The sequence below is a fragment of the Oncorhynchus keta genome, chromosome 21 (genome assembly GCF_023373465.1).
Source record: "Oncorhynchus keta strain PuntledgeMale-10-30-2019 chromosome 21, Oket_V2, whole genome shotgun sequence".
Classification (NCBI taxonomy): domain Eukaryota; kingdom Metazoa; phylum Chordata; class Actinopteri; order Salmoniformes; family Salmonidae; genus Oncorhynchus; species Oncorhynchus keta.
This window is the reverse complement of record NC_068441.1, coordinates 5,220,761-5,364,939: the sequence shown is the minus strand read 5'-3', so window position 1 is coordinate 5,364,939 and position 144,179 is coordinate 5,220,761. Positions and strand designations below refer to the sequence as shown.

General features: G+C 42.4%; 5 protein-coding genes and 1 pseudogene across 9 annotated transcripts; all 6 read left to right on the top strand.

Moving 5' to 3' along the window:
• Positions 1-5,278: 5,278 nt before the first annotated feature.
• On the top strand, positions 5,279-51,033 carry LOC118399985 (guanine nucleotide-binding protein G(s) subunit alpha-like; annotated as a pseudogene).
• Positions 51,034-54,382: 3,349 nt separating this feature from the next.
• On the top strand, positions 54,383-71,090 carry LOC118399983 (importin-9-like). 3 transcript variants are annotated; one of them, XM_052473250.1, is made up of 22 exons: positions 54,384-54,859; positions 56,126-56,187; positions 56,291-56,377; positions 56,532-56,733; positions 56,836-57,131; positions 57,262-57,362; positions 58,827-58,885; positions 59,052-59,203; positions 59,324-59,422; positions 59,641-59,747; positions 60,072-60,211; positions 62,147-62,309; positions 62,757-62,983; positions 63,137-63,285; positions 66,268-66,396; positions 66,527-66,796; positions 67,099-67,265; positions 67,492-67,568; positions 67,901-68,020; positions 69,768-69,872; positions 69,991-70,055; positions 70,263-71,090. In XM_052473250.1, exons 1-22 carry the CDS (start codon positions 54,697-54,699, stop codon positions 70,371-70,373), a joined length of 3,051 nt encoding a protein of 1,016 aa, XP_052329210.1. In that variant the 5' UTR covers positions 54,384-54,696; the 3' UTR covers positions 70,374-71,090. The 3 variants fall into 3 exon arrangements, 2 of the variants coding, with proteins under 2 accessions (XP_052329210.1, XP_052329209.1); XM_052473249.1 differs by having other exon boundaries at positions 54,385-54,859; positions 67,492-67,625; XR_008074067.1 differs by lacking the exons at positions 69,991-70,055; positions 70,263-71,090 and having other exon boundaries at positions 54,383-54,859; positions 67,492-67,625; positions 67,879-68,020.
• Positions 71,091-71,240: 150 nt separating this feature from the next.
• On the top strand, positions 71,241-82,497 carry LOC118399984 (protein shisa-4-like). The gene is made up of 5 exons (XM_035796279.1): positions 71,241-72,115; positions 74,207-74,384; positions 79,142-79,278; positions 79,557-79,760; positions 79,932-82,497. The coding sequence occupies exons 1-5, from the start codon at positions 72,040-72,042 to the stop codon at positions 79,979-79,981; spliced, it is 645 nt and encodes a 214-aa protein (XP_035652172.1). The 5' UTR covers positions 71,241-72,039; the 3' UTR covers positions 79,982-82,497.
• A 734-nt stretch (positions 82,498-83,231) lies between these two features.
• Positions 83,232-90,485, top strand: LOC118399982 (leiomodin-1-like). Its single transcript, XM_035796276.1, has 3 exons — positions 83,232-83,751; positions 85,195-87,123; positions 88,851-90,485. Exons 1-3 carry the CDS (start codon positions 83,491-83,493, stop codon positions 88,875-88,877), a joined length of 2,217 nt encoding a protein of 738 aa, XP_035652169.1. The 5' UTR covers positions 83,232-83,490; the 3' UTR covers positions 88,878-90,485.
• Positions 90,486-93,284: 2,799 nt separating this feature from the next.
• On the top strand, positions 93,285-106,548 carry LOC118399981 (mitochondrial import inner membrane translocase subunit Tim17-A). Its single transcript, XM_035796275.2, has 6 exons — positions 93,285-93,424; positions 98,599-98,698; positions 100,885-100,948; positions 101,058-101,186; positions 101,529-101,639; positions 105,738-106,548. The coding sequence occupies exons 1-6, from the start codon at positions 93,399-93,401 to the stop codon at positions 105,809-105,811; spliced, it is 504 nt and encodes a 167-aa protein (XP_035652168.1). The 5' UTR covers positions 93,285-93,398; the 3' UTR covers positions 105,812-106,548.
• Positions 106,549-110,717: 4,169 nt separating this feature from the next.
• LOC118399980 (ras-related protein Rap-1A-like) lies at positions 110,718-129,790 on the top strand. 3 transcript variants are annotated; one of them, XM_035796271.2, is made up of 8 exons: positions 110,718-110,876; positions 118,153-118,241; positions 118,585-118,653; positions 118,781-118,837; positions 119,550-119,690; positions 123,975-124,118; positions 124,245-124,378; positions 128,929-129,790. In XM_035796271.2, exons 2-7 carry the CDS (start codon positions 118,185-118,187, stop codon positions 124,332-124,334), a joined length of 558 nt encoding a protein of 185 aa, XP_035652164.1. In that variant the 5' UTR covers positions 110,718-110,876; positions 118,153-118,184; the 3' UTR covers positions 124,335-124,378; positions 128,929-129,790. The 3 variants fall into 3 exon arrangements, with proteins under 3 accessions (XP_035652164.1, XP_035652167.1, XP_035652165.1); XM_035796274.2 differs by lacking the exon at positions 110,718-110,876 and adding an exon at positions 111,035-111,059; XM_035796272.2 differs by lacking the exon at positions 110,718-110,876 and adding an exon at positions 116,010-116,134.
• The last annotated feature ends 14,389 nt before the right edge of the window (positions 129,791-144,179 follow it).

Here is a 144,179-nt window from a genome sequence, read left to right as displayed (position 1 = left end):
ATCATTCTTACAATGATCCTGTTTAGACAGAATCAAAATCATTAAATAATCAATCAGTTTAAGCAATTATCTTAATTGAAGAATGATAGCAAGACCAGAAAAACAACACTTTGTGTTAAATGAGTCCCAAAAGTATCACACAGATAGAGTTTAACAACGGTGTTTATCACCATGGAATGCGTTTCCAATCTACAATGTTGCAACAATTTGGCCAAATTACCTTTGAACTCTCTCTGATAGGTGACCACGACTTGACCACTACATTTCAAATATGGAAAGAAAGAATGGTCTGCAATGTTTAAATCTAATTTCTTAAAGGTCATGAACAGACTAAATCATGTTTTCATGAAATTGAGTGACTTATATGTATGAAACCAGATAAAAGTATGATCACCAAAGTATGAAAAATGATTTTTCCCTCTACTTTGATAAAGTTTGATCATAAAGTTACTGGTTGTCTCCCCCATATCAAATCCTTGGATTGAGGAGGCGGGATTATTAAAGGGATAGGGTGACATTACCCTAACTCTAATTTTAATATACCAATGGTAACATGATAATCTCTTATCTAATTTGAATAAGTATCGCCTCGTAATCAACATCGGAGATGGTGTGTTTGCGGAGGGGCGGGGTTTAAATAACGAAATAGCTTCTCTGCTGGTGCCAAAATGTCACTGTAGGGTGTCAGCAAATAGAATTACACGTTTATACTCTTCATCTATTGCAAAGATACTTATGTTTCCCCTTTCATCTGTGTCTGGTGTTAGCTAGTTGCTGGCTAGCTAGGTCGTCAGCTAGCATGGAACAAAAAGGGGTGTCGTTCAAAACTGATGCAGTTGTCACGTCTCCATCCGTCAGTGCTGCTGTGAACCGCAGTTGCCAAACAGGTGATGTATTAAAAAGATTGACATCAATGATGCAATTTCAATGTTACTTGAATTGCTTTGTGTATCACCAAATTAGCTTGAGATGATTTTACTGCAACATTTCATCCAAGTTTCTTGACATACTGTATGTAGGTGTTTCAAAGAGCGGTCAGTCAAGGTGAGTTTATGAATATAAACTCCCTGCCCACTCAGCCTGTCTTTTCAAACTTCCTGGTAGTTAGCCATGACAGAAAAATCATTTCTATCCTCAAAAAATATTATGGGTGATATTTCAGTCACTCAAAAGGCTATTTTACATGGGAATTAGAATGACTGACTGTTCAAGCCCTTTTAAAGAAAAATGAAGTAAATGCCGACCTGATGGCCAAACCGGTTCCTGGGCACCCCCAGAAACAAGAGCTCCTGTTCGGAATACTGCGAATGGAATACATTACATTACATGATGACCAAACGGGTTCCTGTGTGCGCCTTCATGCACATGTTGATTTTGTCTATCACCACCAGATGCATTCATGACACACAGGTTAAATTGCCTAAATCAACTGTGGACCAACTATATTCATTTGGAGAGAGGTCGAAACACATTAAACATTCATGGACATTTAGCTAGCTTGCCGTTGCTAGGTCATTTGTCCTGGGAGAGAAACATTGGCTTATTTTACCTGAAACGCATACGGCCCTTTTTTTGCTGGATCTTTGTAGAATTTATATTGATTTTGAGTCACACAAAATCATGTGTTACCAACTTTAATGTGCATTAGTGCAGCCAACTGGACTGGAGTGTAGACCTCATTCGTCTTTCAATCACCCACGTGGGTATATACTCCTAAAAACCAATGATTGAATGGGAAAGGTGGGACTTGGGAGAGGCGGAACCAAGTTCTATTTTAGCGCCTGGCTACACAGAAGCTCGTTGACGGGTGCAGGCAGTTTGGATGAAATTATTGAATGACATGTAGGGTATCTAGCTACGTTTTTAAGAGAGAGCTTTTAAATTGGCACCTCTCCCCCCTGCAGGTTAATAATAATACTTTGAGTCAGGTGGTTTGAAAGAAACTGGCTTGTCTTAAGGTTCACAGTCCTGTGTTGGGTAGTTAGGGTAAGGGGTCATCTGTTAGATTAGGGGTTAGGGTTAGGGAGGATTTTGGGTAAGGGTTAGGGGGCCATCTGTTCCTATTATAATTTCAGGTTTTTATTTTCAGATGAGAAGATATGAAGAAAACAGACCGTGGAAGCTATAGCTCTGAGAGCAATGAGAAGATACGAAGAAAACAGACCGTGGAAGCTATGGCTCTGAGGGCAATGAGAAGATACGAAGAAAACAGACCGTGGAAGCTATGGCTCTGAGAGCAATGAGAAGATACGAAGAAAACAGACCGTGGAAGCTATGGCTCTGAGAGCAATGAGAAGATACGAAGAAAACAGACCGTGGAAGCTATGGCTCTGAGGGCAATGAGAAGATACGAAGAAAACAGACCATGGAAGCTATGGCTCTGAGGGCAATGAGAAGATACGAAGAAAACAGACCGTGGAAGCTATAGCTCTGAGAGCAATGAGAAGATACGAAGAAAACAGACCGTGGAAGCTATGGCTCTGAGGGCAATGAGAAGATACGAAGAAAACAGACCGTGGAAGCTATGGCTCTGAGAGCAATGAGAAGATACGAAGAAAACAGACCGTGGAAGCTATGGCTCTGAGGGCAATGAGAAGATACGAAGAAAACAGACCATGGAAGCTATGGCTCTGAGGGCAATGAGAAGATACGAAGAAAACAGACCGTGGAAGCTATAGCTCTGAGAGCAATGAGAAGATACGAAGAAAACAGACCGTGGAAGCTATGGCTCTGAGGGCAATGAGAAGATACGAAGAAAACAGACCGTGGAAGCTATGGCTCTGAGAGCAATGAGAAGATACGAAGAAAACAGACCGTGGAAGCTATGGCTCTGAGGGCAATGAGAAGATACGAAGAAAACAGACCGTGGAAGCTATGGCTCTGAGGGCAATGAGAAGATACGAAGAAAACAGACCGTGGAAGCTATGGCTCTGAGGGCAATGAGAAGATACGAAGAAAACAGACCGTGGAAGCTATGGCTCTGAGGGCTATGAGAAGATACGAAGAAAACAGACCGTGGAAGCTATGGCTCTGAGGGCAATGAGAAGATACGAAGAAAACAGAAAACAGAAAACACTTCTCTTCCACGTCTGAAAGTGACCTTGTCAATCACATTCAACAAATGGAAAGAGCCCTATTTGGCCTAACATCATGGGACGTGAGAAGACTTGCCTTTGATCTGGCAGAGAGGATGGGAATTAAGCACAGGCTCAACAAAGGAAAGGGGTATGCAGAGGTGGATTGGTTCAGTGGCTTCATGAAGCACAACCCTCAACCAGTCTTGTGAGGGCCAAACCAAATCAAATCAAATGTTATTTGTCACATACACATGGTTAGCAGATGTTAATGCGAGTGTACTGCTTTTGTCGTTTTATTTTCAATGCAAAGAATCCATTCAGCCGCAGTGCTCTATTGCCACCTCTACCGATGCGGCCACCAGCTCTACCGTCGCCATCTCTAGCTCTACCTCCACCGCCACCAGCTCTAACTCCAAAACCTCTACCTCCACCACATCTACCTCCGCCACAACCTCCACCCTGCAGCCTATCCTTGCTCCAAATGTTAGTAATAAAATAATCAGCACTCATTTTAGGGAACATATATTCGCATATAGTGATTAGATGTGTTTATTGTACCAATACTCATGTGTTTTTGTTTGTTAGTTTGTTTGTTTTTGCTTAAACCAACAACCAACAGCTGCGGCAGTTCTATTGGAGTTGTGCCAAGGCTCCAGGAGGCGAGGCCGAGGAAGAGGAAGGCAGAGTCTGCGGCTATGCTGATAGCCTCACCTTACAAAAGGTTGCTGGAGGAAAAGGCCTCAAAAAGAAGAGAGAAAGAGAGAGAGAGAGTAGGAAAACGAATCAAGTTCTTCAAAGTAAGGTTGCCTCAAATAAGGTTGTTGCAACACAATAAGCCACATCAGTCACCAAAGGGGATGCAGAGTGTATTTTCTGTGAGGAGCTGTTTTCAGCCACAGGTGGGACTGGATTAGGTGTGAGTAGTGCAGGAGGTGGGCTTGTGAGTTATTCCAATGTTATTTAATGTTATTAGTTATATTCCATTCCAATATTGTATTCAAATGAATATTTTTTTTTAATGAATTAAAAACAACTATTGAAAACCTTTTGCCCCTGAATGTCATTTTAAAGACTGCAGAGATACAAATTATTGCATTATTCCTATAATATTTAGTGCAATTGTACATAATGGATTGTAAGGAAAAGGAACAACATCGAGATATTAAAGAAAATGTATGTGCAGGTGAGTTAAAAAGAGGGACATCAAATCTCCACATAGTGCAGATATTAATAGTGACATATGTAACACCCCCCCACATATTTTATTTAAATAATTAAACTAAGACAACTAGACTTAAAAGCGAAGTATTATTTACTAAAGACTTTCCAAATAAAATAGATTAAATGGATTTTAACACACCTATGCCATAATCTTCTACCCCTTGGGGGCCAGTTACCCTGGAACTTTAAAAAACGCCCCTTTTCTAAAAACATAATTTCATAAAATAACTAAAACAGTTTCAACTGTAGCCATATATTTCCATTCATGAAGGACATGATTTATACTAATCATGTCCTTCATCCACACACCAATTATTTTCCAAACACAGATTTTTTGTGTGTCAGCAATTAGACATTGTTCTTAGGGGAGCTCGTTACCCCCTAATACACTGTGTACATTTATTTTTGCAACGCTTGACCGCGCGCCGCAACGCTGGCGGTCTGGTCAGCATGTTATGAAGCTGTCTCACACCGAACTAGTCTTCGTGAGTTAGATTTGCTGTCATCTAGTGGCAATGTCAGAGAGGTTTATTTTCCCCTGGCGCTGGATGAATTCTATCCAGTCACAAAGAACCCTAATCAAATTTCTATGCCCCAATCTGTAAAAATCTATAACATACACACACACACACACACACACGATACAAACATAGACAGTTAACCGTTAACAGTTAGTGTGAATATAATCCATCTTCATATAAACAGAGACACTGTTTGTCCCCTCAGAGTAAGATATTACAATGTTCAGATAGCTAATTGACTGCAATTCTGTGTCTATCTAAAGGCCTATTCTTCTTTTTGATGCTTAAAGTAGTCTGCCACTGAAAAGACATCTGGACGAATACACATCTTGCGAGAACGGTTGATTTGAGAACGAAACAGGTGTGCTGAGGTGGGCGATGAACGACGCAGATCACGTGACTCAGACGCGTGGCTTCTCTTCTGCCCCCCTGTTGCTCCTGCAAATTGTAACAGGAAAGAGGAAGGATGAGGAAGGACTTCGAGAGCAAAATAGGGCAAAACCAACAAGCCATCTCTATAAGCTATACATCACAATAAGGAGCACCGGGAACTGTGTGCTGGTCAGATTCATATTCGTCGGCTGGGCCTACTGTGAGTGGCTTTTACGTTTTCAGAAGTAACAAATACATTGAATTGCGAGAAGTGGACACCTTGGTCATTGCATGGACCCGGTGTCCGCTAACGGGATGTGACAATAGACAGCGAGACTGTTATCATAATTATGGGGTTTCCACGCACGGTCAAGTGTTAGCTAGTTGAATTATAAACGTGGCAGCTCGTTATGGGGATGTGTCATAGTTTTAGATCTAGGATTATAGGACCCCACTCGTCGATAACCTACAGCGGGCGAACGGGTGCTAATGCTGGGCTAGATGGCGAGCCTGGGCAGCAGGACAATTGTTCCGACCTGGGGCTTCGGGATCAACGCAGAGTGGAGGAGAAAGCACGCATCAAAGCGGAGATAAAGAGAAGTCGGAACATAGACAAGAGTCTGAAAGCAGAGAAGAGAGAATACAAGCAGACCCATAGGCTTCTGCTATTGGGTAAGGTAACCTAATTTACAGCCTTGTCCTCTGCACTGTAGGCTATATTTGGCCATATATCCATAAGGGTCTCAGCTTGGTGATCATTTGCCAACAGGACAAGGAACCTATCAACTATGACTGCATAAGCTAGGGAGGGAGGGTCCCCTCTGTAATGTAATATTAAGGTACCCTAGCCTATATGTTATTTGACCTATTTATTTTTATTTAACTATTTAATTAAATTGTTATTTTCAATGACAGCCTAGGAACAGTGGGTTAACTGCCTGGTCAGTGGCAGAACAACAGATTTGTACCTTGTCAGCTTGGGGATTTGAACTTGCAACCTTTCGGTTCCTACTCCAACACTCTAACCACTAGGCTACCCTGCCACCCCAAGACAAATACTTTTTTAATTCCCTTGGATATCAAACTGACTGTCTACATTGATACATTTTGATTTAACCTTTATTTAACAAGTTGCCTATTCTACACACCAGTGTGGGTGATGTTATTGATGTCCAAACAACACATTATTTTGAGGGACAGTGTGTATTCGAAAGTGACATCTACAGCCCTATTCATTGCTTGTTATTACAAACACATTACTTATTGTAGCCTATAGTTTATTTGGTGGATGAAAAAGAAAAGAAAAAAAGAAGACATGCTGCCTTGAGAATAAATGAGAACAGGCTGATTCTCAAATGCTTGCTATTTCAGCAACGAGAACAAAACCACATCAATTTTGACACACACACACACACACACACACACACACACACACACACACACACACACACACACACACACACACACACACACACACACACACACACACACACACACACACACAAACTAACAAAACATTTTCCATGACATGGAGGCAAGGGTTCTGCTATTGGGTAAGTTAACCTAATTCACTGTGCAGTCCTCCACACTGTATTTGGCTATATCCATAATAATCCATAAGAACAAGTAATCACTGCTTATGTCTTCTTATAACTGCTTATGTAAGTATTGTGTTTTTCCCCTCAGGAGAAGACCACCTTTTTCATCTCCACTTCAGTTTTTTCCTGTGGAAGGGGTTATTTGCTTTGATCAAGTGAAGGAGAACAGGTTTTAATTTATTTTAAACCCTTAAATTGAAAGAGTGTTTGCAAAGTAAGCCCTTGATATAGCCTAGTTATAAACTGTATCACAAGGAGGTCCTTAGCTCTGTTGCCTTTATAGAAGCTGCCCCTTTTTGCTAAGTTACACAAGGAAAGGAGGGCAGTTTGCAGAAACAAATGGAAGAACTGTGTGGGCTCTGTGACCAAAATACACTAGTCATGTGGGCTGTAGGTTTAAAAACAGACTGGACACGAGCAGAACGAGATGATAAGTATGCTTGTGAACGATGCTCTAGTAATCCAGCCAGGTGTGAGTTGGTTATAGGTTATTCATTGCATTCTCCTCATGGTACTCGTGATATTCTCCATCCTGTTAGCCGCTCTTATGTGTCCTTAGGGGACCTCTTTTGGAATTTGAAATGTGTTAAAAACAAAGTACAGGTATGATTGTGTGGAAAAATGCTAATTTGTAGAAAACAAAATAGGAGTATGATGATTATCAGGACTGTTCTGGAGCTTTCACGTTGTATAAGAGTTGTTAGAGCTAAATTACAATTCTGTGTTAGGTTTAAATCAGTCCTCATGTAACACATCATAATTACAGTACCTTCAAAAAGTATTCATACCCCTTGACTTATTCCACATTTTGTTGCGTTACAGCCTGAATTCAAATTTGATTCATAGATTTTTACATTAATAGATCTACACACAATAATACCCCATAATGACAGTGAAAACATGTATTTAGAAAATGTTGCTAATTTACTGAAAAATATAATACAGAAATAACTAACTTACATAACTATTCACACAGTCGATACTTTGTAGAAGCACATTTGGCGAGTATTACAGCTGTGAGTCTTTCTTGGTAACTTTCTAAAAGCTTTGCACACCTGGATCGTACAATATTTGCCCATTTATAATTTTTTTAATTCTTCAAGCTCTGTCAAGTTGATTGTTGCTCATTGCTTGTCAGCCAAGTCTTGCCATAGATTTCAAGCCGGAACATTCAATGTCATCTTGGTAAGCAACTTCAGTGTAGATTTGGCCTTGTGTTTTAGGTTATTGTCCTGCTGAAAGATGAATTCGTCTCCCAGTGTCTGTTGGAAAGCAGACTGAACCAGGTTTTCCTCTAGGATTAAGGCCTGTGCTTATAGCTGTATTCTGTTTATTTTTATCCTAAGAAACTCCCTAATCCTTGCTGATGACAAGCATACCCATAACATCATGCAGCCACGACCATGCTTGAAAATATGAAGAATGGTCCTCAGTGATGTGTTGTGTTGGATTTGCCCCAAACATAACACTTTGTATTCAGGACCCAAAAGTTCATTTCTTTGCCTTTTTTTGTTGCAGTATTACTTAAGTGCCTTGGGATGCATGTTTTGGATTTTTTTAAATTCTGTACAGGCATCGTTCTTTTCACTCTGTAATTTAGGTTATTATTGTGGAGTAACTGCAATGTTATTGATCCATCCTCAGTTTTCTCATATTACAACCATTAAACTCTGTAACTGTTTTAAAAATCACCATTGGCCTCATGGTCAAATCCCTGAACACTTTCCTTCCTCTCCGGCAAATGAGTTAGGAAGGATGCCTGTACCTTTGTAGTGTAATGATACACCATAATTAATAACTTCACCATGCTGAAAGGGTTATTCAGTGTCTGCTTGTTTTATTTTTACACAACTACCAATCGGTGCCATTCTTTGCGAGGCATTTGAAAACCTCCCTGGTCTTTGTGGTTGAATCTGTGTTTGAAATTTTACTACTCGATTGAGTGGACCTTACAGATAATTGTATGTGTGGGTTACAGAAATGGGGTAGTCATTGAAAAATAATGGTAACCACAAATATTATACACATGAGTCCATGCAACTTATTATGCGATTTGTTAAGCACATTTTTACTCATGTTATGAGTCATTTTTAAATGTCTACAAACAAAATTCCACTTTGACATTATGGGGTATTGTGTTTAGATCAGTGACACAAAATCGAAATTGTGTACATTTTAAATTCAGGCTGTAACACAACAAAATGTGGAAAAAGCCAAGGGGTGTAAAGGGGTGTGAATACTTTCTGAAGGCACTGTACTATAATAAGTATCGTCCATTTTATAGGTCCAGTGACCAATTTAGTAACAGAACACTTCATGTTATCAGTTCCACATTTTCATCTTTATTTTTAGACACTCTTTTTTTTGGGGGGGGGACTCAAATCCAGTGTGATTGTATCTAAATTCTGCCCTGTACTGGCAGGAGATGGGCGTTGCATTTGAATCTAGGCTACTGAAAAAACGTCATCCATTTAAAAAATATTGTTGTACCACTTTCACACTCAGTTCATCCTATTCGACTATTCTATAAGTTCTGCTGCAAAATAATTGTGTACATGTTCAAGGGATTAGTCATTTTCTTATTGTTGTGACTATCATATGGAGACAGATACCTGCCAAAAGATTGAACGTACGTATTGTTAGGATGCATAACACAATATAAAATAAAAATGGAAGTCAGGGAAACTGGAAAGAGGTATCCTGCACGATTTCAAGTTAAAAGTCTCCATTTTTCTATTACTCCTCAGTTTGAGTTCACTTCACATTTAGGTAGCTAATGTCATGGATTTGTTTGCCAGAGCAAGTCTAGATAGCACTAGCTGTATTATGCCTACAACAGTGACGTTTCAGTCCGCTAGGTGTATCTGGACAACATGGGCATATCTCTGGGTGACGTGGACATCCTTATGCATGCACCTTATCAAAATATGACTCATTCAATATTGAACCATCCCATTCTCTGAGCTCTGCCTGCAATCATAACCAGTAGTATCTACCAGGAATAATGAATCATAGCCAGCAGTATCCAGCAAGAATAATGAAACAGTATAATACTAGATGTTTGGTGAATCTATGAATTATGTATGTCCACTGGAGTCTTTGCCACTCAAAATATTTTTTTATAGAATATGATTATATTTATTTCATCATTCAATCTGAAATGAACAAGGGAGAGGTAAAATGTAGGCTAAGTCTGGCATAAGATTATGCCTACAATTTACAATAACTCTGTGTCAGTGGGTTTTTAGGTAGTCTCCGTATAGGCTATGTCCTTCTGGAGTCATGTAGTCATAAAGTCATTATACCCTAATGTAGAACTATTTGCCTACCAGCCAAATAAAGTGCAGAGCATGCGTGATGCATGCAACTCGTCATTCCAACATATTTGAACATTTAATTCATCCTTCATTCAGTTCAGTCAGTCAGTATGTCATCCATTCAGTCATTTGTCTGAGTTGCAATAGGAACTAAATCAAAGAGAATAGAACAGTCATATCCATTTGTTCAATGAAATCCATGTGTGTGTTCAAAATGATCTAAATTCTCCACAAAGGTCTTTGGACTATCACTCTTTAATAATTCAATGTTTTAATTTTGGCCTATCCAACAAACAAAACAATAGGCCTTCAACTTGTAGCCTATCATTTTGGGTACTGGTGTCTTGTGGAATCATTTTAGAACTCTATTTGTTTTCATTATAGGGCTCCCCTTAAAAAGAGACCCTAGCTCACATCCCTCTAAATATATATTTCAAACAAAATAGTTTAAGCACGTGCAGTGGCTGATAGGGAAAACAGATCTGGCAATAAGAATAGGCTATAGATAGTCTTGACCATTTGGGACCCGTTGGCAATTTCCCTCTGGACAGGTTATAGCCAAGACTTAAATCAATATTTAGTTTTGTCTCATTTATTGACATGGTTATAGCCTCCGCGTGATGGGGTTATGCAATGCAAATGGCTATAACAAGCCCACGTACAGAGTGGAATTCACTAATACAACAGTCAAAATGCCGAATATAAGGCCTACAGTCCCGTGCTCCCAAATACTGGACAAAAGTGTGATTCATTAGGTTACATGATCACCACAATAGCCCCACGCAGCTAAAAAATAAATTCTACAATTATATGGCCATGAAATAACACTCAACAGCATGGTGTATTTAGATAGCGGAATAGGCCTAGCCTAAATCCTATTTACTGTCTATTTTGCAGCTCAGGTGGTTATTCTAAACAAGGATATTGTGTGTATTTATCATTCTCACACATCATTTGCTGAAAGCCCAAGCCTACACTGTCATCTACTGGTATAACGTCATTATTGAATGCACTTCTAAAACAAGCTCTAGACTTTTACTTTGGAAATTAAACCGGAAGCTGCAAAGCAATTCTAATGTCTGGGCTAGAGTTTCTTGATTGACTAGCTAACTTCGACTAGCTACGTTTTGTTCATGTCCTTTGCAGATGCCACATTACTGACAAATGCATGGATGCATAAAAAAGATCTGTAACTGAGTAAAGGGAGACGTTAAGTAAGAATTTAACGTGTAAATATTCATTCATAGTCCTAACATAGTTTACAGATCTATTTAACGTTTACGTTTCATGTTTCACTCATGGCTTTTCTTACGATCCTAATAATTTAAGCATGGATTTTCTTACGATCCTAATGATATGTACAGTACCAGTCAAAAGTTTGGACACACCTACTCATTCCAGGTTTTTACTTTTTATTTTATTATATATATATATTTTTTTACAATTTTCTACATTGTAGAATAATAGTAAAGACATCAAAACTATGAAATAACACATATGGAATCATTTAGTAACCAAAAAAGTGTTAAACAAATCAAAATATTGATGACAGCTTTGCACAATCTTGGCATTCTCTCAACCAGCTTCATGAGATAGTCACCTGGAATGCATTTCAATTAACAGGTGTGCTTTGTTAAAAGTTCATTTGTGGAATTTCTTTCCTTAATGTGTTTGAGCCAATCAGTTGTGTTGTGACAAGGCAGAAGATATCCCTATTTGGCGAAAGACCAAGTCCATATTATGGCAAGAACAGCTCTAATAAGCAAAGAGAAACGACAGTCCATCGTTACTTTAAGATATGAAGGCCAGTCAATCTGGAAAATGTTAAGAACTTTGTATGTTTCTTCAAGTGCAGTCGCAAAAACCATCACGCATCATGGCTCTCATGAGGACTGCCACAGGAAAGAAAGACACAGAGTTCCCTCTGCTGCAGAGGATAAGTTCATTAGAATAACTGCACCTCAGAAATTGCAGCACAAATAAATGCTTCACAGAGTTCAAGTAACAGACACATCAACATTAACTGTTCAGAGGAGACTGCGTGAATCAGGCCTTCGTGGTTGAATTGCTGCAAAGAAACCACTACTAAAGGACACCAATAAATAATAAGAAGAGACTTGCTTGGTCCAAGAAACACGAGCAATTGACATTAGACCGGTGGAAATCTGTCCTTTGGTCTGATGAGTCCAAATTTGAGATTTTTGGTTCCAACCGCTGTCTTTGTGAGATGCAGAGTAGGTGAACAGATGATCTCTGCATGTGAGGTTCCCACCGTCAGGCATGGAGGAGGTATGGGGGTGCTTTGCTGGTGACACTGTCAGTGATTTATTTAGAATTCAAGACACACTTAACCAGCATGGCTACCACAGCATTCTGCAGCGATACGCCATCCCATCTGGTTTGCGCTAAGTGGGACTATCATTTGTTTTTCAACAGGAAAATGACACAACACACCTCCAGGCGGTGTAAGGGGTATTTACCAAGAAGGAGAGTGATGGAGTGCTGCATCAGATGACATGGCCTCCACAAGCACCCGACTTCAACCCAATTGAAATGGTTTGGAATCAGTTGGACTGCAGAGTGGAAAAGCAGCCAACAAGTGCTCAGCATATGTGGGAACTCCTTCAAGATGCTTCATGATTAGCACTCATGATGTGATTGTAATAACATACAGAAACTCAACTGCTTTTGTTCACCCAACCAAGAATACCTCATTATCAAATGCCGACGGTATTCGCTCCCAAGAGAATTATCTTCGGTCATAGTCACAGCCGTGTATATACCCACTCAAGCCAATGACAGCCCTCAAGGAATTACACTGGACTTGATGCAAACTGGAAACCACATCCTGAAGACGCATTTATTGTAGCTGGGGATTTTAACAAAGCAAATTTGAGGAATAGGCTACCGAAGTTATATCAACACATTGACTGTAATTTAGGGAAAACACAATATTAGGGAAAATACTAGATCATTGCTTTTCACCTTTTCGAAATGCCTACAAAGCCCTCCCCCGCCATCCCTTCGGGAAATCAGATCATGGCTCCATTTTTCTCCTCCCTTCCTATAAGCAGAAGACTCCAACAGGAGGTACCCGTGCTAAGGTCTATTCAACGCTGCTCTGACCAATCGGGATCCATGCTTGAAGATTGTTTTTCATCACGCAAACTGGGATATGATCCAGGTAGCCTCTGAGAATAACATTGACGCTTACACAGAAAAACAGTGACTTAGTTCATCAGGAAGTGTTTTGGGGATGATGTTCCCACAGTGACTTTTAAAACCTACCCAAACCATGAACTGTGGATAGATGGCAGCATTTGTGTAAAACTGAATGCGTGAACCACCACGTTTAACCATACAAATAGGCAAAATGTCAGTACAGAGACAAAGTGGAGTCACAATTCAACAGCTCAGATGTGAGATGTATGTGGCAGGGTCTACAGACAATCAGATTACAAAGGGAAAACCAGCCACATCGCAGACACCGATGTCTTGCTCCCAGACAAGCTAAACACCTTCTTTGCACGCTTTGAGGATAACACAGTGCCACCAATGTGGCCCACTCTCAAGGACTGTGGGCTCTCGTTCTCTGTGGCTGACACAAAGCTGCCGGCCCAGACGGCATCCCTAGCCGCGTCCTTCGAACATTCGCAGACCAGCTGGCTGGAGTGTTGACGGACATACTAAATCTCTCCCTATCCCATTCTGCAGTCCCCACTTGCTTCAAGATGTCCACCATTGTTCCTGTACCCAAGAAACAAAGGTAACTGAACTAAATGACTATCGCCCCGTAGCACTCACTTCTGTCATCATGAAGTGCTTTGAGGCTAGTTAAGGATCAACTCGCCTCGTGGAATACCTTTGTCAGATTGCCGTTCATTGACTATAGCTCAGCCTTCAACACCATAGTAGCCTCCAAGCTCATTATTAAGCTCGGGGCCCTGGTTCTGAACCTTACCCATGCAACTGGGTCCTGGACTTCCTGACGGGCTAGCCCCCAGGTGGTGAAGGTAGGAAACAACACCTCCACTTAACTGATCCTCAACACAGGGGGGCCCACAAGGGTGCATGCTCAGCCCCCTCCTGTACTCACTGTTTATCCATGACTGCGTGGCCACGCCCTCCTCCAACTCAATCATTATGTTTGCAGATGACACAACAGTAGTATCAAATCAAATTAATTTACATAGCCCTTCGTGCATCTGCTGATATCTCAAAGTGCTGTACAGAAACCCAGCCTAAAACCCCCAAACAGCAAGCAATGCAGGTGTAGAAGCACCTGTAGTAGGCCTGATTACCAACAATGACGAGACAGCCTACAGGGAGGAGGTGAGGGCCCTGGTGGAGTGGTGCCAGGAAAATAACCTCTCTCTCAACGTCTACAAAACAAAGGAGATGATTGTGAACTTCAGGAAACACCAGAGGGAGCACGCCCCCATCTACATTGACAGGACCACAGTGGAGGAGGTGGAAAGCTTCAAGTTCCTCGGTGTACACATCACTGACAATCTGAATTGGTCCACCCACACAGACAGTGTGGTGAAGAAGGAGTAACAACGCCTCTTCCACCTCAGGAGGCTGAAGAAATTTGGCTTGGCCCCAAATACCCTCAGAAACTTTTACAGATGCACAATTGAGAGCATTCTAATGGGCGTTATCACAGGCTGGTACGGCAACTGCACCACCCGCAACCGTAGGGCTCTCCAGAGGGTGGTATACGGTCTGCCCAACGCATTACCGGGGGCACACTGCCTGCCCTCCAGGGCATCTACAGCACCTGATGTCACAGGAACGGCCAAAAAGATCATCAAGGACATCAACCACCTGAGCCACGGCCTGTTCACCCCGCTATCATCCACAAGGGGAGGTCAGTACAGGTGCATCATAGCTGGGACAGAGAGACTGAAAAACAGCTTCTATCTTAAGGCCATCAGACTGTTAAATAGCCACCACTAACATGTAGAAAATAGTAAAAATATAGAAAAACCCTCTAAAACGCCCTTTTGGCAGGTATCTGGCACCAAACAATCACCCTGAACACAAATAATTTGTACACAATACACAAATTGCTCCTTATTATAAGGGAAATTACATTAGAAGAACAGGGGGAACAAGGAAGGAACACAGGAATTACAAACAGCACGGGAATTCTCACTGATGGGTGCAACGAATATAGCCTCTTACAAGGCATACCTCTAAATATGTTAATGAGACAGGGATTCTTTCTCTGCCCACATTTCCCCACAATGCACCATAATTCACAGTATGCTGCTGTAAATATACAGCTGTACAAATGCTGTAATTTGCCATTGAGACCCCATGATGCATAGAGTCACAATAGCTTACTGTAAAAGTATTGCTGTGAATTTACAGCAATTTGTTAGTGTAAAGATTAAATAAGTTACGATGAACTTCACAGGGTGATGAAAGTGCACAGAAAGCTTAGATTGTTGTCAATCTAACTGCACTGTCCAATTTACAGTATCTATTACAGTGAAAGAATACCATGCTATTGTTTGAGGAGAGTGCACAATTATGAACTTAAAAATGTATTAACACACCAATTCGGCACATTTAGGCAATCAAGATACAACATTTTGAACAGATATGCAATGGATCAGTCTAAAACTTTGCACATACACTGCTCCCATCTAGTGGCCAAAATCAAAATTGTGCCTGGGCTGGAAAAATAAATTATGGCCTTTCTCTTGCATTTCAAAGATGATGGTATTATTTTAACCAACACATTAGATCTGGTTAAAATAATACCAATACCGACATTAATTTCACATGTCCACCAACTTCAAAGTGTTTCCTTTCAGGTCCTGAGCTATAGGCAGTTAGATTTGAGGATGTCATTTTTGGCGCAAATTTAAAAAAGGGTTGGATCCTTGAGATGTTTTAAAGGAAATATATTGGCCTATATGTTTTAATTTACTCTCAAAACTGTGGGATAGTCATCTGACCATATTAGCAGGAGTGCCCAGTTTAAAAAAAGAAGTATGTCAAAAACACTTCTGGAATAATTTGAGCTCTAATATTAGTCTGTCATCATTGTTGACAACACACATGACAATACGTTACACAAATGATAATTGGGCATAAATCAATTCACCAAAGACCAAGTAATTGTTAGGTTAGGCCTTCATGTTAGAGGACTTGCATAGAGTTTATATTGTGATTCAGAAACAGACCCCATCTTTACACCACATAGGCCTACTCATACAGTCTGTGCTGTGGTCAAGTGTAGATACATCTTTTGTTAAATGCAATAGGAAATCCACATTTTTGCAAGCACATTATGGAAGACTGGTATGTATGATGGCCGGGCTGATAATATTTCACATATTGGGAAAATTGCAAAACCCAGTGAAGCAATACATTAGTAAGCCTAAATCTGTCTAGAAATGCAATGTGTTTAATTTGTGTTTATCACTCATCTACATATTAATCCATAAATGAATTTATATCAAGATATACATTCATTATTTATAAAGGGGTTTATAAGTAGGTTATTATTAATTTAAAGATGGTTTATAATAATTGAATAAACATTTGTAACACATTGGTTGAGATTGTGCATGTATTTGGTGCTTGCAGAGTAGTGAGACGTTTCAACCAGTTTTATAACTGTTTATTACAGATGTTTAAACCTCTCTTTAAGTGAATAGCTAAACTAACTCTTTACAAATCCGTTTGGTATTTTCTAATTATTTTTATGATAGATCTATCATAATTCCATAGCCACCAAAACATTCCGATTTTTAGAGAGGGAATAAATACGTCTAGAGTGAATAGAAAGATCCAGGAAGTATTTATACATTGTATCAATTTTTATAACGATTACAATGTATCTGTTGTGCTACAGTATTCTAACTTACTCCGTCCGTATGGTCCATAGACATTGGAACCAGGGTATGGATGATCATTTCTTCAGAGGGCGCCTTTTTCTTTTCGGGAATCGCAACTTCATGACGTTTTGGGCAATCATGTGATTACACTCTGGTCGTTCCCAGGGTTCAGTGAGAGCTGCTTGCCCCACCCCATCTCTTCAACGCGATATATCTCAATGTACAATTCTCAGAGAAAATGTTAAAAAAAATAAAAAATACTACAAAATACTTAAAAGAAACGAATCTATTCACATTTATTCAAGAGCAGATCTGGACTTTACATTCAAAAAAAAGAAAGAACTGTCACCGTTCTATAAATGATTAGGCGATATATTGCAGTATGTTCATATTATACACATATGGCCATCCAGCCCATCTACCATACGAATTCAAAAGGGATATAAAGCTTAGACTGACAGCATGCTCTACCCGCAAGAAACGGGAACATAACGGAGGATTTTCATAAATATACCTGACTCTGGAAAATTGTATTTATTGCATAAAAGAAGCCCTATTGGAGTCATTGTTTGCCCAGAAAAGCTTACCGATGTGAGGAGAAATACAATTTACAGCGGCAAAGAAAAAGACCGAGAGAAAGGCCCTTTTGATCTGGACAAACCCCAAAAGCAACCAACATCTGTGACGAGGAGGGAAAATAAATTAATATCATTGACTAAAACAGGATATAGTTGACACGGTTACGTTTTGTCCTGGATTTAAAAGACATTTGGACGAAGAAGGAATGGTCGGCGTAGTGATCCACATGCCGTCATTTTAGTGGAAATATTAATTTAGTCTTTTTTTTTTATCCCACTATCTGCTCGGCCCGTCTCGCTTGGGGTTGAGGACGGATTGCAAAATAAAAAGGGAAATACGCGTTGATGGAACAGCAAATGTTTTGAATGTCAGTAGTCAGAATTCTACCAGTGAAACCGATGATGGGTTCAAGAGGAGACATTTACTAGGATTCAGTGTGGATTTCAGCTCCACTGCAAGACGTCGTGGGAATCCCGACTCGAGAGACCATTTATGTACATTGTAGCGCTGAAGAATCATATTCACATTGAAATTAATATTGATGTCTTCATTGTGGATTGACAGTGAAAACCTTATAGGAATCAACCGTCTGAGAGGGCGGTCCGGGTATCTTCATTAGCACCACTACTCCGTTCTCCCTGAATGATCTATTGTAGCCGATAGATAATTAACAATAATATGTGATATAGGCTACGTCTGTGGAGGCCTTGATCGTCTACAGGTTACAGTGGTTTTATTCTGCAACTGGCAATATAAATGTCACCCATTTTGATCAAGGTGCTCTTCTCCTGGGCCAATTTAGGAATCTAGAATTTTTCTATTACATTAATCCCCCCTCACCCCCTTCCCCGAACCTTTTTGCTGGGTTTTTGGGAAGATGGGTTGTTTGGGCAATAGTAAGACCGAAGACCAACATAATGAGGAGAAAGCACAGAGGGAAGCAAACAAAAAGATAGAGAGACAGCTTCAAAAAGACAAACAGATATACCGAGCAACTCACCGGCTACTACTATTAGGTATGTTTCTGACATGTTCAAGTTATTGATAAATTGTTTCCATCCTTTGTTATTGTGGCATTTGAGGGTGGCAAACGTCTAACATTGTAAATGACCATTTACATTTGCTTTTATGTAGGCCTATATTCCTCCTAGGTAGGCCATTGCACAAAGACCATTACATTTGTTTTATTGGAGTGGGTTTTTACCTTTGGTTGTGCTGACATTTTTGATAGGAGTTTGTTCTTGTAACAGGCCTACCACTGTCAACACTTGTGTCCTGTCATTTTAAGCACTCTGTACAGCTGGACACAAAAAGACAACAACACTATTGCACCCCTATTTGCAACAGTGTTTATTTTTCCAGAGCAAAATTGTTGTATATGATTCTACCCGACTAGGGGAATTATTGCTTGTGGTGTAGGCCGAGCAATGTGTGTCTCTAGGACTGATTTCTGAAGAGATTAACCTACAAATAATAGGCCTCAGGAGTGTGCCGTTTTCATCATCATACACTACGTTCTCCTTTGAATTGCTTTTAATCGTAATTGTTGCGAATACCAGCACTGACTTAGTTGACAAGGCCTAGGGTGACGCATTGCATCAAGTTGCTCCTACCCATGTGAAAACACTGTAATAACTCAAGTAACACATTGTATTATCATGTTACAGTACATAGTAATTACTTTATAATTGTATAGTAATGGAGTTTGTTCTTATTACACAAGTTCAGTATAACTGTATTGTGTGGGTTATAATGTCTGGAAGTGACAGCTACAATGTTGTGTTCTTTCACATAGACAGATGATGAGTGTTTTCTTGACTTATAACTCTAGAAAACCTGATCAATCATGTAATACCAAAATATTACCTCCAAACTAACACTTTTTCTTTAATTGGGTTGATTTGGCAGAGCCCTCGTCATCATTGGCATACAGAAAAAATGGAATCATGTTCTACGACCTTATTAGGCCTAATAACAATGTAAACCTTGATTCCTGTCTGAAGTGACAATGACTAAACAATCAAAAACAACATTATTCATGCACTGCAATAATTAACTTTTGGATACATGAACTCAACAAAACAATGTTCACCGTATGAAACAAAAATACAATTTCAAAGCTGCATACTTATTCAAATACACTTTTCTTTGCTGCACAGTAATAGGGACCAAAAAAATAAGACAAAAAAAATCTGTAAAAAGGGGCTCAGGCCCAAGATAGGATGTGGTCTGTTTTCCTTTCATTTAGCAAGTACCATGTTGTTAGCACAAAGGATCAGCGTTTGTTCTCTCTGTTCCATTATGGGTGGCGACTGTATGACTGTTTCGAATATTCCCAACATTCCATGCCCCGTGGTTAGTGGACAGTCATCACTAGGGCCAGGAGTTTCTCCTGACCATGTGGTCTGGCCAGGAACAACTCTGGGCCCTTAGTTGTAGGTTGTAACATGGTTGGAGATTGAAGTGATGTGTGATTTACATGCCTAGAATTGACCTCAATAGAATTGATTTTGCTCTAAAGAGACCACTGTCAAGTGAGGTGTTTTTTAAACCTACATCTTCCTCTTTTCTCTGTTTGCAGGTGCTGGTGAATCTGGGAAGAGCACGATAGTCAAACAGATGCGAATATTGCATGTGAATGGCTTCAATGCAGAGTAAGTATTGTTTTTCCCAATTTCATAAATCTTTGCAGAACCGTGTCAAGCACATATTATTTAGTCGGAGCCACTTGAAAGCCATAGGGGTCTTACTCCATTTATATTACACAGGTTTGAACTCTAAACTGGTAACCCAATGTCCTAGGATTCTCAGGTTGATTATTCGCTCCGGGCTACAAATGCATTTTGTTTTTTGACTAACTTTTTATTTTGGGGTTTACAGGTACAAAAGCAATCAAAGAAATACATACAAAGATAACCCAAACCCACAATTGCGTCCCATCCCAGGAACTATATGAATGTTTGTCGCCAGAGAGAATAGGTGTTAGTTATGCCTGTAGGTGAAACTCTGTTCGAGTTAATTGATCATATTTACAACATTTATTGGTCTAAGAATGGCCTATTTTATAAACCGTTTTTAAACAACAAGTGGTTGGTAAGCTCCAAAAGTACAACAGGTCCTTGAAGTTGTTTTTGAGTAGTTTGAAATCACATGCATAGCTTACTCCTCCTCTGTTCGTGCTATTGTGTCTTTTATAGCAAATTCTGAAGTTTTTTGTTTCTCTCATTTCTTTTCATAGTCACTATAGCATGTGCTATAGTACGCCAACATCAATACTGTAGAACCTTAAGAAAAACTGAACTTTAGGCACTGAAAAACTAAGAAAAACTGTCATTTGCCTCAGGCTTTTGTTTCCCCCAACAATATGAGTTCATGCAGGCTTCATTTTTGTGGATTCTCACTGCTCATGTACAAAATTATTCTGATCATTCCAGAACTACAATAATCAACAGTGTTTCCGCTGCAGTCATTTATCTGTGGCGCTGGGCCACGGCAAAATCATTGCCGCCACTCCCAAAAATATGGACCGTGAAAAAAGGAAGAAACTGGTGACATAAGGTGGTTTTGGTGAGAAATACAGGCAGGAGACATGTAGTGTAACCCCGGGTGGTGTTTTTTCCCAAGTTACCCTAATATTATATTCACTGTAAGTTTTTTTAAGGACATAAAATTCATCAATATAATGCTAACTAGTTAAAAGATCACATTTGGTATCTAGCTAATGATTAGCTCAATAAGGTAAATGCAGATAAGCAACCCAATGTTCCAGCCTATTTATTTATAGCCACTATACTGCTATCAGTTGGGCTTAGGGTTGGGCGATGTCAACCTTTGTCCTATCGTGATTAAGTACCTATAAAACATTGTGATATACAATGGTATCGCACCCTATTGCCCCCCCCCCCAAAAAATACAATTAAAATAAAGACAGCTAAAAAGGACCACTAGCATGAGCTCACATGCTTATGGGAAGGACGAGAGGAATCATTCTATTTTGGAGCCAAATCTTTTTTAGTAGCCTATTCCTGATGTCGATTAAGGCAGCCCTCAGCACTTCTCTGATTCAGAGGGGTTGGGTTAAATGCGAAAGACACATTTCAGTTGAATGCATTCAGTTGTACAACTGAGTAGGTATCCCCCTTTCGCTTTCCTTTTTTTAGTAGCCGATTGGAGATGTATCTCTGTGTGTGCCTACGCGAAAGAAGGCCTCGTGTGATGGGTTGTAAATCATTCAGGACCCGGCTGCAGAGCAGGCTACTCTGCTGTCCCCAGAACTGGATAATTATTCAATGATTCTTATTAAGCCTAGGCTTCTATACATTGCTAATAATAGGCTATGGAAATAGGGCTACTCTACACATCGTTTTTCTCATAAGCTTTGCTGTGATAGAGACTTGACTATAGACTCTGACTTTCAAAATTGTTCCAATTACACACTTTTTATTAGAGTAGCCTATTTGGAAAATACTATTCATAACTTTAACTTGTCTTAATGCTTTTGATAGGCTATTTTAATGAGTAGGATTTGGCTTTTGTCCGTTTGGTTCTCAACAGCAAGGAGGAGGGACACATGCATCCTTCCTTTTATAATAGACTTAAGCTTTGCTCAACTGTAAGGCTTGTTCAAACGACTCGTTTGATTTTTCTATCTTGCTATTCTTTGTTCTACTTCTCTCATTTATTACCTTTGGCCTATCATGTTTTTAGGTTATTCAAAAACAACTTAACTTTCGGAGAACTCCGTTAGATGAATCCATTGTTTGATCATGAAGTAGCACAGCGAGAGGCGGCGGGAGAAAGCCAGCATGTTTAAAAACTTAAGTCATATTCTTATCAAATGGAGAGAAAATACAAAATTTGTATTTTAAAATAATTACACACCGGCGTGACCGCTGTAAAAAAAAGAAAAGAAATAGGCTTCGGCTATATGGCCCAGATCGTCCGGCATTGAGAGAGAGGGAAAACCAATATTATCTGACAGGACATTTTTGCTCCACTTTGGTGAATATCTTAGCTCTGTCCACATTGTTCTCTTGCAATTCTGTTTATTGTTTATAACATATTTATTGAACTAGGTTATGCATTCAGGAATAGGCCCTGCTGTGGGCTGCCTGGTCAGCAGTTTAATGCGTGGTGCCAGTCAAGTTGAAAAACAGTGCCTTCAGAAAGTATTAACACCCCTTGACTTTTTCCACTATTTTGTTGTGTTACAACCTGAATTGAAAATGGATTAAATTGCGATTTTAATGTCACTGGCCTACATACAATACCCAATCATGTCTAAATGGAATGATGTTTTAGACATTTTTGCAAATGTAATAAAAAATGTAAACTTGAAATGTCTTGAGTCAATAAATATTCAACCGCGTTGTTATCCAACCCTTATTAATAGGTGCAGGAGTAAAAATGTGCTTAACAAGTCACATAATCAGTTGCATGGATTTTGAATGACTACCTCATCTCTGTACAACACCCATACAATGACGGTATCTGTAAGGTCCCTCAGTCGAGCAGTGAATTTCAGACACAGATTCAACCACAAAGACCAGGGAGGTTTTCTAATGCCTTGCAAAGAAGGGCACCTATTGGTAGTTAAAAGAAAAGTACAAAAACAGACACTGAATATCCCTTTCAGCATGGTAAAGTTATTAATTACACTTTGGATGGTGTATCAATACACCCAGTCACTACAAAGATACAGGGGGCCTTCCTAACTCAGTTGCCAGAGAGGAAGAAAACCACTCAGGGATTTCACCATAAGGCCAATGGTGAATTTAAAACAGTTACAGAGTTTAATGGCTGTGATAGGAGAAAACTGAGGATGGATCAACATTGTAATTACTCCACAATAATAACCTAAATTACACTGAAAAGAAGGAAGCCTGTACAGAATACAAATATTCCAAAACATGCATCCTTATTGCAACAAGGCACTTTAGTAACACTGCAAAAAATATGGCAAAGAAATTAACTGTATGTTTTGGGAAAATCCAACATAATACATCACTGTGTACCAGTCTTCATATTTTCAAGCATGGTGGTGGCTGCATCATGTTATGGGTATGTTGTCATTGGCAAGGACTAGGGATTTTTTTTAAATGATAAAAATAAACAGAATAGAGCTAAGCATAATCTTAGAGGAAAAGCAGTGTGCAACAGACACTGGGAGACAAGTTCACCTTTCAGCAGGAAAATAACCAAATATGTGCTTACCAAGACGACATTGAATGTGGCCTAGTTATAATTTTGACTTAAATTGGCTTGAAAATCTATGGCAAGACTTGAAATGGTAATCATTTCCAAAGGTGATGCTAACATGTATTGACACAGGGGTGTGAATACTTATGTAAATAATATTTCTGTATGTCATTTTCTAGAAACATGTTTTCACTTTGTCCTTATGGGGTATTGGTGTATCGATTTAATCCATTTTGAATTCAGGCTGTAATACAGCAAAATGTGGAATAAGTCAAGGTATATGAATACTTTCTGAAGGCACTGTAGGCTGTACATCGTCTGTCACATCACAATGTCGTCACCATCGACGATGGCTGTCAATCATCTTAGATATCCAATACTATCGTGATATTGCCCAACCCTAGTTGATAATGCTTATTGCTAATAGCATACCTGATAATATGGACCATACATAGTCAATATGCATGGTCCAATAGGTTAGAATCATTTAAACAAGTAATTTTACCCGTATGTTATTGGGCTCATTTCTGGAGGTGGAAATTCTATTTTAGATGGCATCAGCATCATTTTATTTGAATTAATTTTGGAGTAGAATGTCCTTTTTTAAAAAGTCACCAGAAGTGAGTTTCTCAGTCCTTTCTACGACATTTTCTATTTCTTCCCCTACTGCTACAATTTTCTTTCTCCAGAGGAAACACATAAGTCAAAAGGCCTTGGCTCTTACTGATGATGGAAAAAAGTATTACTATTTTTGACAATATGCCGTATCGTATTGTTTTGACTATCGCAGTATTATTTTTGCAAGTTACCTGTACCTGCACCAAAACTCCAGTATTTGTCCTTCATAGCCTGTTCTCATCTTCTTTTTAAATAGGTAGCCATATTTTTCCCCCAGCACTTTTATTTCCATGACAGATCAAAACTTGTTCTCATGGCTCTCTCTTGTCCCGCTGCAGCAGGCATATGATAAGCAATATGTTTGGAAGATCGAATCGCAATACAATCACAGTGTCTAATCGCAACACATATAGAACCGCAATACATCGCATCGGCACGTAAGAATAGTGATTAACATCGTATGGTGAGGTCCCTGGGAATTCACAGCCCTATTGGCTTCCACATTTGGCTAAATAAGATCAGATCAACTTCATTGTCCAAAGGAGACATTTGTCTCGTGTATGTACGTACACACACCACTGCTCACACATTAAATGCATGTCATATAATACAGATCACCTAACACAAAGCGCAATTTCAAAACATATACCTTAGTAGGTAAACATTACACACCGACACACTTGCAGACAATCACTTGTGCACACACAGATCAGTCAGTCTATAGCAGGGACCTTTATACAGATTGTCTTGATGGTCAATTCAGGACAGAATGTTGTGTGTTTAGTGTTCCAAAGCCCTACACCCCGGTGTAGCCGATTTGATAAATACTTGCTTCGGTTCAGGGTTGTTGCCTCTGCTTTGCCCTTCAGACCAGAATGTTTTTCCTACCTACTGAAAGGGGGACGGGTAGTGCCAGTCAGTGCTAGGTCCTGGAGAGCAGGATGAGGAGGACGGAAGGAGATGGAGGTGGGGAGTGACAGAATAATAGGGAGAGGGGATAAGAATGGAGGAGCAGATAGAGGAGAAGAGTGATATGGCAGAGGTGAGAAGAGATTGGTATGGCAGTTATTATTATTTTTTTTAATGGTTGTTTTCGGGGTCTTCGTATGAGGAATGTGGTGGAGTCTCCTCTCAGTCATACAGTACACTGCTCTTACTTGCTCACGGCAACTCCTAAATTCCTTCAACCCAGCTACACAGAGACTGATGAATGCATGAAGAATGCGCTATGTATCTGTCCGTCTATCCAAATTATGTTGTCTCTCCGTCATCCATCAACACATGAGCCCCATAGCAAAACCATTGGCTCAATTTTTGATGGATATGAAATCTGTGTGGTTGGGCCTTTTTTGGGGGGGGGGGGGTTGCAGACTTCAGCCATGAATAAAGATGGCCAATCTGCCATTCTACTTTTCAGGGTGTTACTACACCTTTATGTTGATTTTGATTATATTTGGTCACTGACTTCCTAATTTTCATGCTTCTCAGGGAGAAAAAACAGAAAATTCAAGACATAAAAAATAATATAAAGGAAGCTATTGAGGTAAGTAATTGGTACTGTTTTCTGCTGTTTTCCTCCCTCTTATATGAGTAGTCAGTACTAGTAGCCCAATAGAGGACATTTTTTCAAATGTTTTGATGTATCGATTTTGAAAAGAATATTTAAGTTTTTCTCAGTATTGTTTAAAAAAAAAAAATGTTTAAGCAATGTCTTTCTATTTTTCCTTCATTTCAGACTATAGTGACAGCCATGAATACACTCACACCCCCAGTCCGGTTAGCCAACCCAGCACACCAGTTCCGAATCGAATACATCCTGAACCTAGTAAATCAGAAGGATTTTGAGTTTACATTGGTAAGTACTTTTGGAATAAAAGAATATCACACACTATCCCTGTCATGTTGGCATGTTTCAGGGTTTTTCTCTGACGGTGCACGTCAGGTAGCCACCTTCTGGAGACTGCAGTAAAAGAGGTGGTCCAATGGACCACACTCACTTGATGAGTAGCTTTGACTGGAACCTGTAGATTTGTGTCTTTAGCTCAGTGGGCTAAAACAGTCTGCTTTGAACTAATTGGATACTGTTGTCTTAATCAGAGTTCATGTCCCAAAGGATCATCTCCATCTGAAAGTTTTCAAACTGTTGAAACTATGAATATTAGACAAACTGGCTGCTAACTTGATATAGGTCTAAGTTTTTGAATTTCAAAAGGAAGAACTCTTAAAATGAGGCAGGATGGATTAGGCCCAGTCAGTGAATGGGTAAATATGTGAAAATACTGGATTATAAATTGTGCCTTCCTGTGTTATAGTTACGCTAAAATGTTTATTATCTTCTACTGAGCCATTTGCTTCATGTTCCTATTCTTATATTTTGTTATTTCTTATTGTTGTTGCATTGTCGAGAAGGAACCTGCAAGTAGGCATTTCGTTGGACGATGTATGCCATGCGTATTCCGTACATGTTATTTATAAAACTTGAAACTTGGGCCAATAACTTCCTAGTGGAACATCACATCAGTCATGGTAGCTACGACAATATGGTGTCTGTCTGTCTGTCTGTTTTGTGGTTCAGTAATTAGCAGGTGTACTCCCCTTGGGATGCTCACAATTGAATGAGGCTCTCACCTGAGAGATGCATGGCCGGTGCCTGTTAACACTGATTGTGTTTAACAACACTAAATGGGTCTGATGGGAGTTCCTCTCTGAAACACCAGGACCCTCAGGGATTCACTCCAAACTGTATGTTCCCAGGGTAGACATGCGTGCAGACCGGCAGGGTAGGCAGGCAGACCAGCAGGGTAGGCAGGCAGACCGGCAGGGTAGGCAGGCAGACCGGCAGGGTAGGCAGGCAGACCGGCAGGGTAGGCAGGCAGACCGGCAGGGTAGGCAGGCAGACCGGCAGGGTAGGCAGGCAGACCGGCAGGGTAGGCAGGCAGACCGGCAGGGTAGGCAGGCAGACCGGCAGGGTAGGCAGGCAGACCGGCAGGGTAGGCAGGCAGACCGGCAGGGTAGGCAGGCAGACAGGCAGGGTAGGCAGGCAGACAGGCAGGGTAGGCAGGCAGGCAGCCAGGTAAGCAAGCAAGGCATGTAAAGATGTTCAATGCAAGTAAGCCAGAAATTCCAATCCAGATGAAATGTAATTTCTAAAGTGATGTCTGACCAATATGTAATAATGTTTTCTGATTATGAATCAGAAGATAAAACTAGGGCAGGCACAAATGGTTATGGATGAAGTAAAATAACTGTCATAACTGTTTAGAAAAATATATATACTCAGTGTACAAAACATTAGGAACAGCTGCTCTTTCCATGACATAGACTGACCAAGTGAAAGCTGTGATTCCTTATTGATGTCACTTGTTAAATCCACTTCAATCAGTGTAGATGAAGGGGAGGAAACAGGTTAAAGAAGGATTTTTAAGCCTTGAGACAATTGAGACATGGAATGTGTATGTGTGCCATTCAGAGGGTGAATGAGCAAGATAAAATATTTAAGTGCCTTTGAATGTGGTATGTTAATAGGTGCCAGACACAGCGGTTTGAGTGTGTCAAGAACTGCAACGCTGCTGGGTTGTTAACGCTCAACTTTGTCCCGTGTGTATCAAGAATGGTTCACCACCCAAAGGACATCCAGCCAACTTGACACAACTATGGGAAGCATTTGAGTCAACATGGGCCAATATCCCCGTGGAACGCAGGAGAGTCCATGCCCCGATGATATATATATTATTTTTTGGGGGAGACAACAGCTGACTGAAGATGGGATGGCCGGGCATTCATGCGGCAGTTTCCGCGATAACATGGACTCTTAACAACATGATGAAACTTTGTTGCCTCTTGCAGAAATAAGCAAGGTGTTAAAGCAAATAATGAATAGAATGGGCGTAGAACCTCTAACCCTGGCAATTTGAATGATAAACTTTTTTTTTTTAATGGTAAACTCATAGAAGCGGTAAAGAGGTCAATCGAACTCGACCAAAACAATGACATTGCAATGGAAACACGTGGGGTACGGCCGTGGGGGAAAGATAATGAGTCTCCTCATTGCCCCCCCCAGCAAAAATAAGTCTACATTTAGGCTGTTGTTTATATGTGTATAATGCTTGTACGGATGTCAACCCTAACACAAGCAGATGTTCATGTCATCGTTACCAATCAACTGCTTTACAGTAAAAAAAAAAAAAAGACTGACTGTCATCACCAATTTCTGTACTCTACCTATGCCAGCCAGCGTATACGAACGAGAGTTAGCGTTTAGCAGTCACTTCTTCTAAACCTGAAAAGGGACGACTACTACATGTTATGCAGCGAAAACTGCCAAATATATCCAAATCGGACTTAAGTAAGGACATTGTTGGCCTGTTACAATAAAACAAAATCTTGAAGGATTTGATGAATATCCACTTTGTTGGATCAGATTTGTTGAAGGTGCGCCAATCTGGTCAATGGAACGTCTGCGTTCCATTGACTCCTTTTAACGGATCTATGGGTACACTCGCAATGGCTGCCTGGTACGGTGATGCAATCATTTCCCACGGTAATATAGAATGTTCATTCAAAGGATGTCGACTGATGTGGCTCATGCCACGGAATGTAGTTTTTGTAATGTCCGCTGAGTTGAATCAACAAATCACAGCAGATATTGGTGCGTGCCATTCCTGATTTTACTTCCTGCTTTTACTTCCTGCTTTGCTCCTACGGTTAGCCTACATTCGCAATGGCCGCCAATCCACCCCATTAGGCCATCATCGACTTGAATGCCATCATTGATTTCTTCGGCAGCACATAGTCACAGGAGTGGAGGAAAGGAGAAGGGTTATGACAGAGACCGCTGGTCATTCGGTTGGCCAATTACCATCATCCAGAATTCCATGACCATCACAGCCCTAGTTACAACATTAGGTTAGAGTTTGCCCTGATGCTTTCTATAGATTTGGAGATATTTTATATGGTCTGTTGCTGTGCCAAGGGAATCTATGTCAATATGGGGGATTGGAATGTCTGTGGCTATTGACTACTCTGAAGCGTCTAATGCATTACATTAATGTGGGTTTGTGTGTGTTTTGGGCAGAGAAGGACTATCTGATAGGCCTCTGCCTCCTCCCTTCCTCTCCCCCTCCCTCCCATCTCCTGGCCCTAGGCTAGGGCCTACCAGGAACCAGTCTGACTGGTTCGCTCTGCCTGCCGCTCCGCTCTGCTTGGGCTTCTGACAGGGAACAGGGAGACTGACGGGGGGAGGAAACCCTGTAGAGAAGGAGAGGGCTGCTGAGCTTCGCTGATGTCCTGAATATACTTTATCCGGTGTTTTCCTTACCATTGTACAGCCCCCAACCCTTAAAGAGTTTGGCTTATTCTATGTAACGGCCTTGCGTCTCAGTAAAATTCTGTCCGTGTCCCAGTGAATTTGCTGAACCTCTATGTTAATTTTCCTCAGATGTCTCCTCTCCTTGCTATCTGTCTGTCCTCCGCTGTGTAGCTGATGGGATACCTTGTGAATAGGGACAGGAGTTTTAGCCTACCTGGTTAGGCAACGTGGTTAGGTGAAACACCTGGCCCCGCTACTGAATCACTAGCATTCAAATGCTCGTTGATTTACCACAAAACTGAATTTCAGGATTGCAGTGTGTTCAGAGTGAGACTGACATATAGTAACATTTCTGTTTGGTTTGCATGTTGGTAGTTATATCAATTGTCATGTAGGCCTTTGTCTTACTATTGTCAAATCAAATCAAATTGTATTAGTCACATGTGCCGAATACAACAGGTGTAGAGCTTACATGCTTACTTACGAGCCCTTAACCAACAATGCAGTTTAAAAAAAATATGGATAAGAAATAAATAGGCTTCTTGATTTGAAGAATGTTTGGTCTTGTGTCCTGCGCCCACTCTGTCCTCCACTCACCAATGTCAACATGGCAGCATCTTCCCGAAGGGATGGGTACAGCTGTAGGTTCAATGAGACCGCTAAAAGGAATACACATGCAATGCCTGGCCCGAATATGTTATTTTACAGACAAAAAAAAAAAGCGTTCTGATTGGTTGAAATAAAGTTGAATTCCAAATCGACTCCTAGCCTCCATGCTAGCCCAGGGATGGCCAACCCTCCTGGGCAGCTCCTGTATGATTTTGTTTCAGTCTAAGTTAAACACATATGTTCACACTAATGATCTCGTCCTCAGGATTAGCTGGCGAGGCGTGCTATAATAGGACTAGAGCAAAAGCCTGGATAGGTTAGATTTAAGAAATCATTGACAAATCTTTTCTTCTGATAGGCTAGGTGAAATGTTCACCGTATTGCTCAACAATAACAATTTCAGATCTCGATGAGTGCCTTGGGGTCAGGGCCTAGGTGTACATTTTGGCTATTGAATGCCTGAATGCAATGAGTATGGGAGCTAAAAAGCTAAAAAGGACTTCTCTAATCTGAGCAACCGGTTCTCTTCTCTAGCCATGGACTGTCCTGATCCAGTTCTCTGTGTTGTGTTGTCTGCAGGAGTTCTATGAGCATGCAAAGAACCTATGGCAAGACGAGGGGGTGAAGGCCTGCTTCGAGAGATCCAATGAGTACCAGCTGATCGACTGTGCACAGTAGTAAGTACCCAGTCGTTGTCCCTCTGCGTAACGTGCTGTGTAACACATTCTTCGACGCTTACTCGGAATTCATATCATTAATTCAAGACTCGAACTTGAGTACAGTTTTAGTATGCACGTTTTTTTTTCATGTTTTTTTTTCCCATTTGCAAACTTATTGTATTTGTCCAGCTGACAATGGCAACCCCAATGCACAGTATGGCTGTTGTTGAGATTGTGTCTTACAGTATGGAATTTATAGGTGTAGCTGTTGATTTGCGCACTTACAGTACAGGTTCATTTCTGCTGTGTTGGGAGAGCTTTTTACAGTAGAGTCTCCCCTTTCCTTCCTCCTCGGCTCCAAGCTTGTCATTTCTGGAATTCTTTCTTATCCGTCCTTTGATCTCCGTCGGGCCTGCCTCTGTAAGTCATGCACTGGTCACATGAATGTTCTTGGAAGGCAGATGCTCTTGGTGCTTTTCAGCAAGATGTGATGCTGGTTCGGGCCGGGTAATATATGGAATTCATTTGAGTCTTTCTAATGTATGTTTCAGCACAATGTTCCAAATGCTTGTATCGCAAGGATCAAGGTTTTCCTTTTCCCCAAATTTTATTAGTGTTTTTGTCTTTTTTGGTCTCGTCTCCTTCGCTTCTTCTGTGCTATGTGCACTTGTGCAACTTCCCAGTCGCACACAGACCCCAAGCCCCTCCACCCTGCCACTCACAACAACAAAGAGACAGAATATCACTTCTTCCTTTCTGACAGCAAGCCGTTTCAACTCGCGACTTGCATTTGAGGTTTGGTCCAACTTAAATCGGTCATATCGACACGAAACACATTGAGACATCATTTCATTCATGGAGGAGAACTTAACCTTTTGTAACGATACCCGTTTTATGTATCAACTCCCAAAATGTGGAACAGCGCAGACCCTAGTCTGACGGGAGTATCCATGAACATTGTTGTAGAAAATGAATGCTCAGTTTCTGCCGCACGCAGCATTGCAGTACCAGGTACTGCTAGCAGCGTTGTAGCCACATACTGTTATGTGCTACCTGTCGAGTCTGTGTTTTATAAATGCGCAAATAGCATAAAAATAGTTATTTATATCAGGAGTTGGCAACTCGTTCTCATTCTGAGAAATAAGCATCATCTTGTCCAGGTAGGCCACTTGATTTCAACATCGAAACAAGGTGAACAGGCCGTGTTGTTCCATCAGTCGATAGGGGGCATTCTTAATTAACGGTTCGACTGTTCTACCTCGTCAACCAGCAACTAGCTCCAAGTTGGCTAGACTTTCAATAGAAAAGATTAGCCTGGCTACACACTAGCCTTGGGCTCGTGCTTGAGAGATTGTTTATGAGACCTGTGTTAATGTTCTATAATGTCTGCTACCAGAAGTTAGTCATTATTAGTGGATGTGCGTTGTGGCACAGTTCTGGTTACATTTGTAACACCATTTTTTATTTTCTTAGACGGTCTTGAAAGCCAGATCTTTGATTATTGCAAAACAAAAGCAGGTTAAACAATTTTTTAAATAAAATAATGTAATTCGGGATATACAGTGCCTTCGGGAAGTATTCAGACCCCTTGACTTTTTCTACATTTTGTTAGGTTACAGCCGTATTCTAAAATGTTATGAAATAGGTTTTTTTCAATCATCAATCTACACACAATACCCCATAATGATGAAGCAAAAATAGGTTAGTAGAAATTGTTGCGTTGTTTTGGCTGTGTGCGTAGGGTCGTTGTCCTGTTGGAAGGCAAACCTTCGTCCCTGTCTGAGGTTCTGAGCACTCTGGATCAGGTTTTCATAGAGGATCTATCTTTACTTTGCTCCACTCATCTTTGCCTTGATCCTGACTAGTCTCCCAGTCCCTGCCGCTGAAAAACATCCCCACAGCATGATACTGCCACCACCATGCTTCACCGTATGGATGATGCCAGGTTTCCTCCCGACGTGACGCTTGGCATTCAGGCCAGAGAGTTCAATCTTGGTTTCATCAGACCACATATTCTTGTTTCTCATGGTCTGAGAGTCTTTAGGTGCCTTTTGGCAAACTCCAAGCGGGCTGTTATGTGCTTTTTACAGAGGAGGGCTTCCGTTTGGCCACTCTACCATAAAGGCCTAAATTGTGGAGGGCTGCAGAGATGGTTGTCCTTCTGGAAGGTTCTCCCTTCTCCACAGAGGAACTCTAGAGCTCTGTGACCATCAGGTTTTTGGTCACCTACCTGACCAAGGTCCTTCTCCCCATATTGCTCAGTTCGGCCAGGCGGCCAGCTCTAGGAAGAGTCTTGGTGGTTCCAAACGTCTTCCATTTAAGAATGATGGAGGCCACTGTGTTCTTGGGGACCTTCAATGTTGCAGAACATTTTTGGTACCCTTCGCCTGTGCCTCGACACAATCCTGTCTCGGAGCTCTACAGACAATTCCTTTGACCTCATGGCTTGGTTTTTGCTCTGACATACACTGTCAACTTATATAGACAGGTGTGTGCCTGAGCAAAATTTCAAGTCTCATAGCAAAGGGTCTGAATAGTTATGTAAATAAGGTATTTCTGTTTTTAATTTAAGACATTTTTCTTAACCTATTTTCGATTTGTCATTATGGGGTATTGTGAGTAGATAGATGAGGAAATTGTTTTATTTAATCAATTTTAGAATAAGGCTGTAACGTAACAAAATGTAGAAAACGTCAAGGGTCTGAATACCTTCCAAAGGCACCGTATATCGTGAATCGCCCGTAAGTTTGAAAAAAATCGAGATATGATTTTTAGGTCATATCGCCCAGCCCTAATTCTGTTTTTTTATTCTGTGCACCGGGATGGGACCCGCTCCTGGACCGTCAAAGACAGGCAGGCAGACAGACAGTTTCGTGCAGGCTAAATGGAGACGTACAGAGAGAGGTCTTTCCTGAATTGCGGGGTAGGTATGTCAGCCCTCTCCTCCAGTCTCCCACACCCAGAAGCTTAGCAGCCTGGCCTGTGTTGTGGATCAGATGCTGGGCTGGGTGGCCAGACCGGAAGTGCTCCCCTCCCCCAGATGTATGCTTATGTAAACGGAGCAGCCGAGAGAGGGAGAGCTATTTTTAACTCAAGCTAGCTGCAGAAGGAGAAAGAATGAGCGTGTGTGCGTGTGTTGGGGAAAGAGAGACAACTTTAGCATCATTGATGAAGGTGTTGGCATGAAATGAAAATCTCTGTCCGAGTTGGTGAGGGAATGTCAAGGCCCTCCCTCTGTAGTGTTCCCCGCTCTCTGTGGGTGTGATAAGAACTCGGCTGAGGATGTTGAAATGGCAATGCGGCCTCAGTCAGATGGAGGCAGGCGCATGGAATACCTTATTTTCTGTTATCGTCAGATTGCTAGGTTTTGATGTCTTCTTGGCTCTTTCTGTCATATACGTGGTTGTCTGTGTTGTTTTTAATTCCGGATGTTTTGTATCTTAATCATTTTAGCAATGCCAGAAAGTGAATTGTTCTTAGTTTACAGTGCAACATTTTGATTGTCCAAAAACACTGAAATATACTCTGCTCAGTATTTAATTCACAACACCCATGGGATTGCATCGCGTGCCACATGTATCTGCATCATTTCATTTTATACCACATATATGATCACCCTCCTCTTATGTCAGTCACATGTCTAGAAGTATTGAAATGGCTGTTACAAGTGTTCCTTATTTGTGTTGTCAAAATGGGGTCATAGTGTATTCCTGTAGCTGAGCACCACATTTTAATTCCATCAACAATAGTGATAAAACATGCTACGTCGCAGATTCTTGAGAGGGGAACTTTTACCGCATCCCGTTATGAATTGGGGGTCACTTTGGGGCGTGCCTTGAAAAGTTCCAACATGAACATGAAGACGATATGGTAATACAGATAGAAAACCAAACAGAGACCCAAAGTAAAATGTCAAGCATTTTTGCTCTGTGGTTTAGACCTACTGAGAGCATGGTAAACCTGCATAAATCTTAGTCCTACATGAATGTCACAAAAAAAGGGTGTTTGAAATAAATGTCAATATAAAAAAAAATGTCTCTATCCATTAGGAGTTTTGCAGTCTTGTCTGATAATTCATCTCTCAAAATGCATTTTCAATTGTTCGCTTTGGCCTAATTCTGTATTCCATTGATAAACTAGGCCTCATCTTGTAGCTCAGCTTTCCTGATACGGTTTGCACCTAAACTCGCTAGATAATTGGGTGAACGAGACTGGGAGGTGAAGTTGCAATGCCGTAGAGAGAGGTTGTTGAGCTGTTCCCCTCAGGCTGCTGTGGAGAGCTTTCTGTGGAAATGCTGAGGAAATGGAGCTGTGTGGAGCAGCCTAGCCGCTGTCGTATGTATCAGCTGAGCTATAGACCATTCAAGTCTGGTCTGTCAATGCTCTCCACTTTTGACGCTACTATAATGTGGCGTAGCTTTCCTTCAAAGCCACACTATCTTTACTCCTCTCAACACTTCTCTTGGTAAACTCTTCTCTCCCATTCTCTCCGTCTCCAGTTTGTAGTAGTGTCTTTGCAGGGACAGAAAATGGCTGTGACTGTGTCACTGAGTCATCACATGGGGTGGGAGGGAATGAGAGAGAGAGGGAGAGAGAGAGAGAGAGAGAGGGAGGGAAGGAAGGAGAGAGGGAGGGAGGGAGGGAGGGAAGGAGAGAGGGAGGGGGAGAAAGGTTTCACTGGAAACAGGGTTTGAGGAGAGTGTAGGAACGCTTTTCAAACTGGAAGCCCTGATTTTGTGTGTTTGTGTGTTCATGTGGGTTCACACACTGCACAAAGCATACATCAAATCATCCTTAAGTTATTTATCAAGCTGACTGCATTTCCAGCGTGAGAATAGGTAAACAGTTGTTGGTTCCAGCTGTATGGCTGTAACACTGTAGTGTGTCTCACAACTTTCCTAGTCTGCGTAGGTAGCTAAATTGTTGAGATCTCAGTCTGTTGTGATTTCTGGAATGCTCTCCTGTTTAGAGCCTGTGTTGCCCCTTTCCTTCCAGCATTCTGTTCTTCACAGCCCTTTTTGGGGAGGGCTCGCCCCCTCCATTTGCTGGCCTCTCTCCACCTTTCCCTCCCCCTCTTCTCTCCCTGCATTTCTTTCTCTCTCTCCTCCTCCTCTTTTCTTTCTATGTCTGTCTCTCCCTCTCTCTGGCCCCACTCCAGTCACAGAAGATTTGGAGCTGATAGTCTATTTATAGCGCTGGTGGTTCTATCACCATGACAACCAAGCTGGAGGCCAGGGCGCCAGGGAGCTATTTTTGGAGCAGCTCTGTAATGTCAGACACAGCCTTCTCTCTCTTTTCTCCCCCTCTCCATTCTGTGTTAGAGCGACTTCTGGATGTGTACTGTAGCGTACCCAGTAAGCTAAATTATGTTGAAAAGACTTTTCCAGACGTTGACGTCAGGTGCATTTTAGGTGCTGAATGAAAGTTAAAAATACGTATTGTCCAGACATCGAAAATACATATTTTTTTTTTGGGGGGTTTAACGGTACATTCTCAATGAACTAAGCATTAAATCACAATAACAATTTTACCAGCCTCAAACTCCTGTAAATCTAAGCCAGCGTTTCCCAAACTAGGTGTTGCTTTGGTTGCCGCTAGATCTGGTTGTAATAAACAGAACGGTGTCTGTTTTATTCCTACAAATTGAAATTGAACACCATCAATGATGATGGTTTTTGTCTGCACATATCATCCAACATGATTGTCTGATGAACTTCTAGACCTCTCAATACCTTTCTGATGCATTTCAGTCACTTCAAACCACAAGTACCTGAAGTACTATCAGACTGATTTGTAACAGACGATCACAAACCTAGTCTAAACTATAAACCAAGTCTCTAAAGCCCTTGGTTTGCGATATCTAGTAAGCTAACATGTGGCAATGTTTTTAAGATGGTCATGGATCTTTTAGCTATTTGATTTAGAATTTGTAGGACTTCTGTAGGTCTAACAAACCAACCAAATATTTTCAAAGGATTTGATAACATATTCAATTCGGCGTTTAGTGGCATGCAGCATGTTGGAAGTGCTTGCTGTGACTTGTAGTGCAGCAGGTCGTGGGCGGTTTGGATGCAGGCCAAAATGAATTGACAACCCAAATAATTCCAAGAGCCAGATTCAAACGTGTCATGCGCAGAGAGCATATCAAAGTTCCAGAGTGGGATCTCTGCTAGTTTAAAAGTGAAGACCCATTATATACAGAGAAATTGGCATAGTAGGCAATGTAACCAATCACAGCCAAACTTTGAAGCCTGATGAACACTACGTGTTTTTAGCCCGATCTAAAGGCTTCCGGTGCATTCGTAGGACATCTGAGCCAACCTGGAGCAAAACGTAACGCCGCAGCCCGTAAAGCGCAAACACATACTCGATATTTACGGTTGCTCGCTCCCGGACAATTATCGCCAAGTGTGAGCAGTGCTCATAGCAGATGCGAGACATGTCCCGCTATCAGCTACTCAGAACTATAAAGGCTGACAGAGTAAAACAACACACTTCACTGCACCTATCCAATGTGTGACAATAAAACATATATATCTATTTTTTACTTTCAGAAATGTTTAGCTCTGTCTTTTTCACCGTCTCTACACACACACACAAAACGCAAACATTACATCTGAATGTTTAACAGATGTTTATTTCCATCTGTCATATGAAACTGCTGGCATGTGTTGTGCGCATTAGACCAGTGTTTTCCCTCTACTTCCATTTTGGAATATTTGCGTGTATTACCATGTGCGCATTGCTGCGCTTATAATGTGAAGAAATAGTAGTTGATCAACATTTTTAAAAAGCTAAACGTTCTGATCTGTTCCATCGGTCTCGTTGTGTTTACGGGCTATGCGGGCTATTTTTGGACTGCAGGGGGGGGGGTCTAACCAGCTTCAGTTAGCGTCACATTCCAGCTCAGGCTTCGTATGTAATAGGACGGTGGATATTGCTCGTCCATCACTGAGACGGTCAAAATGAAAGAAAAGTTATCTTGCAAGTTCAACAGGCTATGGTGTGAAATAGGCTTTTGGAAGTGCCCTCTTTATTTTGTTACTTACCGTTAATGTCGTCTTTGGTGTGCTTATCGACAAGCACAACCACAACCACAAAATTTCATATGGTAAATGTGAATATTGAAACACCCCCTACTCCTATCAATAAAATAATTCATACAGAAGTCATACTGAAGTGTTACTGTGTGTGAAGTTTCAAATGCATTCGCTCATTAATAAATGTGTAAAGTGATATATTGTAACCTATTTTTAACACAAGAAAATGTGATTAATCGTATATTTAATCAGCCGCCTTCCTCAAATAAGGCAATCTTTTCAAGAGGGAGTAAATCTCATTTCATTGATCCTCAACTTGAAGCTCAGTCATTTCGTTCAGGGTGAGTGGATGTAGACGCGAGTTAGCCTTCCTGGGAGCAGGTTAGTTCTGAAGGATTCTTTGCCATAGAAATGAACCTGACTAAAAGGTGAGACACTTTCGTGGTACCGGTTATCCAACTTTAGTTGACCAACTTTACCTTGCTAATTCTTCAATCGTAGGATGCCCCTCATGTCCACAGGGTGTCAGTTCATGTAGACTACGTGCATCGTGACATCACGTCTCGTGGGAATTCATTTTTTACCCCCTTTTCCTATGTATCCAATTGGTAGTTACAGTCTTGTCTCTTCGCTGCAACTCCCGTACGGACTCGGGAGAGGCGAAGGTTGAGAGCCGTGCGTCCTCTGAAACGCAACCCAACCAAGCCGCACTGCTTCTTGACACAATGCCCACTTAACCCGGAAGCGAGCCACACCAATGTGTCGGAGGAAACACCGTACACCTGGTAACCGTGTCAGCGTGCGATGAGACAAGGACATCCCTGCCGGCCAAACCCTCTCCTAACCCGGACCACGCTGGGACAATTTTGCGCCGCCCATTGGGCCTCCCGGTCATGGCCAGCTGGACTAGAACCCAAAATCTCTAGTGGCACAACTAGCACTGCGATGCAGTGCCTTAGACCACTGCCCACTCGGGAGTCCACTCGTGTGAATTCTTATGTGGATTATAATAAAGTGACACATCTGTAGGGGGTAGATATATTTATCAATTGTTTTGTCATATGTTCAAAACAAGCAATAGGCAGAATACATTATTGGTGGTGTCAGTGCCTGTGCGGTTATAGCTGCTGACCCGGCACAAATATGCCAGAGTCGACATGGGATCAAATCCGGCCCACTGCCCTTGACCCCCCCCACTGTTTGATCTCTTCAATAAAAGCTCCAAAATTGGGACTGCCTCACTCCTTAAAGTACCTTTAAGAAATAATAATGGACTTGTATAATATAAGGACAATACAGTATAATTATCTATGCTTAATAATATGCCATTTAGCAGTGGGAGGATTTTTAACATTAACACATGGATGCAGAAAAGTGCCAGATTCTTGAATGATAATGACTAAATCATTGTCGCATGATTAAAGAGACAGGGTTGGCGCAAATTGCAGGAGAGGGGATGGTGAAATCAGCTGTTCAATCAGCTGTCAATTAACTGATGGCTGAAATCAGCTCATCAACTCAGCCAGGGAAACACAAACAGTAGCCTATTTATTGGTTTTCGCATCTTTTAGTATGTGACAAGTGTAGGCTAACGGGTAGCCTACAGAATGTAGCCTATTGGAATGTAATCCAATAACAAGGGGCCTCCATCTATGGCGCTAGATTATCACCAGCTGATGTCTTGTTAAACCATCAATACGCGCTAAATTCACCCGCACAGCGTATCTCAATTGCGACCATTATTGGTCACCTTATTGCCACTCCCTAAAAGATGATGTCGGTGTTACCTTAGTCCTGGTTGCAACCAAAGTCTTTCAAGATATGTTTGCCCTCTTGTTGATATTCTCACCGGAACAATTTAGTCCTTTTTGAACAAAAAATCTACTGTGGTAATTTACTCAACACTTTGTATGAATGGAAACTAATGTTGGTGTAGCCTAAAGGTTGTTATTATTTGATTTGTTTCCTATTTGTTATCCATTAATTACAACTGTCTTTAAAACACAAGTGTCTGGGCCTCCCGAGTGGCGCAGCGGTCAAAGGCACTGCATCATCACTACAGACCCGGGTTCGATCCCAGACTGTGTCACAGCTGGTCGTGACTGGGAGACCCGTAAGGCGGCGCATAATTGGCCCAGCGTCGTCTGGGTTAGAGGAGGGTTTGCCCGGACGGGATTTCCTTGTCCCACTGCACTCTAGTGACTCCTCGTGGTGGGCCGGGCACCTGCAAGCTGACTTCTGTCGCCAGCCGGACGGTATTTCCTCCGACACATTGGTGCGACTGGCTTCCTGGTTAAGCGAGCAGTGTGTCAAGAAGCAGTGCGGCTTGGCAGGGTTGTGTTTCAGAGGACGCATGGTTCTCGACCTTCGCCTCTCCCGAGTCCGTAGGGGAGTTGCAGCGATGGGACAAGACCAGTTGGATATTACGAAATTGGGGAGAAAAAAAGGGGTAGAAGTACAAATAGTGTCTGGTATGATCATTCCTTATAAAGATTGGGGGGTAAAATATCCCTGGATTGTCCAGATTTGTAATGTGTGATGAAATCAAGTAATTGGGTTGGGGGATTGCCTTATTTGTCCCAGAAGGGAATGGGATGGAATCGAACCCAGGCCGATACTGAAGGCCTATATGTGCGCGCTGAAGGCAATGGCCCTAACCATTAGACCACCACAGTCCATAATTGAACTCAATTGACAGTTCATTTGTAACCTTAGGTTTGCCAGAAACCATCAGATGTCCTCTTTTTTTGATAATATATACTGTAGATCTAAAAATCATGGGCTTTCACATGCCATTGTGTTCCATTCTGTAAGCAACCTCACTACTCTCAATTTCGTCTTGTTTTGCCATCTGATATTATAGGCCTATTATGTGCAATTCGTTTTGATAGGCTACAGTTTAGGTGTAGTTAATATCTAACATCTGTAGGGAAAAACTTCAACTTAACCTGACTAATAGGTTGTTACATCCAATATAATTTCAACATGAAATTCCACGTAGAAACCTAGCAAATAGTTTTCATCCTATATTCATCTATTGGGAGGTTGAAGTTCAGTATAATTTCATATTTGATTTGACATTGTTTCAGTGTTGATCGTAAAATGGTTGTTTTGAATCCACGTCTTTGTTTCAACGTCATGCCATCTTGAGAGGTACGTTGAAATATAATGTGAAGCCGCAGTCCAACAATTCCTGCCTGAACAGTGACTCCTACTGGTTAATGAGGGGTATGTACTTCAGTGAGAACAAGTCTACCATCTAGATGCCTACCTCTATGTACCCTAGCAACACGCATGCCCCGCCCACCTGAGGATCTGTCTTTTCCATCCATCTATTTCTTGCGTTTGAGTCGTGAAAAATCCACCTGCCACTTCAATATCACTGGATTGATTGCTTTCTTTTTACTCCTGCGACTCTTTCATACTCTTGCTTGTGCCTGTTGTTTTTTCCCGTTAGCGTTAAGACTGCAAACATGTTTGTAATGACCTGTCAAACACACCACGGTAATGGCTGAAATGGGCTCAATGGGAGACATTGGATTTCTGTTGAATCTATAAGAACTTAGTCTGGGTTTCAACACACCGTCTTGACACTTGCTTCACAAAAAAGAGAAGAAAAATAACTTTATTTTGATGTTTTGTTTTTGGGGGGTGAATTGAAAAAGTAATAATTTAATACAGTTGAAATGTTTACAAATGAGATGCATTGAAATGAAAGAAACTTACGAAAATGAACACTTGAATTATAGTGGTATTATGTCTGATCTCGCAAACAATGTACAGTATGTTTAGTGTGTTGAATTTTGTATCCTGCTATTGACACACTTATGCAAGAGAACATGACAAAATCTGTGATTAATGAGACAGTCTAGACAGCGCAGGTGAGTGCTGGTAGGGTAGACAGAGCAGGTGAGTGCTGGTAGGGTAGACGGAGCAGGTGAGTGCTGGTAGGGTAGACGGAGCAGGTGAGTGCTGGTAGGGTAGACAGAGCAGGTGAGTGCTGGTAGGGTAGACAGAGCAGGTGAGTGCTGGTAGGGTAGACAGAGCAGGTGAGTGCTGGTAGGGTAGACAGAGCAGGTGAGTGCTGGTAGGGTAGACAGAGTAGGTGAGTGCTGGTAGGGTAGACAGAGTAGGTGAGTGCTGGTAGGGTAGACAGAGCAGGTGAGTGCTGGTAGGGTAGACAGAGCAGGTGAGTGCTGGTAGGGTAGACAGAGCAGGTGAGTGCTGGTAGGGTAGACAGAGCAGGTGAGTGCTGGTAGGGTAGACAGAACAGGTGAGTGCTGGTAGGGTAGACAGAACAGGTGAGTGCTGGTAGGGTAGACAGAGCAGGTGAGTGCTGGTAGGGTAGACAGAACAGGTGAGTGCTGGTAGGGTAGACAGAGCAGGTGAGTGCTGGTAGGGTAGACAGAACAGGTGAGTGCTGGTAGGGTAGACAGCACAGGTGAGTGCTGGTAGGGTAGACAGAACAGGTGAGTGCTGGTAGGGTAGACAGAGCAGGTGAGTGCTGTGCTGGTATCTATCTATCGATCGATCGATTGTGCCTTCAGACCCATTGACTATTCCGAAATGTTCTTAGGTTACAGCCTTATTCTAAATTTGATTGACAAGTCTCTGAATGTTCTTGAGTGGCCCAGCCAGAGCCCGGACTTGAACCCGATCGAACATCTCTGGAGAGACCTGAAAATAGCTGTGCAGGGATGTTCCCCATCCAACCTGACAGAGTTTGAGATGATCTGCAGAGAAGCATAGGATAAACTCCCCAAATACAGGTGTGCAAAGCTTGTAGCGTCATACCCAAGAAGACGCAATGCTGTAATCGCTGCCAAAAGTGCTTCAACAAAGTACTGAGAAAATGGTCCAAATACATATGTAGATGTGATATACGTTTTTTTAAATACATTTGGGGAAAAATAGTTGAGTTTGCTTTCTCATTATGGGGTGTTGTGTGTAGCTTGATTGAGTAAAAAAATAACTATTTCATCATTTTTAGAATAAGGCTGTAACCTAACAAACTGTGGAAAAGGTTGAGGGGTCTGAATACTTTCCGAATGCACTGTATAAAGACGATATCTTTGAAATACTTTTGAGATCACCAAACTAGTTATAGAAAATATACAAATAATATGCAAGACAAACGTCCGTCTGCCACCAATATAACTACACCAGGTTAGTGTATCTACATGTAGCAGTGTGGGCTGAACTGTTACTGGGGCAATGCTATTATTCAGTCTGACTACTGGGGAGGGTTATTATTGGACTAGCTCTATTAATACGGAGAAATTCTATAATTGAGATGTGTATTTGGACCGGATCTGTGGACACATCAGAGCAGTTGTGGTATGAGACCAGCCTCACCACTCAGTCCCAAGAGGGAGGTGGTAGCTTGCTGGTTCTGCATGCGTGTGGGGATGTGCCTGTCTGTCTGTCTGTCTGCACAACCTCCTCCTTCCTCTCTCTCTCTCTGTGTGTGACCTGCAACCCTCTTGTCATATTTCACCCTAGTGTGTCACATTCCTGGATATCTCAGGGGAGGGGAGGGGTTACGTACCTCTGGCCTGAGAGGCAGGCAGGCAGAACACTGATTCTCCATGGTGGGGTACTGGACGTGAGGCGGGTTACCAGGCCTCCCTATTCCAAAAATCAAGTCTCCCTAGAGATCTTCAATAATGCCCTGAATCACTGCACTTCACTGTGGAAATGAGCTGTTTTCCATTTATTTCACACAGCATTCATTGCGTTTGATTGGGAAGATACAACACACAAGGCCGCTCTGATGTATAGCATATGTCCATGGTGTGAGGTTAGGCTTGTCACACCATTCTAGCAAGACCCTCTGCCCAATTGACTGGACCAATGACGACAGTCCACACCAAGGGTCCACATGTAGAAAAAAGGGAGGGCCTCTTCCTCTTAGGATGGAGGGGTGGGATCCGATTGGCCTTTGCTAGCTGACGACAAGTCACATCAGTCAGTCATCTATAGACCATTAGCTCTCTAAATTCAGCATAAACATGTTTCATGGTTGAACTGTGTGCATCTAACATTTGAAGTCTTCCCCTCCCCCTCACTATTACTACTACAGCAGCTCCATTGACTACAGTGTCTGACAGAGCAAACGGCTGGTGACTCACACTGCAAGTCTCTGTGATCTTGATGTGGAGGAAAAATTGACACTCCCTCTGCTGGTCGTTTGTGGAAGTGTTCTCCATCTTTTTGCTTTACTGGTTGGGGACTGTGACCTCCCTCACCTAGTCTTAGTCTGTCTGGTATGGAATTTACCAGAGGTGAAATACCCACCAATGTCATCTTGAGAATGTGTATGGTCTGGTCAGTTTGACAGGCCTTTTTATTGCCTTAACTCCTTACTCTTCTACGTTTGCACACACTGTACATAGATTTTTCTATTGTGTTATTGACTGTATGTTTGTTTATCCCACGTGCAACTCTGTTGTTGTTGTTGTTTTTGTCGCACTGCTTTAAAAAAAATCTTGGCCAGGTCGCAATTGTAAATGAGAACTTGTTCTCAACTGGCCGACCTGGTTCAATAAAGGTGGAAAGAAAAAAATGTATGGTGAAACATTGTGTGGTTGTTGTTGCCCCTCAATGTCTCCCCTGCAGCTGGCTGAACTCAGCCCTGAGTTCACAGACAGATAACAGGAATGTAATGTCTCAAATACTGCCATAACACGCGTTTTTGTATTATACAACAGTTCTGGTTTGACAACTTTTGATGCTTGGTCATTTGGGGTACTGTGTGGAGTTTGGTCATCTGTAGCTCAGGAAAGAGCAATATTGTTATGTCGTGCAAATGAGTAATTTCTGCTCATTTTTCTGCACATTATACTCTGTCCTAAGCTGTCAAGTGTGTAATCTATTCTGCTTCCACCTTTTACAGCTTTTTAGACAAGATTGAAATTGTGAAGCAGAGTGACTACACTCCCACTGATCAGGACTTGTTGAGATGCAGAGTACTGACTTCAGGGATCTTCGAGACAAGATTCCAAGTGGACAAAGTCAATTTTCAGTGAGTTTGATGTGTCGGCCATTTTTATTTTAAATGCAAGATTAACGTCAGTAAACTGTTGATCCCTGTGTGTTACTTGTTATCAGTTGATCTATCGGGCAGTAAGTAAATCTGTCTTTTCTCCTCTCCCAGTATGTTTGATGTTGGAGGTCAGAGGGACGAACGCCGAAAGTGGATTCAGTGTTTTAATGGTAAGGCCTCCGTACCGCCCAATACTGTTGTATTTCTTCCCACCAATAAGTGTGTAGCAAATGGCATGGGGTTGCAGCCACCTTCACATCCATGAACATCTCCTGTATCATGTCTAACCCTGTGGTGATTCTCTCTCCTTGTCTGTCCCTCCAGATGTGACGGCCATTATATTCGTGGTGGCCAGCAGCAGCTACAACATGGTGATCCGGGAAGACAATCAGACCAACCGATTGCAGGAGGCCCTCAACCTCTTCAAGAACATCTGGAACAACAGGCAAGACAGGCTCTCTCCCCCTTTCAGGCCTCTCCCCCTTTTAGGCCTCTCCTCCTCTCTTCCCCATCACAAACCCATTCCTGCTCTTGACATACTGTATCGTTGTGTTAATCCCAGTCACAGCAGTTGCCGATATATACTTTTTCCCCCCTCCCCTTTTGTGCTCATCTAACATGCAATGCGCTACAATTAAATGTAATTTCTGGCCTAGGTCTATGATTTGTAGAACCATGGTGGGCTTGTGTAAATGGATGAGTCATTGACTTGAATACGTCTACCTGAACTCACTTTGTTGTTGTTTCTCTCCTCAGGTGGCTACGGACCATTTCTGTCATCCTCTTCCTGAACAAACAGGACCTGCTAGCAGAGAAGGTGTTGGCAGGGAAATCTAAAATTGAAGAGTATTTCCCAGAGTTTGCACGCTACACTACGCCAGATGACGGTAAGACAAATACAGTAATGTTCTTGATCAACTCACTACTGGAACTATTCAAGGCTGTCAAGATCAAGTTTAGTTTTTTTAGTTTTTTTGTTAGTCTGTAAACGTAACAATTGTAATAATATTGCTTGGAACCCTTTGGAACTTTTTTTGCGGCGTGATGGGCACAACACTTCTCTGGTGAAGAATGAATCTTGTTGGCATGGATTATGTTACTGATCGAAATGAAAATGTCTAGTATACAGTGATCAGACATGACGATTATATCAATGATTTGGTCTATTTGTCCTTCTCAACCAGCAACACCAGAGCCAGGGGAGGATCCTCGTGTCACAAGGGCAAAGTACTTCATACGTGATGAGTTTCTGGTACATGCCTTTAATGTCCATTCACCTTTTTGTTGACCTTTTTTTTTTGTCTGAGACTGTGTGTACCAATATGCACACAGCCCTATGTGGTTATGAATCCCTTCTCTTCTTTGTGGCCTTTTCAGAGGATCAGCACAGCCAGTGGAGACGGAAGGCACTATTGTTATCCCCATTTCACCTGCGCAGTGGACACTGAAAACATCCGGCGCGTCTTCAACGACTGCCGAGACATCATTCAGAGGATGCACTTACGACAATACGAGCTCTTGTGATGGGAGTGGGAGGAGAGACTCCCGGTGTACTGCCGGTGTTCTGCCTATATCCTTGTCCAGTTAGTCCCCTCGTCACTCAACCAACCCTCTCCTTCCATTCTGACAAACAAACACCTTCTCCTCGGGACACTGTGTTTCAAATAAAGAAAGTGACAACAGACTCCTAAACACAGTGTCGTACCAGTAACAAGCCAGAACTGCGGAACTCTTCACTGCACTTTGAACCTGTGCTCAGGACTGCAATCCGTGGCCCGTTCTCGATCTCTCTCAAACATACACACCACGTGCGCTCACACTCACACGTGCGGAAACCCTCTCTAATTTTCAGTGTCTCCCATTCGTTCTTCTACTTGGAAATATCCCCGGCACACACTGAGACAAGAACACACACAGACACACGCTTTCACCTTGTCCCACTGTTTTCAGCCTTGAAAAGCTAAAGTGCCGTGCCTGAGTTACTCTGGCGACGTCACAGTTCTCGAGAGATCCAGTATATGCATACGTGCCGAAGGAGGACCCTGGGATGGAAACTATGGACAAATTGAAAGGATGGAGGAAAGTAACGAATGAAGAGGCGGGTTGTGAGCATACTCTGCCTGGGGATGGATGGATGCATGAGTGTGACTTGGACACAAGACTGTCACGTGACTTTTACTTCTGGTATCAATGAGGAGCAAAGGCAAAAACATACAATGCATTAATTCATGCAAACAGTGAACTTGATGCAGTGCAAAAAAATCCAAGCTCAAATATATATATATATAGATTGATATTTCTATATATATATATATAGCTAGATAATTCTATATATATATGTGTGTATATGTATGTGTGTGTGTACAAGTCAAACATTTGGACACACCTGCTCATTCAAGGGTTTAAGTGTAGAATATATATGCCATTTAGCAGACGCTTTTATCCAAAGCGACTTACAGTCATGTGTGCATACATTCTACGTATGGGTGGTCCCGGGGAACGAACCCACTACCCTGGCGTTACAAGCGCCATGCTCTACCAACTGAGCTACAGAAGGACCAGAATAATAGTGAAGACATCAAAACTATGAAATAACACATCTGGAATCATGTAGTAACCAAAAAAAGTGTTCAACAAATCTAAATATATTTTATATTTGAGATTCTTCAAAGTAGCCACCCTTTGCCTTGATGACAGCTTTGCACACTCTTAGCATTCTCTCAACCAGCTTCACCTGGAATGCTTTTCCAACAGTCTTGAAGGAGTTCTCACATATGCTGAGCACTTGTTGGCTTCTTTTCCTTCACTCTGCGGTCCAACTCATCTCAAACCATCTGAATTGGGTTGAGGTCAGGTGACTGTGGAGGCCAGGTCATCTGATGCAGCACTCCATCACTCTCCTTCTCGGTCAAATAGCCCATACACAGTCTGAAAATGCGTTTTTGGGTCATTGTCCTGTTGAAAAACAAATGATAGTTTCACTAAGCGCAAACCAGATGGGAGGGCGTATCGCTGCAGAATGCTGTGGTAGCCATGCTGGTTAAGTGTGCCTTGAATTCTAAATAAATCAGTGTCACCAGCAAAGCACCATCACACCTCCTCCATGCTTCACGGTGGGAACCACACATGCAGAGATCATCCATTCACCTATTCTGTGTCTCACAAAGATGCAATGTTTGGAACCAAAAATCTCTCATTTGGACTCATCAGACCAAAGGACAGATTTCCACTGGTCTAATGTCCATTGCTCATGTTTCTTAGCCCAAGCAAGTCTCTTCTTATTGGTGTCCTTTAGTAGTGGTTTCTTTGCAGCAATTCCACTATGAACGCTTGATTCACACAGGCTCCTCAGAACAGTTGATGTTGTGATGTGTCTTTACTTGAACTCTCTGAAGCATTTATTTGGGCTGCAATCTGAGGTGCAGTTAAATCAAATTAACGTATCCTCTGCAGCAGAGGTAACTCTGGGGTTTCCTTTCCTGTGGCGGTCCTCATGAGAGCCAGTTTCATCATAGAGCTTGATGGTTTTGCGACTGCACTTGAAGAAACCTTCAAAGTTCTTGAAATGTTCTGTATTGACTGATAATCATCTCTTAAAGAAATGGACTGTCATTTCTCTTCGCTTATTTGAGCTGTTCTTGCCATAATATGGACTTGGTCTTTTACCAAACATGGCTATATTCTGTATACCTCCCCGACCTTGTTACAACACAACTGATTGGCTCAAACGCATTAGGAAGGAAAGAAATTCCACAAATTAACTTTTAACATGGCACACCTGTTAATTGTGTGGGGCGGCAGCGTAGCCTAGTGGTTAGAGCGTTGGACTAGTAACTGGAAGGTTGCGAGTTCAAACTCCCGAGCTGACAAGGTACAAATCTGTCGTTCTGCCCCTGAACAGGCAGTTAACCCACTGTTCCCAGGCCGTCATTGAAAATAAGAATATGTTCTTAACTGACTTGCCTGGTTAAATAAAGGTTAAAAAAAATGTTTGAAATGCTTTCCAGGTGACTACCTCATGACGCTGGTTGAGAGAATGCCAAAAGTTTGCAAAGCTGTCATCAACGCAAAGGCTGGCTACTTTGAAGAATCTCATATATAAAATATTTTGATTTGATTAACAGTTTTTTGGTTGCTACATGATTCTATAGTCCAAATAGTAAAAATAAAGCAAAACCCTTGAATGAGTAGTTGTGTCCAAACTTTTGACTGGTACTGTGTATGTATGTATGTATGTATGTATGTATGTATATATATATATATAATATATACATATATACACACACACAGTGGGGCAAAAAAGTATTTAGTCAGCCACCAATTGTGCAAGTTCTCCCACTTAAAAAGATGAGAGAGGCCTGTAATTTTCATCATAGGTACACTTCAACTATGACAGACAAAATGAGGAAAAAAAATCCAGAAAATCATATTGTAGGATTTTTAATTAATTAATTTGCAAATTATGGTGGAAAATAAGTATTTGGTCAATATCAAAAGTTTATCTCAATACTTTGTTATATACCCTTTGTTGGCAATGGCAGAGGTCAAACGTTTTCTGTAAGTCTTCACAAGGTTTTCACACACTGTTGCTGGTATTTTGGCCCATTCCTCCATGCAGATCTCCTCTAGAGCAGTGATGTTTTGGGGCTGTTGCTGGGCAACACAGACTTTCAACTCCCTCCAAAGATTTTCTATGGGGTTGAGATCTGGAGACTGGCTAGGCCACTCCAGGACCTTGAAATGCTTCTTACGAAGCCACTCCTTCGTTGCCCGGGCGGTGTGTTTGGGATCATTGTCATGCTGAAAGACCCAGCCACGTTTCGTCTTCAATGCCCTTGCTGATGGAAGGAGGTTTTCACTCAAAATCTGACGATACATGGCCCCATTCATTCTTTCCTTTACACGGATCAGTCGTCCTGGTCCATTTGCAGAAAAACAGCCCCAAAGCATGATGTTTCCACCCCCATGCTTCACAGTAGGTATGGTGTTCTTTGGATGCAACTCAGCATTCTTTGTCCTCCAAACACGATGAGTTGAGTTTTTACCAAAAAGTTATATTCTGGTTTCATCTGCCATATGACATTCTCCCAATCTTCTTCTGGATCATCAAAATGCTCTCTAGCAAACTTCAGACGGGCCTGGACATGTACTGGCTTAAGCAGGGGGACACGTCTGGCACTGCAGGATTTGAGTCCCTGGCGGCATAGTGTGTTACTGATGGTAGGCTTTGTTACTTTGGTCCCAGCTCTCTGCAGGTCATTCACTAGGTCCCCCCGTGTGGTTCTGGGATTTTTGCTCACTGTTCTTGTGATCATTTTGACCCCACGGGGTGAGATCTTGCGTGGAGCCACAGATCGAGGGAGGTTATCAGTGGTCTTGTATGTCTTCCATTTCCTAATAATTGCTCCCACAGTTGATTTCTTCAAACCAAGCTGCTTACCTATTGCAGATTCAGTCTTCCCAGCCATGTCCAGGTCTACAATTTTGTTTCTGGTGTCCTTTGACAGCTCTTTGGTCTTGGCCATAGTGGAGTTTGGAGTGTGACTGTTTGAGGTTGTGGACAGGTGTCTTTTATACTGATAACAAGTTCAAACAGGTGCCATTAATACAGGTAACGAGTGGAGGACAGAGGGGCCTCTTAAAGAAGAAGTTACAGGTCTGTGAGAGCCAGAAATCTTGCTTGTTTGTAGGTGACCAAATACTTATTTTCCACCATAATTTGCAAATAAATTCATTCAAAATCCTACAATGTGATTTTCTGGATTTTTTTTTCTCATTTTGTCTGTCATAGTTGAAGTGTACCTATGATGAAAATTACCGGCCTCTCGTCTTGTTAAGTGGGAGAACTTGCACAATTGGTGGCTGACTAAATACTTTTTTGCCCCGCTGTATATATATATATATATATGTGTGTGTGTGTGTGTGTGTGTATAAGTATACATATGTATACATACACACATGTATATACACACACACATATGCATACATATACACATACATACGTGTGTGTGTATATATATATATATATATATATATATATATATATATATATATATATATATATATATATATATATATATATATATATGTGTGTATATATATATTCCTGTAAAAACACAAGTCAACTTTTAAGTTCATTGGTCCCCCATATTGTGTGTTGGTGTACACTATGTGTGCGATCTACCTTTGTGCACCATTTAACCCTGATTCTCCTGTTTCCTACCTCCCAAATCACCCCTTCCCTTCTCCCAACCTTCCTGCTGCTACCCAGGTCCAGCACCTTGAACATTAACTATTTTCAACATGTGGGGATTATAGGAGCGGTTTTATTTAATAAGGATAAAATAACAGCAAAGAACAAACAGAAAGAAAAAGTCGAGGAAGCAAAAGATAGACATGACACACACAGAGTCCGGCCCTCGTCACTTACTGTACGCCTTCACACCCCTGTCTTTTCCCCCGCCACCTCTCCTCTCTCCCAGCCTCCGAGCTTTCAGTATGTCTGTCTTTATTTTACTGCTGGACTATTATTCTTGTACAGACTGAAAAATGTATTATTTTGTACAACTTTATTGAAAAAAAAATAACTTGTAGAAGATCCCTGTGCCTTGATCACGACTACGTGTAAAATGAGCTAAGATGTAAGGTATGTTTCACTGCGCTGTACAGCTAGGCAGGCCTCAGCCGCCCCATGTGATGGTGCACCCTGGGTAGGGGTGGGGTCGGGGGACGAGGCTGCCGTATGTTGCTTAGTTTCCATTTTCCCACGTTTGTTTGTTCGTTTATTAATTCGTTTTTCTTTACTTTCCTCTGGTTTATATAAAATAGGATTTAAAGAAGAACAATAAGCAGACATGCCACCCTAATGTTGTAAAATATTGAACTCTACCACAATTTAATATATATAAAATATATTTCAGATTGTATATTTTATGTACACGGAGTGTACAAAACCTTAAGAACATATTCAAACATTCAAAACAACCTCAATTTGTAGGGGCATAGACTCTACAAGGTGTCGAAGGCATTCCACAGGGATGCTGGCCCATGTTGACTCCAATGCTTCCCACAGTTGTGTCAAATTGGCTGGATGTCCTTTGGGTGGTGGCCCATGGTTGTACACATGGGAAACTGTGTGTGAAAAACCCAGCGGCATTGCAGTTCTTAAAAATCTCTCTTTCACCTGTCGCCTCCCCTTCATCTAAAATGATTGATGTGGATTTAACAAGTCACATCAATAAAGGATCATAAGCTTTCACCTGGATTCAACTGGTCAGTCTGTCATGGAAAGAGCAGGTGTTCCTAATGTTTTGTACACTCTGTGTATATGTTGTCTATAGTATCTCCGTTGTGAGCTCTCCCCAGGCTGTCTTTGCTTTTCGTCACCGACATCAGCCTACATTGTCAGAGGGGGAATCTTTTTATTTATTTTTTAAAGCTTTAACTCTTCTTTTTTTTTTTAATTGAGAGGCAAATATCCAAATGCAAAACATTGCTTGTTTCTACATAAACCAAACTCTTTGCTTAAAACAATGAAGAAAAAGATTTTGTGCAGAGGCTCAGTCCCATTTCTTTTTGAAAGCTGCTATTTTCCGTCATCTCCACATTCTTCAAACTGAGCCTCCTTTATGGCCGCAGCCTTGCCCTACTACCAGATCACAACCACGAGGACCCTCTCTGTATTAAGGAAAGTTACAGTACCCCAACGACCGGGACACCTTCAGCCATATGACTATACTCGGTCATGGCTCTGTCTGTTACTAGCGCATAGCAGTATTTATGTATTTATTTGTCAACTTTTGCCAGATTTGGACATGAGAGTACACCAAGCCCCACTCTTGAGGCATAGCCTTGCCCTTTTCAAATAGTGGCACTGTGACAGTGGTGGGAAACCAGGTTTCAGCTATTACGTTCATTTAGTATGTTTACCTTGATGTCTCCTCTGTTTTCCTAGCCTAAACTCACTGCAGCAGCAAGTGAGTGTAATTTTAGCACCAAAAACCACCTGGCTTTTTCTATTTTTACATGGAGTGTTTTCAATGTATGTTGCTTTTCCATGTGTCTAGTACTTCGTGTACATTTTGTACAAAGACTTCAATTACAGCTGTAAAAGCAGAGTGTTACACTGTCTGAGTAAATGGGATGGGAGGGTTTGCGGGGTAGATAATGAGTTCACCCCATCGAAGCTGTAAATTCACTTACCATATGTGCTGGTGTTAGGTGAATGAAAAATGAAAGAACAATATAAAGATGTTGACTATAACCAGTGGTCGGCTATAGAATGGCTTCTTCCAAAAACAACCCCAGGTCCTTAACCTATTTGGGGTTTGCAGATCTGAAGGGACTGGATAGGTGTAAAACTAGGTTATTATACTGTGATTCTCAACTAGTCTTCCGATTGGTCTAGGGGAGCTTCCGGGTTATGTCGCTTACGTCTATCCACTCATTTCATAACTGCAAGACTAGAGGGGTGAGGGGTTGTTTTTGGACAGAGTCTCAGAGACAAAGGCTCTCTGTAGCTCTATGGTGTCCTGAATTGATGGTGTATAGATGATCATCAATGGCAGTTATAATCTGTTTGTCCAGACAACTGTCAGCTTGACAAACAAGATCAGCAAACCTTCAAAATGGCCTTCATGGTAGATAACAGTCTCTGTTGCATGTTGCCACAGGCACAAATATGCAACATTTAGGAACGGGTCTCTTCTTCAGTAGCCTGAACTATTATAATTTTAAAACGTAAGTGTGGAGGATGAAACTAGTCTTGTTGCTCTCCTGGCAATTACTTGAACAAAGAACAAAACAGATATTTGATCAGCTGAATAGTATTGTATTATGAGGACAAGACTGCAACTAAAGCGACTTTCATTCCCTGATCACCTTTTCTTCATCTGTACTGATTTCAAAACATTAGAGCGCTCCAACACAATACATTCACCTCTGTTAAGATGAAGTAGATGAAGGATTTAAAACTATTTACATTCATCCCATGTGATGTGTAAAGAAGCCTGTTTAATTGAGTGAAAGCTAAACATATGGCACAATCACAATAGTCACTATAGGGTCATCATTATACAACAATCTTCATTATACTCAGTCTGGCTATTTTGCCTAACGTTGACTTTCTCAAGTTAAGACCAAAGTTCCTCGGAACAACAATTATTTTGAAGGCAGAGGACACCCGATTGACTTGTTAATGGTTGTCTCACATCCTAGCCAAAAGATGGAGCTAATCACAAGCCCAAGCATCATCTTGGAAGAAAAAAAAGTTATTTCGAAGTCCCGCCCACTGGTCCCTCGACTGGTCGTCACTAGTTAATACAGCCACTATGTCATAATTATGACTAAACACCGCCCCTTTCTAAAATGTATCTAATTAAAACCTGATTTTAAACCTAACCTTCACCGCATTGCTAACATCATGCCTAACCCTACATTTAAATTAAGACTAGCGTGTTTCTAATAGACACAGCCACAATCACAAAGTCAAAATTGCCTATATCGTTAAAAAAACGGCTTTGGGGGTGTTCATGTAGTTATAAGGCAGTGTGGTTATGTTAAAAAAAATCTGATTGTAAGAAATTGTAGAAATATGCGGGGGTTTTGCCTTGGTGGCTGTGTTAACTAGTGACGACGGCTGTCGTGGGCTGCCCAGGCTTCCAGGCTTTGCGGGTGAAAACATGGCAGGCATGAGTGCGGCGGGTCCTCGGTCGGCCTCTGCCGGACTGGTTCAACAAGGACTTAAAGAAGCCCTGATTGATACGTTAACGGCTATCCTGTCCCCGGTTCAAGAAGTGCGAGCAGTCGCTGAGGAGCAAATAAAAGTGTTGGAAGTGACAGAGGGTAAGTTAAGCATGGACTCTAGTATTGCTAGACCAGCTGATGTCAAGAGAGTGAAATGACATGATCGATAAATTCCATGCATATGATGGGTCTGTATTGAAAGATAAATGCTAGCTACTGTACAGCAGACAAAACATTACTGTCGTGATGGCTTGTTCTGATAAAACAATATAAGATGTTCGATTCTCTCCAAATGGCTAGCAAGTGGCGCAAATTAGTGTAGTTAGCCTATTCCCAACTAGCTAAGTTAGCGGCTAACAAGTTAGTTAGCTCTCTCTGGGTGGGTGTGTGTGTGAGAGAGTGAGTGAGTGAGTGAGTGTCCGCCTCCAGCATTCTTGATTGCTAGCTAATTTAGCAGCAATTTGATTCCACTCTGTGTTGTTGTAACTAGCATCCACACACATGATGGCGGATCAATTCAACCAGGGATAATCTATTTGAACTGCCTCCAATTAAAATGGCAAGTTAACTAATACATGCAACTAATAGTTAGCTAGGTGGAACTGACTATAAGCAGCTGGTAAGACTTGATAGCTAGCTAGTAATTTTCATTCGTGAGATCTTATTTCGAGCTCAGAGCCCTGCTTGCCACTTGGAATTCTAGAAGGGTGACCGGTGATGGGAAGAATCTATTATCAAGGATTTGACCCCCCCCGGAAAAACATTGTTTCATCTCAATACTCCACAAGCCCTTACCCTACTATCCTATGCGTGTTGAATGACTAGCTACCATATTCTTATTTGGCTATATAATAAAGTACAGTAGCTACCCTAAACCAGTTTGCCAATTAATCCAAAATATGGTGGGGGCGAATATAGGGACAGTGTGTACAGTGCCTTTGTCTGTGGCGTTCCTCTCTGACACGGCTAAAAAGGCTGATTGTGCAGGCTGTCTGTCAGGATCCACTGCAGTGTCACAGCAGCAAGAATGGGCCCAGCAGGCCTCTTTCCGTGGGAGCTGCTCTATGTATGGAACATTGTCTCCTGGACCTTGATGTCACTCAGTTAAAGCTGGGGACAGAGTGGTGGGTCGTTGCAGGGGTCCGACTGACGAGCATAAAACCCTTTGGAAGAGTTCTCCAGTGCTGGTTGCAAATGTTCAAAGGTGCTTAGAATTGTCAATGAGTCGGTCATGAGTCAAATCCTATGGGCATTTTGTTCTATGCATGCATGCATGCCCCCATGACATGGCTGGTGTGCTTCCAAGAGTGTCTGTATGCCTGATGATCTGTCCACTGTGTTGATGTTGCTCAATTTGTGTTGTAGAGTTTGGAGTCCACCTTTCAGAGCTAACTGTGGATACTCAGGGAGCTCTGGCCATTCGTCAGGTTTGTTAGCAGAACATTTTTAGTTATATGGTGTATGACTTCTTCTCAGCATCTCTTTCACACTGCTATCATTCAATTAATTCATTATACTGTATGTGTTCAGTTGGCCTCAGTCATCCTAAAGCAGTATGTGGAGACCCACTGGTGTTCCCTTACTGAGAAGTTCAGGCCCCCAGAGACCACAGACCGGGTAAGCAAAGCGACATGTCATTCTTTCAACTAGCCTAGTTGAAATGGATCATTGTCAATGGCTAGCTATTTCAAAACAGTGAGGAGGATTTAATAAACAGCTAATGATGCCTAAATTACCCCCTCTCTCACTCTCCCCCTCTCTCTCTCTCCAGGCCAAGGCAGCCATCAGGGAGCTTTTGCCTGGGGGTCTCAGGGAGGCCATCAGTAAGGTACGGTCCAGTGTGGCCTATGCTGTGTCGGCCATCGCTCACTGGGACTGGCCCGAAGCCTGGCCTCAGCTCTTCACCCTTCTCATGGACTTGTTGGTCAGCGGCGACGTCAGCGCAGTGCACGGGGCCATGAGGGTCCTCACAGGTAAGGACACACGCATCCCCAATTCCAAATTGACCTCTCTTTTTGTGCTCCGTTTCTATTTGCTCCGTGTATTCACTTCATCCCTCTGGCCTTTTCTCAAAGAGTTTACCCGTGAGGTGACAGATACTCAGATGCCTCTGGTGGCCCCAGTAATTCTGCCTGAGATGTACAAGATCTTCACCACGATGGAGATCTACAGCATCCGTACCCGCTCCAGAGCCGTGGAGATCTTCACCACCTGTGCCTACCTTATCTGTGCAATAGAGGAGCTGGAGAAGGGTGCGGCCAAGGCTCTGATCTTCCCCGTAGTGCAGCAGTTCACTGAGGCATTCATTCAGGCCCTGCAGATGCCTGATGGACCCTCCTCAGACAGCGGCCTCAAGATGGAGGTCCTCAAGGTGAGAAGATGACCACAGAAGGATTTATACTCCCATGGACCTATACAGCCAGATGTTTTGGGATCTGGAGGCCAAATCTTATCAGTTGTCCTGATCCATCCTCCTCTCCACCTTTTTACCTCGTCCCCAGGCTGTGACTGCTCTAGTGAAGAACTTCCCCAAACCCATGGTTTTGTCCATGCAGCAGATCCTGCCCATCGTCTGGAACACCCTGACAGAGAGCGCTGCTGTATATCCTTCACAATGCAACTATGTCCTCCGCTCTTTCATCTAGAAGTCGACCGATTATGATTTTTCAACGCCGATACCGATTATTGGAGGACCCAAAAAAAAGCCGATACCGATTAATCGGACGATTTTTTTAAATTTGTAATAATGACAATTACAACAATACTGAATGAACACTTATTTTAATTTCATATAATACATCAATAAATGCAATTTAGCCTCAAATAAATCATGAAACATGTTCAATTTGGTTTAAATAATGCAAAAACAAAGTGTTGGAGAAGAAAGTAAAAGTGCAATATGTGCTAAGTTCCTTGCTCAGAACATGAGAACCTATGAAAGCTGGTGGTTCATTTTAACATGAGTCTTCAATATTCCCAGGTAAGAAGTTTTCGGTTGTAGTTATTATAGGAATTATAGGACTAATTCCCTCTACCATTTGTATTTCATTGACTATTGGATGTTCTTATAGGCACTTTAGTATTGCCAGTGTAACAGTATAGCTTCCGTCCCTCTCCTCGCTCCTCCCTGGGCTCGAACCAGCAACACAACGACCACCCTCGAAGCAGCGTTACCCATGCAGAGCAAGGGAAACAACCACAGGCTCAGAGCGAGTGATGTTTGAAACACTATTAGCGCACGCTAACTAGCCAGCCATTTCACATCGGTTACACCAGCCTCATCTCGGGAGTTTATAGGCTTGAAGTCATAAACAGCGCAATGCTTGACACACCACGAAGAGCTGCTGGCAAAACGCACGAAAGTGCTGTTTGAATGAATGTTTTCGCACCTGCATCTGCCTACCACTGCTCAGTCAGATACTTAGATACTTGTATGCTCAGTCAGATTATACGCAATGCAGGATACACTAGATAATATCAACCATGTGTAGTTAACTAGTGATTATGATTGATTGATTGTTTTTTTATAAGATAAGTTAGCACAGTTTTACCAGCAACTTACCTTGGCTTACTGCATTCGCCTAACAGGCAGTCTCCTTGTGGTGTGCAACGAGAGAGAGGCAGGTCGTTATTGCCTTGGACTAGTTAACTGTAAGATTGGATCCCCGGAGCTGACAAGGTGAAAATCTATCGTTCTGCCCCTGAATGAGGCAGTTAACTCACCGTTCCTAGGCCGTCATTGAAAATAAGAATGTGTTCATAACTGACTTGCCTAGTTAAATAAAGATTAAATAACGGTGTCAAAAAAAAAAAATCTGTGTCCAAAAATACAAATTTCCGATTGTTATGAAAACTTGATGTCGGCCATTCCGATGAATTGGTCGACCTCCACTTTCATCTTATTGTAGCTCGTTGTCTTCATTCCCCTTTGGTTCACATTAATGAGCTATAATCTCCACTCTACCTTTAAAAAAAAAAAATGTTTAAATGGGAGCTAGCGAGCCCACCTAGCTGTAGAGAATGGTCGATGTCCTGAGAATGGGGGTTTCCTTAACCGGGTGTGCACTTATGTCAGAACAGAAGTCAACTACACAGAGGAGGTAGACGACCTCATTGACTCTGACGGTGAGTACGTCCTTATCCCATTACATCTTTACTGGCTGTATATGTACTTTTGTTTTCTCTCCAATTGTCGAATAAATGAAATCAACCTACGTGACACGGGCTGATCTCGATATGAGTCGTCTTGGTTGAGATTTGAGGTATTTATTTGTGTGCGTTTTTCTCCCAGGTGAGGTTCTGGGCTTTGAGAACCTGGTGTTTAGTGTCTTTGAGTTCATCCACACGCTGCTGGAGAACAGCAAGTTCAAGAGCACAGTGAAGAGGGCTCTGCCTGAACTGATCTACTACATCATTGTCTACATGCAGATCACTGAGGATCAGGTACAAACAACCTCACCCGTGTGTGTGACATTTTTAAGAGAATCAGTTTTTGTCCCCCCCAAAAAAAGACATCATTTGGTATCGTGTATGTGTTCTTCATCCGTAGTAATTTCTCTGTAGATCAAGGTGTGGACGGCCAACCCCCAGCAGTTTGTAGAGGACGAGGATGACGATACCTTCTCCTACTCCGTCAGGATCTCAGCCCAGGACCTGCTCCTGGTGAGAACTTCACGTGGGACACTAATAGTTTGGGCAAATCTGAAATGATACCTTATTTCCCCATATGAAGCACTCCTTTCTGTGGCTCTAAGTTTTAACCCCTCATAAAATAATACCCCCACACGCAGACTGCTACCATTCCATGTGTAGGTTCTGGTCGATGTGACCTTTTTGGAGACGTCACAATTCTCAATTCAACTGTCCACCTCATCCAACAGGCTGTGGCGACAGAGTTCCAGAACGAGAGTGCGGCAGCGTTGGTGGCGGCAGCGACAAGACACCTGCAGGAAGCGGAGCAGGCCAAGAACAGTGGCAACGAACACTGGCGAGGACCACACACACACACCGGCTGCATGACAATAGACAGCGGTTGTCTCTCAGAAGTCATTAGTGGCTTCCTCTTCTTGTCTCCTGTTTGTCCTATGCACTGACCTGAGAACACAGGCTAGGTGAAATCAGAATGAATGCCTTTCAGGAATTTGCTTTCATCTGTCCAGGTATTTTTTTTTTTAATGTCTGTGCAGACTGAGGAAAGGAGACAAGAAGGAGACCACTTGACTATTAAGATGCACCCCATAGCTAAACAATCACCATGCAGTCAGACTCGAGGTCTGCTCTCTCCTCACCCCTGTGTTATCCCGTCCTGCAGGTGGAAGGTCCATGAGGTGTGTTTGTTAGCTCTGGGCTCAGTGAAGACTATCATCACAGAGAACGTGAAGAACGGCCGGATTCAATTTGATATGCACGGCTTCCTGGCTAACGTCATCCTGGCTGACCTCAACCTTGCAGGTTAGTCCGTCTGGGATCTCTTGCTCAGCTCCTGGGCAGCAGTGTTTGGTTACAGTGCCTTCGGGAAGTATTTGTACTTTTTCAACATTTTGTTAGGTTACAGCCTGATTCTAAAATTGATGTTTTTTTTCCTCATTAATCTACATACAATACCCCATAATGACAAAGCAAAAACAGGTTATCAATTTTTGCTAATTTCTTAAAAATAAATAACTTAAATATCACATTTTACATAGGTAATCAGACCCTTTACTCAGTACTTTGAAGCACCTTTGGCAGCGATTACAGCATCGAGTCTTTGGTATGACGCTACAAGATTGGCACACCTGTATTTGGAGAGTTTCTCCAATTCTTCTCAAGCTCTGTCAGGTTGGATGGGGAGCGTTGCTGCACAGCTATTTTCAGGTCTCTCCAGAGATGTTCGATCGGGTTCAAGTCCAGGCTCTGTCTGGGCCACTCAAGGACATTCAGATACTTGTCCCAAAGCCACTCCTGCATTGTCTTGATTGTGTGTTTAGGGTCGTTATCCTGTTGGAAGGTTAACCTTTGGTTCTGTCTGAGGCCCTGAGCGCTCTGGAGCAGGTTTTCACCAAGGATCGTTCTATACTTTGCTTCGTTCATCTTTACCTCGATCTTCTGGAAGGTTCTCCCATCTCCACAAAGGAACTCTAAAGCTCTGTCAGAGTGAGCATCGGGTTCTTGGTCAACTCGCGGACCAAGGCCCTTCTCCCCTGTTTGCTCAGTTTAGGTGGTTCCAAACTGCTTCCATTTAAGAATGCTTGAGGCCACTGTGTTCCTGTGGACCTTCAATGCTGCAGAAATATTTTGGTACCCTTCCCCAGATCTTTGCCTCAACACAATCCTGTCTCTACAGACAATTCCTTTGACTTGATGGCTTGGTTTTTGCTCTGACATGCACTGTCAACTGTTGGACCTTATACAGACAGGTGTGTGCCTTTCCAAATCATGTCCAATCAATTGAATTTACCACAGGTGGACTCAAAGTTTTATAGAAATATCTCAAGGATAGTCAAAGGAAACATGATGCACCTGAGGTGAATTTCGAGTCTCATAGCAAAGTCTCTGAATACTTATGTAAATAAGGTATTTCAGTTTTTTTTCTTATAAATTGTTTTTGCTTTGTCATTATGGGGTACTGTGTGTAGATGGCTGAGGATTTAAAACAAAATCTAAAATATTTAGTACAAGGCTGTAATGTAACATTGTGGGAAAAGTCTAGGGGTCTGAGTACTTTTGGGAAGGCACTGTATGTTCTTGTTTGACAGTGGTCAAGATATCAATGAAGTGGAGGGGTGTACTGCAGCGCCAGCTGTGCCACCAGACTCTGGGTTCGCGCCCAGGCTCTGTAGTAACCAGCCGCGACCGGGAGGTCCGTGGGGCGGTCCGTGGGGCGTCATCTGGTTAGGGAGGGCTTGGCCGGTAGGGATGTCCTCGTCTCATCGCGCACCAGCGACTCCTGTGGCGGGCCGGGTGCAGTGCGCGCTAACCAAGGTTGCCAGGTGCACAGTGTTTCTTCTGACACATTGGTGCGGCTGGCTTCCAGGTTGGATGCGCGCTGTGTTAAGAAGCAGTGCGGTTGGGTTGTGTATCGGAGGACTCATGACTTTCGACCTTCGTCTCTCCCGAGCCCGTACGGGAGTGGTAGCGATGAGACAAGATAGTAGCTACTAAACAATTGGATACCACGAAATTGGGGAGAAAACGGGGTAAACATTTAAAAAAAGATATCAATGAAGTGGAGAAACTATAACCTGCATACATTGTAGTACTCTTGAGTTTTGAACGTGGCTCATGGTACAGTATGTGCCTACCTAGCTTAACTGTAAGTCGCTCTGGATAAGAGCTAAATGACTCAAATTGAAATGTAGCTACCTACATAATAACCCCCTGTCCCTTAACTCGTTCCCCCCTCAGCGGCCTCTCCGTTCCTGCTGGGCCGTGCCCTTTGGGCAGCCAGCCGCTTCACAGCAGCCATGACCCCTGAGCTCATCCAGCAGTTCCTCCAAGCCACCGTCAGCGGCCTGCACGACAGCCAACCCCCCTCGGTCCGCATCTCAGCTGTACGCGCCATCTGGGGGTGAGTGAGATTAAAGGGAAAATCCATCATTATTTCTGTACAGCACTTTGAGATATCAGCTGATGTACGAAGGGCTATATAAATCAGCAGTGAAGTTTATTGGACATTCGAGAAGTAGTCACTTGGGTCATGATGATGTGGCCAGTGACTGTATCAACAGTGGACTAATGGGGGGGGATACCAACAGTTTTTTTGTTTTTGAGTGGAGTTTAAGAAAGCTTCAACTTCTGTAGTTCACACATGCTGTACAGAGCAGCTAGAGCGTCTTTCCCTCCAGTCATAATAACAATCAGCTAGATCAAGTAAAAGCAGTAATGTCATAGATGGATGGATACATGCCTCTCGAGTTTGTCACCCAACTAGCCTTACAGCAAAAACAACAACACCATCACAGTAAGTGTGTATGTATGCTGGTGGTAAATGTGTGCGTACGTGTGCTCTTCTCAGGTACTGTGACCAGCTGAAGCTGTCACAGAGTACCCACGTGCTGCAGCCGTTCCTGCCTGCTGTTCTGGACGGGCTGGTGCAGCTGGCAGCCCAGTTCAGCTCTGAGGTTCTCACCCTGGTCATGGAGACCCTGTGTATCGTCTCCACCGTGGACCCAGCCTTCACCACCAGCGCAGAGAACAAGATCTGCCCCCTCACCATCGCCATCTTCCTCCAGTATAGTAACGGTAGGTAACTAACCTTGGCAGTTGGCACTCATTTAGTTCCTAATTGAGTCCGATAGACCGATTTTTGAGGTATTACCGTATGGCTTACATCTATCCCAACCTTTCAAATGAAAACTTGTGCCACCATATCTAACTCTCCTGTCCTCTCCCCAGACTCAGTGGTGGGGTCTCTGGCCCAGGACATCTTTAAGGAGCTGGCCCAAATCGAGGCTTGCCAGGGACCCATGCAGATGCGCCTCATCCCCACCCTGGTCAGCATTATGCAGGCCCCCCCTGACAAGATCCCCTTTGGCCTGTGTGCAGTAAGTCCACTGTGTGGAAGTCCTGACTTTTACATCAGCATTATGCGTCAAGACCAACTCAGTAGCCTTGTGGTGAGTGTCCGCTCTGAGATTGGAAGGTGGGGAGTTCGATCCCTGGCGAAGTCATACCAAAGACTGTTAAAATGGGGCCCGCTGCATCTCTGCTTGGCACTCCTAAGAGAAAAACCGATATGGATTTTCTAGGGCCGATGGCTGATATTCAATATTATCAAATGTGACATTTTGTGTAACATTTCCCAGAGATGGCCATGTATGCATACGTTTTTAAATCAAACAATATATTTGAAAAAAAAAATATTTAAAAAAAAAATATATAAAAAAATCTAACTGCATAACATAAAGGTAATAGTTGTATTTGATGAACTGGGTCAATTTTAAGATTGCATAAGCCTACTCACTATCCAGGTGAATGCATATTCAGTAGGAGTGTGTCCACGTATTGAGTTATTGAGCTTGTTCTGGCTGATCAGTGGAGTCTATGGTGCTACCGATGACGTTCTGTTTGCCTTCCATTTGAAACGTATATTCAATCCAAAATCAAATTTGATTGGTCGCATACACCTATTTAGCGGATGTTACTGCGCGTGTAGTGGAATGCTTGTTCCTAGCTCCAACAGTGCAGTAATATCAAACAATACACACACATCTGAGTGAAAGAATGGAATTAAGAAATATATAAATATTAGGACGAGGTGTGCGTGTGTACATACCAGTCAAACGTTTGGACACCTACTCATTCAAGGGTTCTAATTTATTTCTACAGTGTAGAACAATAGCTAAGACATCAAAACTATGAAATAACAGACATGAAATCATGTAGTAACCCAAATAAGTGTTAAATAAATCAACATGTATTTTAGATTCTTCAACGTAGCAACCCTTTGCCTTGACGACAGCTTTGCACACTCTTGGCATTCTCTCAACCAGCTTCATAAGGTAGCTACCTGGAATGCATTTCAATTAAAAGGTGTGACTGGTTAATTTAATTTGGAATTTCTTTCCTTCTTAATGCATTTGTGCCAGTCAGTTGTGTTTTGACAAGATAGCCCTATTTGGTAAAATACCAAGTCCATATTATGGCAAGAACAGCTCAAATAAGCAAAGAGAAATGACAGTCCATTACATTAAGACATGAAGGTCAGTCATTCTGGAGCATGTCAAGAATTTTAAAAGTTGCTTCAATTGCAGTCGCAAAAACCATCAAGCGCTATCATGAATCTGGCTCTCATGAGGACCGCCACAGGAAAGGAAGACCCGGAGTTACCTCTGCTGCAGATGATAAATTCATTAGAGTTAGGAGCCTCCAGAAATTGCAGCCCAAATAAATGCTTCACAGAGTTCAAGTAACAGACACATCTCAACATCAACTGTTCAGAGGAGACTGAGTGAATCAGGCCTTCATGGTCGAATTGCTGCAAAGAAACCACTACTAAAGGACACCAATAAGAGGAAGGGACTTGCTTGGGCCAAGAAACACAAGCAATGGACATTAGACCAGTGGAAATCTGTCCTTTTGGTCTGATGAGTCCAAATTGTAGATTTTTGTTTCCAACCGCCGTGTCTTTGTGAGACTCAGAGTAGGTGAATGGATGATCTCCACATGTGTGGTTCCCACTGTGAAGCAATGGAGGAATAGATGTGATGGTGCTTTGCTGGTGACACTGTCAGTGATTTTTATTTCGAATTCAAGGCACACTTAACCAGCATTCTGCAGCGATACACCATCCCATCTGGTTTGCGCTTAGTGGGACTCATCTGTTTTTCAACAGGACAATGACCCAACACACCTCCAGGCTGTGTAAAGGCTATTTGACGAAGAAGGAGAGTGATGGAGTGCTTCATTAGATGACCTGGCCGCCATAGTCATCCAAATGAGATGGTTTGGATGAGTTGGACCGCAGAGTGAAGGACCATATACATTGATTGTTTTAAAGCAAAACTCCTGAACAATTTAAAGTAAAATATATTGTAAGTCCTGTTCAGCAGGTACAGCCAGATGCGTTGTCTCAGGTAGCTTACTTTTATTCCGGTAAAACACAATTTTCAACATAGATAACAATAACCTAGAAAATGACACCGGTTGTCACTCAAATAATAATTCCTAGTATCGTGCAAGCCATTTTAGGATTTGATTGCTGAAGGTGCCGCGCAGATGTGCAAGACCAGGAACAGGCCGCCTACCTTGCGTTGATCAGTGCACGAAGCTGGACAGATTGCGCAGTGTGACTAGGCTGCTGATATTACCTGGGGTTGTTTGGCATCCAAAATGACTTGTAGATCAATGACTATCAACACAGTTATATGCAGTTTGAAACTGAAGGTATTTTCAGAAGGTAGAAAGAATGTTTTAAAAAAAATAGTGGTGTTCCGGCGATTTGTTACTTTAAAAAAAAATGATTTTCTGACCGAAGTATGCTACATTTGGATCAGTTTGTTGTCTCCGGACCAACTTAGCCTGACGACGACACACAATTTAGCATGTCGTTCGCTACATACATAGTCTGAGACTACAACCATTGAAGTCGTTTGTGGTGACAAGGGACGTTGTACAAGACAAAGTCCTCAGCGATTTGGATATTCTCTAACCAATCAGAATCTCATTTTCTAACCGCCGCTTTACCTATGTATGTTAGGACTCTGGCCCAACCCATCGGTTTCTGGACCAATCAGACGGCCCTGCCGGAATGTGTTTGCATTGAGTGACTGATCGGGGTGGTACTCCGATTCATACTCATTGCAGAGAGTATACTAATGTCTGTGGCATGGCGTAGCGTTTGGCCGGAGCAAGGAGTCTGGGTAGCCAGGCAATGGACCAATACACTTGTATCTTTAAACCTTTTTGAATTGGGGTCTGATTTATCGTGAATGGTTTCATCCCTATTATTGACTGTCAACTTTTAGGGTCCCAGTCAGTCATATTTTGACAGTTGTCTCCTGTGCCCCCCCCAACCTCCCTGACAGACAGCCATAGACATCTTGACCACAGTGGTCAGATACACCAAACCCCCGCTCTCTGAGATGTTGGTCTGTCAGGCCTTCCCTGTGGTGGCCCAGTGTACCCTCCGCACAGATGACAACACCACCATGCAGGTACACAGACTGAGAAGGGCCCAAATATATGTTAATCCCAACTCTATTTTGTATACATTTTTTTAAATATTTTATTTCTCTCCTGTATATATCAATTCATGGAAATGAACTCAAACCCCATCCTTTTCAGAACGGTGGCGAGTGTCTGCGGGCGTACGTGTCGGTGGCCCTGGAGCAGGTGGGCCAATGGAGGGACATGGAGGGCCACAGTGGTCTGTGGTACGTGATGCAGGTGGTCAGCCAGCTACTTGACCCTCGGACATCAGAGTTCACTGCCGCCTTCGTGGGCCGCCTGGTGTCTACGCTGATCGCCAGTACCGAGCTGGGAGAGCAGCTGGACCAGATCCTCAGAGCCATCCTCAGCAAGATGCAGCAGGCCGAGACACTCAGTGTCATGCAGGTAGAACGAAACCTCTCCGTCTGTCACTCTCTGGAACTGACCCCTCTAAATCCATCGGTGGAATTCAGTGGGTTCTGGGATGTTGAGGTGTCAAAATGTCAAGCTTTCAGCATTCAATTGATTTTTATCTGTTGTATAGCGCCTTGCATCATGGTTATTCAGTGATTGCTCTTTTGCCACCCATATAGACTCTGCTAACATTGGACTCCTCTCCCCAGTCTCTGATCGTCTCTCTCCTCTCCCCAGTCTCTGATCGTCTCTCTCCTCTCCCCAGTCTCTGATCGTCTCTCTCCTCTCCCCAGTCTCTGATCATGGTGTTTGCCCACCTGGTCCACTCTCAGCTGGAGCCTTTGTTGGAGTTCCTGTGCAGTCTGCCGGGCCCCACGGGGAAACCGGCCCTGGAGTTTGTCATGGCCGAGTGGATGAGCCGACAGCACCTCTTCTATGGACAGTATGAGGGCAAAGTCAGGTGAGGGCTTATGGTTGGCCCTGGAGCATCCACTCTCCCCAAGATGGATGAAAAAGTAGAATATGACTGTTGTCCACCCGTTGAAGCAAATGTGTGTTCCTCTCTGTACTCCCCTTTCCACCTTTTTATTACTAGGGATTTTAACTGTTAAACGCTAAGAATCTATTCATTATTTTGTTTGATTATGACGTTTGTTTCCCCTTCTCCTGTGTTGTCCCTGTTTTAGTACGGTAGCCCTGTGTAAGCTTCTGCAGCACGGCCTCAACACAAACGACAAGCGTCTCCAGGACATCGTCGTAAAGGGTGAGGAGCTCTTGGGCCCTGACGAGGGCATCCGCACACGCTCCAAATCTTCCAGGAGTAAGACCAATACAGATATCCTCTTTGTCATCAGCTGTTTATCTAAGCATTTAGTCAAATATAAGAGAATCAGCGACAACAAACATTCTATACATTTGCCCAAGAAAATGACATTGCCTATATGAATGAATGCTCCATATAAGCACCCCATTCTCTGGCCTAGTGTATGATAAGGAATGTATTTGCTTCATTGTTAATGTTTTTGTTGGTGGTCTACACGTTGATGGTATGCACATCTTTGTGTTGCTGTAAGGTCTCGGTCTCACTTTCTCCAGAACCAGAGAAGTGGACCAACATTCCGTTGCTAGTGAAGGTCTTTAAGTTGATTGTCAATGAGCTGTCATCAGTGGTGGAGGCCAACGCAATCAGAGCTGCCGCAGCAGACTGGAGTCCAGGTGATGCGTTGTAGCTATGTAACAGCCGCACATGTCAATTTCTCTCTTTGGCCTTGAGGGGATAGTTCAGACAAATTTAAAATGATATACACTGAACAAAAATATAAACGCAACATATAAAGTGTTGGTACCTTGTTTCATGAGCTGAAATTAAAGATCCCCAGAAATGTTCCATAAAAAAGCGTATTTCTCTCAAATGTTGTGCACAAATGTATTTACATCCCTGTTAGGGAGCATTTCTCATTTGCCAAGATATTCCATCCACCTGACTGTTGTGGCACATCAAGAAGCTGATTTTTAAACGGCACGATCATTACGCAGGTGCACCTCGTGCTTGGGGAAATAAAAGGGTCACTCTAAAATGTGCCGTTTTATCACAACGCCACAGATCTCTCAGGTTTTGAGCCAGAGATTTGAATGTTAATTTCTCTACCTTAAGACTCCTCCAATGTTGTTTTGGAGAATTTGCCAGTTTTTTTATTTTATTTATTTTACCTTTATTTAACCAGGCAAGTCAGTTAAGAACAAATTCTTATTTTCAATGACGGCCTAGGAACGGTGGGTTAACTGCCTGGTTCAGGGGCAGAACGACAGATTTGTACCTTGTCCGCTCTGGGATTTGAACTTGCAACCTTCCGGTTACTAGCCCAACGCTCTAACCACTAGGCTACCCTGCCGCCCCAGTACGTCCAACTAGCCTCACAACCGCAGACTACGTTTAAACCACGCCAGCCCAGGATCGTAACCGACTTTAAGTGGTGAAATGCTCACCTTCGATGGCCACTGGCACGCTGGAGAAGTGCGCACTTCACTGATTAATCCCATTTTCAAATGTACCGGGCAGATGACAGACAGTGTATGGCGTCGTGTGAACGAGCTGTTTGCTGATGTCAACGTTGGGAACAGAGTGCTCCATGGTGGCAGCGGGGTTATAAAATGGGCAGGCATAAGCTACGGACAACGAACACGATTGCATTTTATCGATGGCAATTTGAATGCAGAGATACCGTGATGAGATCCTGAGGCCCGTTGTCGCGCCATTCATCCTCCGCCATCACCTCATGCATGATAATGCACGGCCCCATGGCGCAAGGATCTGTACACAATTCCTGAAAGCAAAAAATGTCCCACTTATTCCACGGCCTGCATACTCACCAGACATGTTGAGCATACTCTGGATCGACGTGTACGACAGGGTGTTCCAGTTCCCGCCAATATCCAGGAACTTCGCACAGCCATTGAAGAGGAGTGGGACAACATTCCACAGGCCACAACCAACAGCCTGATCAACTCTATGCGAAGGAGATGTGTTGCGCTGCATGAGGCAAATGGTGGTCACACCAGATACTGACTGGTTTTCTGATCCACGCCCCTATCTATGACCAGCATTAATATCTGTATTCCCAGTCATGTGAATTCCATAGATTAGGGCCTAATTAATTAATTTAATTTGACTGATTTCCTTATGAACTGTAACTCAGTCAAATGTTTGAAATTGTTGTGTTTTTTAAATATATTTTTGTTCAGTGTATTTATTCCCTTACCTAGAGTTGAAAGCAGTTTTGAAAGCCGTGTCAGACTCATGTCTTTATTTGGCCGGAAAATACCCTCCTGTCTCTTAATCGTATGACCTTGGTGTTGTCTGTTGAAAATGTGGTCTCTGATAACTGTGTGTTTTTTAGTATTATGAAATCAATTGGGCCCCATTTGTATCTGATCCCAAAGTGTTTTTTTTTTGTTACTGCAGATTCAGTAGGAATGTGGGAGGAGGAGGAAGAAGAGGATGAGGAGGAGGAGGATGAAGGGCTGGCCGGGCAGCTTCTCTCTGACCTCATCGCTTCCAACAAATATGGTGAACTTCCCCCTCAGACTCTTCCAGATGTCTACTCAATCAGTGCACTAGGCAGGCAGATGTTTTGTAGCTCTATCTGCCATGTTTAACAGGTATCAAATAGTTTTTGTCCCCCCAGATGAAAACTACTATGAGGAGGATCTAGATGCCTTGAAGGACCCCATATATCAGATAGACCTCCAGGTAATGCTAATCTGCTCATTTTAAATTTAGATCTCACAAACATGACTAGTTAGGGCAAATGTGGTTGTGCTTTTTTTATTTGTCCTTGAGGAGATTTATCAAGTTAAATTGAACAGATTTGAATGGTCTGTGACGTTTTGGGGTTGTATTTTAATGTCTTAACTTCACTTTTTAAATAAACGTTCTTGTGCTTTGTGTTTTTTTTAGGCCTACCTGACAGATTTCCTGACCCAGTTTGCCCACTCTCCGTGCTACAGCATGTTCTCTGGCCACCTCAACGATGCTGAGAGGAGAGTCCTGCAGTCTATCAGCATCTAAACCTGCCTCCATCACCCCCTTCCCTACCATAACTCTCTTGTCCAATCCCTCTCGCTCACCAGCCAATTACCAACCCCTGAGTGGGGGAAAGGCTCTGATTGGCCAGGTGGTTGTTGATGCTTTACCTCCATCTCCAACAGAGGAACATGAATGGACGGGGGAGAAGAGACAGACTTGCACTTACCCATGAGAGTCTTCTGACTGAAAGGATGGCCAGGAAAATACTGCAGATTTGTGAAGGTTGAGGTTAGATTTAGGGAAGTGAGGGACACCCAGGTTTGTTCCGAGAGAGGACTGGGAGAGTGATCTCCTTAGTGTCTCCTCGCTCCTCTGCCCTATTGGACTTGTTGGGATGTGAGAGGGGTTGATGTTTTACAACTGGAGAATCAGGCAGGGCAACTATGATATATGAACTGTCTTTACTGTGTCCCATTTGTAACTCAACCCACTTATTTTTGTGTGTCTGTAAAAAAAATATATATTATGTAACCTTCCAAGAGGCAAAAGAGACTTAATGATGATGGAAAGACAGAATGAACATTGGCGGCCTTATTGACTTCTGATTGGGATGAAAACCTTGAGGTCTTCCGGTCCCAACTAGGGTCTGGGTGGGTATGAGGGATTCACACTGTTCCCATGGTGACTCAAAGCCATGTAATGTCATTGTACCCACTGGAGTTGGAATGAAAGTCTAAATAAATTCCCAACAGGACAGCATTTTAAGTTTCCATTGTTATTTGGTCACTTTCCCAGGTAGTGAAAATGTGAGTACATAGTCTGTATGTTACAAAATCCAAATGTTTGTCAAAGTTGTCATTTCAAGTTGTGAGTTGGTTTGACCTTTCACTTAGGGTCTTGAGGTTTTTGACAATTCATTGTAATCTCTTACCAGAAGCATTTGGTGCGTTTCTTCCACAGAATTGTGCTTTCATAAGTGTTGTCAGTCACTCAGTGAATGCCTCTTCTGAAATGTGATTTACAATGAATGGAAAGTTGCCATACACAATTATAAATATAATTGTTAGTTCTTAGTTGACCCTGCTTGTAAATGGGGGCTTTTGTGAAAGAGAATGGAAAATGCAGGACAGTTAATACTATTTTTGGTGTTTTTTTTGTGATTGCATTTATTAATAATTTGCATCAATAATAGAAATATGCAACACCTGAAAGAATTGGAAGAACACAATTTTCAGAATTGGATATAAAACAACCATTGTACTGGAAATACTGATCTTTGTTCTGTAAACTACTGGCCTAGGATAACTTCCTTTTAGATGGTATGCTGTATTCAAATGAGTAATAGTCAGCTTCGCTGTCACTGAAGCCAACGAGGGGTCTCATCCTGTGTGCTGTGAACAGAATGCTATCTTCTAAAAAATGCCAGTTGGAATAATGTGCAGTACATTATTTCCACCAGGAGGCCTGGGAGGCGCTAAGGAATCTCATTGGTCTCATCTGACCCCTGGGTGAACAGCGTCACGGGCGATGTGTCATTCTACCCAGATCTTGTTGATCACTAACCTCATTCCCTCCCATCTGTCATGCAATTCCACAACTAGAGCATGATTATAGAGAGATTATCATTTGCAGCGGCGTATGGAGAAAAATAGCTGTTAAAGCTGCCAGTGGTTTTGCTCAAATCGACGTTTTCATCATTTTGGACAGTATGTTCACAGTAGGCAAAATGTCCCTTATCGCTATGGCTCTGCCAGTGATGACCGTCCTCCTCTCCTCCTGGCAGGGTAAGTCTTGACGATGGTGGTTGGTTTTTCGAACAGGCCGCGGCACTACGCTACATTTCTGGATACAGTTTACACGTGTTGCAAGAATGTATCCATAAATTGTAGCGGTAGACGAATCCACTAGAGACATGGGGCTAATGTATCCAGATAATGCCTCGACGTACTAAGGGGTGTCCAGACATGATGCCTTTTTTCGGATGTGTCACCTATACTTATTATAGACCTTAATGTATGTTTTGTGTTTTTATTTATTCAAGAATTTCCAGTGCTTGTCTCGAATGAAATGCGAAACGCACGATAGCCAAATAGTCTCACGCCTACATAGACAACTGTTATTCTGGCCTATATTTGGTCATTTTATCTCGAATAGATGTGCCGTTCATTATGTATACATAATGTTTATTAATCACAAAATAGTCTAACCCGTATTCGAACCCAGTGATGTCAAAGCAATGAATAATTGTCAGAAGTGATCAGGGGAACATCACATTTTAATTTGATACACGAAATCAATTGATCAATCCATCGACTGTTGCATTATTCATTTATATTTACAGTATATTGCAATAAATTGGGACTGTCCTAATTTAAATAAACATACTTTCATATGACATGGGCTCAGATTCCTTAGTAGTTGGTTCTAGTAATGGGCATTCCGAGTATTTTCGGTGAGCCGGCCTATTTGGCTCTTCTCATGTAAAAGAGCCGTCTCATTTGGCTCCCGAAGGGCTTTTCGTTCAACATCGATCTAGGACCAAAGACAATTGCAGCTCTCTAAAGTAAAGCCCCAAAAGTAGGCTACCATTATGTCAGATCGTGAAATGCACGTTCACGTATTATTTTTGTCCTGAGAAATGATTAGATCACCTGGATAATTTATTTTTAATTTTTAAAGATCTGCAAAAATGAGCGTGTACCAGAATCATTCGCTCTCCCCACTATTTACAGTTTCTGTAGTGAGGATTCACCCTCTTTAGATCATTGTAATTTATCTACAGGTAATCGTTGTTTTGAGCTCGAAGCAGTAGTAACTATGTAAAATGAGGGAGCCAAACGAACGGCTCTTTCACGGATGCTATTCGGTTCACGAACCAACACATCCCTAGTTGATTAATCTGTAATACCTTAGACCAGAAGGAAATTACATTAATGAAGCAGGAACTCCCTAGTATGGGTTGGGAGGTAGTGGGGCACCTATGCAAGTGGCATAATTACCTATAACCCTTTTCTTTTTTTTCACCTTTATTTAACCAGGTAGGCCAGTTGAGAACAAGTTCTCATTTACAACTATGACCTGGCTGATTACACTTGAGACTACTCAGTGGACTTAATATATTTAGTGAGACACCAAATAGCCCATTGGCTACATCGCAACACATAATTACTGTGTAATTACACTTGGAGGTTGAAGAATGACACAGTAAAAATGTTCAGTGGTTACATGCATTAGGCTGTCCTGTAGGGCCTGACGCTATATGTCCGTCAGGTTCATTCAACTCTGACCCTACAAGATCCGGAGCCTGCTCGGTTTCTGTTCTACCCTCAAACTCAACTCTGACCCTACAAGATCTGGAGCCTGCTGGGTTTCTGTTCTACCCTCAAACTCAACTCTGACCCTACAAGATCCGGAGCCTGCTCGGTTTCTGTTCTACCCTCAAACTCAACTCTGGACCTTAAAGCCAGTTCCACTGCATTTTTTAAAATGTGTTCCCCTCCAATCAGGGACTGATTTAGACCTGGTACACCAGGTGTGTGCAATTAATTATCAGGTAGAACAGAAACCCAGCAGGCTCCGTATCTCGTAGGGTCAGAGTTGAATGCACCTGACCTATGTATAGCATCGGGGCCTACAGGACAGCCTAACGCACATAACCACAAACATTTTTTACTGTGTCATTCTTCAACCTCCAAGTGTAATTACAGAGTAATTATGTGTTGAGATGGAGCCGATGGGCTGTTTGGTGTCTTACTAAATATATTAAGTCCACTGAGTAGTCTCAAGTGTAATCAGCTTTCTTTTGCCTCCGTCAGTCCACCCTTCTGAATCTGTCCTGTCTGGCTCTGTCTGTTTCTCCTTGTCGGTATCTGCAGTGGGTGCCACTGATGACTGCTTGTGGTACGTGGATAAGAACGGTACGTGGCACAACGGTATCCCCTGTCCCCCGATGACCTTCTGTTGTGGGAATTGCCACAAGCGCTACTGTTGCCTGGACGGCCTCAAGAGGATCACGGAGAGGGAGCAGAAGCGTTGCGTGCTCTTCCAGTTCAGGTGTGTGTGTGTGTGTGTGTGTGTTTGCGTGACTGGCTCACTAAATGTCAGAGTACACATGGGTCATATTTTGCTAATTGATTACATTGCTACCCTCAGCACTATATTTCTCTCTGAGAAACCGCCCAGAAGCGGCCCTCTTCCGGGGGGCCGGAACTGATTGAATTGGCCCTGAATCGTGTGTCGGACTTGGCCCGGAGTCAAAATGAACGACTGCCCAGAATCGGCCCAAGTACATCGTTTCCGTCTAACAGAATTCAGCTGACTTTGCCAGCATCTTACCAGAATCCCCCCAGAAGTGTCCAGATGCTAATTTAAATAAATGTATATAAAATGACCTGATTTTAGTCATTTTAAATATTACTACTATACATTTTATACATAAAAATAAACCCATCCACAAAAAAAAACATTTTGTGCCGGAGGAAACACCATACACCTGGTGACCGTGTCAGCGTGCATGCGCCTAGCTCACTACAGCGTGATTGGACAAGGACATCCCGGCTGGCCAAACACTCCACTAACTCAGACAACGCTGGGCCAATTGTGCGTCGCCTCATGGGTCTCCCGGGCGCAGCCGGCACGGACCTCAAACGAGCATCTGTAGAAACACAGTTTTGTACTGCGATGCAGTGTCTTAGACCGCTGCGCCACTCGGGAGGTTCCATCCACAAAGTTTTTAATGCTTATCAATTGCCTTGCACAAAGTATCAAAATACTACAATACTACACAGGACTCTTAAAGAATGTCTTTAAAATGTTAATTGTATTTTCTGATCACAGAAACAATGAGGATTGTGAAATTATGAAATGTTAATTAGATAAAGCAACCCATGTAATTATCCGACAGAGAGTCGCCCCGAGCCTCAAGTAATACATTTGGGCCAGATAACTCACACCAGAATTGGCCCGAGCTCAATCCCTGCATCCTAGCCATAAGTAATACTGCCGAAGGTGGCCCAGGCTCGGGCCACATGACGTCGGCTGAGTCTGAAGCTCGACCCAGTGTGCTAGCTGGGCATGTATCAATACAGTTTAGTGGTCACTCTGTATTCCCTCTCGGAGATTGGTGTAATGTTGAGGTAAGTGACCTTGCATTTGAGAGGACACAACACTACAGATTTTTTTCACACCATAAAAAGCTTTCATCATCACTTATTAACACCACTGAGCACACTAGGAGCAGTAACACCCAACTGGAGATCAGTGTGGTTTCCAGTTGGGAGAAGATGTGATTTTTAAAATTTATTTCACCTTGGAGTGAAATGGAGGTACTTAAAAAAAAACTTTTACCCCTTTTTCGTGATATCCAAATGGTAGTTACAGTCTTGTCTCATCACAGCAACTCCCGTACAGACTCGGGAGAGGCGAGCCCGGACTCGAACCAGGATCTCTAGTGGCACAGCTAGCAATTGTGATGCAGTGCCTTAGACCACTGTGCCACTCGGGAGTTCTTTAACTTGTCTTTGACTCATTGTTTTTGCTTTCCGTTCGTCCTAATGAGCATGACCCAGTTTGAAAACACCGTTAAGGTGAAGCAGAAGAGTCCTCTGCACCTACTACTATACTGAACATAAATATAAACGCAACATGCAACAATTTCTACGATTTTGCTAAGTTACAGTTCATATAAGGAATTCAGTCAATTGAAAAAAATTCATGAGGCCCTATTCTATGGTTTTCACATGACTGGGAATAAGGATATGCATCTGTTGGTCAAAGATAGACAAGGCATGGATCAGAAAACCAGTCAGTATCTGGTGTGACCACCATTTGCCTCATGCGGCGCGACACATCTCCTTCGCATAGAGTTGATCTGGCTGTTGGTTGTGGCCTGTGGAATGTTGTCCCACTCCTCTTCAATGGCTGTGCAAAGTTGTTTGATATTCTCGGGAACTGGAACACGCTGTCGTACATGTCTATCCAGAGCATCCCAAACATGCTCAATGGGTGACATGTCTAGTGAGTATGCAGGCCATGGAATAACTAGCTTCTAGGAATTATGTACAGATCCTTGTGACATGGGGCCATGCATTATCATGCTGAAGCATTAGGTGGTGGATGAATGGAACAACAATGGGCATCAGGATCTTGTCAAGGTATTCAAATTGCCATTGATAAAATGCAATTGTGTTCATTGTCCGTAGCTTATGCCTGCCCATACCATAACCCCACCGCCACAATGGGGCACTCTGTTCACAACGATGACATCAGCAAACCGCTGGCCCACATGATGCCATAAATGCGGTGTGCTGTTGTGAGACCGGTTGGACGTACTGCCAAATTTAGTAAAACAATGTCGGCTTATGGTAGAGAAATTAACATCCAGCATCCATTGGTTAACTATTTTACTATTTGCATTGACCCTTGTTTCACGAACTTTTTTGACTCATCACATATGCTGCTGCTACGGTTTATTATCTACCCTGTTACCTAGTCACTCTATTCCTAGTTATATGTACAGTTGAAGTCGGAAGTCCAACACTTAGGTTGGAGTCATTAAAACTCTTTTTTTCAACCACTCCACAAATTTCTTGTTAACAAACTATAATTTTGGCAAGTCGGTGAGGACATCTACTTTGTGCATGACACAAGTCATTTTTCCAACAATTGTTTACAGACAGATTATTTAACTTATAATTCACTGTATCACAATTCCAGTGGGTCAGAAGTTTACATACACTAAGTTGACTGAGCCTTTAAACAGTTTGGAAAATTCCAGAAAATGATGTCATGGATTTAGAAGCTTTTGATAGGCTAATTGACATCATTTGGGTCAATTGGAGGTGTACCTGTGGATGTATTTCAAGGACTACCTTCAAAATCAGTGCCTCTTTGCTTGACATCATGGGAAAATCTAAAGAAATCAGCCCAAGACCTCAGAAAAAAAGTGTAGACCTCCACAAGGGAGCAGTTTCCAAACACCTGAAGGTACCACGTTCATCTGTACAAACAATAGTACGCAAGTATAAACACCATGGGACCACGCAACCACCATATCGCTCAGGAAGGAGACACGTTCTGTCTCCTAGAGATGAACGTACTTTGGTGTGAAAAGTGCAAATCAATCCCAGAACAACAGCAAAGGACCTTGTGAAGATGCTGGAGGAAATGGCTACAAAAGTATCTACAGTGCCTTGCGAAAGTATTCAGCCCCCTTGAACAATGCAACCTTTTGCCACATTTCAGGCTTCAAACATAAAGATATAAAACTGAATTATTTTGTGAAGGGGGCTGAATACTTTCGCAAGGCACTGTATATCCACAGTAAAACGAGTCCTATATCGACATAACCTGAAAGGCCGCTCAGCAAGGAAGAAGCCACTGCTCCAAACCGCCATAAAAAAGCCAGACTACGGTTTGCAACTACACATGGTGACAAAGATCATACCTTTTGGAGAAATGGTCTGATGAAAGAAAAATACAACTGTTTGGCCATAATGATCATCGTTATGTTTGGAGGAAAATGGGGGAAGCTTGCAAGCCGAAGAACACCATCCCAACCGTGAATCACGGGGGTGGCAGAATCATGTTGTTGGGGTGCTTTGCTGCAGGAGGGACTGGTGCACTTCACAAAATAGACGGCATCATGAAGAAGGAAGATTATGTGGATATATTGAAGCAACATCTCAAGACATCAGTCAGGAAGTTTAGGTTTGGTCGCAAATGGGCCTTCCAAATGGACAATGACCCCAAGCATACTTCCAAAGTTGTGGCAAAATGGCAACAACGACAACAAAATCAAGGTATTGGCGTGGCCATCACAAAGCCCTGACCTCAATCCTATAGAACATGTGTGGGCAAAACTGAAAAAGTGTGTGAGAGCAAGGAGGCCTACAAACGTGACTCAGTTACACCAGCTCTGTCAGAAGGAATGGGCCAAAATTCACCTAACTTATTGTGGGAAGCTTGTGGAAGGCTACCTGATACGTTTGACCCAAGTTAAACAATTTAAAGCAATGGTACCAAATACTAATTGAGTGTATGTAATCTTCTGACCCACTGGGAATGTGATGAAAGAAATAAAAGCTCAAATAAATCATTCTCTTCTATTATTCTGACATTTCACATTCTTAAAATAAAGTGACCTAAGACAAGGAATTTTTACTAGGATTAAATGTCAGGAATTGTGAAAAACTGAGTTGAAATGTATTTGGCTAAGGTGTATGTAAACTCCCGACTTCAACTGTACATATCTACCTCAATTACCTCATACCCCTGCACATCATCTCGGTACTGGTACCCCGTACCAGGTTATCGTTACAGATTGTGTATTTATTAATTGTATTATTACCTGTTATTACTTTTCTATTATTTCTCTATTTTCTTTCTCCATTGTTGGAACGGGACCTTATGTAAGCATTTCACTGTTAGCCTACACCTGTTTTTTACGAATCATGTAACAAATACAATTCATTACGCTTCTCAGTTTAAGAGTGCTGATATAGGATCAGTCACCTCTGACCATGTTGTCATATTCATTATGATCTAAAAGGTCAAACTGATCCTAGGACAGCACCCCTATACTATGAGACGCTTTGTGAATAGCTGAGCTGAGGCAGAGATGGGACTGGATAGCAGTTTATGAACCTTGGAACTATGGGGTCACAGGGTAACTCTGTGGATGAAACAGTTGGTAATTGCTGTATTGATACTTTTGCACTTAATGTTAGAATGAAGTAGATAATGTGTTGATATTACTCTGTGGAAGCTTTTAGAAAGAGTCTGAGGTGGTTTCCCCTCCCTTCCTCTCCTAGCCCTACCACCATCGCTGGTATTGCTTCGTCCATCCTGCTCTTCGTGGCTATCATTGCTACCATGGTGTGCTGCTTCATGTGTTCCTGCTGTTACCTTTACCAGCAACGACAGCAGCGTGGCAGGACTCCCTATGACGGTAGCATGATGGATAATTGCTAACAGAATGTGTTAATATGACAGATGATGTGTGTATACAATGTGGTGTTTTTCGCAAAATTGTCATTTGGAATTGCAGTTGGAAAGGGTTTGAAGTCTGCCTGCTTTTGAATGTTATTATGTCAGACGGAGTTATAATGTCAAAAGAATTTGGGACTTATACAAGGCGAAAATTGGGGTGGGGGGTTCATTGAATTAGTGCGATCATCACAGTATACCGTATTCCTATATTGACTCAATGATATGCTTCAACCTCAGCCCAGCACATCCCAATGGCCAGCTACCCTGTGGAGCCCATGTATGACGCTTACGGCAAGCCGCTGGTGATGGGACATCCTGATTATCAGCACCCTGGTTACCCAATGGCACCTCAGTATTCTGGCATGCCCCAGCCATACCCCATGATGCAACCCAGGCCGTTCCCCCCGTACCCCATGGCAGACCCTGGCTACCCTCAGGGAGGTAAGAGGACAACCTGAAACACCTTTATGATCACTACTGAGTGATGTGATTTGTAGACTAATGCCATATCAGTGTCTGAAGAGTAAACACAATCCTGAAGCACATTTTTAGAAAAAGACAGATAATTGTATTCTATGTCACAGTTGAAGCTTTTACTGTTGTGTGTTGCAGCACCCCCTCCTTACTCCCCGCCACAGTACACTCCCCACCCCGGTCACTGATGGGATGAAAGCAAGTACTGTACATGGAGAGGAGACACAAACTAAGCACTGCGTCAAGAAGAGAAGGCGACCACAAGAAGGCAACCATGGCTCCGGCTCTCCTAGCGGTTGCCTCGTGCAAGATAACCAGAGGCACTTTATTGTCCTTTATTTTCTACGTCCTTTAAAGGAACAGGAGCATATGCTGAGTTGGGGGTTCTCCTGTCTGTCCTGGCACTGTACTTGATTCCTACTGACAGTCTAATGTGGAAAATGTCACACCATTCCAAAGTGAGGTTAACCCACCTGCATCCTTCATCCGTGCACTTACTCTGACATCTATCCCTCGCAATTAGCGTAACCCAAGGTGGCGTTTTTCAAGGTCACATGCTTTGTTTGACATGAATTCTCTGCTTAAGACATTTGACTTGAGGAATGGTGAACGCCTGTTTCTCACATGTTTGCTTGGCTTTAATCCGGTAGTGGACAGAGCGAGGGTCATACCTGCAGATAACAGGGTGTGCATGAGAGCTGGTTGACTCTTATCTGTTGTATTAATGTCAGAATGCTCAGAAGAGTTGACGGCTCCTCTCGCTCTGTCGGACCCCTTTTAGTCAGCTCTCTGTGGGGATTTCTTTGTTAACTCATGCTCAGCTTGTCTTCTGTAATAGATTAACATTTACTTTATGTATATTAGAACGTCAGTTAGACAGTACATGTTCTGCTACATACCAATTTGTCATGGTATTCAAGTTGTCAGAAATATGTTTATTTATTAGTGGAATCTGTGTGAATGTTAATTTTCAGTAATATATCCAGCCAATATTTAACTTAAATAACACATCTGAGCCCCGTGTCAATGTGAATTCAAGGAACTGTTTCAAGACATATTTTGTTGACAATATTTGAACATGTCTTATTATTGTTGTAACAGACACAACTTTTTTTTTAGAAATGTTTGACCATGAAATGCTTCGAGCATTTCCTCACACTGTCTTATTTTTGGCTATGATCTTTTTCTCATGAGCCATTGTTGTGCCCCTTGTAGGATGTTTGAACTGTACAGTAGAGCCTGACGTGTTGAGCATGTTGTACAGTTTACTATTAGTAACCACTGAAGGGCTCGTCCCAGGTCACATGTATCGGATCAGGTGACATTCTATTTTACCCACCCCGAGATTCTTCACAGATTTTTCTATGGAATCATTTTGAGAGTTTTAGCATATTTGTTCAGAGAGGAATGATGAAGCAATCGTGCAATAGATATACAGATTCTTCTTGGCCAGCCCGTGTTAAAACGTGTCAATGTAAAACAGTGACATACTCTTATTCATAAACCCTAATGATATTTTATTATTTGAATTGGATTACTGTAATATTTATTGTCAACATGTAAAGTGTACATGTTGTGGGTTGAGAACGTTTGAACTGTTTAGAGTTTCTGCATACATTTGACCTAGAATGTAATCAGGTCTTCACCTAAGTCTTACTAATAGATCAAGTTGACCCTGATTTTAAACAAATAACACAAAAACAATTGTACCCTTTAATTTCTTTATTGAGAAAATTGATCCAACATTACATTTCTTCGTTGGAAAAAGTATGTGAACCTCTTAGATTAATCATCTGAATGAAGTGTATTAAAGTAGTCAAAAGTGCAGTATTCGGTCCCATATTCCTAGCATGCAGTGACTACATCAAGTTTGTGACTTTATAAACTCCTGGGATGCATTTGCGGTTTGTTTTGAAAGTGTTTTGTTTTATGTTTTGCCCAACAGAGACGTGACAGCTTGTCTTTTTGGAGTCACTTTTATTTTAGGTAAGAATAGAGCATGTTTTTGAACGTTTCCACATTCATGTGGATGCTACCGCCATGATGGATAAGCATGAATAGATCATGAATGATGTTAAGTGAGGAGGTTACAAACGTCTTATCTACTCAATTAAAAATACAATTACTCCAGTCATCATTCCCCATTCGGTTACTATTGGGAAGAACATCATCCGAAACCTGACAAAAACAAACTGCAAATTGCATCCAGAGTTTTTGTAGAGTCACAAGCTTGATGTAGTCATTACATGCTAGGAATAGGGGGACCAAATACTATACTTTTGACTACTTTAATACACTTAATGCAGATGATTCATCTAGAGGTTCACGTACTTTTCCTAACAAAGAAATTGAATCAATTGTCTCAGTAAAGAAATGTAAAAGTACAATTGTTTTTGTATTATTTGATTAAACATGTTCACATCTATTATGACATTTTAGGTAAAGAATGTAAGCAGAAATACAAAAAATCACAAGTTCACAAGCACATAATTGAAAAAAACGTTCTAAATTTTGAATGCAATTATTTTTTGTTGTTGTACATTTTACCAGAGCGTAAATCACATCTGTTACTAGTAGAACAGTTCCCAGCTCTTACTTGTTGGTTGTCTGTTGTTTAATGGATGGTAAGACATTGTAATACAATAAGTGCTATGTTTTTTTTCTTTCGAATAACATAAATTATAACTTTGAAATGTAAAATCCAGCAGACTACTGTCGTGTATTGCATGGTGCGCTTTCAAATAGTTAACAAACAAACAACCGTTTTGATGTGTCGCCTTGACATCAATGATATCATTACTGTGAGTGTGTGGAACTTTAGTTTATTAGGAGAAGTTTGGGTGATGACGCCCTCTTAGAGGTGGATTCTGAATCTAGTTGGAAGGCAGAAAAGTAAGTATTGGCTTTCAAACCCAGTCAACTGAATGAATCAAATTGCGGAGGCTATGACAGTAATGCAATTTTACTACCGCATTTTGACCACTAGATGTCCTTAAAATTGATACTTTGCAGCCAAGTGAAAAATCTGTTTTACATAAAAAAAATATATTTGTGAACTATGTCCTAAGAACACGATGTTGCACTTTGTTGTAACAATTTTCTCACGTATTTTGTAGTCATTAGCTTGTTATTAGTTATTAGCTCATTCAACTATGTCATAAAACACCTCCATAGAATAGACACCTCTTCAAAGCCTACAAATTCAACTTTCATTGTTTAAAAAATATTTATAATTGTCTGTGTTCATTGAACACCAAACCCTCTTGGAACTAATGCTGTAATCATGAAAGAGGAAGTAGCACTGTGTTATACCATGCTTTGGCATTTCTCATAAACTCAGCCCTTCCCATTGCCTTTAAAGGACTATGTACCATGCACTAAATATGGACATGCAGTTTCAAAGGATTTCAAAGAATGTCCCAGCCTTTCAGACCAACTTTCATGATAGACTAACACACTCCATACTGGTACCCTGACTGCAAGCCCAGTCTCAAGTCCTCCCTCTTAGCACCAGGATTGAGGCCTCTGGTGGCTTCTCAGTGAGACGGACACCACCTTCAGCCCATGGGGAGATTCTGCAGGCTCCTACACTAGGAAAGCACACTTTTCTAAAGGAGACACCGTACAGCTTGTAGGCTACGAAGTCTTTTCATCTGTTCTGCTGTGAGGGTGTTTTCTTCTCCAGCCAGAGGCGACCATGTCCAGGAGGAAGGTGAGGGGACTGACACGGACAGGGCGGCAGGTGAGCGAGGACCCTGACCTGGATGTCCTTTTGTCCAACCTGTCCCCTGAGCAGATTGAGGAGCTGGAGAAGGAGGTATTGGTGGCCCCCAACCTGGATCCCAATGAGGAAAGAGCCATAGAGCAGCCTGCCACTAACACTGTCCGGGACCGGGATGCTAAGCTGGACAGCCGGGAGTGTCCAGGGAAGCTCAGCCAAAAGGAACAGTCTATTGAGGTATGATTACTAAACGTCGAGTCATACAGTGGAACTCCCCCACACTTCATGTTTATTATGTGTGAGACAGAGTTGGCCTGAAGTCCACCTTGTGAGATGTTTTACTGACAAAATCTGTCACCTTAATTGTTTATCCTATGTTTTTCTACCCGGTTGATCCCTTACCTGCCTCTTTTGCTAGGGTATGTTTAATCTCAGGGATACTGACAAAACTGATAGTGGTGGAAGTTAAATCACATCCTCTCAGACAGACATCCGCTCCACCCGTTTCACTTATTTACTCTTAACAAGCCTCATTCTGGTCAATAGGACTGGCTGTTGGAAACCAGATAAACATATTACAATTCAAAAATGTCTGAAAGATAGTTCATTTACGTTCCTGTTCCTTAAACGGGTATTTGAATGATACTTCTGAAATATTCCCCTGCCAACTGGATGTTCCAGCAGTTCATAAACGCTGCTCCGCTGCTGTTCGTTCCTATGGCAGGAAAGAAAACACTCATGTATACCTTTCACATTCTTCGCACAAGTCCCCTTTGGTAAACAGATAAAATGCTTAAAGATGCAGCCATCAAAGCAATCTTGTGCACAGTGTCGCCTGATTTTGCTGTCGCTTTGTAGTTTATAGGTCAACGATGAGTTTGAGTTTGTTTTTAGTGGACAGCTTTTTTGACGCAGGGCCCCGCCGGGTAGGGAAAAACAGAGCCAGGGGATAACTGTTGGACGTGTATAGAGAAGAGCACTTCAAATGATGGATCCGGGGCCCTGTGGAGCTCCTTAATCCCGGCATGATGGAATTCCTTGGTTGATTGCTCCTGTGCTGCTCAATGCCTTTTAAGGAAACATCTGCCAGGGCTGCAGCCTCAAGCAAACCAAACAGATGGAGCAAGGCTCACAACTCAAACACTCAGAGTAGCTGCTCCGCAAATGCATTTCTGCACTACTAACAGACTCCCCCCGTGCACACTGTAAACACACGGTGTCTAACGTCAAGTTTACATTACACGCTGTGGTCTTATGTCATGGCTTATGTCGTACTGTGCTCTCCATGCCAACAAGTTACGCGTAACACATAGACAAGTTGAGCACAAACAAAGACTCGTTTGAATACCTGATATTTCTCGAGAACATGAATGAACTAATGCATGTTTTTGTGTAAATCGTTAGAAACAGCAAAGGCAAGGTTAGGTCATCATGGACACAAACCGATTTGTAGCTGGTGGACAGGCGTATGATTAGTCATGTTGATAGGGCTGTTGGTGGTCATGCAGTGATGACCATAACAGGCAAGGCACATTACGACTGAGAACACATCACTCTAATTGGATTTGACAGTAGAAAACGATTAGAATCTTGTGTAGATTATTGAAAGTCATTTAAGTGTATGCTTTTCCGATTCACTTCATGTGGAAACGTCCCTATGTCATGTTTCTTCTCCTGCAGGGGGAACCCAAGAAGGAGAGCCGGAAACAAGAGTACCTGAGGAAGATGGGCCTGAGTCAGGAGGGGAAAGAAGGAAGGGGGATCAGAAGGCAACCAAGTATCACAACAGAACGAGTGAACAAGATGGAGGAGAGAAATGACAAAAGACCAGACCGCACTAAAGAGGACAGGGTCAGCCTGTCCAATAGATATAGGACAGAGGAGAGCAAAGACAAAGAAGTGAAAGAGACCTCTAGAGAAAGATTCAGGAGAGAAGAGAGGAAGGACGCTGAAGTGAACGACACAACTGGAGACAGATCCAGGAGAGAGGAAAGTAACGACAGCGATGTAAAGGATACAACTCGAGAAAAATACAGGAGAGGGGAGAAGAGGGACGGTTATGTTAAAGAAACGTCTAGAGACAGATTCGGGAGACAGGAGAGTCGAGACAGTTTAGAGAAAGGGGATGCCAAGGAAAGGGAGAGGAACGAGGACAACAAGCTTATGGAGAAAAGAGACAAGAGGTTGAGCACCAGTAATAAGACAAAGGAAATGATCTCCAAGTTACAAGAGAAGAAAGAAAACGAGGCGATCAAGGGGAAAGAGAGAAAAGAGGATATGAAAAAAAGAGATGAGAACAAGACAAGGGGACTTGTGTCAAAGTTTGTGGAGATTCAAAGTCGGGTTGAAGCGAGTCAAACAGACGATAAAACAAACAGAGTGGAAGAGAAGGACAAGCCAGGGAAGAACAAGTCTGACTCGAAACTTGAGAGACAACAGTCGCCAGCCGAGAAGGAGAGCGGAAGTGAGAAGCAAGAGGAGAAGGAAGATCCTAAGGAGAAAGCGAAAGAAGACGGTAAGGAGAATAAGAAAGATGTGGGGTTAAAGCGTACGGAAAGTATAAAAGAGAAAGACAGGAGGAGTATTAGAGACAGGGAAAGAGAAGAGAAAAGGGAAACCGAGGAGAAAAGGGGAAAAGATGCAAACGATGGACTAAAATCCAGCAAGGGTGAGGAACAGCGTGGGAACTGTGTGACGAACAAGAGCACACCGAGCAAGACCAAAGTAGAGGAGGAAGAAGATGAGGACTCCAGCATGTTCAGTGACCTCATAGAGCAAGTTTGCAGCAACGACCCCACCATGACAGAGCTCAACGTGAACAACTCGGAGGTCATCAAGGCTAAAACACTCATCCAGTTTGCAGAGGCCTTGAATAAAAACACCCACATTAAGACTTTTGCCCTGGCCAACTGCCGCGCTGATGACCACGTGGCCTACGCCATTGCGGGCACCTTACGCACCAATACGTCTATCACAAGCATCAACCTGGATTCCAACCTTCTCACCCCCAAGGGTATAATGGCCCTGATCCAGGCCTTGCAGAAAAACACTACACTCACCGAGCTGCGCTTCCACAACCAGAGACACATCTGCGGAGGCAAGACAGAGATGGAGATGACCAAGATACTGAAAGACAACACCACCCTCCTGAAGCTGGGCTACGGCTTTGAGCTGGCCGGCCCACGCATGACCATGACCAACATCCTGAGCCGCAACATGGACAAGCAGCGACAGCGGCGCCTACAGGAGCAGAAGCTGGCCCAGGCCAACGGTGAGAAGAAAGGGATGCTGGAGGTGCCCAAGACTGCTGGGGGATTCCTCAGGGTTTCCCCCAAGGCTTCCCCTAAACCCTCCCCACACCCCTCACCAATGCCCTCCCCAAAGTTGACTCAAAAAAGAGGACCAGGAGGGGGCCCTCCTCCACCCCCTCCTCCTGGGGGCCCACCCCCACCTCCACCCCCCATGCTGGACATAGACTCCCTGCGAAACTCCCTGACGCCCGCATCACAAAGGAAGATGGATGATAAGGCCAACAAAGCCGGTGGTACGAACTCTAGGGACCAACTCCTGGACTCCATTAGGAATACCAATATGAAGAAACTGAAGAAGGTAAGATGGGGCAAAGATCCATTGCTGATAGACATTGAAAGAGTTAGGGTTGGCAGGGATGCTCAGTCACAGATTGTAACACATTTATACGTAACTTCAGAAAGTAGTCACACAACCCTTGACTTTTTCCACATTTTGTTGTGTTACAGCCTGAATTTAAAATGGATTACATTTAGATTTTGTGTCACTGATCTACACACAATACCCCATAATGCCAAAGTGGAATTTTGTTTGTAGAATTTTTTTAGAAATGAATAAAAAATGTAAAGCTGAAATGTCTTGAGTCTATAAGTGTTCAACCCCTCTGTTATGGCATGCCTAAATACGTTTAGGAGTAAAGATGTGCTTAACAAATTGCATAATAAGTTGCATGGACTCATTCCGTGTTCAATAATAGTGTTTAACATGATTTTTGAATAACTACCCCATCTCTGTATCCCACATATACAATTATCTGTAAGATCCCTCAATCGAGTAGTGATGTTCAAGCACAGATTCAACCACAAAGACTAGGGAGTTTTGTTCAATGCCTCACAAACAAGGGCGCTGATTGGTAGATGTGTAAATAATTCTAAAGCAGATGCTGAATATCTCTTTGAGAAAAGTTATTAATTAGGATTTGGATGGTGCATCAATACATTCAGTCACTACAAATATACAGGCATCCTTCCTAACTCAGTTGCCGTTTAGGAAGATAACTGCTCAAGGATTTCACCATGAGGCCAATGGTGATTTTAAAACAGTTACAGAGTTGAATGGTTGTTTAATGAGAAAACTGAGGATGGATCAACAACAACGTAGTTACTCCACAATACTAACCTAAATGACAGAGTGAAAAGAAGGAAGCCTGTACAGGATAAAAATATTCCAAAACATGCATCCCGTTTGCAACAAAGCACTTAAGTAATTCTGCAAAAAATATGGCAAAGAAGTTAAATTTTTGTCCTGATTACAAAGTGTTATGTTTGGGGCGAATCCAACACAACACATCACTGAGTACGACTCTTAATATTGTCAAGCATGGTGGTGGCTGCATCATGTTATGGGTATGCTTGCCATTGGCAAGGACTTGGGAGTTGTGGGGGAAAAATAAACAGAATACAGTTATAAGCACATGCAACATCTTAGAGAAAATCCTGGTTCAGTCTGCTTTCCAACAGACACTGGGAGAATATTTCATACTTCAGCAGAACAATAACCTAAAACACAAGGCCAAAGCTACACTGGCGTTGCTTACCAAGACGACATTGAATGTTCTTGAGTGGTCTAGTTACAGTTTTGACTTAAATCTGCTTTGAAAATCTATGGTAAGACATGACAATGGCTGTCTATTAATGATCAACAATCAATTTGACAGAGCTTGAAGAATGTTTTAAATAATAAATGTCAAATATTGTACAATCCAGGTGTGCACAGCTCTTAGACTTACCGAAAAAAGACTCACTGGTGTAATCGTCGCCAAAGGTACAAACTATTGACTCAGGGGTGTAAATACTTATGTATATTAGTTCCATTTTCAATAAATTTGCTAAAATATCTGAAAACATGTTTTCCCTTTGTCAGTATGGGATATTGTGTGTAGATGGGTGAGAAATAAATCTGTTTAATCCATTTTGAATTCTGGCTGTAACACAACAAAATGTGGAATAAATCAAGGGGTACGAATACTTACTGAAGGCACTGTATGTGCATACAGTATCCATACACTCTCTCCTCTCTTCCTACAGGTTGCGGTACCAAAACTGTTGCAGTAATCCCCTGGAATGGAGAGTGAAAGCCAAGGAAGAGAAAGGACACAGATCTCACGGGGGATCGAAACTCCAACACATCCCACGCACAGACTGACACCCAGTCTTACCACTGTGCTGCGGGATGGTTAAGGCAGGCAAGCAGAGAGTGAAAATGGAGATTTCTATTGGATGTACAGCCTTCACTGTGCCACGAGTTCCTTCCTCAAACTTAACACTGGACCGCAGGGACCCGTGGAGGGAGAAGAGGGCAGAGTTTTGCAGCAGGACGTGCCCTGGGGTCCTAGTTGTCTGCCTTTGTCTGTGTTGATGCTTTGCCTGTCATTTTCACTAGATTATGAAGCAGTTCATACGGTGACATAAGCATGTGATATGTAAGATGTGGGGGCGTGTAAAATTCTATAAAAAATATATATATACAAAACTACTTTAACATTCATTGAAATATTGGATGGTAATTTGACATTTTATTTGTTTGTGGAGGGAATCACTTGGAATTTTGCCCAAACTGCTGATTCTCCATGGCATATTATCAGGGAATTCAAATGGGGTTCGATTTCAGCAATTCACAGGGGGAGAAAGGGTGGTTTGTAATGTGTATCATTGCCAAATCTCAAGACTGACATCTCAGGCAAAGTTTTACACATAAAAAGCAACCTAGAATCCCAGTCTTCTTAGAAAGACTCAGGAAGGAAGTACAGTTTTGGGGGGATTTAAGTATGGTCAACCTTTAAGTACTAACAAAGTTATACAACAACGTTTAGTAATAACAATGTTATTTATAAATATATTTTCATACATTTTGCTCAAAATAATGATTCTAACATAGAAAGAAATGAGAATGTCAAAAGCAAAGAAAACAATTCACAGAATACTATTTACAGCGACAACAATGCAAACATATTCCAGGCTAGATGTCTTACTACAAGTCAAGTCTTACGACTAAAGATTTTAAAACAGTTTATTTTATTACCATGGCAGAGCAAAATGAATGTCTCTTTCAGTGTGATGATATTTTACAGAGCGGTTTGCCACTCTAAAAGTGACTATTGACGATTGTATGCATAATGTGGTTTCTGTTTAATTTTGGAATTCATTAATATGTTCCAGAGCCTATAAAAAAATGTACTGGTATGTTTGCAATTAAAAGTGTAATATAATACACTTTATTATAATAACTACACAATCAAGTACATCTTCAAAAAAAATTAACATGAAGATACAGGATGGAGACACATCTGTCCATTATTTGATGGTAGTCTAATACAGTACAATAGGTAACTGATACATTTACTGTATTTTGTTTGAATGTTTAACCTGTACATACAATATTTTCCTTTCAGGTGGACATTTCCCTGGTTTTCAATGTAATATATCTTAATAATACAATTTATACTGCTTGAGAAATATTAAGTCGTCTATGTCAGTCTGTCTATTGATTGGTTGACGGAATCAGAAATGATTTCCAATATCTATATAAGATATGTTGTCTCAGTTGAGCCCTGTAACCTGCAAAGATATTGAAACTGATGTGAGAGGACATTTTGTGACCAAATGGATAATTCTGTGTGCCACGCCAAGTATAAGATGTCAAATAAATTATAATGAAAGGTTTCTGTGCACACACACAGAGCAATGAAGTGTACCTTAGCAAAGCTAACGATCTAATGCACTGTTGTGTGTGTGTGTGTATTTCAATCTGATTTCCATTTCTGCACACGTCTGGCTGACAACACTAAATGGAATGTGACCTTTAGTGAGAGAGAGTATACACTGTTTCCAACAGATTCACACCTACAAGATCATGTCCTTCACACAACTGACAAAAGAGAGGGAACTTAACTGTCTACTTCTAGTAGTGAATATCTGTTATCATGTTTTGACATCTGACACTGGGGGTTGAGAGGGATAGCGACAGGCCAGTTTACGTCTTGACTGCCTCGGCATCCACAAAATGCCTATATTTGGTCATATCTCAATGAAGACTTGCACAGTGATTCATTCCTTTCTTGTTCTTAATAATGGGAGGTGGGCCAGCGGTCTGTCTGGCTCTCCCCATGAACACTAGTCTGATGGGGAGAGGGAATGGAGGAGAGGGGAGGGGGGTAAATGCAAACAGTGGGCTATTCCTGAATCTCCTAAGAAATTATTGCCTTTTGTAATTACACTTCATAAGAGCTTTTCCGAACCATATGACCAGAGAGGTGGAAAATCAGACCTGTAGTCTGATAATTGTTTCTGGTAAGATCACGTGGTCAGGAAAAGCTCTGGCCTGAATCATTTAAATGAGAGAATAAAGAAAGAGTTTGGTTTTTGGAGAGCATTTAACCAAAAAGTACTTGGAGAACTAGCTGGAAAACTAGAATATCAATTCAAATCTAAAAGGGACACAAGTTGTTTTCTGGCCATAGGGCCCTGAGTTTTTTCTTGGCTTATTTCTATTTTAGTGACAAGTTATCCGTGAAGAAAACAATATAAATAAAAAATATAGCTATGAGCAGCAATGAATGGGGTTCACAGGATGACAGAAAGGACACAAGATCAACTGAATAACAAAGCAAGCACTCTATAATGTAAGAAATATCTTCCTTTATGTGCAATCCAGTATAAATACAAAATCTGGAGTGAAGCTGACGTATGGTTCATGAGGAGAAGAGGAAAAGAGAAGGAATGCAAAAAAAGGGGAAAAAAAGGAGAAGAGGAATGCAGATGATTTTGTGCATTATCGTCATATATGCAAAGAATTAGTTAATAGTTCCTTTTATATATATATATATGGCGTGATCCTGGACAACACCCTGTCGTTCTCAACTAACATCAAGGCGGTGGCCCGTTCCTGTAGGTTCATGCTCTACAACATCCGCAGAGTACGACCCTGCCTCACACAGGAAGCGGCGCAGGTCCTAATCCAGGCACTTGTCATCTCCCGTCTGGATTACTGCAACTCGCTGTTGGCTGGGCTCCCTGCCTGTGCCATTAAACCCCTACAACTCATCCAGAACGCCGCAGCCCGTCTGGTGTTCAACCTTCCCAAGTTCTCTCACGTCACCCCGCTCCTCCGCTCTCTCCACTGGCTTCCAGTTGAAGCTCGCATCCGCTACAAGACCATGGTGCTTGCCTACGGAGCTGTGAGGGGAACGGCACCTCAGTACCTCCAGGCTCTGATCAGGCCCTACACCCAAACAAGGGCACTGCGTTCATCCACCTCTGGCATGCTCGCCTCCCTACCACTGAGGAAGTACAGTTCCCGCTCAGCCCAGTCAAAACTGTTCGCTGCTCTGGCTCCCCAATGGTGGAACACACTCCCTCACGACGCCAGGACAGCGGAGTCAATCACCACCTTCCGGAGACACCTGAAACCCCACCTCTTTAAGGAATACCTAGGATAGGATAAAGTAATCCTTCTCACCCCCCCGCCCTTAAAAGATTTAGATGCACTATTGTAAAGTGGCTGTTCCACTGGATGTCATAAGGTGAATGCACCAATTTGTAAGTCGCTCTGGATAAGAGCGTCTGCTAAATGACTTAAATGTAAATGTAATATACCAAATTCAGTGTGGTTTGCCTTAGGGACGTCCATGATAGCGATGACAAGTTTCAAGTGGAGTGGATTTACAGTGGTTTAAATGGACATTTGTAAATAACTCAGCCATCTTTTGACCAATCCCTTAGCTTTTCTCAAACAAAGTTTAGTGTAATTTGATCCTATAGTTTATGAGAATATATATATATATATTTAGCATATTAGTATATGTGCTAATATGCATCTACTGGTGTAGTGTGGCCATCTTTGAATCCGAAAGGCCAAATTTGGACTTTTAGTCCATGAGAAGATTTTTTATGGTTATTTTAAGCATTAGCATTACATAGTCAAAAAAGTGAATTGTTAATAGTTTCCTTATTCTTTCCAACAAAATATGGTTCATGGTAATGTCTTTGATTACCTGAAAAAGTTCCAAGTTGATAAGCCATTGTGAAGTGGAATTACAAAGGATTCAACTAACCAAGTATTTTCTGTAAAGCCCCAATAAAGATAAAATAATGCACAAAGAAAATACGTTTTTATTTATTTTGTGATGTTTGGGTGGCAGGTAGCCAAGTGGTTAGAGTGTTGGGCCAGCAACCGAAAAGTTGCTAGATCAAATCCCCAAGCTGACAAGGTAAAACTGTGTCATTCTGCCTCTGAACAAGGCAGTTAACCCACTTGCCTAGTTAAATAAAGGTTCACTTTAAACATTAAAAAAAATAAAACATGTAATCTTCCTTCGGTTGTTTAGTGCTTTCAAGATAACTGGGAACTCTCTAAAAAAACGAGGTCAAATAATGACGTCAGTGATCTCAGGTTGGAAAGTCAGAGCTCGAGAAAGAGGCCCGAGCTTTTGACTTGAAATTCCCAGTCCTGAACGCACTGAAGTCGGAGATTCCCCAATTCCAAGTTGTTTTGAATGCACTGAAGTCAGACATTATCGAGTTCCCAGTTGTTTTGAACGCGGCAATTACGTCAGAAGGGAACAGTGAAAGAACAAAATGGAGGAATACGCACGGGAGCCATGGTGAGTGAAAGCATCTTGTGAACTAAATTGCAACACAGTGTTGCTGGTGTCGTAACAGCACAGCCATATAATCTGTTAAAATATACATGAAATATATATTTAATCCAAACGAATATTTTAAACCCCTAAACCGTCCGACTCCGAAGATGCTAGCCAGCTGAGTTGCTAGCCCACTTTAGTGACCTTGCTGATCGTTCAGACGCTGCAGTTTGATATGTCAAACGTTTAGCTGTAATTTCACGTGTACATTGTGTGATACACATCATTCACCACATTAATATGAATAATTCCCACATTTGCTTAATAACTAGCTAATGCCCATGTAGTTAGTCCTGTTGCTAGCTCAATCAATTTACAATGTATGATGTAACGACACCACTGCATGCTCCCTCATACGAAAGCATACATATGAAGTAATTATCAGACACCGATAGTAAGTTAATGATAACCGTTAGTCCACTCGCTAATGTGATATGCTAGCAATTTCAAGGGCTAAAGTTGCTCAGATAATGTGCTGTGTTACTAGCTACCTTTCAAGATTCTACAGTAGCAAGTTAGCTAGGTGACTAACCTACTAGCACTAGTGTTGTCACGGTACCATGCCAAGTATCGCGATACAATTGGGAAGGGGGCATATTTCAGACATGGAACGCAACGCAATGTGCTTTACAGGAAGCAAAAAAACAAGTAAAATAAAAGCAGAAATATTTACTACAAGAAATAACTAAAAGCACCCTAAGGAAAAGCAAAGCTAAAAATATGTTTTAAGATATCGTTTAAATATGTCCACAGTTTTAGCCCCCCTCAGGTTCTGCGGCAGGCTATTCCAGAGGCTGGGGACATAATAACTAAAGGCTGCCTCCATGCCTCTTGGGCATTGGGATAGTTAAAACGCCAGTGCCAGAGGAACTGAGGGACCTACTGGGTACATAACTTAAAAGCATGTCTGACATGTACTGGGGAAGGAATATACATACAATGAATTATGCATGTCCTTGTGGCAGTAAGAGGAAAACACAGTATGAAACCTTTACTCTTCAGTTAACACACACACACACACACACACACTTTCCCTCACACACTTGGTGGTACCACCGCCTTCGCCCTACCAACACGGTCGGAGGTCACGTGTTGCTGACGAAATCGTGGGGGACTTCCAGAGAGTGGTGAGGAGATCAATAAACCGATCAACTTCGGAACACACTCGGGACTTGAGTGATGCAATTCATATTCTCCATTTCAGTAATAAAAAGAGCAAGAAATTCAAATGAACGTCGTTTTACGAAATATAAACCTCAGTAACCGTTAAACATTTCATTTGTTAAACGTGTCAAGTCTCGACATCATACATAAACAAATACACGTGTCGTATAAATAGGCACGCCACTCCATTATTTTGTGTGAAATTGTGCAAACCAAAAAATGACGCCGTGTCTTATGGGATTCCACTTCGCTATGAAGCCGGCAGCGTTGCAGGCTCAGTCAAAGTGCCTACCGGAGGGGCTAATTAGCCACTACACCCTCGATAATTTTAATTCCCTCTGCTTTGGGACACTTCTGCAAATGGAAGAGGCGAGGGCAGAGGGCAGAGGGGGATTTGGGATTTAGCCACTCTGTCTCCCTCTCTCAAGCACACACACCACTCTCTCACCCACAAACATACACACACTACTCCCAACTTAAAAATCAATCAACAAACGATACCCCATAATGATAAAGCAAGAACATGTTTTTAGAAATGTTTGCAAAAAATCCCCCGGAAATACCTTTACATAAGTACTCTTTGCTATGAGACTTGGAATTGAGCTCAGGTGCATCCTTTTTCCATTGTTCATCCTTCAGATGTTTCTACAACTTGATTGGAGTCCACATGTGGTAAATTCAATTGATTGGACATGACACCAGTCTGTATTAGAGGTTGTGACCGATTATGATTTTTCAACACCGATACCGATTATTGGAGGCCCAAAAAAGCCGATGCTGATTAATCGGCCGATTTTTAAAAATAAATAAATAATTATTATTTGTAATAATGACAATTACAACTATACTGAATGAACACTTATTTGAACTTAATATAATACAAAATCAATTTAGCCTCAAATAAATAATGAAACATGTTCAATTTGTAACGCCGTTCTTCGTTTGTCGAAAGAGAGTCGGACCGAAATGCAGCGTGGTTGTTACTCATGATCTTTAATGAAGGAAAACGGAACGATACATGAAATAACTCAATACAAAAACAACAAACGGAACGTGAAACCTATAACAGCCTATCTGGTGAAACTACACAGAGACAGGAACAATCACCCACGAAATACAAAGCGAAACCAGGCTACCTAAATACGGTTCCCAATCAGAGACAACGAGAATCACCTGACTCTGATTGAGAACCGCCTCAGGCAGCCAAGCCTATACAACACCCCTAATCAGCCGCGATCCCAAATACTACAAACCCCAATACGAAAATACAATACCATGTCACACCCTGGCCTGACCAAATATATAACGAAAACACAAAATACAATGACCAAGGTGCATCCATAAGTCTAAATATTCCTGTTACATTGCACAACCTTCAATGTTATGTCATAATTATGTAAAATTCTGGCAAATTAGGCAGCCCAAACTATTGCATATATCCTGACTCTGTGTGCAATGAACGCAAGAGAAGTGACACAATTTCACCTGGTTAATATTGCCTGCTAACCTGGATTTCTTTTAGCTAAATTTGCAGGTTTAAAAATATATACTTCTGTGTATTGATTTTAAGAAAGGCATTGATGTTTATGGTTAGGTACACATTGGAGCAAGGACAATACGCACCGCATCGATTATATGCAACGCAGGACACGCTAGATAAACTAGTAAAATCATCAACCATGTGTAGTTAACTAGTGATTATGATTGATTGTTTTTTATAAGATAAGTTTAATGCTAGCTAGCAACTTACCTTGGCTTACTGCATTCACGTAACAGGCATGCTCCTCGTGGGGTGCAATGAGAGGCAGGTGGGTAGAGTGTTGGACTAGTTAACTGTAAGGTTGCAAGATTGAATCCTCAAGCTGACAAGGTAAAACTCTGTCGTTCTGCCCCTGAACAAGGCAGTTAACCCACCATTCGTTGGCCGTCATTGAAAATAAGAATGTGTTCTTAAATACCGATTTCCATTTGTTATGAAAACTTGAAATCTGCCCTAATTAATCAGCCATTCCGATTAATAGGTCGACCTCTAGTCTGTTTAAGGTCCCACAGTTGACAGTGCATGCCAGAGCAAAAACCAAACCATGGGGTCGAAGGAATTGTCCGTAGAGCTCCGAGAAGATTGTGTCGAGGTACAGATCTGGGGTACCAAAACATTTCTGCAGCACTGAAGGTCCCCAAGAACACTGTGGCCTCCATCATTCTTAAATGGAAGAAGTTTTGAACCACCAACACTCTTCCTAGAGCTGTCCGCCCAGCCAAACTGAGCTATCGGGGGAGAATGGCATTGGTCAGGGAGGTGACCAAGAACCTGATGGTCTCTCTGACAGAGCTCTAGAGTTCTTCTGAGGAGATGGGATAACCTTCCAGAAGGAGAACCATCTCTGCAGCACTCCATCAATCAGGCCTTTGTGTTAGTGGCCAGATGGAAGCCACTCCTCAGTAAAATGCACATGACAGCCCGCTTTGAGTTTGCCAAAAGGCACCTAAAGGACTCTGACCATGAGAAACAAGATTCTCTGGTCTGATGAAACCAAGATCGAACTCTTTGGCCTGAATGCCAATCGTCACGTCTGGAGGAAACCTGGCGCCAAACCTTCAGCTTCAGGGACTGGGAGACTAGTCAGGATCGAGGGAAAGATGAACTGAGCAAAGTACAGGGAGATCCTTGATGGAAATCTGCTCCAGGGTGCTCAGGACCTCAGATTGTGGTGAAGGTTCACCTTCCAACAGGACAACGACCCTACGCACACAGCCAAGACAACTGAGGAGTGGCTTCGGGACAAGTCTCTGAATGTCCTTGAGTGGCCCAGCCAGAGCCTGGACTTGAACCCGATCTAACATCTCTGGAGAGACCTGAAAATAGCAGTGCAATGATGCCGGCCGCGACCGGAAGTCCCATGGGGCGGAGCACAATTGTCCCCGCGTTGTTCGGGTTAGGGGAGGGTTTGGCTGGCAGGGACGTTCTTGTCGCGCTCTAGCAACAACTGTGGCGAGCTGGGCGCAATGCACACTGACACGGTCGCCAGGTGTACAGTGTTTCCTCTGACACATTGGTGTGGCTGGCTTCCGGATTAAGTGCGCATTGTGTGAAGAAGCAGTGCGGCTTGGCTGGGCTGTGTTTCAGAGGTTGCATGGCTCTCGACCTTCGCCTCTCCCGAGTCCGTACGGGAGTTGCAGCGATGAGACAAGACTGTAATTACCAACTGGATACCACGAAATTGGGGGGGGGGAGTGGTACTATTTAAAAAAAAAAAAAGATTAACAAAGTTCTGAATTAAAGGGTTGGAATTCTTATGTAAATATGATATTACAGTTTGCTAAAATAAAAAAACATTTTTTTGCTGTCATTATGGGGTATTGTGTGTAGATTGATGAGGATCAGAGACAATTTTATCAATTTTCGAATAACAATAATAATGTGTAAAAAGTCAAGGGGTCTGAATAATTTCCGAATGCACTGTAGATGCGCAGGAAGAATGGACAGAGATAACCTTTGAGTAAAGACTGGTAGGGGATGAGTCTGGCTGATCACAGCTGCCACACGTGAGCTGCGCCTGAAAGTAATGTGGGCATTTTTGGACTGATGCATACAAGAGACTAGTTGCTTAACACATTTTTATCACAGGTGACAGCTGGATCTTTGGATCGGTAGAGCCTAAAAGTGTGGTAGTGTCATATAAAACGGTACTATGGAATTCTAAAATGTTGTTATATGTATCATGACGTTTTGGTACCGTGATATTACCGTGGTACCGGTGTACATTGCAACACTAGCCTACCGTTATCTAACATTACTAGGTGGCAATCACACACTTTTAATAGCCAGTTGACACAAGCCTTCAGGCTACTTTACACTAGCTAGCTATGTATCATGCATTTAAATGCACCTATGACCCTGAAGCAAACTGGTAAAGACCTGTGTGTTTATCTGCCTGTGTGTGTTCATTGACCATACTGTGTTTTTTCAGTCCGTGGAGAATCGTGGACGACTGTGGGGGTGCTTTCACCATGGGGGCCATTGGAGGAGGGATCTTCCAGGCTGTCAAGGGCTTTAGAAATTCACCTGCAGTAAGTTCAGCCATGCCAATAAATTCCCCCATGTGCAAAATGACACTGAACAAAAGTATAAACGCAATATAAAGTGTTGGTCCCATGTTTCGTGAGCTGAAACAAAAGTCCCCAGAAATGTTCCGTATACACAAAAAGCTTTACTCTCGAATTTTGTGCACAAATTTGTTAACATCCTTGTTAGTGAGCATTTCCCAAGATAATCTATTCTCCTGACAGGTGTGGCATTTCAACAAACTGATTAAACAGCATGATCATTACACATGTGCACCTTGTGCTGGGGACAATGAAAGGCCACTCTAAAAGGTGCAGCTTTGTCACACAACACAATGCCACAGATGTCTCAAGTTTTAAAGGAGCGTGCAATTGGCATGTTGACTGCAGGAATGTCCACCAGAGCTGTTGCCAGATAATTGAATGTTCATTTCTCCACTACAAGCTGCCTCCCAACTTCGTTTTGGAGAATTTGGCAGTACGTACAACTGGCCTCACAACCGCGTGTAACCATGACAGCCCAGGACCTCTACATCCGGCTTCTTCACCTTGTTGTCGTCCCAGCCACCCGGACGGCTGATGAAACTGCTGTGGGTTTGCACAATCAAAGTTTCTGACAGTTGGTTCAAGAATTCTATCTCGGGGAAGCTCATCTGTGTGCTCGTCATCCACACTAGTATCTTGACCTGATTGCAGTTCAGTGTCGTAACCGACTTCAGTGGGTAAATGCTCACCTTCGGTGTCCACTGGGACGCTGTAGAAGTGTGCTCTTAACAGATGAATCCCGGGTTTCAACTGTACCGGACAGGTGGCAGACAGCTTGGATGGCGTTTTGTGGGCAAGCGGTTTGCTGATGTCAACGTTGGGAATAGAGTGCCCCATGGTGGGGTTATGGGTTGGGCAGGCATAAGCTACGGACATCGAACACAATTGCTTTTTATCGTTGGCAATTTGAATGCACAGAGATACCGTGATGAGATCCCGAGGCCAGTTGTCGTGCCACTCATCCGCCACCACCCCCCCCCATGTCACAAGGATCTGTACATAATTCCTGGAAGCTGAAAATGTCCCAGTTATTCCGTGGCCTGTGTCATGTAAAAATCTAGATGGCGTGAAAATGTTTCCAGTCAATAATTGAATGCGTCTGTGTGGATTACTGAGCTTGTGGAGCTGTTTCTCTCACACCCCCGCACCCTGGATTTGGCTAGGTAACAAGCATAATTAGCTGGTTGGCTTGTTCTTAGAGGTGTGCAGTCTTAACTTGTTTGCATAGCTGGCTAACTAAGAAATGTATGCACTGTCAATCGAAAACGTGCAATGGCAAAAAACGTGCAATGGCAAAAAATCTCCTCACATAACCCTCAGCACTTTGACATGCGATTCTGTGTATTTACATGCTGACCTCACACCTCAACAAGCTTGTGATTGGTCAAAGTCAATACTCCTGGCATCCATTGATTGGCAGATGTGGGCACGCGGATTTGCTTCACACACAAGATTTTCGCATTTGAGGGAGGGTGTGAGAGAAACATCTGCATGTGCTCAGCCATCCACATAAAGCGATCTTTTTCATACTGGGAGAAATTTCATAGCATGCCGTCACAATCAGAACGGTTGGAAACTAATTCACGCTAGGAAGATGTTTACATGACAGCATATATACTCACCAGAAATGTCACAAATTGAGCATGTTTGAACATGAACATGCTCTGGATCGACGTGTACGACAGTGTGTTCCAGTTCCTGCCAATATCCAACAACATCGCACAGCCATTGAAGCGGAGTGGGACAACATTCTACAGGCCTATGCGAAGGAGATGTCGCCCATGCATGAGGCAAATGGTGGTCACACCAGATACTGACTAGTTTTCTGACCCACGCCCCTACCTTTTTTAAGATATCTGTGACCAACAGATGCATATCTGTATTCCCAGTCATGTGAACTCCATATATTAGGGCCTAATGAATGTATTTAAATTGACTGATTTCCTTATATGAACTGTAACTCTGTATAATAAAAAAATGAACATTTTGCATGTTGTGTTTTATATTTAGCTAGCCTATGGGATATGAAGGAACAGTTAAGTCAATTAGAGAACTGTTTGACTGAATGTTGTACTGTGCTGAATGGGTTGGGCATAGTGAGGTGTGAAGAATGAGGAGTTTTGATGCCATCTTCTTTTTGTTCTCAGGGGATGAGCCACAGATTGAAAGGTAGCATGACAGCCATCAAGACCAGAGCCCCACAGTTGGGGGGTAAGTACACGTCAAGTTCAAGCTTATTTGGCTCTTTTGTTCTCAGACTGCAAGTCATTGTTCCTTGCTCTGTCTGAAACCACGTGAATTATGTTGTGTTGTATTGTAGGTAGCTTTGCAGTATGGGGAGGCCTCTTCTCCATGATTGACTGTGGGTTGGTAAAGGTACGGGGGAAAGAGGACCCCTGGAACTCAATCACAAGCGGGGCCATGACTGGAGCCATCCTTGCAGCAAGAAGTGAGTGATAGTTTAATAATTCACATTTTAAGACAGGCATTGCTGTGAAGAAGGGGCCCTCGCGCTGTTTTTCTTTCACACTTTCACACACATACTCATGCATACAAAATTGCCCTTATACAGCTATCTTACAATAACTTTTACACAAAGTTCACCATTGGTTCCTTGTTGAACACACTTAATGTATTTCCGCATGCTTAACATACAACATGGGCTTGTAAATTCAGGGCATTCACGTAGACCCAGTGTTTGTTCAATGTAAATGTAGTTTTTTTTGTTGATTTACTGTAAAGACTAATTGCTAGTCTATGTTGTACTGATTCCTTTATTGTTTGTCCTCAGATGGACCAGTGGCCATGGTAGGCTCTGCTGCAATGGGAGGTATACTACTGGCATTGATAGAGGGAGCTGGAATCCTGCTCACTAGATTTGCTTCGTCACAGTTCCCAACTGGTCAGTGTGCCTCTCTGAGGAATGCTGTCTTATTCTGTAGTTGATTTACAGGGCTACAATGAAGGGTTATAGGGAGTGCAAATGTTTTATTTAATTTATTGAACCTTTTATTTAACCAGGTAAAACCCATTTGAGGTTAAAAACCTCTTTTGCGAGGACGGCCTGGCAAGAAAGCAAAACTGGGAAATAGCAGCGTGTCCATAAAACATTACAGAATACAGAGTATACACAAAACACAAAGTGTCACAAGTTAAAGATACAATTGAAGATTAGAAACAACTGCAGTTATCACAAACGGTGTTGTCGATCAGAGTCTTAAAAACAGGCAAGGACACTAACTCCCCTTACTTTACAACCTTCTGAAGCATGTTCCAGGATGACAGGGCATTATGGGAAAAAGATGGTCCCATCTCAGTTCTAGCCTTAGGAACATACAAGGACAGTGGCAACTGTGAACGAAGACTATATTGAGTGACTGATCTGGTCAGTAAGGAACAGAGATACAACGGGAGTTGTCCCATCAATGCTTTGTTGACAAAAGTGTAGGAGTGCTTTAGCCTCCTGGTGGAGAGAGAGGTTCATTGCACCATAGCATACAAATCACAGTGATGGGTAAGTGAACTTGCATTTGTAATATATCTTAAAGCACCATGATTAACTGTGTCCAGAGTTTTAAGGTACTTGCTGAGGCCTTCATATAGACAATATCACCATAATCCAGCACTGATTAAAAAAATAAAAAGTGCTTTGAACAAGTTATTTTCTGACTTACATTGAAAAGCAAGATTTGTTCATGAAATAGAAACTAATTTTCAACTTCAGTTTCGTAGTCAAGTTATCAATGTGCTGTTTAAAATTCAACTTTTCATCTAACCACATCCCAAGATACTTATAGGAGGAAAACCTATCAATTTGCTGGCCTGTTATAGTTCGAATTTGCAAGTGAGTCCTTCTGTTTCCTTTAAGGAAAGAGAAAACCATCAACTTTGTTTTCCTTTCATTGAGCAAAAGTTTCAATTGGAAAAGCTGCCTTTGAAACTCAGATTTCATACCCTCCTGAGCTACACACTGTGTTCTGTCAGAAAGGTAGTTTTGGAACCAATCCAATGCATCAACACTTAAACCAACCTTTTTTAGTCTTCAACAGCTGGGCATGGCAACAGTGTCGAAGGCCTTCGATAAGTTAATAAAAAGTGATGTCCTGAGCATCTAGAATATCACCTACAACCTTACAGCAGTAATTGTACTGTGCTTGGCTCTCAAAATTCAAAAGGCACTCGCATATCTGAGCAAACCGTTTGCAGGTGCATGGCAACAGTTGAACAAGATGAATGAAAAAGGAAACCGCACACTGCTCTTGATAGTATCACTGATCTTTAATAAGCTTACGTATCGGCCTCACGGCCTTTGTCAGAGCTTTTGTGATTTAAAAAAAATTAGCACCCTTATGTAGACCTAGCCCCACCCACATCCGTTCCACACATGGAAACGGGTTGGAGGCGAAGGAAATTGAGATAAAACTGAGTAATTATGAAGAAAGTCTTTCAACTGTGAGTTCACAAGGTTTTCTAAAACTTTTGCCAAAGCAGACAGTTTAGATATGGAACGATAGTTATCCAACTGGATCTCCAACTTTATGTAAAGGCGTGACGTGACAGGCTGCTTTCCAGACTTTTGGAATGGTGTTACTCGCCAATAAAATATTTAAAATATGAGTGAGAGGGGCAGCATTGATCTCTGCACCAATTTTGACAAAATACGGGTTTAATTCACACGGGCCAGCTGCTTTCTTAATATTAATAGATTTGAGTTCCTTTACAACTTCTGAAAGCTCAGTCTCAGTAAAATGAAATAGATTAACCATAGGCCGACATGTGGCTGTTTCATTCACCGCCTCATTTGAGATGTTAGGAAGGATTTCATTATCAAATAAATGCCCAGCTTTAGCATAATGCTCATTAAACATGTCAAGTTTATTCTTCTCAGTCACATCCAATGAATTTGAGGTCAATTTCAGCGCAAGACCAGAGGAGTTTGTGTTAGCATTCATGGATTTAATGGTTTTCCATAATTTCGTTGGATTATTGAGGTTTACCTTGGTAGATTCGTAGTAGAAGCTAGATTTGTAATTCCGTATTAGCACGGTGCACTTATTTCTCAGTGCCCTGAATAACTGCCATTCAGTCTGGGAATTACCCTTTCTGGCTTTGGCCCATGGTGTATTTTGTTTTTTGGATCAAATCATATAATTAACCTGTAAACAAGATTGTCTCTACCTCTTACCTGGTACTTTTTGAGAGGGGTGTGTTTATAGAATGAGAATAGGAGAATACCTCTTCGATATCTGGAATAAGTGCAATCCTATCCCAGTTGCATGCATAAAGTTCATGCAGGAAAGCCTGCTCACCGAACTGCCTAAAATTTCATTTGACTATGAACCGAGAGGGCACGTCCAGAGTAATGATGCTAGACTGGCGGGCAGGTGTGGGCAGCGATCGGTTGAAGAGCATGCATTAAGTTTTACTTGCATTTAAGAGCAGTTGGAGGCCACAGAAGGAGAGTTGTATGGCATTGAAGCTCTTCTGGAGGTTTGTTAACACAGTGTCCAAAGAGGGGCCAGAGGTTTACAGAATGGTGTCATCTGTGTAGAGGTGGATCAGAGAATCACCAGCAGCAAGAGCGACATCATTGATGTATACAGAGAAAAGAGTCAGCCTGAGAATTGAACCCTATGGCGCCCTCATAGAGACTGCCAGAGGTCCGGACAACAGGCCTGACGATTTGACACACTGAACTCTATCAGAGAAGTAGTTGGTGAACCAGGCGAAGCAGTCATTTGAGAAACCAAGACTGTTGAGAGTTTGCCGATAAGAATGAGGTGATTAACAGTCGAAAGCCTTGGCCAGGTCGATGAATACGGCTGCACCGTATTGTCTTTTATCGATGGCGGTTATGATCTCGTTTAGGACCTTGAGCGTGCAATCCAATCTACAGTCGTCTGATACAGCAATGTTTTTAGCCAGACCAAACCCTGTAGATGAGAGTTTTTTGAGCATGTCACACTAAGAGTCAAATGGTAACACAATGTGATCCCTCTGAAAGACTACAGCTGCTATACCATCAGTTAAAGTAGGGTGTAGCGGTATCTCTGGGTTAGGGAGATTGGTTTTTGATCATTTAGACTTTGCAATGAGCCATAACCCATGTAAAGCAGCAATTAAAACCATTTGTACAAAAGTACACCTTTTTTTTTACCACTGAATCCAACAATTCACAAAAACATAAATAAATATATTTTGAGTCAATCTTTTGAAACCTTAAATTCCCTAAAAATGTTAAGCTGTTTTCTACAGGTCTAGTAGAGTTAGAAAGCAAGTCTGTGCCCGAGCGTTCTTGCCTTTTGAAACGGTCAGCGCGTTCAACAGCCGCTGCAGGAATGTACTGACATGTATTTCGCCCAATGTGTGGGTCTGGTCAATGCACCCAGTCGCCTTGCAGTAGGCTACAGCACAGTGAGGCAGAGCGGGCACAGTGGCTAGTCCACCCAGCAGGGGTATCCTGGGCTAGGAAGCCCAGCGCATTTAGACGTTATGTCACAGTGCAGATACCGACCTCCAGTTTCCACCGCACAGCAAGGCAGGAGTGGAGTCAGAAGATTCCGGTAGAATGGCGAAACACAGATTTAAAAAATAAAATAAAATAAAAAAAACTGACCATCGAAGAGCATCCAAGTGTCTGGACCGTCAGTCACAGCACAGATGTATCCTCTCTCGACTTTCAGGAAGGGCACCACACCTGCTTGATCTCCTGTAGAAACCAGCAGATGTCAATTTAACGCTTTGATCCTGTAGGATTTTAGATTTTGTCTGTTTAATGACAAGTCTCGCAGCCTATAACAGTTTTGCTAAGTAATAAAAACTTGTAACACTTGAAAGAAACAGTGTGACACAACACTTCCAGCAAAACTGCCCTGACGCCATCTGGAATTGGATAGTGTTATTTATATTGAACATGGACGAATGACTGCTTACTGCCAAGGCGTTTTATTAATTAATGTATTATCTCTGATGTCATCTCTCAACTCTTCCCTTTCTATAGGTCCCCAGTTTGCTGAGGAGCCAGCCCCCATGCCTGCCCCCTCCTATGGAGGAGACTACAGACAGTACCAGTGAGAGGTTCCTCTCACCCTCTAGGCCTTTTTAAAGTTACAATTAGGAAATTGAGGAAATTTTTACGCAATTACAATTCCACCTAACATTATGGACTGGGTCAGAGAACTGAAGGGCAAATTCACACTTTTTTTCCAGAGCCGATGTACAGATTTGCCTTTTACCATCCTCAGCTTTGTCAGTTGTGTTTAGTTCACCCTAAATCGGTTAAAATATCTGAACGAGGGAAAAGCTTGTGGGTTTGTGCAATCATACATGCATGTATACCCTGCAAGTGTGACAGATAAACTAGAGCTGGTGTTGAGTCAAGCTCAGTGCCATGGCTGTCAATGTCCAGTCAAAGATTGATTCTATCAAACTTGTATCATGGCTTTCGTGTGTATATAAAGGCTTTCCTGCATGTATTTGGCATGTATTGCTTATTTGCCTTATTGTTCATCGTATCCTGTGCTTGTGCGTGCCGTTTTGTAAATTAAATAACTAGGCTGGTATTTCATTGAACGCTATTAAAAGGCAAATATTTATTATGCTGTCCCTGAAATCTTAGGTTTTATAATGACGTATTTTTTTTTTTGGTAGTTGATAATTAAATGCTTTATAGTTTAACACCAAGTGAGAAGCAAATTACTGCTGGCAAAGGATGACCTCAAACCTCACCAATTGCTCAGTGGTCCTCATGAAAGGGGTTGATACAACTTGTCTGAATGACAGAAGAATAAAAGTTGTCAAATAAAATGTCATTTTGTAGCTTTTGTTTAACTTTCAAATTATCACAAAGTGCTACTTTATTTCCCCTTAAACGTTTTTCACACTGAAAATATTTGAAATGGTCTTTGTTGGTGTATTGACTGTAAGTCGCTTTGGATAAAAGCGTCTGCTAAATGGCATATATTATTATTATATATTATTATTGAGTGTGCTCTTAAACATATTTTAGGATTGTGTTTCAGCAGGGATGGAGCAAAGCCTGCACACCCAGTACATCTCCTGGATGAGATGTACTGGGGGCGGTAGGGTAGCCTAGTGGTTAGAGTGTTGGACTAGTAACCGGAAGGTTGCAAGGTCAAACCCCCGAGCTGACAAGGTACAAATCTGTCGTTCTGCCTCTGAACAGGCAGTTAACCCACTGTTCCTAGGCCGTCATTGTAAATAAGAATTTGTTCTTAAACTGTCTTGCCTAGTTAAATAAAGGTTTAAAAAAAGAGGGATAGCCACCCCTGCCATAAATCATGCCACTTGATTAATATAACCTCACATCTTTACTCCACCATTTGCTTTGGTGTTGAGTGGCTGACGTTATTCAGAAGCTACTGGCATCTCGGCCTGGAGGACTAAAACCAGAAAACCCAAAGTTGTCACCAATAGAGGGCAGTATACACAAGATATCCTGAAAGATTTGTCCATATCAGTTTTCTTTTCAGTAAAAAGTGAGGTGGCACACACCCAGAGATAATTATTTAGTGTAGAGGTGCTGACTAACAGCGAATAAACTGTAAGCTATAAAAATAGATAAACTCCCAGTAATTTATTGGGTAAAACACCAATGTTTCGGCATCACTGTGCCTTCTACAGGTTAATGTCATGAATGCTTGAACCAGGTTATGTAGACAAACAGTGCAATTTAGTTCAACCAATGACAATAGTGAAGGGTGTGTCATAATTATTAGGTTGATTAGAATGAATTGAGTGAAACTTGAAAGAATCGTTTACAGCATATAGAATATATTAGGCTATTGTTCTCATATGGAACATAATTAGACATTATACATAATATTAGCATCAACATACATTATTGTTTAATTTCATTTGACATACATTTAATTATTTCCAATTTAATATGTGTTACATGTAATCTTTTGGTTCAACCATAATGCATAGTAAGCATTATCAACAGGGGGAACATATTGGGTATATGCTGATAAGCTGTAGAAATAATATATTAATTTATAAGACTTCGTTAAAAAAAAAGAGAATAAAGAAGAATTGTTCATAAGGACCTGAGATCAAAGTCAATATTCAGACCGCTAGGGGTCAATGTTTTTAGACAGGATATCCAGGACTCCCTCTAGTAGTAGGATCTCGACGTTAACCTGCTCTCTTTGGCAGAGTAATATGCTCAATGCCTGTATATTTGAGGGAGGAGATAGGATGGTTAGCTTCAACAAAGTAAGCTGCTACTGGATAGTCAGTGTCCTTACACCTGATTGAACTGCGGTGTTCAGCTATGCGTTTTAATTGTCTTTTAATTTGTCCTATGTGGGCTTTCCCACATGAACAGGTGATGAGATAGATTACTCCCTTTGTCTTGCATGAGATGATACCCCTAACAGGGATTTTTCGACCTGTACGTGGATGTCTGAAGAAGGATGTTTTTGTAGTGCAATTGCACTGTGTGCATGAGCCATATTTGTAGCTCCCTTTTGGAATGGGTGTCAAGAGGACCTCACCAAGCTATCCCCAATATTGCGACCACGCTTATAGACCACCAGTGAGGGTTTCTTGAAGAGGTGTGCAGTTTTTTTGTCAGATTTCAGAGTACGCCAGTGCTTTTTCAGGATTGCTTTCATTTTCTCCGAACACTTGGTGTAATTAGTGCAGAAGATTGTTGCGTTGTTTTCAGTGTTGGTTAAAGTACTAAATTGTATACTTGAGTAAAAGTAAAAATACCTTAATATAAAATGACAAAAGTAAAAGTCACCCAGCAAAATATTACTAGAGTAAAAGTCAAAGTATTTGTTTTTTAAAAGTACTTAAATATCAAAAGTAAATGGAATTGCTCAAATGTACTTAAGTATCAAATGTCAAAGTCAAAGTATAAATAATTTCAAATTCCTTATATTAAGCAAACCAGATGGCACACTCAGGGGCACACTCAGACATAATTTACAAATGAAGCATTTGTGTTTAGTGAGTCTGCCAGATCAGATGCAATAGGGATGACCAGGGATGTTCTCTTGATAAGTGTGTGAATTGGACAATTTTCCTGTCAAAATGTAACGAGTACTTTTGGGTGTCAGGGAAAAAGCATGGAGTAAAAAATACATTATTTTCTTTCGGAATGTCGTGAAGTAAAAGTTGCCAAAAATATAAAAAGTAAAGTTCAGATACCCCCAAAAATATTTAAGTAGTACTTTCAAGTATTTTTACTTAAGTACTGGATGTTTTTATCCTTTGGTTTAGTTTCGAGCAATTCTTCTCTTGGTTTTTGAGATATTTTCAGAATTGCAGCATCAAGAGTTTTGTCCTTTTTTGCCTCTCATTTTCATTTATCTGTCATTTTCTTAGCATTGCTGTCAAAATATGATTGGTGGCTGCAGATTTGTTTAACCCTGCATATGGTCAACCATTCTTGGGGGGAAGGGGATACATACTATCCGCACGTAGCAGGGTATTGCGGTCTGTGGGCTTTGTGTATAAGTCTGTATGTATAATGCACCATTCTCTTTGATGATCCATAGTTTATTTTTCTCTCATCAGTCTGCATGGTGAATTTGAGATATTTTATAGCTTCTTTTCAGTGAAATGGACTACCAGGAGTTGTTCGCGGTTAATGGGCTACCACCACTTTTCATCCTCATAATTCTTATCTCCAGCACCAAACTGTGAAAATGGCGCATATCTGTGATTTGTCATTAAAAATATAAGATCCTAAAAAATGCTTCTCTGTGACGTCACAGTGTCGGGTAGAACATTTTAACACTATATTTCTGTAGAAATGCACCGTTTTCACATATGTAGACACTGGTTTGGTGCTGAAGATAATGCATATGAGGTTGGAGTTGCCCTATAACTTTTGAGAATTTTTCTTTCTTTATTTACCTGTAAAGCACACCTGTCCTCAGCTACAGGCAATTTGAAATGCAGTTGAATTAAAAAAAATATCTGTTTGTAGAGGAGCATGATAAAACGTTGCCTGTCACTGCTGTCACACACCATCTTCATTCTCTTCAGGCAATCTGAACATCCATCCATCAATATACTGTTGTGCCTCTAACTCTTTCTGCAGTAACTAAGTTGTCTGGGACTTGAAGACTTGTTACTATACTACTATGACTACGGATAAGGCTGAATTAATTGTAGTAATAATGAGTGAGAAAGTTACAGAGGCATAAGTATCATATCCCGCCAAAAATGCTAACCACCCCTGTTATTGTAATGGTGAGAGGTTAGCATGTCTTGGGGATATTTGTGCGTCGGTAACTTTCTCACGGACTATGTACACCCGATATGGATGAAAATAACCTCAATTTAAAGCTGACAGTCTGCACTTTAACCTCATAGCCATTGTATCATTTCAAATCCAAAGTGCTTGAGTACAAAGGCCAAAACACAACACTGCAAACCTATGCTTTACCTCCTGTATGCCACATCCTCATTTATATTCATTTGCTGGGTGCTTATAGTAATCCCATTTCAACACATGCACAAGTTTGTATTAATATGCATGTGAATTGGAAATATATATTTAGCATATCCCAACTTTCCCTGAGATAATATCGGAGAGTGGGACCACAGCCAGGGTTTGCCATTACCAACGGCGACCCTGGAGCAATAAGGGTTGCTCGAGGGCACATCGACAGATTTTTCACCTCGTCTGCTCGGGATTCGAACTAATGTAGAATGTATGCACACATGACTGTAAGTCGCTTTGGATAAAAGCGTCTGCTAAATGGCATATATTATTATTATTCTTAAAGCAACCCAACACTCTAACCGCTAGGCAAGGCTACCTGATTTTGATAATAAGATTGACATATTTGCATAAATGCTTTGGCTGAGTTAACTGATTGGGTTTGTCAGGGGTCATAGGGCCATGATGTTGATTAAAAATAAATCCTGCATGGAACATATATCCATAAATAAGTTATTATTATAAAGCATTGCAATTATGAGCTGTGAATTACCCGATGTATTTTTGTTGTTGTATTGTCCTCTACCACCACAAAAGGAACCAGTGCAAAATTTGACATTGTCCTTTTAAGAAAACCGAGAAATAGTTTGGAATGACGTCTACTGCGCACTGAGGCCGGGGACACAGACCGTGGCGGAGTGGAGCGAGCGAGAAACGGTGAGTGTAAAAAGGCTAACTTTATTTTTGCTAACAGTGCTGTCAAAAAGCCACCACATGTTTGGCCAAACAATTTGAGATACATTAGAGAGGAATGCGTGGCACGGTGAATATGTTGCATTTAGCAACTGAGATTAGGAATTTGCACTCCCATTTTTAAGTCAAGGCCAGGCGGAAGGGCAGGTAACGTTAGCTAGCTAAAAACAGTCTACATTTTGTTGGATAGGGTAGATAACAAACTTAAAATGTATTTTAACATAACTATAACTATCCAAATATGTGCATGCTGGTTTATGTTTTGTATTGTGTGCGGAGGCTCAGGAATGCATGCAGTTAGCTAGCTACGTTAGTTCGTGAAGTCGACCAATCAGTCGCGTGCTAGTTTGCTAACTATTAGCGTGGTACCTAACAAGCTAGCTAGTGAACTGGCATTGGCATTTTTTATTAGTTTTACATCAACTTGAATGTGCTACTACACAAGTGTAGTCGTCACTCTATTTAGCTGTAACGTTATTCAGTTGAGCTAATCAAGCTCGGTTGTTAGCTAGTTGACCTGGGTCAACTGATAGTTAGCAAGAGAATTGAGCTAGCTGTCGGTTGTTAGCGGCGATGATTTAGCTAGCGGTGTTTGTATGCTCGGGGTTTGTTAGCTAGCTGGACAGGGTGCAATAGGTAACGTTAACTAGTTAACAGTAGTGCGCCAAATCATTAGTCTGGGACTGGATACCAGTATCTTTAGCTAACATGCCACTCATGTCATTTGGCAACCAGGCTACCAAATCATAGTACAGTTACAATAATATTTAGGTTGACATGGTGGATGTCTGTTCTTCTGATGAATACCGAACACAAATATGACCGCAGCATGCTACAATTTCAAAGATTTTACTGAGTTACGGTTCACAGAAGGAAATCAGTCAATTGAAATAGATTAGGGCCTAATGAATCGATCGATTTCACATGCCTGGGAGTACAGATAAACATCTGTTGGTCACAGATACCTTAACTAGAGGGGTGGATCAGAACCTGTCAGTATTTGGTGTGACCACTGTTTGCCTCATGGGGCGTGACACATCTTCACAGAGTTGATCAGGCTGTTGATTGTGGCCTGTGGAATGTTGTCCCACTCTTCTTCAAATGGCTGTGGTAAATTGCTGGATATCAAATGTTATTTGTCAGGTGCGTGGAATAAAACAGGTGTAAGAACTTACCGTGAAATGCTTACTTACAAGCCCTTAACCAACAATTCAGTTCAATAAATAGTTAAGAAAATATTAACTAAATAAACAAGTAAAAAGTAACGCGAGAAATTGATAACAATAACGAGGCAATATACAGGGGGTATGGGTTAGTTGAGGTCATTTGTACATGTAGGTAGGGGTAAGGTGACTATGCATAGGTAATAAGCAGCAGTGTGTTGCAGCAGTGTAAAAACAAGGGGGGGGGTCAATGTAAATAGTCCGGGTGGCCATTTGATTAATTGTTCAGCAGTCTTATGGCTTGGGGGTAGAAGCTGTTAATGAGCCTTTTGGACCTGGATTTGGCACTCCGGTATTTCTTGCCATGCGGTAGCAGAGAGAACAGGCTATGACTTGGGTGACTGGAGTCTTTAACTATTTTTTTGGGGGGCATTCCTCTGGCATGCCTAGTGCAGTGGTTCTTAAACGTTTTATAGTCCCGTACCCCTTCAAACATTCAACCTGCAGCTGCTTACCCCCTCTAGCACCAGGGTCAGCACACTCTCAAATGTTTTTTTTTTTTGCCATCATTGTAAGCCTGCCACACACACTATACAATACTTTTATTAAACATAAGAATGAGTGAGTTGTTGTCACAACCTGGCTCGTGGGAACTGACAGAGCTCTTATAGGACCAGGGCACAAATAATAATACATGTTGCTCTTTATTTAGTCATCTTACATATAAAACCTTTTTATTCACAATTTTTGAATAACAAACTCCACAGGTTAATGAGAAGGGTGTGCTTGAAAGGATGTGCATAACACTGCAATGTTGTATTGGAGTCTGTCTTAAATAATTTTCCACACAGTCTGTGCCTGTATTTAGTTTTCATGCTTGTGAGGGCCGAGAATCCACTCTCATGTTGGTATGATGGAAAGACCTGTGTGTTGTCCTTGTTAATGCAGACAGAAGAGCTCCAAATTAGCCTCAATTTTGTCCCACATGTTGAATGTAGTTGCAGAGAGTCTCTGTAATCCTAGATTCAGATCATTCAGGCGAGGAAAAAACATCACCCAAATAGGCCAATCATGAGAAACTCGTCATCGTGCCAGCAGTCAGACAAGTGAAAATTATGGTCGGTAAAGAACTTTAAGCTTGTCTCTCAATTTAAAAACATGTCAATATTTTGTCCATAGATAACCATCACAATTCTGTATGTTGTAATAGCGTTACATGGTCGCTACTAGTGTACCCAAGTGGCGTCAGGAGCAACAGCTTGCACGCGTGTTACCATTCTACTATGTCTCCCTGTCATGGCTTTTGCGCCATAAATACAGATACCAACACATCTTGACCACCAAAGTCCATTTGATATCACAAAGCTGTCCAGTACTTAAAAATATCCTGTCCTGGTTTGCAGAAGAGGATGTCTTCCTTAATTGACCCCCCATAAACCTAACAGACATATAACAGGAGCTGTGCCAGGCCACGTCTGTTGACTCATTCGGCTGTTAACGCATAGAATTCACTGGCTTGTATATGAAGCAATAATTGTTTCAAAACATCTCCTGCCATGTCACTGATGAGTCGTGAAACAGTGCAAGTGTAGCACTGCTGTCATAGCAGTACTACCAGTAGAGCTGGTATGCGTGTCTATGGATGTGGGCCTTACTTTTTAAAAAACATTTATCAATTTGAGTGAACGGAATGAGCAGCAGCTACGTTTGACTACATACGGACCTTTAGTGGAATTCCAGAGAGAGAGCGTAACAGTTAATGTGATTGGATGTTAATTATGTTATACCATAACCTCACCTCCACCATGTGGCACTCTGTTACAACGTTGACAACGCTAGCCTACACAACGCCATATGTGGTTTGCGGTTGTGAGGCCGGTTGGACTTGCTGCCAAATTCTCTAAAACTATGGTAGAGAAATTTAACATTCAATCTTAACAGCTGTGGCATTGTTTGACAACTGCACATTTTAGTGGCCTTTAATTGCCCTCAGCAAAAGGTGCAACTGTGTAATGCTCATGCTATTTAATCAGCATTTTGGTATGCCACACATCAGGTCAATGGATTCTCTTGGCAAAGGAGAAATGGTCACTTAAGAGGATTGTAAACAAATTTGTGCACATTTAAGGCTTTTTTTTGTGTGTACATATGGAACATTTCGGCATCTTTTATTTCAGCTCTTGGAACATGAGGCCAACAATTTACATGTTTGTGTTTATATTTGTGTTCTGTGTAGTTAGCTGAGCCAATACTCCCTTCTGTAAAACAGCTAATGTTAGGAGCGTGGCACTGGCAGGAATTAACATTATAGCACTGACTGGATGTGTGGTAAATATTAGTTGCTCATTTCAAACATTCAGTCGCTAGCTAGGCATCCATGTGTTTGACAGCTTTCAGACTAGTCCCCTCAACTAAGCCAGCCTCTCTTACATTTCACATAAATTGAACATGAACCATTAAATGCTTCTTTTTTTTTTTTTTACAGTACTAGGCCTGGTATGCAGTACTATATACTGGTATGCACCACTATACTGGTATGCACCATACACCAAAAGGTTTTTCCCCCTGGGAGATAAAGCATGCATCACTGTCATCCTGTGGCCTGAATCTGCAAACATTAGGATAAGATCTAGGCTTTAACTTAACCGGCTTACTTCCCTCTCCTCAGAAGTTTCCAAGTCAACATTGCAGTTTGTGTCCTGAACAGGAACAGAGAGTGAAAAGCTATTTTGATGTTTCTTTCCGTTCTGACTTCTCAGACCGCAACCCAATTTCACTTCTGTTTTTTTCTCTATTTACATCTACACAAATTTGAACCGACTTGTTTCCAGTCCTAAACAATGTGGTTGTGAACATAATTTGAATGACTGCTGTGTGAAGGGAAGTCAACGAAGAGAGATGTGGATTTTAGGGATTTTGTAGGATTAGTGTTGCTGACTAGTCGGCTCAACGCTCGAGAATAGGCCTACTCCAATTGATGAGGCAAAAGAAAGGGCTGAGGCCGTAACTTTCCTAATTAACGCCACACCTAATTCTTAGCATTGGAATGAATGACCATCCACATGACTAAATTGGAACGAGAAAATGATAAACGAATGGGCTTGTGATTATGAGTACTACTGGTAGCCCAGGAAACCGGATGTGTGGTGTCACAGCTCACCGTTAATTTAACACCACATGTGGTGTTCTCAAATCCGTATCAGCAGTTCTTCGTTCTTTTTCCCCCGCTTGGGCTGCCTCTGATTCAACTGTCAAGTCATGACGTTTACATCCACCAGTTGCTACAGCCTTGGTTAAATACAATGACTTACTTGCCCAAAGTTTAGAGTGGAGGTGGCCCTTAGCCTCAACATCAACCCTAAAACCTCTAGGCCTGCTATGAGCCAGAAAAGTCACCACATTAGTTAGTAGCCTAGATGGACGACATGTGTTTCTATGTTCTGATGGCAGATTTTCATTTACGGATTTCAATGGGGCTCTTCTTAATAAAAAAGAAAATTGAAGGGCCTGTTTGGAATTATGCAAATAAACTGTAGTTCATAAAAGGATCATTTTAGATTCTGTTCTTCTGACCTTATGATTTTGTGTTTTTCCCCCCCTGTCATTTCCTGATATCTTAGTTGGGGGATTTCTGAGGTGAAGTTGTTTGCGTAATAACGGAAGACATGAAACATAATCTCACCAATTTCAAAAGTATTACTTTGAGTACATTAAGCACCTTTTCGTGCAGTCTTAAATCCTGAACCACAAGTGGTTGACTCAAACTGTATTCAGTGCCTGCTTTGCCAGCACAGGTTGAGGGCAGCATAATGACAATTTCTATAATTAATATGCAAGTGCAAAGTGAGGCCTTGCATGATGGGTGTGTGGTTTCCACTGGCAACACTGGTCTGGAGAGATATAGGAACCTGCCTATCAAATGTGGTGCTGAGTCAGGGCCAGGCACAGTGACTGCTCACTATCATTGTCAACGGATTAGTACATTCTCCTCACAATACTCCAAATAGCCTGCTGAAGTCTGAAGCTTGTTAAATGTCAGAGCACTGATCTGCTACTAAGGTATGAATATTTACGAAATGTCAACTGTTGTGTCCATCCTTAATCCATATAGTGTTTAGATTTTGTCTAATTTGTGACTCGGCTAAGAGGGGAGCACACTATGGAGTCTCTCGCTCTTTCTCAGCAACTCTTCTTCCCAGTTTAAGCCTTACATGGAAACATACCTCTGTCCATAGAGAGTGAGTTATATGGTGCTGATGTCATGGTTTCAGTGTGTTTGTGGTGCGTGGCTCACTCTCCTTATTTGTTAGTTACTACGGGGGAAAATACTTAGGCTATTTGTTTTGTGGGGAGAGATATTGAGGAACGACTGGGGGGGGTTGAGGTTCAGTTAAATAATTTCCTTACATGGCCTTGTGCGTGAAAGCGTGCCATGCACGTAACGCAGTTAATGGACTGCCGTAGAGATCACTGTGAACGTTTCTGAGTTGTAAGGGGCTCAGTCAGAGAATGCATCATTACTGGAGCAGGCTTTCTCAGGATAGTCACATCAATTCAAAAGTAGTTGTAGTTTACATCACACTTTTTAAAGTTGTTTTTCATACATCATTTGAAGTGAAAAGTGTATTACGCTACCAGTGACATTAAATCCACACCAGCATGCATCAACACTTATAATACTAATACCTAAGTCTCTGGACTTTACTGTCCTCCTCTACCTTTGCAGTTTTCACTTGTCATGGATTACAGTTTTCACAGCTCATGACTTGTGGAACAAAAGTTCCACTGACAGGTAGACTTTCTTCTCAAAGTGCATAGACAAGTGCGAAGGGGTACTTTCCCTTGCTCCTAAAAATAAATAAATAACTCCTGTATGATGAGGATTAGTCTCTTCACCATAAATTATTCATTGGTCTCATATCCCATGAGGCTGTCTGTCTCTTGTGACTTTAGTCAGGAGCTGATGGTCTCTGTAGGTGTTCCTGAGTATTTAGCCCTAGAGGGCATGTTGTCAATGGAAGGACACCACAAATCCCAAATGGACGGCATTGTGGTTGTTTCTTAATTGTCTTGCGTTAACAACAGATGGCAGGGCCCCAGACTAACATTTTCCCCCGGTGACAGTGGTGCCACAAAGTTTTTCAGTTGTTGGCACCAGCCGATGACATGGTAGCTTTATTATTTTATTTTCATGTTGTGATTCAACTATTATACTGATATATTTTACTGTTTAAAAGGGCTCCAGAATGTTCTGAAAAATGTAATGTCCCAAAAAAGGTTGCCGTTGTAGCCTACCACCCAATGAGGCCTATGTAATGTGCCTAATTATTTTGCGCACTACGTATCTCAAAGCCATATCAAATATCTTGGTTGTAAAATGTTTGCTATTGAGCACAAAATTGAGAGTTGAAAAAAAAATCGAAACTAATACTTACCGAAAGCTGAGAACCTCCTTTCTTCAACTGTGACAATGTGTTAGCTGTGTTTTTTTTCTCCCCCGGCAAAGGAGAGCGGCTCACTCAACAAAGCAGCAGGCCCCAGCGAAACGGGGGTGGGCAGACACTTTCATGAGGATAATGTACTTTAAGTGACTGAGTTAGCTGACCATGTAGAATGTGCAACTCGTACCGATCCAACCAATTAAACATTTCACTCGCGCAGCCATGTCGGTCGCTAAATGCGACTAAATGGTCTGTCTTGAGCCCTTTTTTTGTATACCGCAGCAGAAAGATGGGCCTACAGGTTGACCCATTGGGCAAGCCCATGTGCTGCATGCCAATGGATTTCAGTTTCTGTATTCATAGACTGAGTCTGACATGGTGTGCTGCATGCATGTCGGCCAGATGGTTGTCCTAGGAGCAGGCGGCCAAACCCAAACTTCTCCCTTCACACCCACAGCTGGTTTGTGTTAGCTAGAGGATGGGGTCATAAACTCCTCCTGACCTGTTCCACTGGAGCTCCGCTTATGGGTGTTGCCATTGTTATGCCGCGACTTGTCCCGACCATACTACGATCTTATTGGGAGAGAACTGATATTTCTGTTTTTACAATTTTGTCTTTTTCTCCTGCCTGTGCAGACTGTTGGGCTGTCCCGTGAAGAGATCCTGCCATGCGTGAATACAAGCTAGTGGTGCTAGGCTCGGGAGGCGTGGGCAAATCCGCTCTGGTGAGTATTTCACTGGAGGTGGGCCATCTACATTTTTGTAATTTAGCAGATGCTCTTATCCAGAGTGACCGACAGTAGTGCTTGCATAAATTCTCATAATTTTTCGTGCTGTCCCCCGGTGGGAATTGAACCCGACAACCCTGGCGTCGCAAGCGCCATGCTCTACCAGCTGAGCCGCACGTGACCATCTCGGCTTAGTCCAGATGTCTGTCTTATGTACCAACTAGCACAAGCCAGGGTTATGCAAATCCAGGCCTCAAGATCCACAGCACCATCCTTGAATATTCCTGTGTTGTGAGTTGTTGATCTGACTTGTTTTTGTGGCCCATGTTCTCTCTTACAGACAGTCCAGTTTGTACAGGGAATCTTTGTGGAAAAATATGACCCAACAATAGAAGACTCCTACAGAAAGGTACGTGTCCCGTAAGGGAGGAATTGCCAGGGAATAAGCTGATTGCTTTCAGCTGGTCTGTGGGTCAATAACCTGTTGTGCTCTTTCTTTCTCACCCTCTTGTTTTTTTTTTCTTTCTCCACTGCAGCAAGTGGAGGTAGATGGACAGCAATGCATGCTTGAAATCCTCGACACAGCCGGCACAGTAAGTTAATGTTGCTCAGCTCCACAACTCTGTTATCCAGGCTAAACACTGAGTGTATATTTATTTAAAGACATGCTCCGGTACTTTAGTGACTAAGAAAATATTTTTTAAACCCCCAACCCCGCTTGATGCTAGATGTGTCAATGTGTAGTTCATACATGCATAATCTATGAGCAGTCAATGAGCTTTAGCCCCTCGGATTTGAGTGACAGCTAGCAAGAGGCCTGCCCAGCATTATCCAAAAAGGTTGCAGGTCGGACTCCAACCGCTCAATTTTTATTTATTTATTTTTTTTTTACCTTTATTTAACCAGGCAAGTCAGTTAAGAACATATTCTTATTTTCAATGGGCACCGCAGAGAGGGAGTGAAAGCAATGATGTTGTGCAAATATCTGCACCTATGTGACGATGTACGACAATTTGAGGGAACCTTTTGGCTCATTAGTGCTACTTTCAGAACTACTGGCTAAAAAGTATTTAAAAGTACCAGAATCTCTTTAAATTATTTGCTGGGCTTCCAAGGCTAATATTGAAGTGCCTTGGGCCTCCACTGACAAGTCAATTGAGCTGTGATGTCTAGCAGCAACATAATGCATGTACTAGTATAACTTTTTTTGGGGGGGGGAGATCATGAAATTGATCAGGGGAATAGAGGTCTTATTAACTATGACATCAGAATTCATGATACTACTTTCCCCTGCCTGTCTTACAGGAGCAGTTCACTGCAATGAGAGATCTGTACATGAAGAACGGTCAGGGCTTTGCCCTGGTGTACTCCATCACAGCACAGTCCACGTTCAACGACCTGCAGGACCTGAGGGAACAGATCCTGAGAGTGAAGGACACCGAAGATGTGAGTAGCTACCTTGGATTATAACTAGACCACATGATCAGGGAAAACTCCTGGCCCTAGTTAAAACTAACCATTATTTACCACAGCACTGTATAACATTTACCCATGATCATGAGCTAGTCTTTGCGGTGTGATGACAACTGAGCTCATGCAGCAAGAATGAGAGAAGGAAATATTATTACAACCCCTCCCCATTAACCACGGTCCCATTTCTTGGCACTCCCTCCTTGTGTTTGGAGTATCGGAGTGACACTTCATAGTCCCCTGGCCTCAACAGATACTCACTCAGCAGGATGATGCCCTTTTTTGGTGATCTGTATAACCCCTTTCCTCTCAAGCTTTCTCTTTCCTGTACTCTCTCTCCCTTTCTGTGTGGGCGGGGCTAATGTCTCCGGGTGCCAATAAATCCCCTGTACTTTGTTATGACTGGCTCATTTTTTTTTTTAATCACTTGTCGGTTACTCGTTGTTTCCCAGCCGGCTTGTGGTTCGTGTGGTCTGGCCCAAGGTGGGTGATTTCCGACGGGGATGATTTCCACTGAAAGTCCCTAGTCATCAGAAACACTGGATGGGCTGGGGAGACCTTTTATTTTTAGGCAGTTCAGATTAGAAAGCCATTGCATGATGGAGGTTAGGGATCGATTGTAGGATCACTGGCTGTCAACAGGGAAGAAGGCCCGTTCCATCCCTTTGCTCAGTGTTTTCTCTCGAAATACTCCCAAGACTCAACACTTGTGCATATCTGCCAACTACCATACTGCAGCTCTCTGTGGTAGCTATCATTCTACTGATGATTTAAGCTTTTCGCCCTGTTCCTTTCATTGCCCCTTGTAGGAATGCATGACCAATGGAAATGCTTGTGTGTGTGTGTCCAAAGAAGGGATGGATTCTTGGTTGAATTTGGGCAGGCCAATGCTGCTCAGCCATTTCCATTCCAAGTGCTTGATGGGAATGTCACACACCATTTACTACTACAGTGTTGGAGAATGTGAAGACGGCGGGGAGGGCTCATGGTCTAGCCAGGTTCGATTTAAAGACGCTGTCCATACGGAACACACAGGCTACAAAACAGAACCCACACGGCAAGGCTCTGAATAGGTGCTCAGAATATTAGTCCCACTATATAATACACTTTGAGGATTTTTGGTAGGATTCCTTTCAAGCTACAATGTGTTACAATGTAACATTTCAGATTGTGCAAATGCAAGTGTTTAACTCCGTAGATAATTTTACCAGAGCAAACCTGGACACCAAAGCCCATTTCCTTGAATGGTAACAAGGAGAAGAACCATAAGGTGGTGAATGAAGTGATGGGACTAGTATCGGCTCCCCCCCCCCTTCCATCACACGCCTAGCTTACACAAGAGGTCTTGTGACTTCTGTCTAAGTCCTCGTCTGTTCAGCTGGAGTAGTAGGTTAATGCCGGACTTGTGATTTCGCCATGTGTATGTCTCGGTGTGGCTCATCGACACAGGCTTAACTTCCCTCCCTGCCTTCCTCCATGTTGCTGACTGGGGATGTTCTACAGCTACTTTCTTCCCTATCTGGCGATAGCTAGCCTGGAAATGCACACCTCCAGTTCTACTCTGACTTTAGGGCAACCGTCGTTCAACGGCCCCGTCTAAGGGTTTGTTTTGGGTTTGACACTTCACGGAGCTACCGCCATGGAGCTAGGCCAAACTGCTTCCTGTCGTCTGCCCTTACAGCCCTGTGAGAGAGGGCACTTGCCCCGAATAGGGTGAAGTTGCCCCCAGACACTGTTCTGAGGTCAGTTTTACGTTCCCGCATCATCTGCCCCCCTAATGGTTAAAGTTAGGCTCTGCGGAGGAGAAGATCCCAGATCTGTGTTTTTGGGCAACTTTTACACAGCTGCTTTTTCTAGACTTTTCAGTAAGGCATCAAAGTGGGGAGAGATTAGGGAAGTCAACCCAGCATCCTTTATTCTCTCTCTGATCTCACCTTGATATTATGTACTGCTCCCCGGACACACACGCAGTCTGCCATGGTTTCATTCCATGGAGCAGCTGGAGCATGGAATGCAATGCAAACAGAGGGAAGCAGGCAGGAAGCCGATTTGTATCCTGCGTGGGCGGGGCTTCCATTGTTTCTACTAACTCCCTAAACAGCCAGAACACACTGTCAGGATGGGTGTGACAGACCCACACACATACACCTTGCTATTGATTAGGGATGGGAATTGCCAGGTAGCTCACGATACAATATTATTACCATACTTATAGTTGAAGTCGGAAGTTTACATACACCTTAGCCAAATGCATTTAAACTCAGTATTTCACAATTCCTGACATTTTATCCTAGTAAAAATTCCCTGTCTTAGGTCAGTTAGGATCAACACTTTAATAATGTAAAATGTCAGAATAATAGTAAATTATTTCAGCTTTTATTTCTTTCATTACATTCCCAGTGAGTCAGAAGTTTACATGCACTCAATTAGTATTTAGTAGCATTGCCCTTTAAATTGTTTAACTTGGGTCAAATGTTTCAGGTACCCTTCCACAAGCTTCCCACAATAAGTTGGGTGAATTTTGGCCCATTCCTCCTGACAGAGCTGGTGTAACTGAGTCAGGTTTGAAGGCCTCCATGCTTTTTCAGTTCTGCCCACACATGTTCTATAGGATTGAGGTTAGGGCTTTGTGATGGCCACTCCAAAACTTTGACTTTGTTGTCCTTCAGCCATTTTGCCACAACTTTGGAAGTATGCTTGGGGTCATTGTCCATTTGGAAGACCCATTTGCAACCAAGCTTTAACTTCCTGACTGATGTCTTGAGATGTTGCTTCAATATATCCACATTTTCCATCCTCATGATGGCATCTATTTTGTGGAGTGCAGAAAATCACCCCCACAACATGATGCTGCAACACCCGTGATTCACCATTGGGATGGTGTTCTTCGGCTTGCAAGCCTCCCCCTTTTTCCTCCAAACATAACGATGGTCATTATGGCCAAACAGTTCTATTTTTGTTTCATCAGACCAGAGGGAATTTCTCCAAAAAGTATGATCTTTGTCCCCATGTGCAGTTGCAAACCGTAGTCTGGCTCTTTTTTTTATGGCGGTTTTGGAGCAGTGGCTTCTTCCTTGCTGAGTGGCCTTTCAGGTTGTCGATATAGGACTCGTTTTACTTTGAATATAGATACTTTTGTACCTGTTTCCTCCAGCACCGTCACAAGGTCCTTTGCAGGTGCTTTGGATTGATTTGCACATTTCGCACCAGGGTACGTTCATCTCTAGGAGACAGAAGGCGTCTCCTTCCTGAGCGGTATGACGGCTGCATGGTCCCATGGTGTTTATACTTGCGTGCTATTGTTTGTACAGATGAACGTGGTACCTTCAGGCATTTGGAAATTGCTCCCAAGGATGAACCAGACTTGTGGAAAGAAAGACCTCAAACAAAAAAAATGTTTGAGATCTTTGCTGATGTCTTTAGATTTTACCATGATGTCGAGCAAAGAGGTACTGAGTTTGAAGGTAGGCCTTGAAATACATCCACGGGTACACCTCCAATTGACCCAAATGATGTCAATTAGCCAATTAGCCTATCAGAAGCTTCTAAAGCCATGACATAATTTTCTGGAATTGTCCAAGCTGTTTAAAGGCACAGTCAACTTAGTGTACGTAAACTTCTGACCCACCGGAATTATGATACAGTGAAATAACCTGTCTGTGAACAACTGTTGGAAAAATTACTTGTGTCATGCACAAAGTAGATGTCCTAACCGACTTGCCAAAACTATAGTTTGTTAACAAGAAATTTGTGGAGTGGTTGAAAAACTAGTTTTAATGACTCCAACGTGTGTGTAAACCTCTGACTTCTATATGTATTGCGATTTGATGTTCCAAACATATTGTTCACTATATGTCTGTCAGAGAGACAAGATGGAGCATGAGAACATTTGTTTTGTTCCGTCATGGAAATAGTGTTTGGCTCACTATTTTAATCAAGCAAAAGGATGAGAAATACTGGCGTTTTGGTGCTGACTAGCGCCCCCACTTTAATTTTTTTATTTAACTAGGCAAGTTGGTTAAAGAACAAATTCTTATTTACAATGATGGCCTAGGAACAGTGGGTTAACTGCCTTGTCCAGGGGCAGAACAGCACATCCATGTCCGGTTCAAATCGATACTTGGAGTCAAAGTATCGATTTTATAATATTGAATTGTGTAACTAGATTTTTCAACCATATTTATTTTGTTTGGTCCCAGTGAAATGCTTTAACATTTTTCATGTTATCCCTCATCCATGTCCTGTTCTCTTCTCTCCCAGGTGCCGATGATCCTGGTGGGGAATAAGTGTGACCTGGAGGATGAGCGGGTGGTGGGCAAGGAGCAGGGTCAGAACCTGGCCAGACAGTGGAACCACTGTGCCTTTTTAGAGTCCTCCGCAAAGTCAAAGATCAACGTCCTCGACGTGAGTACTGACAATCAAACTGCTGACTAGTGATATGAATTATGACACTTAACCATATAAATCCAAACTGTTAACTATGCCTTTTTTTTTGTGTCAAAGCACTTAGCAATGGTTTTGTGTTTGCAGATCTTCTATGACTTGGTCAGACAGATAAATAGGAAAACGCCTGTGGAAAAGAAGAAAGCGAAAAAGAAATCAAACTGTGTCTTGCTCTAAAGGTCCCCTCCCCTCCACCCCGCCCTGCAGCAGCTCTGAGCCAGGTGAGTAGGTGACTAACGACACGGGTAGACTCTAATTACCTGACTGGTACACCTTAACCCTTATTACTGGACCTACGAGGAGCACAACATTCTTCTCAACTCACAATATGCCCCTGCAATTTGGGATTTGTTTAATTTATAGTTATTAATACATGCTTTATTGTTTTTTTTTTTATTGGCCACGACTACTATTCTGTCAGTTGATTTTTCTCATAATTTGATGGTATCGATAGGGCCTGAGAGCATTCATGGAACCTTGACTGTTCACTGTCATTAACTTAGGTTAGACTGCTCCCTGGACAGTAGACTGTGCCATCTGCTGGTAGTGGGGATGTGCATATTTCCCTTTTTAAGGCGACACAATACAGGAATGATTCCTTTTTAAGTTTGAAACGGTTCTGTGTGATTTGTTTTGATTAGGCAACGAATCGACGCAATATGATTTAATGGACTAACATTTGTTGCATAAACACTACTTTCCATTTTAAGTTCAAATCTTTTGCTGATGGCACTCATGAGCTGGGCCTCTGAGCCAAATGTAGGCACCTGAGCTGAGCCATAAGGGATGCATCTACCACCCCACCACCACTATCGGGGGCGAGTCAGGCAATGTAGAAAGTTTTATCTGCCACTTTGGTTCTGAAATCGGCCACTAATTCACCTGTCGTTCACAATATATATTACTACGTGGACAAAAGTATACAGACACCCCTTCAAATGAGTTGATTCTGCTATTTCAACTACACGTGTATAAAATCGAGCACACAGCCATGCGATCTCCATAGACAAACATTGGCAGTAGAATAGCTCAACTGAGAAATTGGTAGGCTACACAAGCTCACAGAACGGGACCGTCATGTGCTGAAGAACGTAAAAATCGGCTGTCCTCGGTAGAGCAGCCGCACACAAGCCTAAGATCACCATGCGCAATGCCAAACGTCGGCTGGAGTAGTGTAAAGCTCGCCCACCCCCCCCATCGAATTCAGGACCAGTGGAAATGCGTTCTGATGCATCACGCTTCCCCATCTGGCAGTCTGACGGATAAATCTGGGTTTGGTGGATGCCAGCACAGATGCTACCTAGTGCCCGCTGTAAAGTTTGGTGGAGGAGGAATAAGGCTTTGGGGCTGTTTCATGGTTTGGGCTCGGCCCCTTGGTTCCATTCGTTAAATTCTTGATGCCGTGCTTCCGACTTAGTAGCAACAGTTTGGGGTTAGGCCCTTTCCTATTTCAGCATGACAATGCCCCCGTGCACAAAGCGAGATCCATAAAGAAATGGTTTGTCGAGATCAATGTGGGAGAACATGACTGGCCTGCACAGAGCCCTGACCTCAACCCCATCAAACACCTTTGGGATGAATTGGAACGCTGACTGCGAGCCAGTCCTAATTGCCCAACATTAGTGCCTGACCTCACTAATGCTTTTGTGGATGAATGGAAGCAAGTCCCTGCAGCAATGTTCCAACATCTAGTGGAAAGGCTTCCCAGAAGAGTGGAGGCTGTTATAGCAGCAAAGGGGGGGACTAAATCCATATTAATGCCCATGATTTTGGAATGAGATTTAGATGTCCACATACCTTTGATCATGTAGTGTATATATGAGCGTAGCTTTGGTTTTCCCCCTCATCTCAAAATCGAATGGGTTTGGACTATTTACGGAGTGAGTTTATTTTCTGTCATATAAAAATGACCACAAACACTGATTGTTTAAAACAAAACTATTTCTGATGAACCTGAGCAAAAATCTATTGTAACGGGGCGTTCAGCAGGCATAGCAAGATGCGTTGTCCCAGATTTCTTACTTTAATTCTGGTAAAACAGTTTTAACAGTGCATGATAACAATAACCTAGAAAATGACATAACTAATAAAGCCTGAGTGACAACCTAAATTCGCTCAAGCCATTTTTGCATTTGAATGCTGAACGTCCTGTGCAGATGTGCAAGATCAGGGACAGGCTGCCTACTTTGTGTTGATCAGTGCATGAAGCTGGTCACGGTGCAGTTTTTCCAGGCTACTGATATTGCCTGGGATTGTTTGGCATGTAGATCAATGATTATGAACAGTTTGACACTAAATGCATCCGGTATTTTCGGAAGGTATAAAGAATATAATATGAGAAATATTAGTGAACTGGTGAAATTTCTGACCCATGCATACATTTGGATCGGTTTGAGGTCTGCGGACCGACGCACTCACTATTTACGCATTTGAATCGGGGACCCATGCATATCAGTGAATCGTTACATCCCTAGTTGATAGTCTGGTGTAACTGTCCACATACACATGACTATCTCATTCTTCACCATGTTTATAGGGTAGTTAATCTGTTGCTCAATAGAGTCCTACAGTGAGGGGCCTAAGTCCAGCAGCCCCCAGGCGGTCTGTCTCCGGTCGGCTACGCCACCAAGAGCACTGGGCTGTCACTAACGGGATTACAGACCCACCGTTTTAGACTAGTGGAGCAGCCAGACTAGGATGGACGGGGGAACGGCAGGGGTGGGGTCAGGCGGAGGTGTCATAACCTAGGGGTCAAACAGGGAAATGGTTCCAATCGTTTTTCCACCCTTCATTTTTCCCATAGTGGATTTTAGAAACACTTCAAGTTAGGGCTGTGTTTTGTGTAGGCTAACACTGGCGTGACGTTTTGATAACCACGTAAATCTCTCTAGGACAAGGGGACTTTATTATCAATATATTCGGCTCTATTTACTCTCAGATTAGAAAATTCTATTAACATAAAAGTAGGCATCATGCAAGACTACAAATCCCTGCATCTCCGTCATCTGTAGCTGACACCTTTGCTCACAGTTATTGTCAATTTAAAACTTGCACAAGATGGCTCACAATTGTCAATTTTGAAGTTTTGACAAGTTAATAATTATTACATTTAGATATTTATTCCAGAGATTCTTACCTTTGCCTCTACTCGGCAGTCTCGTCCAGATCGTGGCATTTGTAGTTGTTTATGATAGCTGCATTAGCAGCTAATTAGCATTTCATTTTTGGTGGGTGAATACAGGGGAATATATTGATAAGTTACATTGTCCTAGAGGGATTTACACTGCTGTCAAAACATTGGGCCAGGGTAAGCCTACACGGAACACCGCCCTTATTTTAACGCTTTCTAAAATCCCCTATGGGAAAAATGAATGGTGGGGAAATTATTGGAATCCCCTGTTTGACCTCTACATTTATTGGGTATTATGACTCCTACTGTGATGCTCTATATGGCGAGGTCTTCTCCTGACTCCCACATAGCCCTTCTGCCACTTTTCCTATACCTGTCGTCCCTTCAATTCTGAATGGTTAAGGCAGTTGTCCCCATGCCCCTCTACTCACTGTATTACATAGCCAAGCTTCTTTCCCAAGCTTGCCTTGCCTCCACAGGAATTAAATCATCAACATGTATCGATCACATCTTTACAAATGCTGCAGAAATGTGCTTAAAAGCTATATCCAAATCCATAGGATGTAGTGATCATAATATATTAGCCATATCTTGGAAAACCAAAGTTCCAAAGGCTGGGCCTAATATGGTGTATAAGAGGTCATACAAGAAGTTTTGTAGTGATTCATATGTCGATGATGTAAAGAATATTTGCTGGTCTGTGGTGTGTAATGTGGAGCAACCAGATGCTGAACTTGACGCGTTTATGAAACGACTTATTCCAGTTACTAACTGCTTGGCGTAACCCTGGATTGTAAACTGTCGTGGTCAAAACATATTGATGCAGTAGTAGCTAAGATGGGGAGAGGTCTGTCCATAATAAAGCGATGCTCTGCCTTAACACTGTCAGCTGGGCAGGTCCTACAGGCCCTGGTTTTGTTGCACCTTGACTACTGTTCAGTTGTGTGGTCACGTGCCACAACAGGGCAGCACGGCTGGGCCTTGGATGTACACAGAGGGCTAATATTAATAATATGCATGTCAATCTCTCCTGGCTCAAAGTGGAGGAGAGTGACTTCATCACTCATTTTATTTATGAGCAATATTGACATTTTGAATGCAAGACATGCCACAAGGGTCTCATCAGTCCCCAAGTCCAGAACAAACTATGGGAGGCACACTACTACATAGAGCCATGATTACATGGAACTCTATTCCACATCAAGTAACTGACGCAAATTAGATTTGAGGGGGAAAAACGGATAATAAACACCTTATTGAACAGCAGGGACTGTGAAGATACACGTTTGCATACACACACACAATAACATACCCACTATACATGCACTTTGATTTACTACTGTAGATTTTTGGTGGAGTAGGGGCCTGAGGGCACACCGTGTGTTGTGAATGTATTGTAATGTTAACATTGTATAAACTGCCTTAATTCTGCTGGACCCCAGGAAGAGTAGCTGCAGCAAATGGGGATCCATAATAAATACAAATATACACACTGATGGAGAGCAGAAACATGCACTCCAACTGGCCAACAGAGGGCAGCACTTCCTCATTGATATATTATAGGACAATCCTTTGAACGAAATCCCGTTTTATACCTTCCGTTCATCTTTGCCCCCCTTCCTCTCCCCTCTCCACCTATAGAATGCTGTAATGAAGAACTGTTGCCCAGATTGGACCGTGCCAGCATTCCCCCGCCCCCTGCCCATCAGCCATAAACGGTGAGGACACAAACAGCTGACCGCTGATTCGCTAGTATCAAAGCAGGACACAATGAGAGAGACGACTTGTCTCAGACTCCTCTCTGATCCAACATCGGTGAACCCTGAAGGACAATCTTCATTCCCCACATCCTGAACCACCATGAACTCTGAAAGTCTCTGAAATGGGAACGTGTCCATGGTCCGGTCGACCGAAAGCCCCACTCCTCCTTTTGAGAGTGTAAAAGCGATTACCTACTAAGAAAGATTAAAAACTTCACTTCAGTATTTTACATCTTTGCAATATAGTGTATTTGGAGACATGGAAGTTGACTTCAGTTGTATGATTATAAATATCTTCAGACAGCATGACCACCTCTGTTATTAAGTGTACATGTTTTCAAGTGTGAAATCAAATGGAAGTAAGAACTTTTTTTTTTATAGCCATACACCTATTTCTCCATGCCAGTCATGTCAATGGTGGTAGATCAAGGTCTGTATATGTATTTTGGTTTCCCCTACATCCATGGACTTTCTCTTCTGCAAATATCTCTGATGTGACTTCATTTTATACTCAGTCACTGAGATATCATAGTTCCCATAATATATTCAAATGCCTTTTTTTTTTTTGCATAATAATGCTTCAGAAAAATGGGTATTTTATAGAAGAAATATGCGGGGAAATAAGGATTGATTTCTGTCTCTTGAAGCTGAAATATATACTAAACCAACTCTAATAATGCTTCTTGTGTTTTTCTGTCAAATGATGTTCCAGCTTTTATGGATTAAATTTTAGTACATTTTCAGTATTTTGGTCATTGTATTTTGTGGATTTAACTCGTCTGACTTCATAATCGTGCAGTATCATGTACAACCAACCCTATGATAATCTGAACTAAAATTGGATGGGTACCCAGTGGAATGTCGTTCCACCACCAAGTAGGAGGAAACCGTTGCACGGTGGCAATTTAATACAAAACTACACTACCGTTCAAAAGTTTGGGGTTACTTAGAAATGTCCTTGTTTTTGAAAGAAAATCACATTTTTGGTCCATTAAATTATGTAAAATTGATCAGAAATACAGTTTAGACATTGTTAGTTGTAAAGGACTATTGTAGCTGGAAATGGCAATCTTTTTGTAATATCTGCGTAGGCATACAGAGGCCAATTATCAGCAACCATCACTCCTGTGTTCCAATGGCAAGTTGTTAGCTAATCCAAGTTTAGCATTTTAAAAGGCTAAATGATCATTAGAAAACCCTTTTGCAGTTATGTTGTCACAGCTGAAAACTGTTGTTCTGATTAAAGAAGAAATGAAACTGGTCTTCAGACTAGAAGAGTATCTGGAGTGTCAGCATTTGTGGGTTCAAATAGGCTCAAAATGGCCAGAAACAAAGACCTTTCTTCTGAAACGCGTCAGTCTATTCTTGTTCTGAGAAATGAAGGCTATTCCATGTGAGAAATTGCCAAGAAACTGAAGATCTCGTACAGCGCTGTGTACTACTCCCTCCACAGAACAGCACAAACTGTCTCTAACCAGAATAGAAAGAGTGTGAGGCTCTGGTGCACAACTGAGCAATTCAAATTAGCCGAATTTGACGTTCAACGTGGCACAGTCATAGAATGCAGACTTTCCAACAAGTCAGTTTGTCAAATTCCTGCCCTGCTAGAGCTGCACCGGTGAACTGTAAATGCTATTATTATGAAGTTAGAAATGTCTAGGAGCAGCAACAGCTCATCCATGTGGTAGGCCACAAGCTCACAGAACGGGACCGTGAAGTGCGTAGCGCGTACAAGTTGTCTGTCCTCCGGTTGCAGCACTCACTACCGAGTTCCAAACTGCCCATGGAAGCAACGTCAGCACAATAACTGTTCATCAGGTGCTTCATGAAATAGGCTTCTGTGCGGCTGCTCGGTCATGGAAATCCAAGATCACCATGCGCAATACCAAGCGTTGGCTGGAGTGGTGTAAACCTCGCCGCCATTGGACTCTGGAGCAGGGAAAACGTGTTCTCTCGAGTGATGAATCACGATTCACCATCTGTCAGTCTGATGGACGAATCTGGGTTTGACAGATTCTAATAGAATGCTACCTCTCCCAATGCATAGTGTAACGTTTGGTGGAGAAGGGGTAATGGTCTGGGGCTGTTTTTCATGGTTCGGTCTAGGCCCCTAAGTTCCAGTGAAGGGAAATCTTGCATACATCCTGCACGATTCTGTGTTCACAAGTTTGTAACAGCAGTTTGGGGCAAGCCCTTTCCTCTTTCAGCATGACAATGCCCCTGTGCACAAAGTGAGGTCCATACCGAAATGGTTTGTCGAGATCGGTGTGGAAGAATTTGTCTGACCTGAATGGAGCCCTGATGTCAACCCCATCAAACACCTTTGGGATTAATTGGAACGCATGCTGCGAGCCAGGCCTTATCGCCCAACGTCAGTGCCGACCTTACTAATGCTCTTGTGGCTGAATGGAAGCTTGGAAGTAGAAGTCCCTGCCCCATGTTCCAACAGCTAGTGGAAAGGCTACCCAGAGGGGTAGAGGCTGTTATAGCAAAGGCGTGACCAACTTCCAAAAAATGTATACCTTTTTGAATGAGATGTTCATCGAGTAGGTGTTCACATACTTCTGATCATGTACTGTAGCTTAATGTCACTTTAATTGCTCTCCTGACTGCTTGTTCAACCCTGTACCTTAAACAAACAGTAAATGGCTTTGTCACTTACCATGGTTGACCACCAGGGGGTACTCTGAGCTTAAAAAGGCTGTGCCTAATAGGCCGATCTATATACAGTGTCTCTGGTAAAAGGTTTATAGCCGTCTGACCATCCCCCTCACCCATTTACCAAGAGGGTCTGGATTAGTAGACTGAAGGAGAATATTTGTGTGTAATTTATATTCATAAAACAAACAGATTGAGCGTACATGTACAGTGCATTCGGGAAGCATTCGCACCCCTTACCACATTTTGTTACGTTACAGCATTCTAAAATTGATTAAATAAATAAATCCTCATCAATCTACACACCATAATGGCAAAGTGAAAACCATTTTTTTTTTAAAAATGTTTAAATGGGTGCAAATTTATTACAGAACAGAAATACCTTACGGACATAAGTATTCAGACCCTTTGAGACTCAATTTACCTCCGGTGCATTCTGTTTCCATTGATCATCCTTGAAATTTCTACAACTTGATTGGAGTCCACCTGTGGTAAATTCTATTGAATGGACATGATTTGGAAAGGCAAACACCTGTCCATGTAAGGTCCCACTGTTGACCGTGCATGTCAGAGCAAAAATTAAGCCATGAGGTCGAAGGAATTGTCCGTAGAGCTCAAAGACAGGATTGTGTCAATGCACAGATCTGGGGAAGGGTACCAAAACATTTATGCTGCATTGAAGGTCCCCCAAGAACACAGTGGCCTACATTCTTAAATGGAAGAAGTTTGGAACCACCAAGACTCTTCCTAGAGCTGGCCGCCCAGCTAAACAGCAATCGGGGGTAGAATGGTGTTGGTCAGGGAGGTGACCAAGAACCCGATGGCCACTGACAGAGCTCTAGAGCTCTTCTGGGGAGATGGGAGAACCTTCCAGAAGGACAATCGTCTCTGCAGTACTCCACCAATCAGGCCTTTATGGTAGAGTGGCCAGATGGAATCCACTCCTCAGTAAAAGGCACATGGCAGCCAGCTTGGAGTTTGCCAAAAGGCACCTAAAGGAATCTAAGACCATGAGAAGCAAGGTTCTTTGGTCTGATGAAACCAAGATTGAACTCTTTGGCCTGAATGCCAAGCGTCACATCTGGAGGAAACCTGGCACCATCTCTATGGTGAAGCATGTTGGTGGCAGCATCATGCTGTGGGGATGGTTTTTCAGTGGCTGAGAGACTGGTCAGGATCGAGAGAGAGAGAGGTGAACAGAGCTAAGTTCAGCGAGATCCTTGATGAAAATCTGCTCCAGAGCGCTAAGGACCTCAGACTAGGGCAAAGGTTCACCTTCCAACAAGACAACAGCCCTAAGCACACCCAAGACAAGGCAGGAGTGGCTTCGGGACAAGTCTCTGAATGTTCTTGAGTTGCCTAGCCAGGGCCCAGACTTGAACCCGATCGAACATCTCTGGAGAGACCTGAAAATAGCTGTGCAGCGACGCTCCCCATTCATCCTGACAGAGGTTGAGGATCTGCAGAGAAGAATGGGAGAAACTCCCCAAATCAAATGTTATTTGTCACGTTCCGAATACAGCAGGTGTAGACCTTACTGTGAAATGCTTACTTACAAGCCTTTAACCAACAATGCAGTTCAATAAATGGAGTTAAGAACATATTTACTAAATAAATTAAAAAGTAAGAAAGTCAAATTAAAAAGTAACACCATGAAATGACATAACAATAACAAGGCTATATACAGGAGGTACCGGTTCGGGGTTACAAGTTACTTGAGGTAGTTTGTACATTTAGGTTGGGGTAAAGTATATGCATCGATAATAAACAGTGAGTAGCAGCAGTGGAGAAACAAAGGGAGGGAGGGAGGGGAGGGGAGGGGGGGTCGTCAATGTAAATAGTCCGGGTGGCCATTTGATTAATTGTTCAGCAGTCTTATAGCTTGGGGGTGGAAGCTGTTAAGGAGCCTTTTGGACCTAGACTTGGCACTCCGGTACAGAGGTACAGGGTTTGAATATTTATGTCAATATATTTCATTTTGTATTTTATGTATTTTTTGGTGCAAAATATTTTAACCAGTTTTTGCTTTGTCATTATGGCGTATTGTGTGTAGCTTGATGAGGGGGGGGGGGCACAATTTAATACATTTTAGAATATGGCTGTAACATAACAAAATGTGGAAAAAGTCAAGGGGTCTGAACACTTTCTGAATGCGCTCTATATGAACTACATTCCTTTGAATGGGACGCACATCTTCCCTGTTGCACCGCAAGTCATTTCCAATTCCACATGGTTTGAAATTGCACTTTTGTTTACATGACTTACAAGTCCAAGTACAGGACTGCAGTCTATGGTTGTTGGTAACGCAATGCAACATAAAAACTAACACTATGATCAAGTGATTTTGTGGAACTCGGCCGTATGAAACAGCTTCCTGACTTAATCCTTTGCTCTTCATATAGAGCGATTAATACAGAAATATTTGTTTACTTGTATTTTGAAGTATGAACAAACAAAGACATCAGCCAGACCCAGCGCTTGCTGACGTCCCTGTCTGCTGTATCTGTTTCCTAGTCAGGGTTCTTGGTCACCTCCCTGACCAGGTCCCTTCTGCCTCCGATTGCTCAGTTTGGCCAGGTGGTCATCTCTAGGTAGAGTCTTGGTGGTTCCAAACTTCTTCCATTTAAGAATGATGGAGGCCACTGTGTTCTTGGGGACCTTCAATGCTGCATAAATGTTTTGGTAACCTTCCCCAGATCTGTGCCTCGACGCAATCCTGTCTCGGAGCTCTACGGACAATTCCTTTTACCACAGGTGGACTCCAAGTTGTAGAAACATTTCAAGGATGATCAATGGAAACAGGACACGCATGAGCTCAATTCAAGTCTCATAGTAAATGGGCTGAATACTTACGTAAATAAGGTATTTCTGTTTTTTTTATTAAGTTTGCACAAATTTCGGAACTGTTTTTTTGCTTTGTCATTATGGGATATTGTGTGTAGATCGATGAGAAACTTATTTAATCCATTTTAAAATAATGCTGTAACGTAACAAAATGTGGAACATGTCAAGGGGTCTGCATACCTTCTGAATGCACTGTATATTAAAAGTGCGTCACAAATATATTTATGGATTATGTATGCTCTAGCTAGCACACATGAAGTAGTGAAACCTGATTTGCAAGCGCTCTTCGGTCCTTTCTCTCTGGATGCTTAGGGTAGGTTAAAAAATATGACCTTTTGTTGAAAAGGAACAAATGCATCTTGTTTTACAGAACGGCACATTTGAACATTTTCTCAAACTACTGTACGGTATTGTATTCCCCTCTTTCTGTTTGCACGGCAATCCCTCCTTGACTGGGAATAAGTGAAGACCGTGCCCAACAGCCAAACAGTTTGGCCAGATGAATTCTCTATTTTAAAGAGGAACATCTACAGTAATTACTAAGCACCCCTCTCAAGGTTCCCCAGCCCATTATAAGATTATATGTAATAATGCCTCCCATTTTCATGGCTAGATCAATTAACAGATTAGTGACTGTGAACTATGGCTTGGGGAGCCTGGGCAGGGATAGAGATGTTCGGTGTGTCTAATGCCACTTTCCGAAGACAAGGTGAATATGATCCTGACTGTAGGCAGATAAAGGCAGTTGGAAGTGGAGTATTAGGTGAGCCACGGGGGGGCTTTCTTTTTGTCTCCCACACACCATCATACTCTCTCGCTGTCTCGCTCTCAGAAATGTCCTCCAAATTCAATCCACACGTGCAACGCCGTGTCTTGGTGAGGATCGTGGCAGAAGATGGCTTCTTTTGTGTTGTTGTAGAGCGCTTTTCTCACACCAAAGGCACACAAAAAAAAAACATTATTAAAAAAGCAAGAAATAGCAGTTGTCCTTGAATGCTTTTCTGAACAGCAAGGTCTACAGCTGTGCCTTAAATGGGGACAGACTGCAGCCCTAATAGTGTTTGGAAGTGTGTTCCACAGCCGCAGAGCTGCGCAACTGAAAGCCCCGTCACCCATAGTTTGTAGTCTGTTGAAGGGACACAGACCTGGAGAAGCAAAGAGTGCATGTGGGGCAGGAGGGTAGAATGAGGTCAGACAGGTATTTGGGTCCAGAGTTTTGGATAGCTTGGTAGGTGTGAACCAGGTTTCTGTAGATATTTGTTATTGTTATGCTGCCATCTTATGGCTGTTGCTAAACTTTTGCATATTGTTTTGGGTAAATTTACTGGAACATTATCTCTGCAATATGACATACTGTTGTCCTTAGGAAACCTCTCGCTCACTTTCCTGCCACTGTAAGCGGAGACGCTAATCAACTGTGGGGAGTAGTTGAACAGGGATGATGTCTTCCTTAGACATTTCTTCTGCTTGTGTTATGATTGCAAGGTCAAAATGCACTATAGGGCCCTATAGGGCCTCAACTCTGTACCTTGAAGCCAGTACCACTGCATTTTTTAATTGTTCCCCTCTTATCAGGGCCTGGTTAAGACCTGGGACACCAGGGGTGTGCTATTAATTATCAGGTAGGACAGAACCAGTAGGCTCCGGACCTATAGGGTAAGAGTTGAGTACCCCTGCTCTAGGGTGTCCAGAGTGGGTGAAACCATCTCGTGGTCCTTCTGTAGCTCAGTTGGTAGAGCATGGCGCTTGTAACGCCAGGGTAGTGGGTTCGATTCCCGGGACCACCCATACGTAGAATGTATGCACACATGACTGTAAGTCGCTTTGGATAAAAGCGTCCGCTAAATGGCATATATTATTGTGAAAACACACTTTGGTGCTGACATTTCAGTTCCTTATGTTGTAAAATGCATTTTACCAAGACAAATCTGATTCTTCGTGTTCTAAGCTGTTCAGTGGGTTCTTCCTCTAATATTAACATGATGAAAAAGTTTTTTTTCGTAATCTAATACATTCAATAATTAACACAGAGCTCAGTTTTCTCGCAGTGACTTGAGGATTTTACATGTGGTGGTTGTCTCCAAAGTTGTTTCCGCCCAGCGGCGTAGCCACGGCCTACCCAGTTCGATCTCAGGCCTACCCCCCCCAAAACATCCCGAAATTACTCAATATACATTTTTATTTGTATTTATGTTATTACATTTTTAAAAGAAACACATGTGAGATTTATTTTCGACAGGTCATTTTAATATAATGGGACAATCAAGTTGGCTTCCGACTATTGGTTACATAAAATAAAAAAAATTCACACGTTTCACCAGAACAACGTCACGTGGCTAAACTTTGTAGCGCATAAGCTAGCAAGCTCTACCACGCTAGCTTACTCAAATTGACTCACCAGCTAAAGTAAATTAGTAGTTCTAGCAATGGCAAACAAAATGTAGATCGCCAGGTTTTTCCCCCCAAAAAAAAGACATCTGGAGGAAAAGGAGAGTGTGCCAGAAATGTATTTGGATCAATCTACCGATAGCTTCCAGAATGAGACGTTAACAGGTGGCGCCAGGATAGAAACAACCGCAATCGCCATCACAACCGCCAATGCCAAATTGCCTACCCCACCGTCTCCTCTCGTTCTTGATGCTGCGGGCGGGGTGAACCTGCAGTAGGTCCACCGACAGATTTGTCTGCCGTTGATGAACCAGCCTGTCAACCAAAGCTAGCAAAGTTCTCTTCATGTATGATAAATGGCAAGTCACGCTGCTTCTCTTCAAGGTGGTATGACCAGTTCGTGTGGCTTGAGTACAGTAAAGCAAAAGATGCCATTTATTGTACACTTTTGTAGGCACTTTCCTGGAGCAAATGTTGAATTCAGATTTATAAGAGATGGATGTAAAAACTGGAAACTCACAAGAAATGCTTGCTGCAAACACGAGAATAGCAAATGACATGTCAGTGCCCTTGCAAAATTTGAATCACTACAAGGCCACCCATGGGCCTAGAAGTCGTGGGACTGTGTTGAACCAAGTACATGGTGTTGCAAACATGGATTTTATAGAAAGAAACCGTGCACATGTTAAAGTGGTCATAGATATTGTTCTAATGTGTGCAAAGCAGGATATTCCACTCAAAGTGCGTAGAGAAATCGAAGAGGCAACCATCTCCAGGAAGAGGGTTCGGCAGCCCTGGTGTAAACCAGCCACCTGAAACAAAGTCATACTGTGATGTAATGGGGGGGTTGTACATTGTAAATCAATGATGTCCTCAGAAATGGGTGAGACCGTAGTTCATTAGAAGGCCACCTCTTGTTCCAGTCAGTTTACCCTCCACTGAGTTACGCACACAACTACTGTAGCCTATATTATAGATTCAACTAATCAAAGTTTCCTTTAGCCCTCAATGGTACTAATTAGTTGTGAGGTGTTAGAATGATTTGATTAATTCACATGCATGGGAATCACTGTAAATACAGTAATTACAGTTCCTCTGTGTAATGTGTATGATTACCTCATTTCACCCCAGTAGAGGTTTTTAGACCAGATGTGCCAGACAGGCATCAGACAGCTGGTCTGATGATGCGGGTGCAGGGGGTCCTGTTACATTCTGATGAATCCCTTCTATCCTGAGAGCCATTAGAATGCGTCATTCATTGACCTTTTTTTTCCCATCTCCAATTTTGATATATGATCCCCTTTTTCTCTTTCTCCACACGGCACTGTCTTGTGTTCTTTCTCTCTCTCTTTCGTCCTCTCAAGCTCTCTCTCAAGCTCTCTCTTTTTGGGGTTTTGAAAATCAGCAAAAGCAATAGAACACAGCAGTCAGCAGTGATTAATTGGTTAATTGGTTCATCTCTAAATGTCAATACCTCATTAAGAGAGGCGCACTCTTCATCTGCTGTGAACCCATTCCATGATTACCTCATCCTCCCATAGTTGCTCCCCTTGTCTATCCGTGGGGGAGGATGGAGGGGGGTGTCCATATCAATTGCTCCCAATGCCTGCCTGCCTCAATAATGTCTGCCCTCCCTCAGAGGCCAATCTAACCGTGTCCTTTCCACTGTGATATATGGCTCAGGCAATAGCCTGTACAGACCGTTTCAAGACTTTTAATCACTGATCATGGCAGTAGCTCAACGACGATGACACATTACAAATACTAAATGGTATATTGTCTCTGGGTTCCACAGGAAAACGTGATGTGGTGTTCACTCTGTTTGCCAGCTAACAGCCACCAGCTAACAGCCACCAGCTAACAGCAACCAGCTAACAGCCAACAGCCAACAGCCAACAGCCAACAGCCAACAGCCAACAGCCAACAGCCAACAGCCACCAGCCAACAGCCACCAGCTAACAGCCACCAGCTAACAGCCACCAGCTAACAGCCACCAGCTAACAGCCACCTACGGCTGAGAGCTGACCCTGGGCTGATCTTTGGAGTGTTGCGGTCCTCTAGTGATTGACACGCTCTGCTGTTGGAAGTGCAGATTGGCTTTACTACTCTCCCTCGTCCCTCTCTCGCTCCTTCTCTACCTTCTCCCTATACTTTATCCCTCCACTTTATCAAATAGTTATATAGTTAGTTATATGCCATTTAGCAGACGCTTTTATCCAAAGCGACTTACAGTCATGTGTGCATACATTCTACGTATGGGTGGTCCCGGGAATCGAACCCACTACCCTGGCGTTACAAGCGCCATGCTCTACCAACTGAGCTACAGAAGGACCATACATCAAGTCACTTACTTACTTACAAATCAAATCAAATCAAATGTATTTATATAGCCCTTCGTACATCAGCTGATATCTCAAAGTGCTGTACAGAAACCCAGCCTAAAACCCCAAAAAGCAAGCAATGCAGGTGTAGAAGCACGGTGGCTAGGAAAAACTCCCTAGAAAGGCCAAAACCTAGGAAGAAACCTAGAGAGGAACCAGGCTATGTGGGGTGGCCAGTCCTCTTCTGGCTGTGCCGGGTGGAGATTATAACAGAACATGGCCAAGATGTTCATAAATGACCAGCATGGTCGAATAATAACAAGGCAGAACAGTTGAAACTGGAGCAGCAGCACAGTCAAGTGGACCGGGGACAGCAAGGAGTCATCATGTCAGGTAGTCCTGGGGCACGGTGCTAGGGCTCAGGTCCTCCGAGAGAGAGAAAGAAAGAAAGAAAGAGAGAATTAGAGAGAGCATATGTGGGGTGGCCCGTCCTCTTCTGGCTGTGCCGGGTGGAGATTATAACAGAACATGGCCAAGATGTTCAAATGTTCATAAATGACCAGCATGGTCGAATAATAGTAAGGCAGAACAGTTATAATATAATAATATATGCCATTTAGCAGACACTTTTATCCAAAGCGACTTACAGTCATGTGTGCATACATTCTACGTATGGGTGGTCCCGGGAATCGAACCCACTACCCTGGCATTACAAGCGCCATGCTCTACCAACTGAGCTACAGAGCAGCAGCATGGCCAGGTGGACTGGGGACAGCAAGGAGTCATCATGTCAGGTAGTCCTTGGGCATGGTCCTAGGGCTCAGGTCCTCCGAGAGAGAGAAAGAAAGAAGGAGAGAATTAGAGAACGCACACTTAGATTCACACAGGACACCGAATTAGGACAGGAGAAGTACTCCAGATATAACAAACTGACCCTAGCCCCCCGACACAAACTACTGCAGCATAAATACTGGAGGCTTTATCCCTCCTCCCTTTCCATACCTCCCTCCTACCTTTCACTGTCCTCCCTCTCCCACCCTCACTCCCTCCCCATCTTCCTCTCCCTGAACTTGACTCAGGGCTGCAGACTTGAGCCTTGATTTAAACCCTCAACAAAGGCTACATATCTAGATCTGCTGCAGAGCTGCACTTAAATACTGGTGTCTCACCAGACACAGAATAAAACTCAATACTCACACTCACACACCTTTCTATGGAAACCCTATCCCCCTGGTATTGGTTTGTCTGCCTATGCTAGAGAGACATGCCCTTTGCAGAGTTGTGTTTGTGGGTTGAGACTAGGACAGGGGAGGGGACAATGGGAAAACAGGATGGGGGCTGGGGCACGTTTCCTGAAATGAGGGAAATGCAGCTTGAAGCGTGAAATTCAAGTCTTTCTGAGTCCTTTTGGAAGTCTCTGCTCTGGTTCCCTGTTGTGCTCATCTGTTTTCCTGTTCTGTCGAGTTGCAGTCAGGTCTCTGGGACTAATGAATGGACTCCAGCTACGCTGTCCCACAGACACACACCCCCTGCCTCTGTCACCCTCTTCTCTCTGATCAGGCATAGGAGGAGGAGAGGGGGGTGCGTTGAAACAGAGACTAAAATTATTTCTTTTTTTGGGGGGTGGGTTGTGTTTTAGCTTCCAGCTGTGAACATTGATTTTGGGTTTATAAAATATTTGGCTGGTGATTATTACCATGCTCTGTTGATTAAGTTATTAATGTTTAGGTATATTAGAGCTATAGTAACCTCTCCTCGTGGAGCCCCGGGCATTTTACAATTTTGTTGTAGCCCTGAACTAGCTCATCTGATTCACCTATTCAAGGGCTTGGTGATTAGTTGACGAGCATGAATCGGGTGTGCTAGCTCTGAAATGAATCAAATACTGAAACGGCTGAGGGTCCCGAGGAGACGTTTGAGAACCACTGCTATCAACCCGTTGGTGTTACAAAGGTATACCCAAACATATCTTGCACATACAGCCCCCTGGACCTCTCATCAATGTGTGTGCTGCAGTGTCACTCTAAGTATGGCTTTATCCCTGAAACACACTCATTGTCAGTAGCTGCAGGTGTGAATGGGAAAGAGGAGTGGACATTGTTATCAACAAAGGACTGGATGGCTACTGTCTGAGAGGCAGTCATGTGTTTGAATCATTCTGGGGGGGCCGAGTGAGGATTTGGCAAACTGCCGTATGATCACAGAGTCTCTCCCCCTCACCTCTCCTCCCAGCTGTAGCTACATCGGAGATATTCACTCCCCATGCGGCGCTCCTGCGACGTGTGTGTGTGTGTGTGGCTAAGCATCAGAGACGTCTGTGCACCCCATTGCTTGTCAGGGCATGGTCACAGACTGTATAACACAGAGCTCAGGGTTTACATTATGAGTAACCATTACATTAACATTTTAGTCACAGTACTTAGTAGTGAGTGCATACATTTTTCATACTGGTCCCCCGTGGGAATCAAACCCACAACCCTGGCGATGCAAGCGCCATGCTCTACCAAGTGAGCAAAACGCGACGACCTCTGCATAAGTCATGTATCACAGTAGACATACAGTGCTTTCGGAAACTATTCAGACCCCTTCACATTCTTCACATTTTGTTACGTTGCAGCCTTACTCTAAAATGTGTGTGTATATATATATATATATATATATATATATATATATACAGTGGGGCAAAAAAGTATTTAGTCAGCCACCAATCGTGCAAGTTCTCCCACTTAAAAAGATGAGAGAGGCCTGTAATTTTCATCATAGGTACACTTCAACTATGACACACAAAATGAGAAAAAAAATCCAGAAAATCACATTGTAGGATTTTTAATGAATTTATTTGCAAATTAGGGTGGAAAATAAGTATTTGGTCAATAACAAAAGTTTCTCGATACTTTGTTATATGCCCTTTGTTGGCAATGACAGAGGTCAAACGTTTTCTGCAAGTCTTCACAAGGTTTTCAAACACTGTTGCTGGTATTTTGTCCCATTCCTCCATGCAGATCTCCTCTGGAGAAGTGATGTTTTGGGGTTGTTGCTGGGCAACACGGACTTTCAACTCCCTCCAAAGATTTTCTATGGGGTTGAGATCTGGAGACTGGCTAGGCCACTCCAGGACCTTGAAATGCTTCTTACGAAGCCACTCCTTCGTTGCCCGGGCGGTGTGTTTGGGATCATTGTCATGCTTAAAGACCCAGCCACGTTTCATCTTCAATGCCCTTGCTGATGGAAGGAGGTTTTCACTCAAAATCTCACGATATATGGCCCCATTCATTCTTTGATTTACACGGATCAGTCGTCCTGGTCCCTTTGCAGAAAAACAGCCCCAAAGCATGATGTTTCCACCCCCATGCTTTACAGTAGGTATGGTGTTCTTTGGATGCAACTCAGCATTCTATGTCCTCCAAACACGACGAGTTGAGTTTTTACCAAAAAGTTATAATTTGATTTCATTTGACCATATGACATTCGTGGAGACCCAGATCGAGAGGGAGATTGTCAGTGGTCTTGTATGTCTTCCATTTCCTAATAATTGCTCCCACAGTTGATTTCTTCAAACCAAGCTGCTTACTTATTGCAGATTCAGTCTTCCCAGCCTGGTGCAGGTCTCCAATTTTGTTTCTGGTGTCCTTTGACAGCTCTTTGGTCTTGGCCATAGTGGAGTTTGGAGTGTGACTGTTTGAGGTTGTGGACAGGTGTCTTTTTTTACTGATAACAAGTTCAAACAGGTGCCATTAATACAGGTAACGACTGGAGGACAGAGGATCCTCTTAAAGAAGAAGTTACAGGTCTGTGAGAGCCAGAAATCTTGCTTGTTTGTAGGTGACCAAATACTTATTTTGCACCATAATTTGCAAATAAATTCATTACAAATCCTACAATGTGATTTTCTTTCTCATTTTGTCTGTCATAGTTGAAGTGTACCTATGATGAAAATTACAGGCCTCTCTCATCTTTTTAAGTGGTAGAACTTGCACAATTGGTGGCTGACTAAATACTTTTTTGCCCCACTGTATTTTTTACATAAGTATTTACATAAGTATTGAGACCCTTTACTCAGTACTTTGTTGAAGCACCTTTGGCAGCGATTACAGCCTTGAATCTTCTTGGGTATGACGCTACAAGCTAGGCACACCTGGATTTGGGGAGTTTCTCCCATTCTTTGCTGCAGGTCTCTTCAGGTCTCTCCGGAGATGTTAGAACGGGTTCAAGTCCGGGCTCTTGCTGGGCAATTCAAGGACTTTCAGAGGCTTGTCCCAAAGCCACTACTACGTTGTCTTGGCTGTGTGCTTAGGGTCGTTGTCCTGTTGGAAGGTGAACCTTCGCCCCAGTCTGAGGTCCTGAGCGCTCTGGAGCAGGTTTTCATAAAGGATCTCTATGTATTTTGCGCCGTTCATCTTTCCCTCGATCCTGACCATTGTTCCAGTCACTGCCATTGAAAAACACCCCCACAGCCATGCTTCACCGTGGGGATGGTGGCAGGTTTCCTCCAGACGTGACGTTTGGCATTCAGGCCAGAGTTAAATATTGTTTTCATCAGACACGAGAATCTTGTTTCTCATGGTAGAGTCCTTTTGGTGCCTTTTGACAAACTCTATGGGCTGTCATGCACATTTTATTGGGTAGATTCCATCTGGCCACTCGACCATAAAGGCCTGATTGATGGAGGGCTGCAGATATAGTTGTCCTTCTGGAAGGTTCTTCCATCCCCACAGAGGAACTCTAGAGCTCTGTCAGACCATCGGGGTCTTGGTCACCTCTCTGACCAACGCCATTCTCCCCCGATTGCTCAGTTTGGCCGGGCGGCCAGCTCTAGGAAGAGTCTTGGTGGTTTCAAACGTCTTCCATTTAAGAATGATGAAGGCCACTGTGTTCTTAGGGACCTTCAGTGCTGCAGAATATTTTTGGCTTCCCCCCCAGA

Bases quoted from the DNA above. Each gene is read 5' to 3' on its own strand.
- LOC118399980 (XM_035796271.2), top strand. From the start codon at position 118,185: ATGCGTGAATACAAGCTAGTGGTGCTAGGCTCGGGAGGCGTGGGCAAA. The intron at 118,242-118,584 runs GTGAGTATTTCA...TCTCTCTTACAG, and splicing joins GCGTGGGCAAATCCGCTCTG to ACAGTCCAGTTTGTACAGGG. The intron at 124,119-124,244 runs GTGAGTACTGAC...TTGTGTTTGCAG, and splicing joins CAAAGATCAACGTCCTCGAC to ATCTTCTATGACTTGGTCAG.
- LOC118399983 (XM_052473249.1), top strand. From the start codon at position 54,697: ATGGCAGGCATGAGTGCGGCGGGTCCTCGGTCGGCCTCTGCCGGACTG. The intron at 62,310-62,756 runs GTGAGTGAGATT...TGCTCTTCTCAG, and splicing joins GCTGTACGCGCCATCTGGGG to GTACTGTGACCAGCTGAAGC. The intron at 63,286-66,267 runs GTAAGTCCACTG...CCTCCCTGACAG, and splicing joins TCCCCTTTGGCCTGTGTGCA to ACAGCCATAGACATCTTGAC.
- LOC118399981 (XM_035796275.2), top strand. From the start codon at position 93,399: ATGGAGGAATACGCACGGGAGCCATG. The intron at 93,425-98,598 runs GTGAGTGAAAGC...GTGTTTTTTCAG, and splicing joins GAATACGCACGGGAGCCATG to TCCGTGGAGAATCGTGGACG. The intron at 98,699-100,884 runs GTAAGTTCAGCC...TTTTGTTCTCAG, and splicing joins GCTTTAGAAATTCACCTGCA to GGGATGAGCCACAGATTGAA.
- LOC118399982 (XM_035796276.1), top strand. From the start codon at position 83,491: ATGTCCAGGAGGAAGGTGAGGGGACTGACACGGACAGGGCGGCAGGTG. The intron at 83,752-85,194 runs GTATGATTACTA...CTTCTCCTGCAG, and splicing joins AAAAGGAACAGTCTATTGAG to GGGGAACCCAAGAAGGAGAG. The intron at 87,124-88,850 runs GTAAGATGGGGC...CTCTTCCTACAG, and splicing joins ATATGAAGAAACTGAAGAAG to GTTGCGGTACCAAAACTGTT.
- LOC118399984 (XM_035796279.1), top strand. From the start codon at position 72,040: ATGTTCACAGTAGGCAAAATGTCCCTTATCGCTATGGCTCTGCCAGTG. The intron at 74,385-79,141 runs GTGTGTGTGTGT...TTCCTCTCCTAG, and splicing joins TGCGTGCTCTTCCAGTTCAG to CCCTACCACCATCGCTGGTA. The intron at 79,279-79,556 runs GTAGCATGATGG...CTTCAACCTCAG, and splicing joins TGGCAGGACTCCCTATGACG to CCCAGCACATCCCAATGGCC.